At 42.5% G+C, this 135811-nt stretch overlaps 1 protein-coding gene across 1 annotated transcript; it reads left to right on the top strand.

Moving 5' to 3' along the window:
- The first annotated feature begins 17346 nt into the window (after positions 1-17346).
- UHRF2 (ubiquitin like with PHD and ring finger domains 2) lies at positions 17347-127577 on the top strand. Its single transcript, XM_088476578.1, has 16 exons — positions 17347-17859; positions 60052-60285; positions 75996-76255; positions 86496-86714; positions 101006-101115; positions 102023-102209; positions 109749-109872; positions 113499-113606; positions 117427-117531; positions 117956-118062; positions 122148-122310; positions 122664-122801; positions 122986-123208; positions 124220-124380; positions 126080-126178; positions 126445-127577. The coding sequence occupies exons 1-16, from the start codon at positions 17707-17709 to the stop codon at positions 126589-126591; spliced, it is 2538 nt and encodes an 845-aa protein (XP_088332704.1). The 5' UTR covers positions 17347-17706; the 3' UTR covers positions 126592-127577.
- The last annotated feature ends 8234 nt before the right edge of the window (positions 127578-135811 follow it).

Raw genomic sequence — 135811 nt, 5'->3', positions numbered from 1 at the left:
TGCATCAGTTTAGCCCGGCTCACCTGTCTTCTATCCGTGAGTCTCGGCCACATGTCTGCAGTGCCCTAGAGCTGAGAGCTCCGGGGATCAGCAGTGCAGACACAGCAGGGAGGGATCTGAATAGATCCCTCTGCTGTGGCTGGCAGGTATATCTTCACAGGCTGCCATGTAAACAGGAGCCTGAGAGAATTGTCGGGGGCTGAACGCCATCTTGAGGTGGAGTTCAGTAAAACCATCAATTTCTGAAAAAAAATTTTTTTTCAGAACTTGATGAATGGCCCATGCTTTTGTGAAAAATAAGTGAAGATGAATAGGCCACTATAAACTTTCCTTTTCCCAAGGCAGAGTGTCTCTCACTGATCAACCTGACAACCTTTAAAACACAGCTGAAAGCCATTGTTAGTCTCCTATGAGGCCAAAAGCCCAAAACCTGAACTGGGCCTAATGAATGGAGCCCACCCTCTATCTCCATTCATAAACCCCAGGAACCCTTTTCCAGCTTTGTCAAAAAGCTCACAAACCTGTTAAATCATTTTCCTGGGGTTTTTAAAATATATAGGTTAGGGACCTAGGAGAAATGTACCGCCCTTCCACCACTATACCTTGTCACAACAGATTCTAAAGAGAACTGTAATATTATTTTAATGTAATGAATACATCTTTAATTCTCTTTCAACAGTCCCACTAAAATCCCAGTATTATGATAAATATTGTAATTTGAATTAAGACACTTGCTAAAGATAATTTTCTTCTTATTGTAACCTCATCCACACTCTTAAACCAGGTACACTGTACACAATGTGTGTACCCGGCTCACCAATGATGGATGGATGACATATAGTGTGGTCGTTTGACCACATCGGGTTGTTCATCAAATTGACAGACTGAGCAGCATGTAGACTCGATCTGTCGATTTAATGAACGCCCCCGTGGGAGAGCACATGGTCGCTCATAGCAGGAACACACTTGCCGGATTGGGCCACTTATCATCTAGTGTGTATGCTCCTTTACACTGTGTAGATTGTTGGATGGGATCTAATTACTGTCCCATATTACTGGCCAGAGAGGTAACAGTTAACACTTTCCAGTTTTTTAAAACATGTATGTGACGGAGTACTGATGCGGACATGAGCAGTGGAATTGAAAGCCCAATTTCTGGCTTTTTAATTCCACTCGTTAAATAAATAAGAATTAAAAATGCCTTAAATCTATATTCAAAATTAAAAATAATATTTACAACATTTATTCAAGGAATTAAGCATTTGTTAATGTAATTCTTCTATTATTGAAATTCTGAGATGGCAAAAGCCAATGAAACTTATTACCAGCAATGTTATTGTCTGCAGTAACCTCTTTTATTCATTGGGCAAAAGAGAAAACAATCCCCATCATAAGTGAAGAACTCCACTTTTCACCAGTTATAGGTAGTTATCGCAAAAATATGCTCACTTGAATCCAAAGCATATTGTGGAACCATGTAAACTTTTGTCACTTATAGCTTTGAAACTGTCCCCATTCTCATACTCCCTTGGACAAAACAAAAAAGCAATACAATAAGTAGAGATGTGCGCCGAACCCCGTTTTTCATTTTTCCCAAATCCACCCCTTGCATGTTTTGGTTTTGGATCTGTATTTTTTCTAAACAAAATCATTAAAACAGCTACAATCACATAATGTGGGCCTGTTTTTGTTCCTACAGTATTATTAACCTCAATAACATTTATTTCCAGTCATTTCTTGTCAATTTTGACCACCTCGCAATATTGATTTTTTCCATCTTATTTAGGGCCAAAAGGTTGCATCCAGCTAGCTGGCTGACTAAGCTAAGCGACAGCAGTGGGTGGCACTAACATGTGGCAGTTCAGCTTCCAACATGGCACAGAGTGGCATTGCAGTGGTAAACAAGATGGCAGTTTAATAAGCTATACGACCCCTAGGAATTTTAAAAACCAAGAATGTTTTCCTTAACTAGGTCAGAGGCCCGACAGAGTTGGAATATGTTTATGGACTGAAGACAGGGAAAGGACGTAAGGATTGATTAGTTTTTAATTTATTTATTTTTTTGTTTTGATTCTTAAAAAAATGTAGAAGATCAATCTAGGATCAAGTTCTTCAGTTCCTAAATGACAACTTTGATCTGGAAGAAGTTATTTATTTTTGATACATCTAATAAAAATGAGGTGGCCTTGCTTGTAGAGGTGCTGCTAGAACATACTGTAAACAGATGTTTACTAGTTTGCAGTTGTACTCAGGGAGGTTGTTAAGGATAATGGGACCAAGACTTGCTATTTACATCAGAGGAAAGCAGCATGTAGTTCTCCGGCTGAACTTTAACTCCCAGCATCTGTGTTGTTTGCTGGGACTACTGGAAGTTATTTGTCAACAACAGGTGGCGTGCTTCAGGTTACCTCAGCCTGCTTTACGCACTGTATGTACCATGTAAATATATATATATATGTGACCAATATACACAAATAATTTTTGCATTAAATGTATTTGTACAATATTGCACACATCCTGGCAGGAAGATGCTCTGTGCTGCTGCTCATATTTGCCCACCCCATCAACTTGGTGGTTCAGAATTTTCTTTAAAAAGAATATAAGAGCATGCAGGAGATGCTGTCTGTGACCATTACAATTTCTGGACATTTATAAACCATAAAATTAAAAATGTCAGACAGCAATGCCACAAACAGCACTTAATGCAAAGAAAAGAGGTTCAAGATGGAATTGTTCTTTGGCCTTCCCACCCACCCTTATGTTGTATATATGAAACAGTCCATTCACAGTTTAACAAACCAATCACTTCAGCAACAGGGACTGCCATTTGTGGCCGAAATGATTGGTTTGTTTGGACCCTCACAAAACAAGCTGCCAATGTGCACTGGACATTGGTGGCAATGATCCCATACACAAACTGGATTTACATTTACAACATAGGTAAGATCAGATGTCATCATCGTCATCATCCCCATCAGTGTGTACATCCTCTTCTTCACACAATATTAATTAGTCCCCGCTGGAATCCACATTTATAGGCGCCTCTGTATTTTTTTTTTACTAAATTGCTGGTAAAGGTCTTCCTCGTGGAATTTGTAATTCATTTTGATGAACATCATCTTTTCCACATTTTGGGGAAGTAAATTCCTACGCCGATCACTGACAAGGTTCCCGGCTGCGCTAAAAACTCTTTCAGAGTACACACTGGAGAGTGGGCAACTTAAGTAAGGCAAAGCCAGTTTGTGCAAGGGACTCCAAATTGCCTCTTTTTCCTGCCAGTATTGAAACGGACTGTCTGACATGCCTATTTGGATGCTATCCCTAAAATAATCATCCACCATTCTCTGAATGGTGACCGTATCAGACAAAGGGGTCTATTTACTAAACAGTGTTAGGAGACAGAGTGAAGAGAAAGTGATTAGATGCCAGCCAATCAGCTCCCAACTGCCATCTCACAGGCTGTGTTTGAAAAATGACAGTTGGGAGCTGATTGGCTGGCACCTTATCACTTTTCACTCTGTCTCCTAACACTGCTTAGTAAATAGACCCCACAGTCATGGCAGACATGTCACTAATTGTAGGCAGTTCTTTCTGACCCAACCAGATGTCATTAGGGTTTGCTGACTGATCTGCATCACCACCAGCAGTGGGTCTCTTAGGAAAATTTAGTTTTTTCCTGGCAGCCACAGAAACTGAAGGAGATGTCACCATGTCACGTGCCGCTTGAGCTGACAATTTTTTTCACCAACAGCTCTTTGCATCTTTTTAGATTTATGTCTGTCGGAAAGAAAGACACAAGGTATGACTTAAACCTAGGATCAAGTATGGTCACCAAAATATAGTGATCTGATTTCAAGAGATTGACGACCCTTGGATCCTGGCAAAGCAAATTAAGGGCTTGATCTACAAGTCCGACATACTTAGTAGAATCACTCTGTTTCAGCTCCTTTCTCCAGCTGCTTTTGCAAAAGTCTGATTAGGGGAATGACGTGACTCAAGCTGGCAGTGTCTGAACTAACTTCACATGTGGCAAGTTCAAAGGGTTTGAGAACCTTACACGACATAGAAATTATTCTCCACTGCGCTTGACTAAGGTGCATTCCCGCTCCTTTCCCTAGGCCGTTATGTAGCCTTGGATGGCCTTTTTCTGCTCATCCATTCACTGAAGCATATAGAGGGTAGAATTCTACCTAGTTACTACCTCTTGCTTCAGCTGATGTAGAAAAAGGATGCTAGATATGTAAACGTGTCATAGCAATGGGGGCGCTTATATATTGTTAAATAGACATAAATAAAACCAAAGAATATTTTATTACACAAAATGAATACGTAAAATATATATAATAAAAAGCCAATTTATGCTTCAAAAAGACACACCACCTTCAGCTGATGGCAGAATGTCGAAAATGTCCCGAAATCTTTCAGGCCACTGAGAGCATCTCCTGCACGCCCATCATTTTTTAAAAAATATTGTACCACCAAATTAATTGTGTGAGCAAAACATAGGACGTGATAGAATTCGCCCAGATGTAATGCTCGCACTATATTGGTAGCATTGTCAGAAATCACAAATCCAGAGGAGAGTCCAAGTGGGGTAAGCCATTTTGCAATGATTTCCCTGAGTTTTTCTAAGAGGTTCTCAGCGGTATGCCTCTTAGTGAAACTAGTGATACACAGAGTAGTCTGCCTCTGAATCAGCTGGCATTTGTTATATGCAGCTGCTGCTGTTTGCACTGTTGGAGGCAATACAACTACCCAGTGGGCTGTCACAGTCAAGTAATCTTTAGTTTGCCCTGTCCCACTTGTCCACATATCTGTGGTTAAGTGGACAGTGGGCACAACGGCATTTCAGAGGACACTAATAAGGTTTTTTTTAATGTCCTTGTACAGACTGGGAATTGCTATTCTAGTGAAGTGGAGTCTAGAAGGAACATGGTAGCGGGGACACAGGACCTCAATTAACTGTCTAAAACCCACTGCATTAATGACGGATACTGGACACACATCTAATACCAGCATAGCTGTTATGGCGTCAGTAATCCACTGTGCAACTGAGTGTCTGCTGTCATACTTGTTCCCCATTGCAAAGGATTGTTGTTTTGTTAAACTACTAAAAGTAGTCTTCTTCCTGGTCACCTTCTGGGATGAAGATCCACTCACAGCAGCAGCAACAGGCATAGCACTCAAGGATCCTTCTGAGGAATTACGGATAGGAGTCAGTCATTCTTATGAAATTGGATGCAGGACTACTTCTGATCATGATTGAGGATGTTGATGGTGATGCAGGTGTTGGTGGTGGAGATTGCAGGTGATTGGATCTAACAGAGAGACGGGAGCAGCTAGGTGAAACTGGACTGATTGTTAAGGTTTTTATTAGCCAGAGTGTCTGAATTTGAAAAACACTTTTCAAGTTGATGGATGCACTGCAAGTGATGTAACAGGGAGGAGTGGATTTTTTTGTCTTTTGACAGCAATGGGCTTTGCCTTTTTCCTACCATGGGCAACAACTATTGCCTGATTTACACAAATAACACCCTCAGCATCAACATCATCATCAATATCCTCATCATCCTTGTTAGTGCCAACTACAGAAATATCCTCCTCATCCTCCTTGTGCAATTCCACAGAAGTATCCTCGATTTCTACATCAGCATGTTGACTTGTGCTGCTCATCCCCACATTTGCAGAGGGCACACAAATAGTGCAAGGAGGATTCTCTTCAAGTACAGTATTAGAAAGGTCAGGCTCACACATGGCAACCGCAAACACACTTGGACTTTCCTCTGGGATTTGTGACATTTCTGAACACACAGTTGGGTCATGTGCCTTAGCAATTTAAATTTTTTTGACACTTCTACAGGGAGAAGGGCTTACATCATCATAAGATGCAGAACCACCAGTCATAAATAAAGGCCAAGGCCTTATGCTTTCCTTGCCACTTCGTGTCATAAATAGCATAATGCCAATTTTTTTTCTCTGCAGCTAATTTAGCTTTTAACTTTTTTTTTCTTTAACACTGTAAAACATTGCTTGTTTGATTTTGACTTAAGCCCTTGGCCATCGGCCTTCACAGATTACGTTGATGGCCTTGCATCGTCATCATGACTGCTGGCAGCAGCTGCAAGACTGGTAAGTGGTTCCTGTTCTCCTCTCATTTGATCGTCCTCCATATCAACAAATGTACACTGCGTCTGACCAGCAGTGTCACTGAAGAATATTTTTTTTAATACTGGGGAAGAGCACCCCTGAATGAGGCAGCAGCCCCTTGATGAGTCACAAATACATGGACAATAAACTGCGGCAGTGTCATTGTACAATAATAGCACAGCTAAGTTGCTAGCACACACACAAAAAAGCACTTTTATTTTTTTCACACTGGGGAAGAGCACCCCTGAATGAGGCAGCAGCCCATTGATGAACAACACAGATAGCACATCGTTTTGGACAACAAAGCACCCCTGCCAAGTGCGAACAGACCACATGTAGTGCAGAGTCACAAATACGTGGACAAAAAAACTATGGTCTGGCCGGCAGTGTCAGCGTAGAATAATAGCGCAGCTAAGTTGCTAATGCGCACACACACAAAAAAGCACTTTTATTTTTTTTACACTGGGAATTAGCTCCCCTGAATGAGGCAGCAGCCCCTTGATGAACAACACAGACAGCACCCCTTTTTTATGGACAACAAAGCACCCCTGCCAAGTGCGGACAGACCACCTGCAGAGTCACAAATACGTGGACGATAAACTGCAGCAGTGTCACCATACAATAATAGCGTAGCTAAGTTGCTAACGTACACACACAAAAAATATTTTTTTTTTCATCGATTGATATTGATATTATTAATTTAATTTCACTTTTATTTTTTTTTCACACTGGGGAAGAGCACCCCTAAATGAGGCAGCAGCCCATTGATGAACAACACAGATATCATCCCTTTTTGATGGACAACAAAGCACCCTGCTGACAGACCACCTGCAGAGTCACAAATACGTGGACGATAAACTGCGGCAATGTCACCATACAATAATAGTGCAGCTAAGTTGCTAATGCACACACACAAAAAAATATATTTTGATTTTTGTGGATTGATATTATTAACTTAATTTCACTTTTATTTTTTCACACTGGGGAAGAGCACCCCTGAATGAGGCAGCAGCCCCATGATGAACAACACAGACAGCACCCCTTTTTTATGGACAACAAAGCACCCCTGCTGAGTGCAGACAGACCACCTGTAGAGTCACAAATACGTGGACTATAAACTGCAGCAGTGTCAACGTACAATAATAGCACAGCTAAGTTGCTAACACACACACACACACACACACACACACAAAGCACTTTTTTTTAACTGGGGAAGAGCACCCCTAATTGACAGAGCACCCCCCTGGACAACACAGTACCCGTTTATGGACTGCAGCCCTAGCCTGATGGACAGGACAAAAACACAGCAGCAGCCACAGTTAATTGACAGGACAAGTGACATAGCAGCTCTAGCACCCACTGAAGGAAGCTCCCCTTTATATACTGCAGCCTAAGCCCCTTTATGGACAACACAGCAGCAGCCTTCAGGCCAAGACCCTGAGTGGACACACACACTGAGTGACTGACTACGTCTGGTAGCTTCTCTCTCTATAGCTGGAGTAAAAATGGCGCAGATCGTGGGGACCTTTAAATAATCCAAAACCCGCGAGAATCCGACAGTGGGAGGATGACGCTTTGCCTCGTTTTGAGATCCGAGTCACGTGGGAAAACCCGAGCCCAGCTCGGTTCTCGCCTCAGATATGGAAGTTCGGGTGGGAACCGGACCCGCTCATTTCTAGTTGATAGGTGAAGCAGACTGGCTCAGATCTGCAATAAGCAAGAAGGAGGAGTTAATGGCATCCTGCATGTGCGGAATGGAAGGGTACGTAAGGGAAGGTGTTCCTGCTACAATCTATATGTAAAACCCTCAACGGTAATGGATTGTTAAATCTTCTTATTGCTACTCTGGGAGTCACAATTTTTAGACGTTTACCCTGTAATGAGGTATACAGTCTCTTGTGCTTCTTAATGTAATAAGTCAATTGGTATTTCAACACGTTTCCTTTTATTAACAACTACCTTTATAAGAGAACAAGGTTCGGGCAAAGGTACTTATACTTTTGTGAACATATAGTTTACATTAACACATGCAATCACAGTTTGCTGCATATAACATACACCAAATAACTAAAGTTTTTATTATACGGGAACAACTTCGTCTCCGGACTGTGCGTTTGTAGAGCCAAAACAAGTAAAATCATGGCATACAGCAACACAACTAATCAGATCATAATATAATTAACCTATAATCTATCTATACAATGTATACTACTTTAAATAAAACAGTTCATACGTTGCTGGCCAGGTATTTCTTTAGAGGTGGTGAACACTTGTACTGATGTAGTTTTATACTTTGCTATTATAGTGTCCTCTCCTCAAAGCTTCACTGCCTAATAAGGCGTTGCTTACTCTCTATTGCAAATTAAGCAGAGATATTTTGTTACAATTGCTTAAACTCACAAGAAAGTATTCCCGTAATCGCAGCTAAGTTTCTGACCCTGCCTGTATGTACTTATCTTGCGCAATATATGATGGTAGCAATGATGAGTATTTGGGAATGGCACTGTATATCAACTAATCTCACGCTGAAGTACAAGAGTTTTTGTAGCAATTTAAATAATGTAGATCCGGATTCGATCCAAATAATCCTGGTAAGCAAAGTAATAAATAAGCTGACGCCTGTATATAGGTTATATGCCAGGCAGCCTGGGCAGAGCAGGTGACAGTTACCTAGAGTGATTAATAGGCGACTGGGGACACTGTATCTGCTGTCACTCACTAATTGCAGGGTAATTTCAGATACTTATAGGTGTTAGTCTCTTTATTGAGTCCGTAACTATATAGCTGTGCTGGCTACACTCGATATCGGGGCTGTAGCAGGGGAAGCCTAATATAAGTACTAGACTGCAGTTTGTGTATTCTCCGCTGGGCTTGAAAGTATTAATGTGAGGCTGCTTTGTATATCATTACAGACCTTCTCCTGAAGCTGCATATGCCGACAAGACTGTCACTCAGCCAGGAATCTCTGCCTCTTTTGTCAAGTTCGGCGCTCTCTACACGGGGTCCAGCTACAGATGCCACCCCCGATCCTCCTCCTCCGGCAAGCACGCCTCTCTCCTGTCCGCCAGAGAAGTCCGTCCCCGCCACTCCGGCTTCCTCCTGTAAGTCTCTCTCTCCGGTCCCATCGCTGATCGCCTTACTCACAGTAAATCCTCTTTTAACACGGCTCCGCTCTGCATCACTAATCCCTCAGGACTCCCAACCATCTGTTGGGCACCTCCTTTTATCCCCTTCGTCCGAGTCTCTAGCTCGCGGCGGCTCTCCTCCCGCGTGCCTGAATGCTGCTCCGGGCTTGAGGACAGGTAGAGCTTTCCTTCCATGTCCAATGGGGAAATCCCTGTCCCATACCCCACCATTAGCAGGAGTCCATAGCAGATCTTAGTCCCGGGGAATACAAGGGCAGTTCTCAGCATATGAAAATAGAATATAAATACCCGTATTTGGCACAAGCATACAAACATATATTATGTACAAATAAATAGGTATTATACCCTAAACAAAACTCAAAAGGAATTCTCCCCGAACTCGGGGGCATCACATAAAAGGGGAACAAAATTCAGTGAAATGGAGAGTTTGTGTCCTAGGACAAAAAGGGGTTGATTAGGATAAGATCTGATAGGCTTGGTAAAGAAACACGTTTTGAGAGCCTGTTTGAAGTTGCAAATAGGTAGAGAATCTGTCAAGGAGAGAGTCTGACAGGGAGTATTGAGCAGCATCCGTGACATTCAGTAATAATTGTTTTAAACTTGGGGGTGATATGCCTAATGGTGTGGAGCATGCTGCAGTTGGAAAAAAGGCGTTTGTCGTCCTTAATACTGTCTCTTGGTGGAGATGGGATACATCCAAGGATACTAAAAGAGCTTAAAGAGGTCCTGGTAACACCATTAACAGAATTATTCAACCAGTCGCTACTATCAGGAGTGATTCCAGAGGACTGGAAAAGAGCAAATGTAATACCACTGTACAAAAGTGGCAGCAAAGAAGAAGCAAGTAACTACAGACCAGTAAGCCTCACATCAGTGGTGGGAAAAATTATGGAAACACTATTAAAAGAAAGAGTGGTGGAATATCTCAAATCCAACAATTTACAGGATCCCAAATAGCATGGATTTACTCAGGGAAGATCCTGCCAAACAAATCTTATTGACTTTTTTGACTAGGTGACCAAAGTAATAGATCAAGGGGGGGCCATAGATGTAGTTTATCTAGACTTTAGTAAGGCTTTTGACACGGTCCCACATCACAGAATGATAAACAAACTGGAAAGCTTGGGATTGGGAATGGGTATATACCGCCGGCCGTTCGATTCCCGTCAGCGGCAGCCCGACATGAGCAGAGTTCGAAGCAGCGGAAGCCCGACAGCGCTGGAAATCCCGATCGTGGATAGGTGAGTACCTATTAACCTAAACTAACCCCTCTAACCCTAACCCTCCTTACGGGTGCCTAACCCTAACTTCCCCCCCAAGTGCCTAACCCTAATCCCCCCTCTAAGTGCCTAACCCTAACCACCCCCTTCCCCGCTGCCTAAACCTAAGTCCCCCGGGGGGGTGCCTAACCCTAAGTCCCCCCCGGGGGTGCCTAACCCTAACCCTCCCTCCCCCTAGCCTAGCCCTAACCCTCCCGGGGGGGTGCCTAACCCTAAGTCCCCCCCGGGAGCCCTAAACCTAACCCTCCCCCCCGCGGCTGTCCGCTCGCGGCGCCCGGCATCACTACGATTGGGATGACGGGCGCCGGTCTCCCGGCGTCGGGGAAATGCGGGCGTCTACATCTAGACGCCCGGCATTTCATCCTTGCCGGGATATGACAGTCGGGAAGCCAGCTGCCGGTATTTAGGCAGTTGGCTTCCTGATTGCATACCTGGGATTGGATTCTATGACTGTTGAATGGATAAGATTTTGGTTGCAGGATAGGAAACAGAGAGTTGTAGTAAATGGAGTGTATTCACAGGAGGGGAAGGTCACCAGTGGAGTACCCCAGGGATCAGTACTTGGGCCAATGCTTTTTAATATCTATGTTGGTGATATTGCAAATAATATTAAAGGGAAAGTATGCCTTTTTGCAGATGACACAAAAGTATGCAACGGGGTAGACACACCAGGAGGGGTAAAACAAAGGACTGAGGATCTGGGTAGACTAGAGGAATGGGCAAGAACATGGCAACTACAGTTTAATGTCAAAAAATGCAAAATCATGCACTTGGGTCCCAATAACCTAAAGGCTAAATATAGTATCAAGGACTCTATATTGGAAAATACAGAGGAGGAAAGGGATTTAGGAGTCACCATTTCAGAAAACTTGAAGGCAGGCAAGCAATGCACCAAAGCAATGAGGAAGGCAAGTCAGATGCTTGGTTGTATAGGGAGAGGAATCAGTAGCAGGGAAAAAGAAGTGATAATGCCACTGTATAGGTCCTTGGTACGAATACTGTGTTTAGTTCTGGAGGCCATATCTCCAGAAGGATATAGACACATTAGAGATGGTACAAAGAAGGGCAACTAAAATGGTGCATGGCCTACAGCACAGAACTTACCTAGAAGACTAAAATATCTTAATATGTATAGTTTGGAACAGAGAAGGGAAAGGGAGGACATGATAGAAACTTTCCAATACATGAAGGATTTTAACAAGGGACAGGAGGGAAGCATTCTTCAAAGGAAGAGATGTACAAGAACACAAGGACATGCACTGAAACTGGAGGGAGGTAGGCTCAGAAGAAATTTGAGGAAAAACTACTTCACAGAAAGGGTAGTGGATAAGTGGAATAATTTGCCAGGTACAACAGCAGCAACAGCGGACTCAGCAGCAGTTACAAGCGCCTCTCCAGCCTGGCGCCTCCCTGCAGTGCAGGATCTGCTGAGCGGGTTGCGCCGGCCCTGTCTCTGCAGTAGCCACTCCTTCTTCCAGCATGCTCTACTCCTTTGCTGGGCCCTCTCCTTCACCACCCCAGCATAGGCTAGCAGAACTCTATACTGATGATACATCACCACAGAATGCAGGAAAGAATATAGAATAGAATGCAGAATAGTCACACTTTGAGCCAGGCAAAACAAAGCAATAACAATGTACAACATTCAGCAGGTATACACCAAGCCTCACTAGTCACAGAGCAGAAGTGCACAGAGATAAAATGGCGCCTGGTTTAGATACCCTCTAGTTATTCCAGCCCATTATTTAAATTTTGCAGAAATCTTTAAGATAATTGTCAGGTGTTTGGTAAGCAAACGATATATCGTGCATGATCTAACGATTTGAAAATCACTAACGACGCACAATATATATATCATTAGATCGTTGGTCAAATTGTACAGTTTTATGCACGATATCGTATGTCCTGGAGTGCCGGGGAGCTGGCGGGGAGTTCAAGGGAAATGGATCACGACATTACATTGTTTGCGAATCATCTAGTGTGTAAGCACCTTTACAATACTATACAACTCATATACTGATATATAGAAACAAGTATACCTTAGGCGCTTGTATATTATTGTAATGCAGGGAGTTAAATGGCAAATAAACAGTAACTATAGCAGTTGCTAATCAAAACAACTGTGAAGTCTATATAAAGTTGACAAATATTGTTTTCATATTGTGTGATGCCCTGGGATGGCTCAGCTGGGCTGGTTTGGGGGTGTCCTGCACTCTGGATATCAGCCCCAGTATGTTAGGGACCTACCCTCAGAGGTTACCTGGGTGCGGTGGGTAGGCCCATAACCATGATTATGCCAGAACCTCTTTTATTATTTGCAAAATTCTATTGCAAAATGTATTATTAATATATAATGAATAATGTTGGAGTTGTGCATCTGTAATTCTTTTTTGTATGTTTGCAACAATAGTCTCCACAGGTAGCACCTCCCATTATATATAATTTCAGGGTGTGCGGTCTAGGGCCCCATTTCCACATATTCTATTTAGTGTGTTCTTATGCACACCTGAAGGTATGAGACACCTTCAATCTAGGCTAGCACCCCTTCCCACCTGTCCCTTATTGGTTTTAAGCAGGGATCTGGCATTTTGACTGCACTTTAACAAGAGGCACAATCTAGGTAAGTCCTAAAAATGTTTATACTGTAATGCAGCTTAGGGTTGATTTTTGGGGTATGGGTTCCCTGGATTGCTTTGGTTGGGCTGCTTCAGGGCATCACATTATATACACATTTTTCCTTTCTTGCACTTTTAGCACTTTCATTGTTTGTTTAATATATATGTATTATTTTCACATCTTTATTTTTCACCTCCCTACATGCAGCAGCTGCTCTTATCTATCCTACATCTTTTTACACTTCACCTTTCCTTATTGGAGTGATGCCCTGGGGTGGCTCAGCTGGGCTGGTTTGGGAGTGTCCTGCACTCCTTTATTTCAACCCCAGTATGTTAGGGACCTACCCTCAGAGGTTACCTGGGTGCGGTGGTAGGCCCATAACCATGATTATGCCAGAACCTCTTTTATTATTTACAAAATTCTATTGCAAAATGTATTATTAATATATAATGAATAATGTTGGAGTTGTGCATCTGTAATTCTTTTTTTGTATGTTTGTATAAAAATATGACACCAGATGCTCTTTATAATAAATAGATTTTATTATCCATTTCAGCTTTCCAATTTGTGCCAGAATATATTTAGTGTTGCTTTTTTCCACTTTTGTATACCGATACATGTAGGCATACCTTCAAATCCTCCTACATTCAGCATCAATGTATAATCCTCAGGAGTTTCTGTCAAGCAGTGTTGCACTGGGCAAAAAGAAACAGTGTGGGTGCATGTCACAAGCTGAGAATTAAAGGCAAATATAATGCAAAAGACTGTTTGATAAAGTATAGACTGATATTATCCAACACAGTTACCCTACATAAACAAGGCTTGATAAACATCAGATATGCTACTCAAGTACAAATTTAAGGCATTTTAAGACAGGATAAACACGTTTCTTTTTCATTAAGGCACAGATTCTCAAACTCAGCCATTACAATCCAGGTTTTAAGGATATCCATACTTGAGCAAAGGTGACTTAATTATCACCTCAATTTGATTTACTCACCTGGCTCAAGCATGGACATCCTTAAAACCTGGACTGTAATGGCAGAGTGTGGGAACCTCTGCATTAAGGTATAGCACAACGCATTACTGACAAAGGGGGAGATTTATCAAAGCGTGGAGTGATATAAAGTGGAGAGAGATAGCGTACCAACCAATTAGCTCCTGACATTTTTTAAACATAACCTGTAAAGTGAGTTATGCTTAGTATACACTTGTCTATATATATATCGTAAGTGCGACTGCAGGCATGTAGACTCAATATGTCCGTGAACTACGGTACGTTGTTCACAGACATATCAAGTCAGCTCTGCAGTACAGCCGATATATCTGAGGTGCATCTGCATGTGTGTACGGGTGACCCGCCGACCACCTGTACACTTGCTGCAGGGACCGCAGACACTCACATCTCAACTTGGTGGGCAAATTGAAATACCCGCCCAGTTGTGATGTCAGTCCATACATATCATCGACCGATTAATAAGTGTGCATAGCTGCTGACCGATCCGTCATCTAAATGTATACCCACCATTAGAAGCTGAGCAGCCACAGCAGTCTCCTATGCCTGTGGGGGGGAGCGATCACACTGATCACGTCCCCCTGGCTTTGAGCAGGGCTGAGTGGGCTCAGAACGCCCCCCCCTCCCCAGCAAAGCGGCACTGCAAAGCTTTTTTTTTGTGGGGGGAAGGGGGCGTGGCCACACCTCCTGCTATTAGGCCACGCCCTCCGTAAACCCTGGCCCGCCGCAGCTCTTGGATCCCTTTCAGGGTAAGCGTCCTGGTAAGAATCCCATAGGCTCCTATTGGGTAATGCCACCCAGCAGGACGGAGAATGTGGTAAAACCCCTGACACTAGAGATGGCTAGTGAGTGAATGTCTCGACACAATGACTCGAATCATTTAGATGTTCGAATGATTTGAGTCACTCAGTTTGGTATGTCAAGACAGCCACCTCTCTAGCTTCTCTCAGGCAGACCCAGTGTGAGGGAGCCGGGAGGAAGAGGTTACAGTGTGTCATTACTGACTGTAGTCTGCGGCAGCTCCGGGAGCCGTTAGTCATCATTGATGTGATCCTGCCAGTGTGTCCATGCCTTCACGACGCTACAGCCGGGGACTGGAGTGTGTGCGCTGACTCAGGAGAGTCAGCGAAGATGAATATCAGCAGTGCAGGACTGCAGAGCTGTCAGCGATTCAGTCGGAGTCACGCCACTACCGCCAGGACCCAGGGTGTGTGCACTGGATCGGGAGAGTCAGTGCAGACGAATCATCAGCAGTGAGGGGCTGCGGAGCTGTCAGCGACTCACTCAGAGTCAGCGGCACTCCTGCTTGCTACTGCTCAGTAGCCTGCAGAATCTCAAAGAGCCGTGTCCCCAATCCGCTGAGCCAAGTGGCTCAACTCAGTACAATGAATCGCTCTGCCCATGACTAATTAGGTGCAAGTTGGGACCTACAAGCCATTCTTATGGCCGGTACACACTAGACGATGTCGTCCGATCCACATGTCGGCAACATCGTCTAGTGTGTACATTCAATGTAACGGACGATCGTCATTGCAGGTCCGACAGGCGAGTCGCTCCCGACACTGGCAAGTGTGTATGCACTTGCCGATGCCGGGACCCCTGCCGGGTTAAATGTGTACACAGCTTCACTGTGAACTCGCATTGTGAAATCCATTTGCAATCAGATTCAAAAATTGTATTACTTTTTCAGAGTGAATTCATGTTTTTCATAACAAGTGAAAGTTAGGGAAAATCTTTATTTTAAGGTAAAAATGTTGGGACATAGTGCAGAACCTCTGGTACACCCTTCCCAATGAATCATCATGTACTTCAAGGGGTTTAAATAGTATAATTTGGCCAGTAAAGACATGTCAGTTTTCAGGTGAATTTTATTAAAAAGCTCAATAATGGGTTAAGTCATGTGGGACAGGTAGGTGGAGGTATATCAATGGGAGAGGGGTTTTTGAACTTGCAGATGAGACTTAAAAGTGTTTATTCCAACATTTCACAAACTTGAAAAATTACTCTGCAGACATTTTTCTGTACGGTACCTCAAAATGCTGGAAAGACTTCAATTTGCTGTAAAACACTTCCTTGCTATTATTTTCCAACCATTATTAAAAAGTGCAAAATTCAGCTTTTTGACACGCTTTAAAAACTTCCAGTACTTTTCTTATGGCCACTAACACTTTCAGTATGGTCCTGCTATCTCAGTTGTCACTTCTTTGTGGTCCTGCTATCTCAGTTGTCACTTTTGTGGGGTCCAAGCTGGTTTCCCACTTCTCGCAGGTCACATTTTATACAAAAGTCACTGAACCTTGCTTGTTTCATGAAAAACTCACACCTAACTTTTAGCAACCCTAGACTAGTGTCATGGATACACACTTCTGCAGTAATACATAAGTGTGACATACTGGAATTATTCACTGATACTTTCATTAAAACTTCAAACACAGAAGTGAACCATCTGCTAAATCCATCCTAGTCTCTCTTCCATGAACTTTCAATTACCTACAGTAGCTGGCAATACACGCTCAGGTAGACAGGTTTCCAGGAGGAACATGAGAGAAATCACAGCTTGGGAACAGATCGTGTCATAGAACAGGACTATAATGAGTAAATAAAATAGCAATAAAACTAATTTGCATAGACAATCTGCTCGTTACAGAAAGGATGTGTGTGTGTCTGCAGAACGTCCCAGTAAGTGTCCCTAACAGGCAGGGGAGCTGTACAGGAGGGGGTGCTAGGAGCATATATGTTGTTGCACTTTAGTAAATATAACCCCTGCAGGTGCGGTTTCGTATGCACAACTTGACGACCCGGTGTGTGTAGAACCACAGCCCGGACTGGTCAATGCTAGTTACTCGCAACCGATGCTCCAGAAACTGCAGGTGCATGGCTGGGAGACCCCAAGATTCAGCAGTGAGAGGCCGGGCCAGCAGCGGCCGTGTGTGGGATGCGTGATAAGCTTCCACGGCGCCTTTGGCTCTCCCGGTTTCCCTTGTATGATATGCGGGGAAGACGCCAGGCGGCGGCTGCTGCTGCACCGGGAACTGGGCGGAGTGACTGCATCCGACCTGTACCCTGGATGCTGCTGCCTGAGGGCCGGCCCCGGACTCGCGTTCATTTCGCGAGATTTTAGCTTGGCGCCGTGACCGCCCATGTGAGAGCAGAAGCACCTAGTAAACACTCCCAGAGCAGCCGCAGCTCCGACATGGCCGCCCGGCGCCGAGCACAGCACACCGCTAGACAATAATCATAATAATAATAATAGCTGCAGCGCCGCTAGTGACCAGAGTACCGGGCGGCGGTGCAACCATCACGGTCAGCGGCCGATCTCCCGGTGCAGCGCTCTGTGCCTGTAGCTCTTTGTTGTGTTGCTGCCCTGGGCTGTCATCGCCAAGTCGGGTGCATTAAACAGAAGCTACAACAGCAATAATAAAAACAATACTGCAGCTGCTGCGAGGGGTCGGGGCAGTCATATAGGTGTCTATTGTATATTGCACTCAGCAGCTCGTACAAGATGTGGATCCAGGTACGGACCATAGACGGCACCGAGACCCGCACTATAGATGACCTGTCCCGTCTCACCAAAATAGAGGGATTGAGGTTAAAGATCCAGGAGAGTTTTAACGTGACCCCGGACAGGCAGCGACTCTTCTACCGGGGCAAACAGGTAACACGCACCCCCCACCCCTTTTTCACCCTCCAACACTGGCATTACATGTGCTGCCCGCACTGCAATCACCCTGCATTCCTGCACTGCATGCCAGGCGGGCAGCACCATCACCTCATAGTGTACTCTTTGTGCTGCACTGCTGACCATGCATGTTCCTGTACACCTCTGATCAGGTACACTGTGCTGTGCTGGAAACAAAGCATGTTCCTTTTACAAACACACTTGGCCTGGCACCACATCCATGGGGAGCCTAGGATGCTGCACTGAGATTGTACAATATTGTAGTCAATACAATAGAACTATTGCAACGATTGACAAATAATCCAATATTTAAACACACGTAATATTTTTGTTATCTGTATATTGTCTTGATAAATAATGAGATGGTAGAAGCGCATGGTTCTGCACATTGCTTTAAATGTGGTTTAATGAACAAGCATGGCGTCTCCGATTCACTGCAATCAGATTAGCAATTCTTTGCATAGTTTCTAGGCATCCAGTAAGTCCAGCATTGTTTCCTGCTGCATGCTTCCTAACATCACCATCTTATTTGCAGTATTAGTTGAGCAGCATAATCTCCTCTCCACTCAAATTACAATATTAAATTTTTTTACTTAACACTTTTCCAACTGCCTCAATACAATTTGATTTATTAAGCAGCCTGAGCCCCCCTCTATGTTTGCTAGATGTCTACTGTTGTACTTCCTTTCTGGAAAGGCCTAGAAGACGTAACTTGGCATGCAGACACACAAGTACTTTCCTAGCGGAGAGGCCTAAGACATTCGCTTTGTGTTTTGATTTTGTAGTGTTATTGGTTCAGCCTCTAAAAATGTGCTCTAACTATGTTGTAGGCTCATTTACATCTTAAGATGTCATTTTCACTAGATTTTAGTAGGATTACAGTCCTGCCATCGCTGTTTGCGGCATCCCAAAATCTATTACAAGGATTTCCACAGGGATATATCGCACCCTTTATATAAAATATCTTTAAAACTGATTGTAAATAATTTAAAACGTAGCAACTGTTTTCTAGCTCCCTGCGCCAGCTGACGTAAACAACCCACCACCTCCCCACTTTGAATTATATTTAGCTCTTTGCCCCTCTGTTTTCATGACTTGTCTTGCACTGGTGGCGTATTAATTGTAGACACCGTTTAGGTCCTTATTAGTAAAAACAATACATGTTATTCACAGTGTATTTTGCAGCAGGATTCTTTTTACTCTTGCTACAGAGTAATATACATTTAATAACGTCACAACATTAGCTTATCGAAGGCAGAAAAGAGTGCCATGTTCCTCATCCACCGACAATAGATTTGTTAGCCTCTGCAATATTATTTGGTGGCTAAACCAGACTGCGAGACTCTGCCCACAAGTACGCAAGCCACTAAGCTGTGTCTGCCTCTACCATGTGACTCGCCTTTATGAACAATGCGTGCTGAAAATGTCAGCGAAGGCCTGTGTAATATGCCAGTGTACGAATACCATTATTTAACTAGTAATCGTCCATTCTGTGTATTATGCTGCCACTGCAAGCGCTTCAGCAGGAAGGCATGGATTTGTTAACTAACTTGGACTGTAAATCATTATGTTTTGACATAGTGGCCCGGTGTCACTTCCTAGTAACACTTGTCATTATTGTCAATATTAATCTTTATTCGCAAAGCACCAACATACTTTTCAGAACTGTACACTGAGAGATTTGAGACACAAACATAGAACAAGCAATGACATGAAACTATTGTTTTTGATGGCCCTTCTTTACCTCGTAACACTGTAATCAATGATCATTTTATTGTTGCTTGATTAAAAGAAAATTCTGTACTGTATATTTATTAAGTTATATTAGCCAGATGTATTTTAATTTGTCATTGCATTCCGTAACTGAATAATGTGACACATTTGGATCTTTGTTGTCGTAGGTTCTGAATTGTTTTTTTTTTGTTTTGTTTTTGACAAATGGTGAAATGTTGTGTATTTTTTTATCACAACCTTTAGGTGGTTACTAATTGGATTTAATTAATATTCATATTGTCATGGTTTATATGGAGATAAGTCTGCACTAAACCATGTTTTCCTGCTCGCTTGTGTTTTATCGGTAGCTCCCTAGTCCGTTTTGTTTTTCTCAAATCTTTTCCAGTCTGCACAATTAATGAGAGGCATCTGGCATAGTATGGCTTCCCGCCCCCTCGCATTGCAGCATGTTTTGGTTCTGTGATCACAATACTGCTCTGTGTTTGGTTACTCGAACTTTCATCTGATGCATGTAAAATAGTAGTTGCCTTTTCTTGAGTGTAATTGTCCGCGCCCTTTAACAAAAAAAGGTGTTTTATTGTTCATAATGTTTTTTTGATCTAATTTTCTTAGGGCAGTAGAAATTCATTAACAGGAAATATTGATCAAATTCACGTAGATTCCTACCATCTATATTTTTAAATTTTGGAGGCTAGTCCTTAAACCAGCGGTTCCCAAACTGGGTGACATGGGGAACACCCAGGGGTGCCACAGGTTTGTGGTCCAAGACCAAGGGGTCTATGTACTAATAATCGCGTTACTGCCGCGATTATTATGTACCTAACTCGCCGGGGATATTTTAATTTTTAATAAAAATATCACGGCTAAGTACTATGGGGAACTCACACAAGGAAGATGGTGCGGTACCGGCTGTCCCTGCGAGTTATAGCCCCGGGGTTTAGGAGAAGTCTTTCACAGAAGTGAAAGACTTCCCTGGGGGAAGCTGACACTGCGCATGTGCACAGTTTCAGCTTCCGGAGCCTGCCAGGGTCTGTGGGGGAGCGATCGAGCCCCCATAGGCAAACCGTAGCTTATGGTGTAAACTTCTGGTGCTAAACTCTCATTTTGGAGTTTAGTACATAAGGGTCAGATCGTAGTCCCATTGACAATAATGGGGACTGCGATCTGCAGCGCTAATTAGCATTTTTCCGGAGACTTGTGTGATTGTGGTATTAGTACATAGGAGCAATACATAAAATGATGCAGCAGTCTCTGCATAATTTTATGTAAAAATCGGCTTGATACATATGCCCCCTAATCTTGATCAGTGTGATATGTAAAGCCAGTGCTGGTGGATGCCAATTATAAAATCTATGGACAGCAGGTGTAAACTGTTGTCCTAGAGTTGCAGTGACAAAAATGCTGTTACTATAGGGCGCCGAGAAAGTTTTGGAACCGCTGCCTTAAACTATGATTGACCTGCACTCGAGCTGTGGTGTTTTGGTATTTATAAACATTGTCCCTGGGTATGGCAGTTGGAAAAATGCAACATAAAAGGGCCTATGTACTAATAATCGCAGAACTGCCACGTTAATTAAGGTTTCGATATGCGGCTGATATTTTCATTTTGAATGAAAATATCCCTGCTATGTACTATGGGAAACTCGTAGGGACAGCTGTTGCGGTAACTGCAGTAACTATGAGTTGTATCCCCGGCATTTTTCCGGGGGAAGCTGACACTGCTTATGCGCAGATCTCTCTCCTGCTTGTAAATCTCCAGAGGCTTAAAACATCTTACAATGGTGTAAATTAACTGCTATCTTATTGATGCTTTTTGGCCCTTTAGGTGAAAAAACTTTGCTTATTGGAGTTTGGTACATAGGCCCAAGATCGTAGTCCCCATTAATAATAATAGGGACTGCGATCTGCAGTACTAAATAGCACTCTGCCGGAGATTTCTGTGAAATAAAATGATGCATTTTCTAGATAATTTTATGAAAATAGCTTGATATATAGGCTCAAAAATCATTTTGGAGTATTTTGTTGAGGCTAATTTCTCCTATTTAAACTTAAAGGGCCGATTGTGCACGTGGGTTAACATTATGCGCATTTCCACGGCATATTTTCCTGATGCTTGCTCCCGATTCCCTTGCATGTGAGTGGGAAAATTATTCTGAACCCCCCAAAAGCGGCAAATAATACCTCTTCTTCTATACCAAAGTCCTTGGTCTGACCCGAGATTTGGAACACGTTTCCAACCTGGATCAGACCCAGGAGAGACCCCTTTTACACCGCGGCGTCGACCCGGGCAACACTGTTCACACCGGAGCCGGGTCTGCAGTGACCTGGCTCTTCCGGCGCAGGTAAGCAGCGCTTCTTGCCCTCTCTCGTCCATCCCTCTCCCTCCCTCTTACCTCACTCTTCACTGCGCTCCAGAGGCATGGAGGGCAGGTGGGGAGCGCTGGTCGGGCCGGCCTTGGTTGCAGTGTACACTTGGAGATGATGTCATCTGCAAGCGCCACTGAAGCAGGCCAATTGGGCAGCATGCGGCACGATCCAGGTCACCGTGACCTGGATCGCGCCGTTTACCCTGCGGGATGACTCGGGAACAACCCGTGGCCATCCCTGCAAGCTACCAGAATTGGATCCCCGGGTCCCTAGACCCGAATGGATCCATTTACACTGACAAAAATCCCTGGTTGATGCGCGTTCACGGTCGGTGTAAAAGGGGTATAAGATAGCAGGACAGTGTAGAAGACTGTTCGTTGCCACTAGCAAAGTATTGGAGGCAGTTAAATTGTGTCAAATGTTGATTTGTGCAACTTTTAAAAATGATGGAAAAAAGATGGCCAGCAGGTGTAATTCAACAAATAAAGGCCCCCACACATGGTACGATTTTTTTTTTTTACACAATTTGGCTGTTTTCGATCAATTGGAACGACCAATAGTTTGAAAAGTGACGTGTATGGGGATGATGCCGATGCACACTCCCGCTGATCGTGGTCGCTGATCTCTTGAACCTGCAGAGAGATATCGGCCTATATCTCAAGATTTGGCACACATTGTTTCATGTGAATGAACGATGCGATGGACGCTGGACGATATGTTGTCACTTTTCCTGGCCACTCCCCTCCTCCATTTTGTACCTGCCAACGAGAGACAGAAGATGCCTCGTGCTGTTGTTTGCTGCAAAACGATATATTGCAGTCGTTAACAACCCATCTATATCGTTTGGTCGTTTGTGCAATCGTTCCATGCGTAGGCACAATATCGTTTGTTCAGGAGTTCAAGGGAAATCGCAAACGTGATTGGATTGTTTGCAATCGTACCATGTGTAGGCCCCTTAAGAGACTACAGCTGTAGTTTCCAACCCTGGGGTTCCGTGGGGCACCTGCAGGGGTGTGTCAAATTGCAAAACTAGTGATAGTGGCTGTCAATCATAAAATGTGTGGACAAACAGAAGCACAACCCTGTCCACTACCATATAACTTAACCTAGGGATGACGGGTAAACACAATTTACTTTATTTTTTTTCTGAGTTTCTTAATGAGAAATGTTTGGCCTAGGGGGTGCCATGAAACAAAATGCTGATACTCTAGGGCACCATGATTCAGGAAACTTTGGGAGCCACTGTTAGGATATGCCTGCATAAGACAGAGATGGACAGTTTGTGTGGTAACTTGCTGTAGGATGTACAGTATTATGGAGTGATTCATTTATAAAGCTGCTATTTCTATGTCTACAGTCGCAGGTTTTTTTAATCAGCCTTTTGAAGGTGTGTCAGAAAATTTCATATTGTAGAGGTTATTGAACTATACATGAGATTCACTAGGACCAGTATTTCAGTGTTTTTTTTTTTTTTTTATGAATAAAATTCTACTAGATCTAGAGGAACAACCACCTGCTAATAATGGAATCATGGAGGAATGTATGACCCATTGGGGTAAATGTATGAAGCAGTGAAAAGAATGGAAAAGTGTGCCAGGTTGTATTTACAAAGTACATTCTATAAAATGATAGGTAGGAGCTGATTGGTTGCCATGGGTAACTTCTCCACTGGCACACTTCTCCATTTTTTTCACTGCTACGTACATCTACACCAATGTGTGGGAGAACAGCTAACTATAGATTACCAATATTGTTTATAAGAGCTGACCATTCCAGCAGATGAGGACATATTTCTGATGGTGACCAAATGGATATAGCAATATTTGGTGCGACAATTTACAATCGTTGGCACCCTCATAAAGGCTGAGGAAATTGCAGATGGAGTACTCTTCAATATGGCCATGCAATGAAAGCCACAAAGTGATACCACTGCCATAGGTGAACCCGTATGTGACTTGGGGAAGATATCAGGGACAGCGACAATGGCAGCCTGAGGCAGAGACCAATGACAAGCAGGAGGAAACCATAGAATCTGCACCCAATGAGAATACAGTAGAGGTACTAGGACAGCATAGTACTTAAAAGCAGAAATAAAAAAGAAAAAGGCAGAACTGAAAGAATTGCAGTGGCAGCCGAAAAATATCAGATGAATCCAAGAAGAAACTTCACGCTTTGGGTGGTGCTGCATAATCAGTAGGGTCGGAACATCAGTGCTAAATATGTTATGCAGGTGTAACAGGGTCGTACTTGTTGTATAAAGTGTTGGGGGTGAACTTCAAAATCTTACAATCAACAGTCAGCCTGCAAAATTCACCGCTGTCTCCAGCTCCCAGCATTGCCTGCAGAACTCTTTGCTATCTCCAGCTCCCAGGGCTGTCACCAACAACCAGCGATGCCTGCAAAACTCACTGCTGTCTCCAGCTCCCAGCATTGCCTGCAGAACTCATTGCTGTCTCCAGCTCCCAAGGCTGTCACCAACACAGAGCAATGCCTGCAGAACTCATCGCTGTCTCCAGCTTCCAGCGCTAATCTAGTTTCCCAGCACTGTCACCAATACCCAGTCAGTCTGCAATCTGCTGTTTCAGCTCCTAGCGCTGTCTGCAGAACTCATGGCTGTTGCCTTTACCCAGTGCTTTCACCAGTACCTCATGCTGTCGGAAGGGATGAGGACATGTTGGAAGTGTGAACAGATGTTCTGAGGGGTAAAATGGAAGATTTCCCGGCTCCTGGAAGAAGAACATCACAAAATCGGTTCTTGTATGTCTTTTCCGAAAAAGCTGAAGTGAAAAGTAACACAGTGTTAGAGATGTGTTTGCATGCATCTATTTAAATGTAAGTAAATAAAAACCTATAGTAAATCAAACTATACCATTTGATTTTATTTGAAAATAAAAATCTATTATCCATAATCATATCGTATAGTTTTACCGCCCAAGTGTCGGCAGGGCGCTGGGGGTGCCGAAGGTGCGCGCTTCCGAAAAGGCACTTAAGGAGATGCTGGGCTTCCCCCCCTCACGGTGAATAGATGCTATGCGCATGGCGTCTATTCACCCGGCGATGATCGGTCACCGCAACTTTTCCCACCCGTGGGACACTGCAACCCCCGGGTGGGGAAGTCTCAGGGCATGCTGTTTCAGCGGGGCGCAGCTAAATGGGCAGGGCGCATTTTTCCCTTTTAAATTTAGCCACGACGGTGCGCCCTGCTAAAACAAGCTAGCGGGAACACTATCATACATAAGCATTTTTATTATATGTTGGTCTTGAATGTGCCAATATAACCTCTGAACACAGCTTTCAGACCAGCAAAGTTCCTCAAATCTTATATGTAATATGTAAACTAATATATTTGCTGATTGCAGGAAGGAGGCACTTATGTCATTTAAAATTGAGTTTTACCTTTCTCAGTTATAAACAGTAGCTCTTTTAATTTACGCAGTATATTTATTAATAGACAACATTTGTACTATATAATTTTACCATCAATACAGATATACAATACTGGTTTGGGTTGAATATCTACCTTAAGCTGGATGGTTCTGAATGATAATTGTCCATTAGTGTGAAAATGCTGAAAGAAAAAATGGCCAAAAATTATGTGGAAAGTTGGATCTATTATACACATCATATAGTGCGCATGCCCGATCTGTCGTTCACCGCATCGTCCCATCTGCTGTTCTGCACGGCAAATGGGACAATGCAATGAACTACGCAGTGCTGTTACATGCAGCATAAAATTACACATTGCGTAGTTGTACACCGGATTGTGTATTGTGTATGACGCGCTTGATGTATGGTTACATTGCATCGTACCGTCGCTGGGTTGCTCAATTTTATGGTATGTACCCAGCACTTGCTCCCCCAAGTTGTCATGGCCACTCCCCTGCTAGCACTTTGCCTGTGGCTCAGCTAGCAACATATTCACAACGTGACATGACAGCGTCTCCTGAACAACTATCATTAGATGTAACATGCAGTAATGTCCTTGTAAATGAGGAGTTTCAGGTCTACAAATGTTTCTAATGTTCTGGTGTCCTCTTGTTGTATACAGTATTGTATTTTAATCTTGTCAATCTATTTCGTACCACAACACACTTTATTTAAATAGTGATACTTTATCTAATAGACTTGTTCATTAGCAAAATATGTGAATGATTTCCTCTAAGTATTCCAGTATTGACAATTACAAGCATTACATTTAATAGCTCCTTAAATGCAAATTTTTCCTTGTTCCTTGTTCCAGATGACTAGGCCCAAATCAGTGCGACTGGACCTGGCGGGGGTCCTGGCATTGGCAAGTGCATACACACTTGCCAATGTCGAGAGCATGGCCCTTGCTGACAAGGTGCGGGAGTGCACATCATCGGCGACATTGAGTGTACACACTAGACCTGTGTTTCCCAACCTCGGTCCTCAAGGCATACTAACAGTCTTGGTTTTAGTGATTTCTCAGCTTGAGCACAGATTCTTAAATCAAAGTAACTGTGGTACTAATTAAGACATTTGTACTCAAGTATGGCTATTCTGAAAACCTGGACTGTTGGTATGCCTTGAGGACCGTGGTTGGGAATACCTGCACTAGACGATGTTACATATTGTCTAGTGTGTACCGGACATTAGGATGTTGTCTTTGGTGTGTTTGGAATCAATTTTACAATTAGTGGGTTATTTTTAAAGATATTATACATATACTAGCTGAAGTACCTGGCGTTGCCCATGTTTAAATTTTCAAGTTATTAAGTTAGGCACCCTAGAGCAGTTGCCACCCCTCTGTGAAGTTTTCATCCAAATCCACCCAGTAGAAGGCCCAGAACAGTCCCCCCAGGTCTAAGGTATGTCCAGCAAGGAGGTCTGACCGGGACCTAAACCCCCCTAAAACTTGCCCAGGATCCAACTGGACCACCTCACGTTGGTTTCATCCCAACCGATGCAGGGGTGTCTGAAAGCATAACCAACAGACAGCCAAACAGACCAATGAATTTTATATATATATAATATATATATATATATATATATATATATATATATATATGTCGTATGATTGTGGAGGCCAGGTCATCTGACGCAGCACTCCATCACTTTCCTTCTTGGTCAAGTAGCCCTTACATAGCCTGGAGGTGTGTTTGGGGTCATTGTCTTGTTGAAAAACAAATGATGGTCCCAGTAAGTGCGAACCAGGTGGCATGGCATGGCGCTGCAGAATGTTGTGGTAGCCATGCTGGTTAAGTGTGCCTTGAATTTTTAATAAATCTCCCAACAGTGTCACCAGCAAAGCACCCCCACACCATCACACCTCCTCCTCCATGCTTCACATTGGGAACCACACATGCAGAAACCATCCGCTCACCTTCTCTGCGTCTCACAAAGACACGGCGGTTCTAACCAAAAATCTAAAATTTGGACTCCTCAGACCAAAGTACAGATTTCCACTGGTATAATGTCCATTCCTTGTGTTTCTTGGCCCAAACAATTCTCTTCTTCTTGTTCATCCTCAGTAGTGGCTACTTCGCAGCAATACAACCATGAAGGCCTGATTCACGCAGTCTACTCTGAGCTTTGTCTGCTACTTGAACTCTGTGACTTAATGTGGTCTCTAATCTGCGGTGCTGTTAAGTAGCAGTTTCTGAGGCTGGTAACTCTAATGAACTTATCCTCTGCAGCAGAGGTAACTCTTGGCCTTCCTTTCCAGGGGCGGTCCTCATGAGAGCCAGTTTCATCATAGCATTTGATGGTTTTTGCAACTGCACTTGAGGATACGTTCAAAGATCTTGAAATTTTCCGGATCGACTGACCTACATGTCTTAAAGTAATGATGGACTGTCGTTTCTCTTTACTGAGTTGAGTGATTGATGCCATAATTTGGATTACAACAGTATTCAAATAGTGGTGTACACTGTGTACTAACCCTACCTCTGCACAACACAACTGATGGTCTCAAACACATTAAGAAGGCAAGTAATTCCACAGATTAACTCTTGACAAGGCACACCTGTTAATTCAAACCATTCCAGGAGACTACCTCATGAAGCTGATTGAGAGAATGCCAAGAGTGTGCAAAGCTGTCATCAAAGCAAAAGGGGGCTATTTTGAGGAATCTAAAATCTAAAACATATTTTGATCTGTTTAACACTTTTTTGTTTACAACATAAATCCATATGTGTTCTTTCATAGTTTTGATGTCTTAAGTATTAATTTACTATGTTGAAAATAATTTAAATAAACAAAAACCATTGAATGAGAAGGTGTCTAAACTTTTGACTGGAACTGTGAAAGTATGTGTGTGTGTGTGTGTGTGTATGTATGTGTATATATATATATATATATATATATATATATATATTTATTATTATTAAAATGTATTGTGGGGGTGCACTCACCAGACTTCAATCCAGATTCAATATAATAGCTTTATTCCATAGTAAAATTTGGACTATTTTACTATGGCATAAAGCTATTATATTGAATCTGGATTGAAGTCTGGTGAGTGCACCCCCACAATACATTTTATACTGGTGGTCTTTCGTTTTTACCTAGACCAAAGTTTGAATTTGCACCCCAGCGACTATATTGCTCTAAAGTGAGTGCGGATTAGTCAGAGAAATATATATATATATATTTATATTTTATTTTATTTTTTTCTTGGCCCAAAATGTATTTTTTGATTATGTTTTATTTTAAAGGCCTTTTTGAGTGCAGTGTTTTTCTAAATACTATATGTATATATAATATATTATGTTTTAAACGGGACAGATTCCAAACAGCTAGTCAGAACTGTGCTGCTCTGATGGAAACGAGGAAGAAAAGAGTGTCAATCGCAACCGTTAAACGCTGCTTTGTAGCCGGTGAAGATGTGTTGCAGCTCGAAAACCATTGGTTAGGCACATAAATAAAAAGAGGCTATTGTGGGCAAAAAAAACACAGAAGCTGGACCACTAGTATGTGGAAGAAGGTTCTTTTCACGTATGAATCGAAGTTTGGGGTGTTTGAGTCCAAGATGTGCAAGTTTGTTCAATCAAGCATGGAGGAGGTTCCATTATTGTCTAGGGATGTTTCGGTGGTGGTACGGTTGGTGACTTTGTAATGATCGAAGGAATCATGAACTCCAGATGCTGCCACAATATCCTGCTGCGCCACCTTATTGGTCATGGCTTCAAACTACAGCAAGATATTGACCCAAAACGACAACAGGTGCTGAAGAACATGGTTTGGCCAATCCAGAGTTCTGATTGCAAGCCTTTGGATCATCTGGGAAGGTGTGTTCGAGATGTACAAGTAACGAGACAAAATCATCTTTGGGAGTTGCTGCAAGACAAGTGAGCTGAAGTTGACCGACAAAATGCCCTCGCCGCTAAGGGTCAATACTTTAATGAGAGAACAATTTAAGGAAATCAACATTCAATTGTAAACAATGTGTATGAGTACAGAACATGTTTATTTTCCAAAATAAATATATATTCAACACAAATCCGCTTCCTTTGTTCATTATGTTCTGAAAAATTGACTGACTGGGTGGTGTATTGAAATTAGTGAGCTGTAGTGTACTTGCCTTCTATTGCTTTATTCTCAAATCAGAATTAGGCCTTTGGTTTTCAGTGTTCTTGTTGGGCTGTTTTAGCTCTGCCTGATTTCAAAACTGCAAAATGCGCCGTGCCCTTATGGCGCCTCTGTGCTGAAACAGCCTGCCGGATGCCGTCCTCACCCGCGGGCGGGAAAAGTTGTGCATGCGCACGGAATCTATTCACAGTTAGGTGAGAGCTTGGGGGCAGTCCACAAGTGCTGGGCATGCCCCCAAGAATGCTGAAAAGGGAGCATGTCTTAAGGCAGGCAGCCAACCCTGGTCCTCAAGAGCTACCAGCAGTGCATGTTTTCCATTTCTCACAGAATAATTAGCTCCACCTGTGCATCTTTTCAAATGTGTTAGTGATTAATGAATACACCTGTGCACCTGCTAGGTGACCTGGAAAACGTGAACTATTAGTAGCTCTCGAGCACCGAGGTTGGCTACACCTGTCTTAAGGATACTCGGTCCCGCAACCTAAAATGAACACTATTTTCCATTTACAGCAACCTGTGAAGTAATCACTGCTACAACAAGTTTAACTCCTTATTAACACAGACTTCTAAAATTGAAAAATATATTGGAAAATATGACATGCTTGCAATGCAGGCAACCTGGGAAGTACAACTAAGGCTTGGTTGCAGTTTCATTGGCTTCTAATTAAGTTCAGCAACATCTTATGGTGGGAAGCTGTTGGGCTTCATGTTTAAGGTAACTGGGATACAGCCTTTTTTTAAGGCTTCCTGTGGTTCCTGGTTTATGTCCCAGGGAGTGGGTGGTGGCACTTAATTTACGCTAATGCAAGGTTTTTGGTTAGAGCACAGGTTCTCAAACTCTGTCCTCAGGACCCCAAAGAGTGCATGTTTTCCAGGTGTCCTCACAGAATCATAAGTGAAATAATTAGCTACACCTGTAGATCTATTAAAATGTGTTGGTGAGTAATGAACACACTTGTGCACCTGCTGGGTGACCTGGAAAATGTGACCTGTGTGGGGTCCTGGTGACCGAGTTTGAGAACCACTGGCTTAGAGGGACACCTATATGTAGAACAAGGGTGGGGAACGTTTTTTCTACAGAGGACCATTTTGATATATATAACATTATTCGCGGGCCTGATGCAGACCATGCCCCCTGCCATGTGATGTCACACAGGGACAGGACCACAATGGTCAGTGATTACAGCAATGCCTGGAGCATCCTGAGGATGCTTCGGGGAGCTATAAAGGCAGCTGTTTGACCGTCTGAAGCGTCCTAAGGACGCTCCAGGCGGCACTGCTGCATAGATTCTGGCTGCAGGGTGCCGTTCTAGGCACCGTGCTAACCAGATGAGGCTAGCCGAAAAAAGCTCAGAGGGCCAGACCAAATTATTCTGTGGGCCTTATACGGCCCCCGGGCCTGAGGTTCCCCATCCCTGATGTAGAACATGTTAGGTGAGGTTTTTTCTTTAAGGACACATTTTATTGGTTGGATGAGAGACCAAAGACCTGCGCAGAGGTTTGCAAAAGATAAATAGAACAATAATAACACCAAAAACCTATAAAACAATATTATAGTAGAACAATAATGTTACCACAGTGCTATTTTTATACTTTTTTAAAAAAGAAAAAGGTCATCCAAAAATTTTCATTATATTGGGAAGAAAAATGTATTAATAAAGAAGAGCTAAGAATAAAGGTAAGGGTAAGAGTGAAAGAGAAATGAAAGGACGTGTGGTGGCAGCCCACGAACAGGAAAGGTAGGAAGGGAAGGAAAAAAGAGGTGAGTCCGACCCAGCTGAACAGTTTGACAAGTTCATTAAATAATAAACCTGTCATAAGGAAGGCTTTGTCTATGTGAGAGAAAAATGAGCGTAGAGTGTCAGTGAAGTGAGCACATTGCGGCTATTAAGTATATGCGGGGGGTGTGTGATAATAAGAGGTCCATGGCTACGACGTCAACTCGGAGGAATTCTTAGGAATACTAGTGAATGAGTATGTCATATTTTAGCTATATTCTCCCCATATGGAGGGAACTTCTGTTTTTTTTTCCAGACGGCTGCTAATATGTGGCTGCCATAACTATATGTCAATATAACATACAGTGCATCCGGAAAGTATTCACAGCGCGTCACTTTTTCCACATTTTGTTATGTTACAGCCTTATTCCAAATTTGAATAAATTAATTTTTCTCCTCAAAATTCTACAATACCCCATAATGACAAGGTGTAAAAAGTTTTTTGGAGATTTTTGCAAATTTAATTAAAAAAACCTAAGAAATCACATGTACATAAGTATTCACAGCCTTTGCTCAATACTTTGTTGATGCACTTTTGGCAGCAATTACAGCCTCAAGTCTTTTTGAATATGATGCCACAAGCTTGGCACACCTATCTATGGGCAGTTTCGCCCATTCCTCTTTGCAGCACCTCTCAAGCTCCATCGAGTTGGATGTGAAGCGTCGATGCACAGCCATTTTCAGATCTCTCCAGAGATGTTCAATCGGATTCAAGTCTGGGCCACTCAAGGACATTCACAGAGTTGTCCTGAAACCACTCCTTTGATATCTTGGCTGTGTGCTTAGGGTCGTTGTCCTGCTGCCACCACCATGCTTCACTGTAGGGATTGTATTGGCCTGGTGATGAGCGGTGCCTAGTTTCCTCCAAACAGAACGCCTGGCATTCACGCCAAAGAGTTCAATCTTTGTCTCTCATGGTCTGAGTCCTCCAGGTGCATTTTGGCAAACTCCAGGCGGGCTGCCATGTGCTTTTTACTAAAGAGTGGCTTCCGTCTGGCCACTCTACCATACAGGCCTGACTGGTGGATTGCTGCAGAGATGGTTGTCCTTCTGGAAGGTTCTCGTCTCTCCACAGAGAAATGCTGTAGCTCTGACAGAGTGACCATCGGGTTCTTGGTCACCTCCCTGACTAGGGCCCTTCTCCCCCGATCACTCAGTTTAGACGTACAGCAAACTCTAGGAAGAGTTCTGGTGGTTCCGAACTTCTTTCATTTACGGATGATCTAGGCCACTGTGCTCATTGGGACCTTCAAAGCAGCAGATATTTTTCTGTACCCTTCCCCAGATTTGTGCCTCAAGACAATCCTGTCTCGGAGGTCTACAGACAATTCCTTGGACTTCATGCTTGGTTTGTGCTCTGTCAAGTGTGGGGCCATATATAGACAGGTGTATGCCTTTCATAATCCTGTCCAATCAACTGAATTTACCACAGGTGGTCTCCAATTAAGCTGTAGGAACATCTCAAGGATGATCAGTGGAAACAGGATGCACTTGAGCTCAATTTTGAGCTTCATGGCAAAGGCCGTGAATACTTATGTACATGTTATTTCTTAGTGGTTTTTTTTTTAAATTAAATTTGCAAAAATCTCAAACTTTTTACACATTGTCATTGTGGGGTATTGTGTGTAGAATTTTGAGGACAAAAATGAATTGATTCCATTTTGAAATAAGGCTGTAACATAACAAAATGTGGAAAAAGTGACGCGCTGTGAATACTTTCCAGATGCACTGTATGTTTATGGTGAGTGGCGTCAGGGGGACACAGTGGTAACAGGAAATATTTAGGAGTGAGAGGAACATGTAAGCCCGTAATAGAGTGGACCAGGGTGTTAATCTCACTCCAAAAGGAGGCAAGTTTCCGCAACTCCACCACATATGCAGAAACTTTCCAATGTCTGACCCACATCTCCAGCATAGATCTGAGGTGTTGGGGTACATTTTTTTAATCTGGATGGGATGTAATACCATCTATAACACAGTTTGTATGAAATCTCTTTTTTTATGCGTATAGAGCATGATGCCACATTGGAATGTATGTCACTCCGGTCTTCGTAGACTAGGGTTTCCCCCAGGTCAGCCTCCCATGCTATTTCGTTCGGGTTCTTTGTCTCGGAGCTAAGGTGAATGAGTTCTACAATACATATATTGTGGAGATAAGATGCCCTTGTACTCGCACCATGTAAAACTAAGGATTGAATAACGGTGAGCTGTCTACTAGTTAAATGCGATTTTATGGTAGGGTGGAAGTGTCGGATTTGTAAATATTGAAAAAACTTAGTAGAGGGGATGGAATAAATGGTTTGTATTTCTGAAAAAGTGGGGAATATGAGATCATAAGTAATATCATTCTGATTCCCTCTTTTTGCCAGCCTACGAAGGAAGTCGGACTGCATCCGGGCCGAATATGTTAGGTGAGGTTTATGTTAGGGCAGTGGCTCCCAAACTGGATGCCATGGGGCACTTGCAAGGTTGTCACAGGTTGGTGGTCTAGGACCAAATCAGTTCAGAAGCACAACCTGTCCACCACCACAAACAAACTAAGGATGACCGGTAAACACAATTTCTCAATGAGAAACTTTCTGAATTTCTAAATAAAACATTTGCCTAGGGGTGCCATGAAAAAAATGCTGATACTCTGGGTAGCCGTGATTCAAGAAGGTTTGTGAACCCCTGGACTACAGTATTTTCAAGTTACAATAAAGTTTTATAGTGAAATTTGTATGTTTTATACACAAGTTACAAAAAAAACCACTCTGCAAGTTCAAAAACCCCTCTCCCATCAATACAACATCCAACATACGTGTCCCACATCATTTAGCCTATTCTTCTGCCTTCTATAGAAAATCACCTGAGAAATTACATGGTTTTTGTTGGCCATGTTTTTCATTGAAAAAACTCTAAATACATCCCAGTTTTAATCCTCAAAGAAATATATACATGTTTATAAAATAATTATTCATTGAGAGGGGTTTGCTTTAAGAGCATAAACCAGGACTCCATAACCCCATCTTCTTCCCAGCTTTGACTGGATAGTTGAGTCGCTCCCAGCATGCAACCCTGCAGAGAGCAGTTTACTTTCTCCGTTCAGCCCAGCAGCTGCGACAGTGCTGCTCCTGCTGTGGTTGGACAATGGCTGTGCAGCTGTCGAAACTGTCAGTGTCACTGGCCGTTCCTGTATTGGGTGGCACATCAGTGCGCTATCTTATAGATGGCATTACCGATAATGACGTGGGAGCGCTGTCATTTACCACCCAACCCCACGGGAGAAGCGGCATCGGCGCACAAAACGTGCGCCGATACCAATAAACCCCTATACCGTCGGTTCATGCAGCTCCCCTAGTATCTCCCAAACTGCAGACACCTAATATGTTGGGTGGCAGAAACAAATCCCTGGAGTTCCTTTTGAAGACTTTAATTGGTATATTAATAGATTGGTTGTTGAGGTTGGAGATGAAGAGTAAAGGTACCCATCCACTAGCAGACATGAAAACGACTGCACGATTACGACATCGTAATCGTGCAGTCGTTTGTCAGTCTGTGATGAGCCTGCACTGAACGAGCAGTAGTTCAGTGCAGGCTCATCAATCATCTACAAACATGCTCAACCTGACGTTATCGTCAGGTTCACCAGCATGTTTGCACCATGATAGATGTCTAAAAGACCAGCGGGCACGCGCATCGCTGGTCATTTTAGACATTTTTGCAAACTAGTTATGAACGATTGAATGATCGTTATTGTCTAGTGGATGGGCACCTTAAGGACACTATAGTTATTGGGAATTTTGGGGAGGGGTAGCATTTTTTTTTTTTTTATTATTATTATTTTTAGACGCCTGCACTGTTGAAATAATTGTCTCACCAAAGAAATGGACTCATTTTATTTCTTAATATCCAAGTATGCTATTACAGAGGTAAAACCATTCTAAGATTTATGCAAAATTTTACTTGTCATGAAGATTACATCTTTTACTAATTATAGATTTGTGTGGAATGTCTACACAGTAGGAAAACAGTTGCCGCCAAACCACACTGAACTTGAACATTTTCCTGACTTATGCTAAAATGTTTAAAATGGCTGCAATACAGGACCTGATAATGTTGTGGCCGACTGTTCACTAGTAGATTATATTCATTTTTACATCTATTTTTAAAAAGTAATAGCCTCATAAGTTCTCAATTGTGGAATAATGTTCCATAGTTTATTTTTACCTGAACCTTTACCAAGTTATTAGTCACATTTAGTAGATACGTTTTAATGCTTGTCAGATGGATGATTCCAGCTATATGCTTTACCAATGGGAAACAAGGAAATTACTAAAGGGAACCTCAGAAAACTGTTCTCTTAGATCCAGGAAAAATGGCGGAGGCACATGTGTGGTTTTCCCCCTATAGAATAAAGGAATTCTAGCAAAATAAATGTTGGAAGAAACTTGGAAAGTAAAAGTATTCTCTACACATGCTTAAAATAACTAAGATATATGGAAGTATTTGTGCAAACTAGCTGCTGGGATTGGTGCCATTCACCAAGACCAACAGTTCTGTCATAATGAATTAGAATAATATTAATAGACAGGAAACATATTTATGCAATTTTAAATGACAATCATAGATATCTAGGGGCATATATTTACTAAAGTGCAGGTTTATAGAAGTGAAGGTGTTGCCCATAGCTACCAATCAGGTTCTCTCTATTATCTTTTAGAAAACGTAGAATGTGATTGGTTGCTATGGGCAACATCTCTACCTCTATAAACCCGCACTTTAGTAAATATACCCCTTAATGTATATTCTGTTCATAATATCTCAATGTTCTCATTTACCATCATATTGCTGTCCACGCAAAGGGGTCTTTTGGTCAAACTAATTCTGACCTTAAAATGTGGAAAGTCTTAAGGGGGGTATCCACTAGACGATAAAGTTGAACGATAATGATAAAATCGTTCGATAATCGTTCGAACATCGTTTGCAAATCGTGCAGTAATTGTTTCTAACGATGTATGATGCGCGCTCCCGCTGGTCGTTTGATCGTCTCCTCCATCGACTGAACATGCAGGTCAATTTCACTTGATGGCTTACAAATCGTTTACACATCGTTTACACATCGTTCTCACTGAACGATCAAACGATGAACCACTATCTGCCCACTACAGCTGAAAGCTCTCAATCACAGATTGAAACAACATAGTTTATCGTTAGATCTTTTGCAAATCCTTTGCAAATCTTTTGCAAATCTTTTGCAAATCTTTTGCAAATAGTTCAGAGTGGAAGATCAAATTTCAAGGGAAACTTCAAGGGAAAATCGTTAAGAGGTTGGACAGGGAGTAGATCGTCTAGTGGATGTGCCCCTTTAGCATTTTGGAACTTCCCAAACAAAAGCTAATGCCATCTTCATATGACAGCTAGCTGCTGCTTATGGGGGAAGCCGAGCCAGAGTGGGATCTTGTAATCTTTCTCTGGTGGTCTACAGTGACTGAGATGGTCATTGTATTTTTTTCACTTTGCACATGTGCAGCCAGATAGCTGCAATACCATATGCACAGTTTCGCATCCAGGCCCTATTACTTTGCTTAGAAAGCGCAATGGAATATGCTGTGCTATATAAGAAACTGTTAATAAATAATTAATAATTACTGATGGCTAGAATGGGATCTTATTGGTGCCTCTGTCCCTGCAACTTGACAGTGGTAAATATCCCCAATTTTTTTTCCTTATTTCAACAATATCAGAGCTTTTAATAAATAGGTCCTACAGTGGGTAATTAAATGATTATGTATACTATATTTTATTTATTGGCATTTTGTCATCGTAATCGAAATTGGTTTTCTTGTGGCTTCTGCAAAACTTTAATTTCACAACATAGACTTATAAAATAGTTTTCCCTCCTAATGACATATGCCATATGAAAGCATAGAAGCATGAAATATAAAACATTAAACAACTCCCTATGCAATAAGTATAAATATTTTTTCTATTGAACATTTATATTTAGTATTTTTGTTTTTCACAATTTTTATGTGTAAAAATGTGTAACCATTAATATGTTTGTTTACGTAACTTGTGTTGCAAATAATTAAGGGTGTATTTACAAAACTTTTTTCCTTCATTTACCCATATAAAAGGTTGGAAAAGAAAGACTATCCCGCTCTGATCAGTAGCAATTATGTTGAGGAAGTTCACCCAGTTACAATGGCAAAGGTCACTGAAGGGAATAGAAAAAAAAATGTATAACCTCTCTTGCTGCATTAGCTCATATTCCTCATAGAAATAATTTTTAAGCTTTAAGTGAAACGGAGAAGAGTACATTGGTTGTATTTAATAAACAATAATAAGGCTTTTCTCCAGCATTTATGCTGCTATGTATTTTGTTAGAACACACTTTTTGTATCTAGATCTTTCTTTTTTTGTTAATTGTAATAAAGAATGTAATTTATTTATTGCATAGTTTGACTACTACAGAAGATCCTAACTCCACACTGTCTATTTAAGAACTTTTGTCAGCTTGCTGTGGCTTTATGTTGGGGTTTAATTTAGCTTTAAATGTTTGTGGCATTTGAATCCGTTATGAAATGCTGCTTTGCAGGTTTTTAGTACTAACATAGCAACATAGAGTGCTTTACATCAATGCACTTCTCTTTAGATCTACATATGTCATAAATGCATTACAAATAGAACATGCCAAGTGAGATTTTTATTTTCTTCTGTGCAAAAAAGGTGCACCCAAAAACCGTAGGAACTACACAAATCCCAATATGCTATTTCAAACAGGAAAAGGTTGCCAGTGTGTCTACCCTAGTGTAAGCTTATTTTCCTTACTTTAGGATGTTGTCGGGGGAGGGGCATTGACAACTGTATACCTTAAATCTGGCAAACAGAAATAGAGTACATTTTTTTTACTTTTATTTTGAGAGCGAAAGAAAGCATACGCTATTAGCTTTGATTTGCATTTAAAGAAAATTATTAATTAGAAGGGAAGTGAATGTTTGGCTATTAGTAGGGGAAAAAAAGTATTTCTGGAAAAAGAATAATGGAAATTGTTCAGAAAACTGCGGTATAGTTTACTATGACAAATACCATTAAAGAGATGTTCAGGGATTTATTTAGCTTCTCCGCAGGTTGTAGTCGAAAATTTAAAATGGCAACCGCAGTCAGTGTAACGCCCGGAGTGCTCCACACTGATTGTGGGTGCCGTTTTAAATTGTTGCCTACAACCCGCCGGGTAGCAGCGGCTTACAAAAGCTGCTGCTTCATAAATAAAGCCCTCAGTCAAAATGTATTTCTTCTCATCATTTTCTCCTAACCCATCTAGCAAGACCCGTGCCAGGGATTGCCACAGTTCTGGAGTGTTTGTCCTCGCTGGCATTGCAAGGTACTACCTGCATGTTGCCAGAGTGGAAGAGGAGGCGCTAACAGTACTGTAGTAGTTTGTAACTCAGGCACATATTGTTCAGGACGTAGCTGTACAAGTTTCCCACATTCTAGATGTAGCAAGAGGATCTAGTGCAGTGTCAGTGGGGATGAGTGTTTCCAGATAGCTTGGGCCCCTCCACTTCTGTTTACTGAGCGTAGAGGGACTAGTTGGGTCAAAAGGAATTACTGACAGCATATAGTGGTTTAAAATGATGAGAAGAATTATCTTAGTAACTGTATATTATATTATGCACTAGTATGCCCGTGGTGAACATTTCGCCAATTTGAACCCAGAACATATGAAAAATGGTTTGCTAGATCATATGTTAATACGACGGAATCAGGTAACAAAAGATGTGTGTGAAACCTAACCGGCTAAGCCACGCCTTTTATGGTTTTTGGAGATTTTTTTTAATTGTAACATTTTGTCAATTTGTACGTGTGATGATATATTTGGCCATGGACTCTGAAGCAAAATGGGCCGTTTCCAGGGGGTAATGCAAGCTGAGCCCCTATAGATGCAAACGATAATGCACTGTTACTCCGCCTCACTGTCTCCCAGCCTCCCGCCAATTATCAGCTGCTGGCAGCTCTTGTGGAAAGCAGATAAGAGGCGTTGATTTCGAGGCGCAAACCCGGTGCTAATTGGCTGGCAGTTGCAAGCCTGGAATCAACATTTTGGAGAAAGTAGGTGAGGGAAGAGCGCCACCCTACGGCAGCAGCCTCATGTGTTGTGCCGCCCGTGCGCCCTCCCTCATTGTGTAACGGCTACGTCACGCGGCCAATCAGGAGCCGAACTGGGCAGAAAGTAAATAATGTCAGCACGTGGCTAGGGTGCCGAGTCCATATGAGAGCACAGACCACCAGTAGTGCGTAAGAACAGCAGCCAGCAGCGGTCACCTCTATCTTGCTTCCCCGGGTCACTGTGCCGGCTCTGTGTTCTGGTAGTTTTATTGACATTTTCAGGTTAGCCATACCAAACATATATTATGGATTTTGTCGTTATATATCGTTATATGTCGTTATTCCCTCCAGCACACTGCAGCAATATTGGCAAAAATACTTGAATCCTACATGATAACAGAATTCAGAGGTATTAGTTGCATACATTTGCAAATATATGATTAAGCACCGGGCCAACGTCAAGGCTCCTCTATACCGGCGTCCCTAACATTAAGAGGTTCACGTCCGAGGCACAAGGCACCCCAAAATAATCCATCCAAGGACCATTCCCAGGGCATCACACGAAAATGGAAGAAAGGTTATAGTGAAGTGTAAAGTATAGATGTGTAAAATATAAATCAATAAGTGTTAATATAATAAGAATTAAAATTACATAGATAATATACAAACAAATAGGAACACAATGAGGGAGGGCGCACGGGCGGCACAACACATGAGGCTGCTGCCGTAGGGTGGCGCTCTTCCCTGAACAGGTTTCTCAGGGTTCCCAAATTCAGGATGTAAACTTTGCGTTACATCATCCTGGCGATGGAACCGGGGGATTATATGGTCTCCCTGGATATCCAGGACGCCTACCTCCATGTGCCTATAGCAACATCGCACCAACGGTTTCTGCGGTTTGCTATTCTCCACAACCACTACCAATTCAGGGCTCTACCCTTTGGCCTCTCCACGGCACCAAGGGTATTTACCAAGGTGATGGCGGTCATGGCGGCTCACCTTCGGAGCCAGGGGATACGGTTGCTACCGTATATAGACGACCTCCTCTTGCTGGCAAGCTCCCTGGAGGTACTGATCCAGCATCTCCACCTGACGGTCGCTTGTCTACAGGCGCACAGGTGGTTGATCAACTGGAAGAAGTCCTCCCTCATCCCATCACAGCGGATGGTTCATTTGGGGGCCCTGCTGGACTCTCGTCAGCAACGGATTTTTCTGACTCCAGAGAAGGTCTCATTACAGCTGCGGATTCACAGTTGTCTGAGCAGGGGCAGAGTGTCGGTGCACTCAGCGATGAGAGTTTTGGGGTCCATGGTGTCGGCATTCGACATGGTGGAGTTTGCCCAGTTCCATTCCAGGCCCCTGCAGAGGCTGATTCTTTCGGAATGGAACGGATTGCCACACAGGATCCGCTCTCAGATGCTGGTGTTGTCCTCGGAGGTGCGTCTGTCCATGGCCTGGTGGCTAGAGACTGCTCATCTCCTCGAGGGGCGCCCCTTTTGGATCCCGGAATGGGTTCTGCTCACGATAGATGCCAGTCTCCGGGGTTGGGGGGCGGTGATAGGCTCCTTGTCACTTCAGGGTCGTTGGTCGGTGGAGGAAGCGATTCTTCCCATCAACATCCTGGAACTGCGGGCAGTGTACAGAGCCCTGCAGTTGTCCGGCACCGCTCTTCACGGAAGGGCCGTTCAGGTGCAGTCAGACAACGCCACCACGGTGGCGTACATCAATCACCAGGGTGGGACTCGCAGTCGAGCTGCGATGTCGGAGGTGTCCTGCGTCCTGGCTTGGGCAGAGCGCTATCTTCCAGCTCTCTCGGCAGTCTTCATCCCGGGAGTCTTCATCAATTGGGAGGCAGACTCCCTCAGACGTTACGACGTGCATCCCGGGGAATGGTCGCTTCATCCAGAGGTATTCCAACTACTCGTGGACAAGTGGGGGCTGCCAGAGCTGGACCTGATGGCGTCCCGTCACAATCTCAAGCTGCCCGTGTACGGGTCAAGGACGAGGGACGCAGGCGCAAGTCTGATAGACGCGCTGTCGGTGAAATGACTGTTTCACGTGGCTTACTTGTTCCCTCTGATATCTCTGCTGCCTCGGGTCCTGCGCAAGTTCAAGCAGGACGGAGGCACACTGATCCTGGTGGTACTCCGATCTGCGGAGCCTGTCCATCGACGCTCCGTACCTCCTACCTCAACGGCGGGACCTGTTGTCTCGGGCCCTGTCTCCACCCGGATCTGGGTCGACTATCTATGACGGCGTAGCTCTTGAGACAGCCGTCCTGAGGTCTCGGTGCTTTTCTAGCTCCGTTATTACCACCATGCTGAGGGCGCGCAAGCCTGCTTCCGCGAGGATCTACCACAGTGGTGCGAGGCCAGAAAATATGATCCCAGGTTTTCCGGGTTTCCGTATTCTGGCTTTCCTTCAGTCAGGTTTGGATTTAGGATTACGTCTTTCCTCACTGAAGGTGCAAATGTCTGCTCTGTCGGTGTGGTTCCAGCGCAGGATTGCTGCTATGCCGGACGTACACACTTTTTTCCAGGGTGTTTTAAGAATCCAGCCTCTTTTTGTGCCACCTGTGGCCCTGTGGGATTTGGCGGTGGTTCTTCGGGCCTTACAGGGTCCTCCTTTTGAGCCCTTGGAGTCAGTGGAGCTCAAGTGGATAACTTTTAAGACTGTTTTCCTCTTGGCAATTGCTCTGCCAGGAGGGTTTCGGATTTGGGGGCGCTTTCCTGTCGTCACCCTTTTCTGGTTTTTCATCAGGACAGAGCGGTGCTTCGCACTCGTCCTGATTTCCCGCCTTAGGTGGTTTCCAGGTTCCACATTAATTAGGAAATTGTTGTACCAGCCTTTCAGTCGCCTCATCTTTCGGCTGGGGGGCTTCCTTAGACGTCCGTGCTCTCCAGGTTTAGGTGGACCGGACTAGTTCTGTGAGGAAGTCGGATTCTTTGTTTATCCTCTTTGGTTTTCACAAGTGGGGTTGGCCTGCCAACAAACAGACTCTAGCCCGTTGGCTTTGTTCTGTTATTATGAGGCTTATATGCAGGAGGGTTTGCCTTTCCAGCCTCTGTTGGGCCCTTCTAGGGCTGCTAGCCGTGGCGCCTCTGCTGTTCAGCTGTGTAAGGCGGCCACCTGGTCTTCCATTCAGACCTTTTTGAGGTTCTATGCGTTTTTACACCTTTGCCTCTCAGGATGCATCCTTTGGGCGCCGGGTTCTCCTATCAGCACAGTGTCCCCGCCCTTAGTTGGACTGCTTTGGGACATCCCCAAGGTCACCCTGTGGACCCCTATGGACCCTGAAGTAGAAAACAAGAGATATGGTAAGAACTTACCTTTGTTATCTCTGTTTCTACGAAGTCCATAGGGTCCACAGGGCACCCGCCCTGACGCACCTGGCTTCATATGGGCTCTGTGACTGGTCACCAGTTTTCCGTCTCCCATTTCTGTGAGTATGGTTCTTGTGTGTTCCAGTCTTCCTTCTCTCTGTTTCGTCTCCTCCTCCGGCCTTGGCCGCTTAACAACTGAGGTGCCTGTGGCTCGGGGGCGGGGTATAGAGGAGGATGGACCCAAGTGCATCCTGGGAGCAGCTAAAAGCTTTAATTCCGTGGTGCCCGAGGATCCAGGATCCAGCTATACCCCAAGGTCACCCTGTGGACCCTATGGACTTCGTAGAAACAGAGATAACAAAGGTAAGTTCTTACCATATCTCTTGGTTTTTTTTTTTTCTCTGGTTTAGTGTAAACCCCGCCCTTTACAAGCACCTGGGCAATATCATTAAGCTGATTTGAGCGACCACCATACTTTCTATATGTCGTTATGTAATTTAATTTATTGCTGATTGAAATCCCTCGCCAAAGAATCACATTAATATCTTAATTAGCCTTTTTGAGGTATTCAAAGAGCGCTCCGGGCAAAGGGACAAAGCAAATGATAGTCAGGTGCATAAATATTGAGACATTGACAGAATTTTCATATTTTGTCCTCTATTCACCAACACAATGGCTTTGAAATGAAACAAACAAGATGTGCTTTAACTGCAGACTTTTAGATTTAAATTGAGGGTAATTACATCCAAATCAGGTGAACTTTTGGCCCCTTAAAAAGTGGGAGGCACATATAGAAACCGTTGTAATTCCTACTCCGTTCACCTGATTTGGATGTAATTACCCTCAAATTAAATCTGAAAGTCTGCAGTTAAAGTGTGTGTGTGTGTGTGTGTGTATGTATGTATGTATGTATATATGTATGTATGTATATATGTATATATATATATATGTATATATATATATATATAATATAATTATTTATATTTATTATTAAACCTGACACAATACACAGAGTGGTGGTCTCAAGTATAATCCCAACTATGCATCCACTCTTTAAGAATAGCCTGTCATTGAGAAACACAAACCTTTTACCTACTGTAGCATTGCTCCTGTAAAAAAAGTACATATGTAATGAAACAAAGTACAGTAGATATGGATAAGAGGCCTTGCATTCCCACTTGTAGTCTGTAATGCTGCACTGTGGGTTATGTATCTAATCTAGATTCTTAGGGGGGAATTCAGGTGTTGTTTGGGTGCCTGTTAGTAATGGGCACCTGATGGAGCTATTCAATCACGCTTGTTGCATCCAAATGTTACCGGGGTTATCCTCTTAAAGTGGCGTGCAAAAAACTCTTTAATTCCCCCCCTTACTGCTTCATTGTGTGTCTGTGGTGGAGGTATTAGGGTAAGAATGAGTGTTCCAAAGAGCTGTTGTGCCAAATGTAATAACCTGCGAGTTGCAGCATGTTGCGATCTAGCCGCTAGATTTCAAGCAGCAATTTTTGTTTTTAAGGCAAAGTTGCTGCAATTCGCAACCCCGTAGTGATGACAAATGAGTCTTATCCTAAAATAGTTTAACAAGCTGTTCAATCTTTATTTAATTGAAACCAAATACCTGGTTTTTGTGATGTTGGGGAAAAAACAAAACAACATTTTCTTATTAAATAAAATAGGTGATCTATATAGTTTTAGGGGCTACTTTATTAAACACCCCTTTGGGTATGTCCCTCCTTTGCCCCAGAACAGCCCAAATTCTTGGTGGCATGGATTCAAGTTGCAATAAGCAATCCTTATAGATTCTGGTCCATGGTTATATAATCACACAGTTGCTGTTGGCTGCACTTTCATGCAGCAAATCTCCTTTTCCACCATATCCCAAAGGTGCTCTATTGGATTGTGATCACTGGAGAACACTGAACTCATTGGGCTCAATTCAATTGAACACAAATTAAATAGCGCCGGGAGGGAGCTCCTGGAGTTATTCAATTCAGCGCGATATTAGATCTGGTTGGCATTCTCCGATTAAACTTCCCGGCGCGATGCTGCTTCCGCAGCGCTAAGAGCCGAAAACAGCATCGCGTCAGTACTTTTTTTGGATCTCTGCTCGCACCCCTGGAGGGATGCGAGAAGAAATCCTTAACAGCGTGCTGAATTGAATATCTCCGGGAGCTTCATCCTCAGCGCTATTTAAATTTGTGTTCAATTGAATCGAGCCCCATGTCATGTTCCTGGAACCAGCTTGAGAGGACTTGTGCTTGTGACATGGCTTGTTATCCTGCTAGAATAAGCCTCATTAGAAGATAGACAGTGGGCATAAAGGGATGTATATAGGGCATGATTCAAATGTGGGTGCTATTTCGATGTTCACACAGTTGAGCGATTTTTTTTGGGACTGCGCATGCTTCTCAGCCGCAATGCGCGCACGTGATGATTGACATGCAATCAAATGCGCCCACGGTTTTGGTTGTAGTGAGCATCTATTCGCAAGTGATTGACAGACGGGCTGTTTCCTGGGCAGTAACGGAGTGAGGTCAAAAACGCGAAAATTCTAGGGGATCATCCGTTTCAGAGATACTGTAGTTGTCATACCTTGCACTAACAATATGCCATGGCCAAAGTCACCTAGATCACAATTGTTCCCCATTTTGATGTATGGTTTGAACTATAACTGAGCCTCTTGACCTTGTCTGCATGCTTTTATGATTGAGTTGCTGCCACATGATTATATATTTGTATTGATGTGCAGTTACCTAATAATAAAATGGCCACTGTGTATGTATTTGTTTGACAATGAATAAATAGAGCAATTTATTATAAAACGAATGAGAAATTAATGCAATCTAATTTTTTCAGGCTACATGCAATTGTTTTTTTGTGCACATAGTAGATGCAGCTAACTGATAGATGTAATATATATCATACCAACATTTGTTTTTACCTTTCCGGGAGTGGCCTGGAAAGGACTTTCAAGTTTGTATTGATGGGGCCGGGGCTGGAGTATTCACGTCATTAGGCCACGTCTCCTTGCGGACAAATCCTGCATATTTAAATAGGTGACGGGGCCAAATGACGCAATTATCATAAAATCGCGTCATTAGGCCCTGCCACTACGCCCGGACCTCAGATTTCCGGTAAGATTCTCCCCATTCATGCCCACTTCTCTAGGAAGCTGGCAGGATGCGGGAGAAGTGCCTACTCTTCCGGGGGTGCGGGGGCTAACCAAAAAATCGAGAGCCTCCTGCAGGTCCCAGGAGGGTATGTATGAGATATAGATATATACCGGTATATATATTTCCATTCTGAATCTGTTTCAAGTGTACATTCTAGTCACATGAACAACAGACCATACAACAAAGTAGTACTTAATCCATTGTCATTTAGAAATGTTTGCGCCAGCAGCTGTCAGTGATGGGCGCCTGATGGAGCAGTTCAGTTGTTGCTTTGTTTGGGTGCGATAGCTGCTGGAGCTGGCATTTCTGCTTGCAGTCTCCTGAGGTGGCAAGCAGAAATGTGAGATAAGTCTGTGGCTTCAATCAGCAGTTAGGGCACCCCAACAGGACTTGAGATGGGTTTAGCTGATTTATGCGGCTAAACCCAGTCTAATTTGGACGCAACAAGCACAACAATTAACGGGCTTCCAAAACAATTGAATTTCTATATTGGTCGCCCATTAATTTAATTGAATCGTCCCCTTTGTGTCCTTACAATTTAGTCTTATGATGAATTGTAATGATATGTGGCATTTCTAGCATTACATTCCATCTTAAATGTTACACAAAACATTAACTGAGTAATGCTCTAAACAATTTATATAGTTGTATTATCTTATTTATTTTTGTAAATCTCCCCCACCAAAAAAAATAAAAATAATAAATACATTTTGAATTTGTAGAACATCTGTATGTCTAGATGCTCTCATTTCCATGGAAAAAAAAGACAAGCAAATTACATGTTTTGCTATATGTGATAGTACTAGTTTATTGATGTGCCTTTGTTGCGTCTTACCTTGGCGGGAGCTGTCTCTGCTCCGCAGACTCTGGGGGCCACATCAGGAGGCCTGTTCTGCAAAATTCAGGAAGGTCATGCATTCACCCTTCTGCTCTCACATCAGAGGAGCAATGTTGTCTGCAGTAATGAGCTGGGTTATACCAACAAGGCAAGGAATTTTTATGCAGATGTTTATTAGTAATTTTAGTAGTGGGTCACAGTACTCCCAGTGAAGAGTGCAGTTTTGAGGAGCATTTTGTGTGGAGTGTGAGGGACATGAGGAATCTGGACGATAAGTGTGGTGTTGAGTAGTGTCTTAAGTCACAGTGGTAGTTATGCGAGAGGGTTTTTAGAGGTATGTAAGGTTATAAAGGACATGGAGTGTTTAGGCATTGTGTGGAGTCTTGGGTATTTTGGGGAGAAAGGGATGCTTTGAGTGGCACATGAGTGAAACTGAAAGGTATTTTGAATTGCATTTGGGATTTATTGTAAGGGAATATGGTGTTTTTTTGTATTTAAATACATTATTTAACTTACTACTGAGATTAAGGACACTCATTTTGAAGGCTAGAGCATACAAATTTACTTTCTATTAATACTTTATTTAGTATTCAAACATTTTAAATTTTAGTTTTCATTAAAAAAAATATGTAATATAACTTCTCCAGGTACAATCTCAATCAGTATAAAAAAATTATAACAAAGTCAAAAGTAAGTAGATACTTAGTTAAACACAGTTTAATAAGTGCATAGGTAAACATAAGCAATGCAGGCCAAAATATGGCATTGTCTGTATAAGAGGGTAAAACAACAATGTATGTACTGCAAAATTCACTAAAAGGAGCAAAGTACATCACAAGAACTTTGTCCTTTACGTGGCTGTTGGTGTCACTTAACCCTTTCCATGCATTTTTCGTTGCTTTGTATATACAGTTGCATGATAAATTAAGAATGGCAGCAGATTTAAACTAGGAAAACCACTATGACCTAGAGACTTTTTAGAGGAAGCACCAGGGAAATGGGTTGGTAGTACCTTACATACAGGACCACCAACTGTTTTTGTTGGATGCCAAGACTGGGTTTATATATAATTTATCTTTTATTTATTACAAGATTGACAAGACTATGGGGTCTATTTACTAAGTAGTGTTAGGAGACAGAGTGAAAAGTGATAAGAAAGTGATAAGGTGCCAGCCAAACAGCTCCCAACTGTCATTTTTCAAACACAGCCTGTGAGCTGATTGGCTGGCACCTTATCACTTTCTTATCACTTTTCACTCTGTCTCCCAACACTGCTTAGTAAATAGACCCAATAAAAGATAATGCAAATATATTGCCAAACAAGAAGTGGATGATAAAAAGCTAAGAAATAGGACAGGTAATATAGTATCCTTGATGAAGACACCAAGCCAAAATGCATGGGTTACCACTACAAACCTGATCCAGGCTGCAGTGCATTATCTCAGGAAGCTGCTTCACCTACAACTTGATGGAGCTTATCAGCCAAAATCTAGGCAACAGGACATGAGTAAAGGTCACAAAGTCCCACACAGGATCTAAACAGCAGCAGCTCCCTTGACTTTTGTATTGTAGGAAATTCCAAATACAGTAGTGCTGGTCCCATTCAGAGGCTCTAGCTGAAAGGGAACTGATATAAAGCAGTTAGAAATTTACCAGTGAAGGTAAACCCAGACACATAAAAGGCCATGAAATTCAGCTTTTGTTTTGGCATAGAGCACTAATACTGGTGCGGTGGTTTTAGATCGTGAATAGCTTGAATCAGATCAATCATTCGCCTGGTATTGTCAGGAGCTTGGTGACCTGGGACAAACACAACCTGCTCATGATGTTGAGCAATTGGCTAGAATTTTAGCAAAGGTTTTTTTTTATCAATTAGTTGGACCTATATTTAGAGCAGTAGGTTGGGTCCCAAGCCGATATTTGGATTACAATAATATTGGCTCATGTGGTTGCTAGGCCATCTGTTGCCCCTTCTGGTACAGTTTCACTTGCTATTGGCCCAATAGTTTTCCTTAAAACTTTTAAAGTAATTGACATAATTTAGTGAAATTTGACACAGCCCCACCTCATGTCTGTGTTATGTGCTGTTATGAACCGGTATTCAGCTGAACGTGTATTTATTGTCCTGACATAGTGAGAAAATTAGTTAACAAAGGTTTATCTTGGCACGTAACACACAGATACAGTGAATGTGGACGCCTCAGTACACAACACCACTGTCAGAAGCAGGAATACCTACTGACTAGCAGTGGCTGCTCCAGAGGTGGGGCTGCAGCACAGTCCAATATTCATATAGGGGAACCACACCAACTGCCATCCTCACTGGTTATATACTCACTGGCAGTTGGTGTGACCCCTATTTGAATTTTGCGCTGCGGACTAGTGTGGTGAACAGCTGGCCCTCACTACGCGCATGCATGAACAGCTGACCTGGATGCTAATGGCGAACACCTTCAACACTTGCTATGACCTCCTCATGGTTCTCTTACACCAAGGTATGTCTGTGTCACATTTCACTAAATTATGTCAATTACTTTAAAAGTTATATAAGGAAAACTTTGGGGCCTATAGAGAGTGAAACACCCTATATATTATAGTTTTTAAGTTTTGGAGACAGAGGGAGATGTAACAAACCTGAAGTGGAGAAGATGCTCATAGCAACCAATCAGCTTCTAGCTAGCATTTATCAAGTACATTCCAGAAAATGATAGGCTAAAGCGGCTTTGTTGCTATGGGCAACTTCTCCATTAGGCCACTTCTCCACTCTTTAGGTTCAACCGTCACTGCTGCTTATTTGGGTATTATGACTGCTTTCTCAGCAATGTTATAAATCTTACAAAAAGACACAAAAAGCCCTCAAAAGGCGCTAAGTAAATCTAAAAGAATCTGCAGCTGTGAGGAGGGTGTAAAGGGGTGTGATTCTCCAGAGAGTATTCTAAAAGCATATTGCAAAAATGCACATCGCTGGGAGATGATACAACAATTATGTGAATTGAGACTAGCAAGTATACTAAAAACTAAACAAATTTAATAAACATTCATAAAATAAATTGTTAATAACAACAAAATACAGATAATATAATCTGTATAGCAGAGTCCACCTGCACAAATTGCATGTAATTAGAATATTAGATCAAGAATGAAAATCATATACTGTTACCAGCATGGGAATGTCTACACCAGCTGAAGTCCAATTAGTTGATGGTGCCCTCCATAACAGAGGCAGTGGCGTATCTATAATGGGTGCAGTGTGTGCGGGGCATACGGGCCCCCGAGTCCAGGGGGGGCCACGCACCGCACACCCTGTACCCATATTATTTTAAACTTACCTGTCCGCGGTCCCGCTGCGGGTGTGAGCGCTGCTCAGAACACCGGAAAATGGGCATTGTGGTAATTTTTCCGGTGTTCTGCGCATGCGCAGTAGACTCCGGTCACACTCTAGTGCCCAGAGTTTACTGTGGATGCACAGAACGCCGGAAAATGGTCGCCGCTGCCATTTTCCCGGCGTTCTGCACATGCGCAGTAAAGTCTAGGCACACTTTAGTGCCCGGGGTCTAATAATGCTCCGGCAGCTTGCCAGCCGCATCAGTCGGCTGCCGGCCACCGGGGAGAGAGGAGGGGGCCCCGCACGGGGAGTGCACATGGGCCCCCTCCTCTCTTAAGACGCCCCTGAACAGAGGTCTCCTAGGAGGCTTGTATTGGACTTGTTCACTTTATGTGCAGAATAGGTGAAGTTCCGATAATTAAATTCCAGTGTTTCGATGTAGCGATGAGACCCAGTTCTCTGTGTTAACCACGCCGTGGCTGGATGTAGTAGCGATCATACACACTGCCCACCTGATATGGTAGATCCTCCTGCAGTCAGTAAGGAGAGTCAGATCATAGTCATGCAGTGAGTTGTGCTGAGACCACCGGCAGCGGCCAGCAGCTTGGAATAACAGCAGGGGTGTGCACTTGCTGGGCAGCAGTGAAGCCGCTGATGTCCGCTTTAAACAATAAGTAGTAAAGAGGTACTGGCAACGGACAGCATCGCTGGTGACAGCAAGGTAGTGCGGCTTGCAAATTGGTGGTGGAGTCTTTGTATAGAGGCAATTACCGGCTCTGCTGATAAATGGAAAAGATGATCCTATAGGTTTGAAGATCGAGGCAGTGGCTGACGCGTTTCCCCGTGGCTACTCCCACTGCTTCATCAGAGGCATATGCCGCTCTATCCTGGGGAATGTTTAAATAGGAAATTCATTATTACTATTGGTTACACCCCTGTCACTGTGTAACTATTTTCTCCCCGCAGGTCTCTTGAATAGATACAATTACAATCTAAACGGAAACATTAAAACAAAACATCTGTGATTGTGTCACTATATCCCAATGGACTGTTAAACAGCCTGGAGAGATTCTGCATACAGCCGCGCTGTTTAGGGGCCTCAGAGCCGCGCTGCTGAAGGCTTGAAAGCTGAGTACAGACAACAAACAGCGAACGGCAGTGTGTTCATCCAGCCGACATCCCACGGCTACAAAGGTATGAGCAGCGTGCGGCCGCAGCTGCCTAGCCGCTGCTGACATTCAGTACCCACCACAGTGTTACACATGGACCCTCTTGTGTTCATGTCAGGCGCTTGTTGGATTCACTAACATAACTCCCAAAATATGAGAATTTTATTCAAGACTATTGTTCACATCACAGGTACTTTTATACAGAGGAGCATGGATTACACTGAATCTCTGATATAGATATATTTTGGAATCATCAACTTTATGCATCTGAATGTGAATAGTTATATTATTTCACCTCTCCCCAGTGAAGTCCCTCCCTGCGGTGTCACCCGGTGCGAGGGGGGATACTGTGCACGGCGTGCAGAATAGGGGGGCGTGGCCACGCAGACAGTTGCATGGCCACGCAGACAGTTGCGTGGCCACGCGGACACTGTTTAGTGCAATACACCTACCAATTTAGATTATCTAGAGGTTCACACCTGTGTTCCACGGCTATTAAGTGTATGTATTTACAAACATACATGATTTGTTGCAGCTGAATTATTTGTGTTTTATATATACAGCTTATAGCGCTTGATTCATTTTTTAGTTTTGTTTATTTTTTAGTTTTGTTTTACTTTTTGAGTGCCAAATCTTTAGACAAATGGTTTTAGTTTTTGCCCTCTCTATGGTGTTGAGGGTCTTTGTGGCCTTTTGAGCTTCTTTGTGTGATAAGTCATTCAGGTTATGGTAGAGGTTTTTTTTTAGCAAATACCTGAAATTTAAACAGGAAATGCCAGTGGTTTCTAAAATTATGTTGGCGAACATTTGTGACCGATAGTTAATCTCTTAGGGTATTATAGATGATAGCAGATCTTGACACATCAATAGAGAGATTTTTTTTTTTTTTTTTTAAATGTGAGCCATCATCTCGGCAAGTAAATTTATCCTTATTTTTTATAATCTTGACAGACTATAATATCTCTTGAGTATTGCCCTGCTGACTGTTTTACTTTTAGCTCCATTATCTGGAGTTATATTTAAATGATCATGTATCTAGAGATCCATTTTAAAGAAAACCCCTGCAGCTTGTAGGCCTCCAAGATATCTGTAATATTACATTTTTGCTGTCCAGTAAATGATTCCAAAATGTGTTGTGATCTAGCACTGTTACTGATGAGACAAACATATTTATATGTACAATAATATCCCATATACACCCCATATTGTGTGGCATTATTTTACACCTACCAATATCTTACTTACCCAAGAGAATGAGTTAAATGCAAGGTTATGACATACAGTAGTTTAGCAGAGCGATAGGCAACGTGTGGCATTCAAGCTGTGTGCTCTGTCACAGTTTTGCTGTTAGGGCATGCTAAAATTATGGCAGGGCATGCTGGGATGTGCAGTTCCATAGCAGCTGGAATGCCACAAGTTGCCTACCCCTTTGTTAGCACAGTGCTTCTCGAATCCAGTCCTCGGGACACAGTGCATGTTTTCCAGGTCTCTTCACAGGGGAAGCAGTCGGGAAGCCGACTGCCTATATGCCGGCAGCCGGCTTCCCGACTGTCTTATCCCGGCAAGGGTGAAATGCCGGGCGTCTAGATGTAGACGCCCGCATTTCCCCGACGCCGGGAGACCGGCGCCCGGCATCACGATCGTAGTGATGCCGGGCGCCGCGAGTGGACAGCCGCAGGGGGGGGGGGGTTAGGTTTAGGGCTCCCGGGGGGGAATTAGGGTTAGGCTAGGGGGAGGGAGGGTTAGGGTTAGGCACCCCCGGGGGGGGACTTAGGGTTAGCCACCCCCCCGGGGGACTTAGGTTTAGGTAGCGGGGAAGGGGGTTGTTAGGGTTAGGCACTTGGGGGGGAAGTTAGGGTTAGGCACCCCTAAGGAGGGTTAGGGTTAGGGGGGGTTAGGTTAGGTTAGTGGATACTTGCCTATCCACGATCGGGATTTCCAGCGCTGTCGGGCTTCCGCTGAGTCGCACTCTGTTCCTGTGGGGCTGCCGCTGACGGGAATCGATCATACCCATTCCCTTCACAGGATCACACATGAAATCATTGAAACCACCTGTTGATCATTTAAAATGTCAATCAGTATACATCTGTGCTCCAGCAAGGAGATATGGAAAACATTCGCTGTTAGTGTGTCCCGAGGGCTGGATTTGGGAAGCACAGGGTTAGCAGACTGAGGGGTATTTTATGACTATCCTAGTTTATGGTTATGATTAGGGCATCTGTAAAAAGACAAAAGGATCCATTATTGACTACACTCGGAATGTATGAATACCTCTTGAATGTCAGTCAATGCTGTAACTGTTCTACATGGTGATTGTGTGCTTCATTTGTTTTTAATTTGTATTTCAGGTACATAATAGTGCAAACTGGCTTGTGAGGTAGTACAAGGTAGTGTCTGCAGTTTGAGATGAGCTTAGAGGTCTTCAGGGTGACTCATTTTTGTACGTTAGATCTGTGAGAAATGCAGTTGTCCATGTTTAATGTTTTTGTAAAAAAAAAAATATATTAAAAGAAACATTAACTATATGGTATTTGTCTTTTATATTGGTAAATGTAAGGTAATGCTGTGGTATCGCAATAGATCTATATTCATGTTGGTCTACATACATATTTCTTTTCCCTAATTCCTGAAATGAATGAGTCATAATTTTCATTTTTCTACTGGAAGCTGACTGGTCCCCCCGCTTCCCCCACCGCTCATTTCCTGACATACTTTCTTTGTGAGCGTGTAACCTGCAGATCCGAGAAAGGCTCTGACCTGATAGAAATCCTACAATTGTCGCCTGATCGGCCCGATAATTGTATGCTTTAAGTAACATTTCCATGTGCCTTTTGTAAAAGTAACTAAAGCGAAGTAAGGCATTACCATTGCAGTAGGTTGAATGTTTTAAATATTAATCTCAGCAGTTGTTTAATGTGCAGAAAATATTTGCAGATTTGTCACTTTATTTAGTAAGTTTCATTGTTAAGACCAAGGTTATTGACTAGTAAAAACTGCAGACTAGTTATCCAAATTCAACAATTATCACCTTTTTAAAACGGGTGGCGAACCTGATTTCTGCCAAGGGCCATTTTGATATATATAACATTATTTGCGTGCCCGCTGCAGGCCATGCCCCCTCCATGTGATGTCACACGGGGACGGGGCCACAATTGCTGGTGATTAAAGCAATGCCCGGAGCATCCTGAGGATGCTACGGGGAGCTGTAAAGGCAGCGGTGGACACTCCAGGTGGCACTGCTGCATTGATTCTGGCTGCAGTGTTCCATTCTAGGCACCCAGCTAGCCAGATGAGGCTAGCAGAAAAAAGCTCAGAGGGCCAGACCAAATTACTCTGGGGGGCCTTATATGGCCCCTGGGCCTGAGGGTCCCCATCCCTGTTTTAAAAGATAGAATTAATGTAGAGCTGCTGTTTTGCCTGTGCGCTACATATTCCTCAGTCAAATATTGTATTTTTTTGTTAGTCTATGCTGTTAGATGAATAGTCTGTTTTTAAAAAACATATTTCCATATTTCCTAAACCATATTTAACAGCGTTTATATAAAGGGAAGAGGAACAGGAAGGCCCAGTCTGACACACAACAAAGAATTTGCACTGTAATTGTTATTGTACAGTTCAAACGTGCAAAATATTGCTTCCTGCAAATGGTTCACAATGGTGCAAAATAGTATAAAAAAGAAACAGTGAAGTCTTTTTTTGTTAAATTATGTTTATTTGTGGATAAATTTCGTCAGTAAAAAAAAAACAACTTGCAAATTGTAGCAAAACTGTTTTTGTTTATACAATTGGATGGTTAGAATTACACATATATACTAGCTATTGCCTATATATGCTGTGAGAAGGGAGATAGAGATACACATGCACACACATATATATTTTCTATTATATGTTGGTCTTAAATTATGTTTCCACAGTCCCAGGCACCTAAAGCTCTTTGTGGAAGCTTCAGGGACATCATGCCACCTCACCAGCCTATAGGTCACCTGTGCCCAAGTCGTATTCTGCATCCTACTAACTGCCTGTAATATATTCCATACAATCCCCAAACGAGACTTTCTTTTCTGAAGTGTAATGTAGTTTAAGAGGACTGCACCATCTACCTCCTCAACTAATGCGGCAGGAGTCGACTAATGTGCGATGTGTGGGTGCTCGTGTAAGTACGTTAATATGCGAGTACACATGTGTCAATACGCGAGTACACTCTGCACATTAGTTCATTCCAGCTGCTTCTGTTGAGGTGGATGGAGGGGTGGTCCTCTTACCCTTCATTACATATCAGAAGAGACAAAAGTGGATGGAGCTTGGATGGAATAGATGAGTGAGAGACCTTTGCGTAGAGTCTATTTGGAGAGAGAGGCAGTGGACTACTGCTGGTCAGTTGTGGGGTCTTATGGCTGATTGGTGTATTTATGCATACACAACGATCATTCATAACATTTAGACTACCTGCCTAATGTTGTTTAGTTTCCCTTCATTCTTCCAAAACAGCTTGACCCACAGAGGCAAGAATTCCACAAGACCTTTGAAGGTGTCCTGTGGTATCTGGCACCAACACCTTAGCAGCAGATCCTTTAAATCATGCAAGTTGCATGGTGTGGCCTTCATGGCTCGGACTTGTTGATCAAGCACATCCCACAGATGCTCGATCAGATTGAAATCTGGGACATTTGGAGGCCAAGTTAACACTTTCAAACCTTTCATATTCCTCAAATCATTCCTGAGCAATTTTTGCATTATAGCAGGATGCATTATCCTGCTTAAAGAGGCCACTGCCATCAGGGAATACTGTTGGCATGAAGGAGTATGCTTGGTCTGCAACAATGATTAGGCAGGTGGTACGTGTCAAAGTAACATCCACATGAATGTCAGGTTCCAAGGTTTTCCAGCAGAACATTGCCCGGAGCATCACACTGCTTTTACCGGCTTGTTTTTCTTCCTATAGTGCATACTGGTGGCGTCTCTTCCCCTCGTAAACTACTCGCAAATTCCTGGATATCCACATGATGTAAAAGAAAACTTGATTCATCAGATCAGACCACCTTCTTCCATTGCTCCATGGTCCAGTTCTCAAGCTCACGGGTCCATTGTAGGACAAGGGTCAACATTGGCACTTTACCCGGTCTGCGGCTAAGCAGCCCTATACGCAGCAAGCTGCAATGCACTCTGTGTTCTGACATCTTTCAATCATGGCCAGCATTAATTTTTTCAGCAATTTGTGTTACAGTAGCTCTTCTGTGAGATAGGATCGTACAACCCACAAGAGTTGCCATTTTGGAGATTTTCTGACCCAGTCGTCTAGACATCACAATTTTGGCCCTTTTCAAATCCTTACTATTGCCCATTTTTGCTGCTTCCAACACATCAACTTCAAGAACAGTATATTTACATTTTGCTTAATATATTGCACCCCTTCACAGGTGCCATTGTAAAAAGATAATCAAAGTTATTCACTTCACCTGTCAGTGGTTTTAATATTATGGCTGATCAGTACATGCCCAAGACTGCCCACTGTGTTCCGCTCCGGTATCCAGTAGCCATTTACGGGCGTTGCACTCAGATCCAGTTTTTTGTCTGCTGGTCCACTTTGAGTACATGTTAATAACTGCCGCCCTGGAACAATTTAACAGAGCAACCATATTGCTAATGCTCATGCCACTGCTGCGAGTGCCAAACAATCATTCGTTAGTCTCTGCATACCTTTGCCTTTCTGCTCTTATACAGATTCAGACATCCTACATCAACATTAAATATAATTTAACCACTCAGTATATGTATTTGTATTTTCACAGAGGAGAGCACAGTTGAATACTGAAGGGCAAAATTTTAATAATGTCAAGTGCCCTTCAGACTACCTATATGCCCCTCCAATATCACTCAGATCCCCCATCCCCACACACACAAACACACACAGACACATGCCTGTCCCAGTTCCATGCCTTTCAGTGTCAAGAGCAAGAGGATTTCCTGGACCCAGTTAGAGGGGGCGTTCAGAAGTCGCTGTAGCAGCTCTAGTTTGACCTTCCTGTTAGCAGTTGCAGATTGAGCTCCTGTTTCCTTGGCACAATGACTTCTCCATGAAGCACATTACATCATGATGGGTCTGGCAATTGGCAATCCCGCAGTCCAGTTGCTGGGGACAACCAGGGTGCAGCAGAAGTGTTGTCTCCTGAAGGGATGCAGGGTCTGGCCATTAACTGCAGCTCAACTAGTACCCTGTGGTGGGGCCAGAAATGGGGCCAGAAATATTTGCATTGGATGGAGAGGCAGAAGGCTGAGTCCTGGGGGAGGTGTACGTCCCAGGTCGTAGCCTGTCCCAACAAAATCCACGGAAGCTGGCATTTGCAGTAGTGGAATTGCTGAATGTCCAGAGCCTGTGGAAAAGGACAGGACACATTTTTACATTCACAAAATGGGCAGGATGTGAGACCCTTCTATAACAGCCTGCTGGGATCGCTGTTATTCTCACCTTCATCATTTGATGCTAACTGCATCTCTTCCATCATCTGAAACTAGTCAACAGGATTCCCCCGTTTTATTTGATGGTCATTTTGCAATCCATTAAACCATTTCAAGTCTGCTGAATGCTAATAAAGACCTCGGTTCTCTGTCAAGATAGAGCTTTTGGCATTGCTGAATCCTTTTTGTGCTGTCCATATCTACTGTAGCACCTCTGCATTCCCATTGACCTTCACAGTACAAAGCATGTGGTTGGATTTGAGGTTGTCAGGTCTACATGTATCAGCTTGCACATGAATTTACCTACTATCCCACCCACCTGTCATATGCATTCTATAGCTTTTATATATGTGTTTGGATAGATCTATAAAAGGAAGAGGAGTGCACATTTTAACAAAGATGCTGGTTGGGGTGCTGTTCTGGTAAAAGGAACTTTTATTTTTCTTTGTTAGGCTATTTGTGTACCCCTGATGTTGTTGTCCTTTACCTTCCTATAGTAATTAGCTGTGTCTATATGGACAGCATAGACTCCTTTGGGCTTGACTGTACTCTTTCATTCTGGAATGTTTTCCTCAGGCTAAAGGATTCTTGTTGTTGGCGTGGGTCACCAAACCTGGTTTATGTGTGTATTCTATGTGCAGCCACATCTGATTTGCTTAAGTTTGCTTAAACCTTATGACTCCTAAGTTCCCTATGTGACTATATATACTAGTACGTGTGCCTTTTTGTAGTGACAATTTTATATGGCTAATGTTTCATGTTACTGTTCTATTCCATTGTGTGTATTGATGTGCAATTACTTCAGTGGCCCAGGGGTGAAAGATAGCAATTTTAAAACTGTCTGCTTCCCTCCAGTTAAATCTAATACTGTGATACACAGTCCAAGCAATATAATCATTTCTCCTTGCACTTACTGAGGTTACTTGAGCCACCAATACCACCTTTCTGCTAGACACATGCCCTAAGAAGCTAAGGTTTATGTTTTGGCAATCAGACACACCTGTAAACCTAGATATATTTAATGTAACCATACAGTCAGTACCTTCAGTTTTATATTTTGTCAGTTGCAAGATGGAGTTTAAAATATCCTTAAACTGGGAATGTTGGAATATATTAGACATATTTAACACTCACTTTGTCCAAGTGGAGGAATCAGGAAAATTGTGTAGTTAAAAGCTGAGGGCTGCCCCATAGTGAAGTGTTGGGTGGAGGAGAATGGGTTGTGGACATATATAGGGACATGGGTGCCCTCAAGTGGGTTGCATAGTATGGGGCAGTAAATAACTTTTACTCTAGATAGTACAATTGTATATCTCTGAAAACTAGTGTCCCTCTCCCCTCCCCCCACCTGTTACTCTAGGTCACAGATTCTCAAACTCTGTCCTTAGGACCTCAAACAGTGCATGTTTTCCAGGTCTCCTCACAGAATCACAAGTGAAATATTTAGCCTATGGATCTTTTAAAATGTGTCCGTGAGTAATGAATACACCTGTGCACCTGCTGGGTGACCTGGAAAATGTGACCTGTGTGGGGTCCCGAGGAGCGAGTTGAGAACCACTGGTCTAAGATAGTACAATTGTATATTTGTAAGAACTATTCATCCCCCCCATCTGCCTCTGTTACATATAATGGGTAAGAATGCTAATAATATGTCAGTAAATTTACCTGTATCCTCCTCCAGGACTTGTTGGTAAAAGCAACTCTAGCTACTGCCTTAAGAAAGGTCCAGCATATGACTGGTGTTCCCAATTAGAGTTATTGAATTGGCAGTATGTACATTTATATATAAATGGGTCTTACGTCTATAAGAATTGCAACCTCCAAATTTTAAGTGAAGCGGAAGAGACAGCGGAAAGCATGGACGAGAAAGATGAATGATCTGATCAGGCCATAGATACTTTTTTGTATCACGGTGCCCTAGAGTATCAGCATTGGTTTCACGGCACCCTTAAGCCAAACGTTTGTTATTGAGTTATTTCACAAAAAATATAGTAAAGTGAAGTAAATTGTGCTTACCTGTCATCCTTAGGCTCAGTTATGTGGTGGAGGACAGGTTTGTGCTTCTGTTTGTCCACATATTTACATTACATATACCATAAATAATTTGATTTGGTGCTGGACCACCAACCTGAGCCACCCCTGCAAGTGTCCAGAGGCACCCCAGGGTGCCACGGCGCACAGTTTGGGAACCACTGCCATAGACTATCTATTTCCCATGTAATGGTAAACCGTTTATGGGTAGCCATTGCAAAGTAGCAAACATCTGTTTGAAAGTAAATGTATTTTCTTCTTCGCATGACTATGTTCAAAACAAGTATTCGGCAAAATAAATGTTGACTTTTTCTTTTTTTCTTTTTTAATATTAGCTTGAAGACGGCCATACCCTTTTTGACTACAACGTTGGATTGAATGACATTGTCCAACTCCTAATCCGTTCGCAGTCTGATGATGCTGTTCCTTCCATGAAGAAAAAGGATGCAGATGGGAAAGCCCACCCAAATTCTGCACATAAGCACAAATTGCGAGTCAGCACTCCTTCCATTCAACCATCTACTTCCGCCCGAGCCTTCCTCATTGATCCAGGCATTGGAATTTACAAGGTTGGTGTTAAAATGTATTAAGTCTGTTGGTATATATCATTTTGCCACATTATTAGTGATCACACTAGGATTGTATTTGGGAAGTGTGCTGTTTGCTGAAACGGGCACATTATAGTTTTGAAGGACAAAGTTTTAGATGTTCATGTCTCTAACGCAGTAATATATGTTTCTAGTATTATATTTAATCTTTAAATTCTTCCATTCAACTTTTCCTTAAGTTGAGTACACACCTGAGCGACCGGCAATCGTGCCAATGTTCTGGGCGATTTGCCTTAACCCTGGACTTCATGTGATTGCCTGTACGTACTTAAAAGATTTAATGAATGACAGAACGATCACTGTTTCTTCTTTCATTAATATGTACAGCCTTGCATGCGATATCGTGTGATAGGCCGTGCTGCACAGCCTATCACACAATGTCACATGCAACCACTGGAGCACGCAAATCAGGCAATACACTCTGCACGATATGTCCAATTTGTCGTTCCGATGTGGCCTGGCCGATATTGTGCAGGCGTGTACCTGGCTTTAGTGTGCTTTTTCATTAATTACTATCTGTTTGTATTTTTACCCATAGCACGGTATCCGTTAAGCAAAATGTTTGTATTTGAAGCAATTTTCCTTTTACTAGGAAATATAAGAATTAGAAACAACAGCAGAATTGAACACTAAATAGGCTCTGATTGAAAGGTAATATAATATACGGGGGTCTATTCATGAAGATGTGCATATAGAATTGTTACTTATCACAATAGATCGTATCACTTCAATGCAATCTCTAGTTTTGATAAATAGCAATTCATGTACACTTACCTGTTTAGCGAAGCGGTATATCCAGGTTCTGCGATCCGGTCTTCTCTTCTTCTTCTCGGTCTCTTCTGGTTTTTTTCCTTTTATTGTTCTGCGCACTTGCTGGCGTCTGTGTGACGCTGGACTTGCGCATGCGCTGGGTCATTACGGCAGCGATGGCGGGACGGAAGTGGAGGGGCACTGGGCAGTAGGGAGGAGGTTGACCTGGCGTATGCTGGGTCACCTTAAAATGGCGGCACCAGGGAGGGGGATCAACAGGCAGTCAGGATGGAGGTGTCACCTTACTTAAGGCAGGAGGGGGGGGGGGGTTGGGCACTGGGTCAGCGGGAGCAGCCAGGAGGAGGTGACCTTGGATATGCATATACTCTTTGGTTCCTCTGATTGACTGCTGGCACAGAAGGGGGTGGAGAGGGCAGGAAGTCTTTGCTGCTCACTCCATCCTGAAATGCAATACTAGGGAATAGTGAAACATCCGAACCCATTTCTATACCATCTGGTAATTTTACATTCATTTGCAGTCTTCCTGTGTTGTTCATCTTTCTTTAAATGGTCTAGTTTCCTGCAGCAAATCTCACTTATCCCAGCTTTAATGATTTTAATGCAGCACATATAGATGCTTTTACTTTTTGATTGTTTGACTGTTTAGTATACTTTTTAAGCGCATATGTTAATAAACACTGTTACCTTCCATGGTTGACTCAGACGTTATATTATTGCAGTGTAAGACCTCTTGAGCACTGTATTCCTTTTTTTTTTGTAAACTCAAAACTCTAGAAAAAGGTTGATTTTATTTTTTCCAATCAAAGTTATAGGCACAACCCAAAGAACTTCTAAGTTCATGTTATAAGCTTCATTTACATTCACAAAAATATATATATTTTTTTAAATCCTAGTTAAATTAGATTATTGTGTATCTGCCATCAGTGCCCCATAGTGTTCCTCCCGTCACAGGACATAATGATATATGTGTACCAGGCACTGTACAAGCTATCTCTGCTTACTTGTGGAACAAACTCAGAGAGCCGACATTGAGTTTGCACACATACTTGATTCCTAGACCCACCAATTACACACATACCTGCTTCCTAGAGCCACCATCCACCGAGATGGCTGGAGGAGACTCAAAAACCACAGAAGTCTGGCTACGCAGCCTAGATATGGCTTCCAGCCTGCTGTCCGTGAGGCTCCATTAGTGAGTCAGTGCCCAGAGACTGTGCAGGGCAGAGTGGGTGTCTAGTCTTTCGTGCCAACGGTACAGGAGGCAGGTGGCACAGACCTCCTGCAATCCCTCCGTTTCTAATCAGGAGTTCTGCAGAGAGATGAGGAGCTGATGAATTATCCAATTGGAATGTCGCCCCGGAAGGGGACAGAGTGCATCGTTCCAGCTGCAAAATGGGCAGGGCGCATTGCCCTACTTTAACAGCCTAGCGGGAACGAACACTAATTATAAAACACAAACTTTGTAGGCTGAATAGTGTTGTAAAACAAAAACTAATCCGTGGTATCCGTGATCTAATCTGGTGTGGGCTAAAGAAATATTTTATTGGTAAAGATAGTCCTGATTCTTGTTCTTTTTATTTCAGGCTAGTATCTCATAGCGAACTTTCTCGTCTGTATGATGGGGTTTGTGACAACACTATATGCACATTTCTTTTTTATATGTTAATGTTTTTTTAAACTGTGATCATTTCCACATGTTAATTTATATACATACTAGCCTCACCCTCAAATCCCATCATTATTTAATATAGCCTCACCCACTATTTACATGACCGATCCTGCAATGTGCTAGGATCCTTTCAGGATTTGAATAGACCTTGTGCTATTGTTTTCTTTTCAGTGTTACATCAATATTCAGTGTTAGAATGTGAGAGGCAAATGTGTTACTAACCCTCTTCTCCAATGACTATTTCTTGGTCAACTGTTGGGGCTAACCAAAAGCAGGGAGGCAGTCTACCCATTAAACAGAAGTTAGATTCAACCTTTGCATTGCTTTATGACAAGTCAATATGTTTAAACCATAAACTCTTAAAATGAAAATAAAAACCAACATATATGTGATGTACTATGTCATTATTAATTTGTCCTAAAACATTGGGTCATGGTGCCTAATTCCTGGGTAGCAGAGACCATTGCAGCCAGCCTTTCTGTGACTTGTTGCACTCAGTGGAGAAGGCTTAACTTAGTGTATGCAGCCTGAGAGCTCTGAATTGTGGTCTCTGCTCTTACCGCTGACCCTGGCATCTAATTGGCACCTCAGAATGCTGTGTGCATGGCCCAACATTCTTGAGATTGCAGTTTAGTATTTCTCAGAGGGGAACTAATTACAGATTACTGATCATGCGGTCTCAGACTCCGCATTGTCTCAGACATTGATATATGTTTAGTACAAACCTAAGTTTATTGTAGAGCAGCAGTGTGGAAGTGAGCCAGAAGGTAAATAATATTAATAGGGTGAGGGAGTTGTATGAAACGCTGATATGAGAGGTTTAATGATGATACACAATGGAGGGGTTATTGATGATGGATTGGGGTAAGGGTTGACCTTGTGATCGTCTCCTCAATGAATATGCAGTGGAGGCCAGGACACCACCCCTCCAACTGCTCCCACTGCGAAGAGGTAGGGACAGATCAAGCATCGCAATCAAGCATTGCAGAAGAGGAACAGGGTAAGTATGGGAGAAAGGATTTTTGTGTGGATGAGGGGGGTGTGTAGATGGAAGGGAGAGGATCAGCGGGGGGGGGCAGATGGAGCGGAGCAGGGTATGGAGGGCAGGGAGCAGCAGTCAGTCGGGGGCGTGTCCTTTTACAGTGTATGTATCGCTAGATTAAACTTTTTTTTTTTTTTATAATTTGTCTGCTTCCTATCTTTGGGTTGGCACCAATTTTCCTACATTTTCTCAGCCCTGGCTTTTTTTGGTGGATTGTTGAAAATGTTCTCTATTTTATGTAGTATTTTTTGCCTTAGATTTTAGTTTTATGCAGTGTAATGTTTAACCTGTTAGGGATTTATTTTGTATTGCAATGGATTTCAACCAAATTACTTTACGAACATGAATTTTAACTGTGAAAAAGCTAGCTATGTGAAAATAAATCATTCTTTTATACTGTCTTTTTATTTTGTCTTCCAGCTGTGATTTAGCTGGTGACTCAAACCATATGCACAGTGAAAATAATCTAATCTGGGACTGGCCTTGCCTTCTCAGACAATATCTTTCAGCAGGTGGAGAAGAGAGAAGAAACTAAATGCAAATATGTGACGTTTAATATGTGTAATGGTTGAAAGTAAGAAACATCTGCAGCACTTGGGTGGTTTCCGTGGGATTCTTGTATCTTTTCTGTATAAAAGGAAGATAATTGTTTATGGAATTATTTTGGTTGCTTTGATTATTTAGGAAATTTTTGTATTATCAATTAAATCGCTAAAATTTAACCAAAATTAAAATTTTCAGATTTGAATCTTGAAGGTCACTGTTACATTGTTCAACCTCAAATGACATTCTCTTAAAGTTCTATGTAGGGGAAACAAATGTGTATGCCCCCCTACACGATTACAGACAACTGATGCCCCTCACGCATTTTTAGGACAATGACGGGGTTTCTGCCTAGTCGAAAAGCACAACAGCAATCTCACTGCCCTTATGTATTTGAATCAGCCAATCTACAGTGCACTTTAGAAAAGGAAGTCTGCGTAGCTGTGAGAAGCTTTGTACCCTCGATCACCTCTCTCCTGTCTATCTGTCTCTGTCTGTCTGTCTCTGTCTGTCTGTCTCTGTCTGTCTGTCTCTGTCTGTCTGTCTCTGTCTGTCTGTCTCTGTCTGTCTGTCTCTGTCTGTCTGTCTGTGTCTGTCTGTGTCTGTCTGTCTGTGTCTGTCTGTCTGTGTCTGTCTGTGTGTGTCTGTCTGTGTGTGTCTGTCTCTCTGTCTCTGTCTGTGTCTGTCTGTCTCTGTCTGTCTCTGTCTGTCTCTCTGTCTGTCTCTCTGTCTGTCTCTGTCTGTCTCTCTGTCTGTCTCTGTCTGTCTCTCTGTCTGTCTCTGTCTGTCTCTCTGTCTGTCTCTGTCTGTCTCTCTGTCTGTCTCTCTATATATTTTAGTATATTATAAAATGTGTATGTAACATAGTATTCATTTATTTCATGTACATTATAGATACATTATTATGCATAGCCTTTAATACAGCCCTTTTAAAACTATAAGAGAGATGTTTCTGGGAGTATAACAGTGGACGCAATTGTGCCATATATTTAAAGTTTTGGGGATTAACCCTTTAGGCAAGGGTCCCTTATGTTATAGTGCATATTGTAGCGTGCAGTGCCTTCTTTCTCTATTAATATCCATTATTGTTTTATGACTCTAAAGTCCTGTGGAATATTAATGGATTCTTTAAAACTCCCAAAAAATTATCTAATGGAGGCATTTTTATATTTTATATAGTGCGTTGTTTATTGTATAGATGCTCCTTTATTTCTTATTGTTGTTTCGTATTGTTTTTACGTTTATGTATTTCTGTGCTGTGCTGTTTGCCCTTTGTAAGAGACTATGGATCCTTTGTGGTATTATTGAAATATTACTTAACTATTTATTACATTTATATTTTAAAAGTGTATATTTAAAACCCCTTTATCGTGTAATTCCCTGCAGCAGCGCACTATTAATAATGTGCGGCAGCTGTTCCCTAAATATAAGAATCATGTGAATGCACACAGGAGGACTCCCTGCCAGACCATGGGGGAGAGCTCCTAAAGGTGGTGAAGGCAACGGCTAGGGAAGCTTGTTTAATAGTAGATGCTGTTAGCCTGATGTAAAAACAGCGAAAAAACTACAATGTGTGAGCACAATCCCTAACATGGCAGAAGGCAGTGGCTAAGGAACTGGCTTCTGCGTAGAAACTGTTAACTAGATGTAACAATAATGAGAATGCACACAGGGTGAGCACAATGCCTGAACATGACCGACATCCTCAAGATGGCGGAATGCAGTGGTAAAGCAGACGCTGTGCTGTTCATGCAGATGTCAGAATAGCAACTTAAAATGCTTCACTTTTTTCTTATTTCTTCTAGATATACTAGTAATTGCCTCCATAAAAAGTTATCTCCTCTAACAATAACAAAACCTAAAGTGATCTACTGAATAAAATACTAGGATTGTGCATTTCAGTAGTTGGTTGCGCTAGTGTTTCAATTCCACTTCTCATCTGCTAGTCTTTTTCCATGTCTCATTTAGCATTCAGTTGCCATGGGGATTTTACAGATCGCGAGCTCGCGTTTGTTCTGAACTTGTAGCAGCAATTAAAGCAGGCATGTTCCTGTTTATTTAAAACATTTTTTCATTCCTGAGAAAGGTTGTCGACGAGTTTGCTTTACTTTTATAAGTACATTATCCTCTGATTTCTGCAGTTTAGGAAAATGTAGTAGATCCTGTTATCTGGCTGACTATATATTTGTATAGCCAAGTGTTTGTTACCTAGTACTTCCAGTCCAGCCTGTACAGTGTGCTTATCAGTAGAAAATATGTAATTAAATCACAAAATGAATTATTATGTTTTAGATTTGGTTTCTTAGAAATATGCATTAATCTTTTATTTTGTGTTATTTTAAGTCCATACAATAGATAAGTAATACCTTACAGCAGGCCAGGAGAAATTCCAGGAGCCAGGTAGTTGTGTGAGTCATGTTTATTTTTTACATCAATGGATGTACATCAATTGCACTTTAAAAGATCTGACTGGGTCCTGAACTCAATGGTTTGTCCACCCTTTTATTAATGTTCTATGGGCATTTCTGTGCTACATAGAAAAAATACTTTTAATTGGTAGAACATTTTTCAGTACTGTGCATGAGTTGTTGAATGTGGTGCAAGTGGCATATTCCCCATGCAAAGGTTTTTTTAATATATTTTGCTATATTTTAGGCATGGTGCTTCGCATTACAGGTGAACACAGGCTCTGGAAAATCCAGTGTCCCAAGCATTCCATAGGAAAATAGAATCCTATTGACTGTACTACTTTTACCATATACATGTGGTTTTTATCTGTTGTACTAAACAAAGGCCCCAATAATTTAACTGTGTTAACTATAGGGTAGCAAGCTTATTCCTGGGATTGCATACTTCATTCCCTACAGCTTGGCTAATGTCCAGGCTGCAGGAAGCCTAATGGCAGAAAACATAATGTATAAACTCTGCTTTTAATCAACTGCTCTGTCCCACCGTGTTACAGAGCCAGAAAAGCAACCTAGATAACTGGTGTCAGTGTCAGGAGTCGGGCTGCCGGGTCACAGCGGAGGATCCGGGCAGCCGTGTTCCGTCTGACCGGGCTCTGGCACACTCTGTTGTGTGCCCGCTCTCCCCACAGCTGTAAGCGGCGTCCGCTACATGGGACTTCCTAATGCTACTGGAGGGATTCCGTTAGCCCTGCTGCCTCTCTCCTCTACACTTACCTAAAGATGTCTTCAATAGCTGGCACTGTTCCTCTGCATCCACGCTGACTTCTCCTGTTCATGGGCGCAGCCATCTTGGATTGGTCACCTGATTCAGCAGCTGCCAATCCTGCTCAACTCCGGGGTCAGCTTAGAGTAATTGTCCAACCAGTAACAGACACTGGGTATATAAACCCTTCCTGGACTCATTCAGTGTCTGTGCAATGTCTCCTAAAGGCTTCCTTTTGGCTCCTGCTGGATCCTCGTTTGTTCCTTCCAAGTACACCTTGTTGTACACCCGGTTCAGTACTCCTTAACCAGCTTTCAAGTCATCGTTGTACTGAGCATTGCTCAGCACCATTGTTCTAAGAACTTTTTTATCTTTAAACTGAGTATGTCTCAGTAAGGAATCTGCCTTTTACCTGGGCTCAACCCAGTACTCCAGAAAACAGTATTCAGTCTGAGGTACCATCCACAGCTCCAAGGTCCACAGCATCTATTTAGTGGAATACTTCAAGTACTACTACTACGGATCCCTGCTGTTCTCGCCTGAGTATCACCCTATACCAGGACTGGTACTCCACCTTTACCAATTCGTCCAGTATCTGCAATCATCCTGAGTGTCTCGTGTCAAGTTCCATACAGCCTGCCTCTGCCTATTGTCCCTGTAATCCGCTCTCCTAGGCCTTTGCCGTCCTATGAGCAAAACATATCTCAGACCACCTCAGTTTGTGCTGCCGGTATCACAGTTAGCGAAGCCTGTTCCATCACGGGAGGCCAATTTCCCTAGAGTCGTGACAGTCAGTTCCTCTTTAAATGAATCAAAGCAAGCGGGTATACAATTCAACCGTCCAGCACATTGCAAACACTTCTTTACCAGTCAGTCTATGTTCTATCTTCAACTATTTGTCATAAGCTGTGACAGCAGATACAAGGGATCCTTCTTATTAAAATGAGCCAGCCAAAGTGATTTGAGCATCTTAATAAAAAATTACTCCTGGTCGATGTTGGACATGTACCATGCTATTCCACAGGTCAAACCCAGGAAATGTTAAATAGATTAAATATCCCATATGACCACTTTTCAAGCTTAGGCCCGTATTCAATTAGAAGCGAAAAGTGCGTTGCTGGACTTTTTGCCGTCATCGCTGGTTTCAGGTGCGAAAAAGTATTGCGCGCGTCCCCACGTAGCCCCGTATTCAATTCTAAATCTGTGAAAACGGGACCCGGCAAAACTTAAATCAGCGAAAAGTTCTGTCAGTTTTGGGGAAATCAGCCTGACACCCCCCAAAACAGGCACTAACATGGGGGATCACTATGGTATCCCCCACGTATTTGGGGTTTTTAAATGGTCTCAATAGGCGCTATTTAGCATCTTTCAGCAAGTGGTGAAGAATAGCATTTTGCAACTTTTTTGGGGGGAAAATAAGTATTCCCATCAAATTTGGGGTACATGAAAATGGGTGCAAGCATATTTTAAAGGTGCTAAAGTCAAGTATTAAATAGCGCCAAAAACGCACCTTCAGCAAACACCTGCAATCCAAAAAACACCTCCCCCATACTTGCAGACCCTCCCAAAGGCTATTTCGCTAGTTTTTGAATTTGTACCCCTACTTTGACTTTTTCCGCCCAATTTTTCAAAGTGCTTTTTTGGGGTGTCCTTTTGTGGTTTTTTTTTTTTTTTGACGCAGTTAGCATCAGGGGAGGTGTCCAAAGGGTGCAGTGTGGTTCCCGCAACATTGCACCTCAAAACCCCAATTCTGCACTTTTTTCTGCCGGGTATTCATAGGCAAAACTTTTTTGCCTATTACATTGCATTGCGTTATCGCGCCGGCAAAAAGACGCTACAATTGAATACGGGCATAAATTGAAACCGATGACCGTTATGTCATCGGCGAAAAAGTATCGCCGAAACTGACTTTTCGCTTCTAATTGAATACAGGCCTTAGAGATAGTCTCTGGGCTAGCCTGTCCATCCTGTTCTATATGCACCTATTGTATTCATATTGTATCTACTGTACCTATTTTATTCAGAGAATTTAAACTTATTACTAGTGGATGTGCTCGGTGTTCAGTTCCTATAATACCAGGCTGAGCTGCCAGCAGAGAGCGTGAAACTGGAGTTGGGAAGATGGTAGTAATGTAGCCTGGAAATCAGCATAGAGGCTGACTAATTTAATTAGAAGTAGTTTTTAAAACAACTCACAATTTCTCACAAGCTTTTCACTTCATAAAGGGTAAATAAAAGTAAAGCTGATTTTCCTTCTGCTTGTACAGTATTAAGAGAAGTTACAAAAATTATATTCAAAAAATTATAATTTTTTTGTTCATTAATTTTTTGTTATTGTTAAGTCTACATAAATATTTCTCTTTGGAATGTAATGTTTCTAGACCACAAAATCACAAACTGTAAAATCTCTTATGGACATTATGAAAGTGGTTACTTGTTCTCATACTTTTGTTTTCAATTTTTTTAAAAGTTCTTCCCAATATTTAGCTTCCATTACCTATAATCTTATACTGTTTGCTTAGTGAGGACTTAGGACTTGGAAAACAGTGCGGGGGGGGGGGCTGAACCTTCCCCACTGGTCTGAATAACTGGGGCCGCAGACTAGGCGTCCTGGGAGTGCCGTCCGTGTGCACATGCGATGACACCCTTGTGTGAAATAGGGAGCATTAATCCCCGCACTACAGAAAATCATGGAGTCCAAGTATGGTGTAAGTTCCCCACCTCCAACCAGGCATTTATATAAAATCTCTTGCTCCCCTACTAGTTATTGTCTGGTGATAACAGGACAGGGTTACCTTGTGTTATGTTAATGGGGGGGAAGGCACAAAGTGCTCTCTCATCCCCATAAGCCGGCAACCATGGACCAATATGTGAATGAGGGAAGTCCACTCTTTCAAGTTATGTGGCCCACAAGTAGCTATTGTCTGGTCATCACTGGACAATATTACCCTGCGCTATGGAAAACAGCCCTTTTCCTTATATTATTCGGAGGGCACCAGCGTTTCCTATTATGTCCCTGATTACATCTGAACATGTGTGGTCACCCAAATATGAAAGAGGGGAGTCCTCTTTCAAATTATGTGACCCTGTCAGAAGCTGTTGTCAGGTGATCACTAGACCATATCGCCAAGTGCTTCAGAATAAAATAGGGCACCCTCGCCCCATCTATGGAAAACGATCTCTTGCATACTGGCCCGAATACACATGGAGGCATACTGCCTTGAAAGAGAGGAGTCTCCTCCTTCAAATGATGTGCCCCCTTAGTAGTTATTGCCTGGTGATCTCCAGTCAATAAAGAATAAGAGCATAGAAATAATTGTAAACATAACAACTGGGTCTGATATACCAGCCATAGCATGCAAATCGACCAAATCTCTCTCCTTCAACTAAAAAAAGTCGATGGCGGACTACAGGTGCTTGGATGAAATTTAAATTGATATAGAGCTCTGTTTGCACTTCGATATAATTGAAATCACAAGTACGACACTAAAAGTGGTAAAAGAAAAATGAGGAACTGAAAGTCCTGGTAATTAGTGTCCACTGACTTATCACATGAGCGGGTTCCACTTTACCAGTATGATCAGGCTGTTTTCATTGAGGTCCCATGGTACTTCCGGTAAACGATGGTCACTGTGCAGCTGCCAACCCCTTCCAATCTCAGCACTGTGAGCGGCTGAACGTATGGAGGTACAGTATGTGCCAAGACAAATTATCCTGATTTCAGAGTCACAGCAGTAGTAGCTGCCGGAACCTTACTATACAAGGCTGCAGAGCGCAACAGAAAATGTCCCATTTGGTTGCTGGGTAGGAGAAGATAATACCAGTAGGGGGTCCAATCTATGGGCAAAAACCGGGGTACCACCTCTGACTGGTTTTCCTTCATTCCCATAGGCTTGACCACTCTCAGCTCTCACTGAGTTTCTCCTTCCTGTGACAGCCATTAGAAACATGCATGCAAAGGTGGCAACATCACAGTTCCAACATTGATTGGAGAAAGAATCTCCATAGGAAGTTAATTTGGGAAGCTAGACTGGGTGTTTGGGTCTTTTGGGGATACATTATGGATCAAATACATACAATTACCACTGGTCTAGCTTTTCCATTAACTTTTCTGCTCCATTTAAATCTAAAATGAGCACTTTGCGGATTGAGCAGTTTCATCCCAATAGTTATGTAACCATGAACGAGCAGCTAACTCTGGGATAAACTGCACAGGTCGTCATGCATGACATTTGAGAACACATATGCAACAATTTGCCTGTCGTCACACAATAGGCGTCTCCCTGTACAGTGATAGCGACTAGCATTCAAGGACATTGCAGATCTATCTCTGCAGGATTACAGGGCAGCCATATACTTTTGTAAATGCCAATAAGACTTTAAAGATGTTGCAGCTCCTTTTTGTCAACAGTTCCACCTAAGAGCAAATTTATAAGAGCAGCATAGTCCCCAACACACTTCTAATGTCAGCAGTGCCTCACACTATAATATAATAGGAGTGCCATACATTTTGGAGATGTGAGGATTTAATTCACAGTACGCAATTGGGTCATAGCAGTCTATGGAGCTATTGATTCCTGCAGAGCTGAATAGGCTGCTGCTTGTGTAACAGCACAGAAATGGGAATGCTTTGTTGAATGCAAATGTGAGGAGGTGACGCCAGAACTTGGGTTGCCATGTAGCACTGACGAGCAATGGTCTGTGCCAGCATTCTGGAATGTAAAACTGTGAGAACCTAGATGCAGTAAAAGAGAGTAGAACCAGCCACCACGTATCTTTAGTTATAGCTGCCAAAATCTGGAGTCAGGGGTATCAGAAGAAGCCATGAAATCAGAACTTTCTGTAGGCATCCTGGCAGTAATATAACCTTTTGTCCTTTTTCAATATGTGACCGTTCCTGTTGTGCATTATTTTTTTTGTTCTTTAGTACAGTTATAAGTGGATAAAGGGCCTGATTCAGACCTGCTCGCGAGCGCATAGCTGTCGTTGTTGATCGACAGCTCGCCCCGTTTTGTAGGCGGGGAGGGGGGGTGGCTGGACAAACGGAGGCGTTCCCGAAGAAACGCCTGCCGTTTTTGGGGGCGGCCCTACTAACATAATTTGTGATGTCAGTAGTGAACTTCCTGCTCTATTAGAGCAGGAAGTTCACTCGGGTTTGCGGGAACCTAGACCCTACCACAAGGGTCTTGTCAAAAGCCCGATGGTCGCGATAATCGCGACCATCGCCAGGCAGCTCGCAAAAGCTGTGGGTGTTCACCCACAGCTATACGACGTCCTGGAGGCGGATTTTTTTTGTTTTTTAAATTATCCACCCTGATTCAGAGCGAGCACTCGCAAATAGCGAGCGCCTCTGAATCCGGCCCAAAGACCATTTCATGGCTGATTTTTTAAAATTACATACCCTTTTGTCAGATATGTATGCTTAATACATTCATATTATAACTTACGGTAATTATTTCTTATTTTTACCCTTTAAACTACAGCAACTGGGAAAAGTTGAGTAAAGAATCAAAGCAACCAAAACAATTTGTCAAATGACACTACTGCCTATAGAGATTATGCATTTTTCTCAGCAAACATTGGCTTCTTAAGTGTGGTATTGTGTATGTTTCCCAGTGTGCTTATAATGCTCCCCTAATCAACCTTTTTTTATTTTGTAGAGGCCTTAAGGAAAAGCTGCTATTTTATAATACTGTTTGCTCAACATGTTTGTAAATGCTTTGTATTATCTGCCTTACATTATTGAAACAGTGGCTCAAAGAGATTCCTACTGTATTCTAACATGTAAGGAGTTAAGGTTGTGTGTCTTGGGCAGACTCAGTAGGGAGGGAGCCCCTTCTCCCTTACAGCTTGCTGTACACATTTTCCGGCAGTGTTCACTAGGGACCCCCGCAAGGAGGTTTGTACTTCCAACACGCAGGTTGCTGCCCCCAGCCTGGGTTCCCTAGTACAGGTGCTGGTGAACTCTGAAATGGAGTACAAATGTAGTCAACAAGCCAGATCAGAATGAGACTAACTAGACAGTACCAGGGATTGGACAGTTTGAGTCGGGAACGAGGCCAAGATCGAAACCGGAATACCAAGTGAAGTACCAGGGATAAGACTGAATCAGGTCACAGGCAAGCCAGGGGTCAGTAATGAGTCGCAGGGATCACTAGAGACAGGAATGCTGCAGTAAGGTATGGGAGCCTATACTCTGGCACAGGAATGCACCCAGTGTCTAGGGTGGAGCCACGGCCACCTGCACTTGCAGCTGCATCAGCCCGGCGGGATGATGCTGGAAAGAAGACACTGGCAGCGGGCACCGGGGACTCCCAGTCTGCTGCCTGCCGCCGATCAGGACCTCAATGCTGCCGGGCCCTGTAAGTAACGCCCGGTGTCCGACACACTGTGACACTGGACTAGTAATAAATGATGGAATACAGCATTTGGACTTCATTGTCTAAGGCAGAGGTTCCCAAACGCGGTCCTCAAGGCTCCCCAACAGTTCAGTTTTTAGAAATATCTATGGTTGAGCACAGGTGACTTAATTAGTACCTCAGACAGTTTGATTTAACCACCTGTGCTCAACCATGGACATCTCAAACACCTGTACTGTTGGGGGGGCCTTGAGGACCGCGTTTGGGAACCTCTGGTCTAAGGCCATAAAAAAGGGCCAGCACTCCCGGGAAAGCCACAGGCTTGAAGGGGTGGGGGAGGGAATTCTTTTCTGCTTCCTTTCTTTATGGGTCAGACCTATCTTTGCTGTAGTACTGTAGTCAGTTGCAGAGAGGGAGTAATTAAATAAAAAAAGCATACCTTTGCAGTTAGGCCCTGTCAAAAACAGAATGTGTTCTAATATCTATTACTAGTTATTTATATAGCGAACACATATTCTGCAGTGCTTTACAGGAAATATTTGGCTATTCACATCAGTCTCTGCCCCAGTGGAGCTTACAATCTATATTTCCTACTGGGTTGAGTACAGGATGCCGGGGCTCAGGATTCCGGCGGTCAGAATCTCGACACCGGCATCCCAACAGGGTTAGCATACTGACACTTGTTGGTCGGTATGCTAACCCTCCCTGTCCGGTGCCTGTCCCTAACCTCCCCCCTTCGTGCCTAAACCTAACCTCCCCCCTTCGTGCCTAAACCTTCCCCTAGTGCTTAAACCTAACCTCCCCCCTTCGTGCCTAAACCTTCCCCTAGTGCCTAAACCTAACCCTCCCCCAAACCCCGCTACTTACCTTTGGTATCCCAGCAGTCGGGATGCCGGCGCTGGGATTGTGACCTACGTCGGGGTTCTGGGACCGGTAATGTAAGCGTCTGCATCCCGAACGCCGGGATGCCGGACATATTCCTTCCCCCAACCACATGAACACACGCGTACACATTAGGGTTCATTTTTGTCAGGAGCGAATAAACCTACCAGTAAATTTTTGGGTTGTGGGAGGAAGCCGTAGTACCCTACAAACTACACACAGTTAGGGCCATGGTGGGAATTGCACCCAAGACCTCAGTGTTGTGCGTTTTCTATTCCCTTACAGATTGTGTTTTTGTGTTTTTTTTTTGTTTTTTTTTTCTGATTCTGGCATTCTGACCCCATTGTCAGCCAGTCATAATTTCCTTTATTTCTGTACCTCCTAACTACATAATAGCCTTTAAGTAAGTGTTGTAAGTGCTTTTGAGTACCTGAATATCTAACACTGTTTGCCTCAGTTAATTATGCTGCCTAATGAAAACTAAACATTGTAAACCAGGTATTTATCACCAAGACTCAATGCCTAGTGATTTTTAAACACAGACAGGTACTGTATTAGCCGTGTAGAGTGCAAAGTTATTGCTTATAAAATCCTAGCACTTAAGCTTCAATACTTGCAATAATGTTTTACTTTGTAGTCTGACAGCTTTTCTTTTTAAGGTTTCTACTGCCCATGTTCTAGTTTAATGCTGGTAGTTTGTATCAACAATTTAATTGATGCGCTTACAGAAAATATATTTTAAAGCAATTAAGTAATTATGCTGTATATAATAATTTCCATTTAGACTGAGTTAAATCTCAATATTAAGTGACTCTTTAGAGATATGTAATATTGATGAGTACTACTAAAATACAAAGCCTGTATTACACAGTAAAGTATTTGAGACAAAGCCTATACTATGCTTTTTAAAACCAATGTAACCTTTGCTCTCTCCAGCTGTTGATTAACTAAAAGTCTCAAAATACCTGCTGTTTTTGTTTTATTTATATATATATATATATATATATATATATATATATGCGTTGATAATATTGGGCGTTCTGCTTTTCTAGTTCAGAAGGGGTTTTACCACTTTCACAGAATAAAGTCTGCTCATGGTATTTGCTAGTGAATGAGTTGCATGATCTTTGCAAGAGTGGGGTTCCAATGCCGTAAGAACAGAAATAAAGTTTTTATTGTAACCACAGCATTTCATATTATCATTATTTTTACTTTGTTTATTGTATAATTCTAGATCAACGAGCTGGTGGATGTCCGCGATGTAAGCATTGGATCATGGTTTGAAGCGCACGTTGAGAATGTTACCAGAGCCACAAAAGGACATAAGAATGGCAAGGCTCAAGTTAAAAGTGGCAACTCTTACAAAGGGACTAATGGAAATTTGAGTCCGGAACACTCCAGAGAGCACTCCCGTCTTTCTGATACCACCCCTTCTACTTCTTACTCCGACTATGTGGATGATGAAGATGTAACTTATTTTATAAAATATGATGAGTAAGTCTAGTTCTGATGGAAGTACATTTGCGTGGATGACCTCAGATCTGTTGTGGCAATAGATATCTATAAATTATTATTGCCAGTAATACATAAGCTATCAGGAGTCTTTTCTAGTTAGAGAAGAGACAAGAGTCCCATTGGTGGACTGACCAGTCCATGGGAAGGAAAGCAAATAATGATTGTAGCAGTAATGAAAAATGTATGAGCTGTAAAATGACACAGCCTGTTTAAACAACACTGATAAGATATTATGTGATCAAATAGTTTAAAACCCATTGGGTTAGGATAAAAAGCTGTCAAGTAAATGAGAAGCTAAAAGAGAACTGCTGGTGGCAATAGTAGTGATCCTCAGTACAAGTCTTTTTGATAGCAAAAAATAAGGAAGCAATATGAGCGGGGCTGGTACGCTACTATTAGGCCTATTAGGTGAATGTCTAGCGCGCTAAGATTTAGGGCCCTAAACAATGAGGGCCTTATTCAGAGTTGCCTGTAAACTATTCGCAGTAAAAGTAGAATCTTTGCAACCTACTCGGGATTGGTTGCATATGGAACTTTGTAACCGTGACTCACTCTCATTCACGTACCCATGTCACATGCCACTGTATTAAGACTGGAGGCATATGGCCCATTGGAATACACCTGGAGGCATATGCAACATTACAGTCAATGACCGGATAGTGCAGATAAGACCCAAGTAGTTTGGAGCATCTGAAATACGAAGGAGATACATATATTTCCCCAACTGAGTATGAAGCATTCTTTGGGCGGAATTCAATTGTTTTCGCGGCCCGCATCTCCCGTCTAAAGTGACAGGAGATCGCGGGCCGCTATGCAATTGTTCCAGATTTTCTTGCTGATCGCGCCCAGAGTGGTCGGGTTTAGTCGCGTAAAGCAGCTAAACCCGACCAAAGTGCTGGGCGCGATCGCGAAAAGTGATGTTTGGGTGCCCAAACATGTCACTTTTCGCACATTTCAGCTCTCACCCCCCTGGGGATGCGAGCTGAAATGTAGCGCTGTCAGCTGATCGTGCCCGACAGGAGCAAGAATTGAATACCTCCGTCGGGCTCGATGGGGGCAGGAATCAATTGAATTCCGCCCTTTGTGTGAAACAAGTGTTCAGTATTAAGGGACTTCTAAAACACAGATGCAGTTTGTGTGTTTGCATATACTGTATGTGGAAACTGAAGTTCAGCCTGAACACTGTTTGCCGATCATTGCACTCTGAGTGATATCAGCTGTTTCAGTGATGATCAGTCACCCCTCTGACCTGGGAGGGAAAGAGTGGGGGAGGGGGAGTGACTACATATGGGCCCTCGGGTGGTCTATCTGCCCCATGGCATTTGTTTTCCACTAAAAAAATTTATATGGTTTGACTTCAATTTAAAATAGTGTTGTGTAATATATTTAAATAAACTCGGTGTTTGTTGAAAATTTCTTATACAGCTTGGATATCATATATAATTGCTTTGTAAATAATATGTATGTAAATTGAGAACTACAGTGCATCCGGAAAGTATTCACAACGCTTCACTTTTTTTCAAATTTTGTTATGTTATAGCCTTATTCAAAAATGGAATAAATAAATTTTTGTCCTCCAAAATTCTACACACAAAACCCCATAATGACAACGTGTAAAAAATGTTTTGAGATTTTTGCAAATGTAATAAAAAAAAAAAAAACCCACTAAAGGTGCATACACACACAATGATTTTTTTTGAACAATTATCGATAACAATATAGTTTATTGTTCAGTCGTTCAAGAAATCGTTCACTTTCTGAGTTAAAACGATGAACTATTATCGTACATGTGCGTTCACGTCTGTAGTTCAGTCAGACTGACCAAATCAACGATTTTCAGTAAGGGAATATGCAAAAATCGTTTGTAGTTAAAAAAAATCGTTCATTACATTTAGTAAATGAACGATTTTAGTAAAAGATTTTCGTTAATTTTTCCCTTGAAATAATCGTTCATTTACTAAATCGTTGTGTGTGTGTGTATGCACCTTAAGAAATCACATGTACATAAGTATTAATTTGTCATGAAGCTCAAATTTGAGCTCAGGTGCATCCTGTTTCCACTGATCATCCTTGAGATGTTCCTACCGCTTAATTGGAGTCCACCTGTGGTAAATTCAGTTGATTGGACATGATTGTGAAAGGCATACACCTGTCTATATTAGGTCCCACACTTGACAGTGCATGTCAGAGCACAAACCAAGCATGAAGTCCAAGGAATTTTGTAGACCTCCAAGACAGGATTGTCTTGAGGCACAACTCTGGGGAAGGGTACAGAAAATATCTGCTGCTTTGAAGATCCCAATGAGCACAGTGGCCTCCATCATCTGTAAATGGAAGAAGTTCGGAACCACCAGGACTCTTCCTAGAGTTGGCCCACCGTCTAAACTGAGCGATCGGGGGAGAAGGGCCCTAGTCAGGGAGGTGACCAAGAACCCGATGATCACTCTGTCAGAGCTACAGCATTCCTCTGTGGAGAGAGGAGAACCTTCCAGAAGGACAACCATCTCTGCAGCAATCCACCAATCAGGCCTGTATATTAGAGTGGCCAGACGGAAGCCACTCCTTAGTAAAAAGCACATGGCAGCCCACCTGGAGTTTGCCAAAATGCACCTGAAGGACTTTCTGGTCTGATGAGACAAAGATTGAACTCTTTGGTGTGAGTGCCAGGCGTTATGTTTGGAGCAAACCAGGCACCCCTCATCAACAGGCCAATACCATCCCTACATTGAAGCATGGTGGTGACTGCATCATGCTGTGGAGATGTTTTTCTGCAGCAGGAACTGGGAGACTAGTCAGGATAGAGGAAAAGGTGAATGCAGCAATGTAAAGAGACTTTGTGGATGAAATCCTGCTCCAGAGCGCTCTTGACCTCAGACTGGGGCGACGATTCATCTTTCAGCAGGACAACGACCCTAAGCACACAGCCAAGATAACAAAGGAGTGGCTTCAGGACAACTCTGTGAATGTCCTCGAGTGGCCCAGCCAGAGCCCAGACTTGAATCCAATTGAACATCTCTGGAGAGATCTGAAAATGGCTGTGAACCGACGCTTCCCATCCAAATTGATGGAGCTTGAGAGGTGCTGCAAAGAGGAATGGGCGAAACTGGCCAAAGATAGGTGTGCCAAGCTTGTGGCATTATATTCAAAAAGACTTGAGACTGTAATTACCACCAAAGGTGCATCAACAAAGTATTGAGCAAAAGTTGTGAATACTTATGTACTTGTGATTTTATTTTTTTTTTTAGTTTTTTTTTTTTTTTTTTTAATTAAATTTGCAAAAATCTCAAAAAAAACTTTTTACACATTGTCGTTATGGGGTATTGTGCGTAGAATTTTAAGGACAAAAATGAATTTACTCCTTTTTGGAATAAGGCTCTAACATAACAATGTGGAAAAAGTTAAGCGTTGTGAATACTTTCCGGATGCTGTATTACTGGTTGTGTTATGAGATGTTTAATTCATTTTAGTTGTGCTTAATGAGCTGTTTAATTCATTTTAATTGTGCTTAAAATTAATAATTTCTGTTTTATTTGTTGCTTAGACTGATGGTAGTGGCTAGGCACAACCGTTTATATTCTTGATAAATGTAATGTTTTCCATAAATGAGTATAGCAACCTCACAAAAATACAATCTGTTCACCATAAAACAATATATAACTGCACTGGTTAGGCTGCCAGCATTCAGTAACAGGATAGCTGTAAGGAGTGGTTTCCATGGTATTGTGCATTTCAAAATTCTGTGGTAAACAGCTCCCAGACTGGGCAGCAGCACAGACTTAACTCTACATGCAACAATGTGTTCCTTACCGAAAAAGATGTTTCATTTGAAAATTAGATTAAAAAGGACCCTGTAATTTCTAAGGTATGCAGATTGTCTGCATTTATGCATTGGATAATAAATATGAAATATTTAATTTTAGCATACATTATTTTATTACGCATTCTGCTGTCTTACACTTTTTATGAGGAAAAATTATATAACAAGTAGTTTGTGAGCCGTGCAAACATACTTAGAGATTTGTTGATGTAAAGGAGTTGAGAGAGTGCTGTGATATTTATTTTAAAGCAAGATATTTGGTGATACAATTAATCTTGATAGACACTGAAATGATTTTGACATTAAAGCTACACACACACATATACATATATATATGTATGTGTGTGTGTGTGTGTCCTCCGTAACAGCTACAAAATAAACCAGACCAACCAGCTTTCCTTTGCACGCCCGGCCCCCCGTGAGTCCCACAGGGCTTTTTTTTTTTCCCCCTTTGTACCCAGGGGAGATTATTATATTTATTTAATGCTAGTGAACTTTGTTCCTGTGGGTGTGCAGTGGATGGCTGATTCTTAATTGATAGTAACAGGTAACTAACGCTGGAGTGGTTTTAAGTGACTATAGTGACGGGGTTGCTATAGTGACATAGATTTGCCTAATTGTTTAATGAGGGGTGAAGTTTATTGATACCAGTTTGGGTATATAGTGGAGTTACGTGGCAACACACAGCATACTGCTGTCTCCTGTGGTGTGTGGGTATCATCCTGATGATGGTGGCTGAACGTAGCCGAAACGTCGATATGTGATACTTTTTTTTGTGAGTAAATAAAGCAACTTATACAGCTTTATGAAGCCCTGGTGAGTGCACTCTTTTGAACATTTTATGATTTTAGAGAGATATATATATATATATATATATATATATATATATATATATGTGTCCTCCATAACAGCTACAAAATAAACCATAGCAACCAGTTTTCAGTTGCACGCCCGACCCCCTGTGAGTCCCACAGGACTTTTTATTTCCCTTTTGTACCCAGACCTGGGCAGATCTTCGTGGTAGATATAGGGGAAGATGTAACATGCCTTCTAAAGAGGACAGGTGGAGTAATTTCTTACAGCAACCAATTTTTCTAGAATATATTCTATACATGATCGGTATAAGTTGATTGTTTGTGCAACTTCTCCACTTGTTCTCTTTAGAAAGTTTTATACATCTCCCACATAGTTTGCCATCAAATCCTAATGAATGAGCTGTACACTGACTCGCTGCCAGGCTGCCACCCACATAGAGCTCCCACAGATGTTGCTCTCATCTTTTGAGCTTAGCAAATCACCACTTCAGCTTCGAGAAGGGGTAGCCAACCCTGGTCCTCGAGAGCTACCAACATTGCATGTTTTCCAGATCTCCTCACAGAATTACAAGTGAAATAATTGTGATCTTTTCAAATGTGTTAGCGAGTAATAAATACACCTGTGCACCAGCTAGGTGGTCTGGAAAATATGAACTGTTAGTAGCTCTCGAGGACCGAGGTTGGCTGTCCCTGGCTTAGAGCTACACAACCTGTACTGTTTACACATGTTCTGCTTTGTTTCCTGGCTGGCACTGGGAGCCATTTCACAGGCAGGTGGGTACATTAACAGGATTGGATTTTTCAGTCACCCTGTCCGTTATGGCTCTTCACTGATGTTACCAGTTGTACAGGCATGATGGACTTCCTGTATTGCCATAAGTTATAAACAATGGCTTTAGGTTTCTCTTATCATCAGTCACATGCTGTAAATGTCCACTCTTGGTGACAGAACTCCTGCACCATATACTCACAGCAAGTGTCAATTGTGCACTAGTTGTAGAAAAGTAGTTGCTGCTCCCACACCAGCACCTGTGTTCAGTATCATTGCTGGCGATCATGGTTTGTCCATTGTGACTACTTATTTTGAATCAAGACTACAGGGTATCAGATAGATCGCTAAATCAGGATGCTAGGTTCAACAATGGGCAATCAGGGAACTGATTAGAGTGTTTGCTTTTATCTGTGGGTTACAGCCAGCAATAGTTGTCAGGCAGAATCTTCATTCAGGTTTATTGCTCTGATAAGACCTATTACATACCAGATTGTGGTACTGGTGATATTTAGTGAAGATTTTACACATATTACATGGGGCTTTATTTCCCTTTTAAATAATTTTCTATACACACTTGATTGCAGGAGAAAATCCTGCCCAGTTCCTGGAGGGTTCACACCTTGTAACTATGGGCCTCATTTATCAACGAGTATTATCGATCACAACGAGTGATTAAAACTCACTACGTATGATAAATGGTGCTCAAGCCATTTAGCTCCCAACTGTCATTTTTCTAACAGATGACAGGAGCTGTTTGGCTGGAGCACCATTATCATACACAACAAGTTTTATCACTCGTTGTGATTGATAGGGCCTTATTTATCAAGGAGTTTTATGTATCTAGTAGTGGTGGCAGGCTCCTCACCCCTGTTCACATGCTGCCAGACGAAGAGGACTCTGCCCCCTTCTACTCCCCAGCGCCTCTAAATATTTGTGGGAGAATTAGTCTCCTGCCCATAAATACTTTCAGGAGATTGCTCCAGAGAGTGGGCAGTCAAACCTCAGGGTGGCTATCTCCCAGTTGCCCCTGCTGGAATCCTTTGGTACTATCTTATCATATGTAACCAACTATCTCTTTATATCCATATGGATGTTCTAACGCTACCTAAAGCGCAATCTGTCCAAAAAAAGAGCTTATCTGTTTCCCTCTTCCCAGTGTCACCACCAACCCGTAAATCTTCCCCTCCATCAAGAGCACCACAACTTCCTCAGTTTCCCATGTCTTCTGTCTTGGTCTGACACTTTACTTCTGTCCTCTGCTTTAGTCTTCAAATACAGTTTCTCTCCCAGTCCCATCACTGCCTCCACTGTCCTTTATGCATGGCCAGAGTTTTGTACCTAACTCCACCAAATTTGGCATGGTGGTGTAGTTCACAAGGATTAGGTTTTTGCCTAGGTTTGAACTTAGTCTGAGCCACACACTGTCCCTCAATCCCATAAATCCGGGACTCTCTTAAAGTACACAGGTTCTGGGGCTGAGGAGCTGACTTCATACACACACTGTCACACTCTCATCTCTTACAAAGTGCTGTTATATCACTTTTCCAACAGCCGCATACATGAAATACGGAGTTAGTCATCCCTATGTGTTTACATAATAAACTTTGACATTAAACAGTGTGCATTATTAGCATTTCACTCACTCGTCTCATCCTACATCAGCTGCCCCGGGGGTCTTAGCAGAGTGCCTGGCAGACACATGAGCAGCTCAGCACTCAATACATTCAGACTGGCAGACCGCATAATTAATCCACAATTTTTGACCCTGGCAAAGCTTAGCATACGAAGATTACAAACTGCAGGGGAGTTTGATCAAAGCTACTCAGTGCCACTGCAGACGGGGCCCCCTGTCTATCCGGGAACGAGACTCCAGTCCCGACATTCCCCCCTGATGGCAGCCCTGCTAGACATGGTCTTCAATGCTGGTCTGCAGAGTGATTTCGAGGTGATTCAGCTTCGGACACAGTGATAGGAATCACGCAGATAACTATTGGGAATCTGCGAATGCGCCTGACCAGTACTGTACATGTGCAGTATGGGTCTGAAATCCTGCACGCAGTCCAGCAGCAGACTGTCAGTGATTGACAGTCTGCTGCCATTTATGGACAGGGAGGGGGGCAGTAACGGCCTCTGTTTCCCAAAAAGACGCATCTCTGCCGTTGGGGGGGGGGGATGGGGAGTGTAGAGACCAGGATCTCCGTCAGCTGACTGAGATTTCCTGCCCTCTTTTACTCATCAGCGGTGGCCTGCTTGCATAACCCAATGGTCATTGAGCTTGCCGAAGGGATCACAGATGATCCCATGCAGCTCAGATCAGTAATGCATGCAGGAGGCTTGATGCCTCCTGTTGCATTACTATAATAGTTCTATTGCAGTCGCTATTGTGTTACCATCTGTAATGGCATATCCATCCGCAGCTAGAGCACCCCCTCTATTCTACAGTGATTTCTGAAACTCAAGTGATTTGGGAAGCTATACGGATTTAATCCAGGTTATAGACTAGGACAATCTAAAAAAATAAAGGCTGCAGGTGTAATTCAGGGACCAGTCTTCAACCCAGACAATGCCGGGTATCTCAGGTAGTTAGAAATATATTACACCTTTTTCTTTCCGCTTTGACATTCCCTTCACTCACCTATCTGTGCTTCAATCTGTCCTAAGTAAAGCAACAATACTGATGATCTTTTCGCATGTGTCCCACCACTTTGTAAATCCCTACACAGGCTCCCGGTGTCCTCCAGAATCCAATTCAAATTACTCTCCCTTATCTGGAACACCCTCAGAATCATCACCCTTTCATATATATCAAAGGTATAGTCTCTGGTAACCACCTCTACCTTCCACCTTCAAGACTTTTCTCATGCTGCTACCCTCATATGGTAATCCTTATCACGTCATTCGGGTCAGACCTATACTAACAACCCTAATCTACTCTGACAACTGTCCCAATCTCCACTCTGTATAGGAGTTGTATCAACTCTTCTAAAGGGGAGAAGTGGAGAACTGGACCATAGCAACCAATCCGCTTCTAGCTATCATTTTACAGGTTGCTATGGTCAAGTTCTCCACTGGTTCTCATTAGATGGTTTGATACATCTCCACTTGTTTCACTTACTTTCCTCCTGTTTGAGTTATGCTCTCTTCCAAATTAGAATGTAAACAGTCTCATGAGCCCGGCCCCCTTACCCTTTGCTTTAATGCTCCCTTCTACAGCGTCCCTCATTATGGCATCTATAACCTCTATTGTTTGGCACCCTCTTCTTATACCGCTACTTTAGAGCATATATGCAAACCTGTTTATCTTCTCTGCCAGTCCTGTTGCCCCTACCTACCCTCATAAATGGATTCATGTTGTTAATGCTTGGTTTCTATGGTCATGCTTATAGAGCTTACAGTACATGGCCCGATGTCAAAATAATTCACACCTAATATTCACGTTTATACTGATGTACGGTGTCTCATTCATTATTTGTGAACAACTAAAATTAAAGAATTACAAAAATGTTTTACTTTTAAATGGTATCATTATAGATACATGCACTCTAATAAGTTATTTGATGCAACATAATAAAGTAGGGATGGATGTAAGAGAACGGAATTTAGAAGTCAATTGGTAAAATCTAGGATCCAGCAGCATCTTTAATGAGTCAGGGCAGATGCCTATGCAAACACCTTGATTGAAATGACCCAGAAAAGTTATGTGCCCGTTGTAATCATTTCCCCACATTGGCTATGTTGCTCCTGGCACTTATGTAGTCTTGCAGTAATTGCATATATATGGGTAGTCAGTTTGGGCATTGTGTTCAAGTTTATATCCCCATATCACATTTACAATGTCATGAACTTTATATATGGGATCATACACTTCCTGCTGTGGGGAAGCAGTCGAGAAGCCGACGGTCGCAATCCCGACCGTCTAATCCCGGCAAGGTTCAAATGACAGGCGTCAAAATTCCGACGCCTTTCATTAGACCTACGCTGGGAGCCTGACACCAGGCTTACCGATCAAAGGTAAGCTGGGCGCCGACAGCCGCACGGGGGGAGGAGAGTTAGGTTAGGCGCTCCCAGGGGGGACTTAGGGTTAGGCGCCCTCCCCCGGGAGGTTAGGGTTAGGCTAGGGGAATGGGGGGTTAGGGTTAGGCACCCCCCCCCCCCCGGGGACATAGGGTTAGGCGGCGGGGAAGGGGGGGTTAGGGTTAGGCACTTGGGGGGGAGGTTAGGGTTAGGCACCCCTAAGGGAGGGTTAGGGGAGGAATTAGATACTTACCTTAATGGACGATCGGGATTTCCACCATTGCCGGGCTGCTGCTATCGGGATTTGAACGGCCGCCGGTAAATCGCACTGATTCCCTGCTGTGAAATATGACAAATGTTGCCGTGGAGTTTTGTCACCACACAAACATACAAGGCTGGGTGGATGAGTGCTTCTATATACAAGTCACAGAACCTGATGGGGACTTTTGTTAGCCTTTTATTTTGCAGGGGTGGAGAGGGAGGTTAGTGCATTAGTTTATTGTGTAATTACCATGGTGATAATATTTTGGTATTAATAGTTTTGTGTTTAATTATGGTAGTTTCTTACTATTAATGGGAGAATGGAAAGGGTGGGCAGGTGTATGGCTGATGTTGGGGATATTTGTGTTGAGTGTGATGTTGAATTTGGGTGAGAGATGTGAATACAGCAAACAGGCTTAAGCTGTGTTCAAAGACTTTGTGTGTATAAATATATGACGAATATATCATTCTTATCTAAATATGATATTATGTAGAGTCTACATTTTCATTCAGTATTGTAATTTTTGTTTTCAATTTCAGTTACCCAGAAAATGGGATTGTGGAAATTGCATCCTGCAACATGCGGCCCAGAGCAAGAACCATATTAAAGTGGGGTGACCTCGGTGTGGGTGATGTTGTCATGGTAAACTACAACATTGAAACTCCAGAGGAGCGTGGTTTCTGGTTTGATGCAGAAATAACAAACTTGAAGGAAATGTCAAGAACGAACAAAGAAGTGTTTGTCAAGATTTTATTGGGGTAAGTATGTGAATATACATATAGTGTCGGTCAAGTCTTAGAACACCCCAATTGTTTCAGTTTTTATTGATATTTGCACAATTTCAAGTCTCCGTTTACTTTGACATTAATTCATAGAACAAATAAAAAATTGGAGATAAAATGATTCTGTGATTTATTTTTTTTTCAAAATTGTATAGAAATTTTGGAAAAAGTAGCCACCTTTTGCAGATATAACTGCTGAACACACTCTTGGCCTTCTTTCTACAATAGAAATGCATATATTGATCTGGAAGTTCTACCTCACACTGTAGGTTGCTTTCTTTCCCCCTTCTGTCCAGATCATCCCAACCAGCTTGATGGGGTGTTAGTAAATCATGGAATAGCCAGCAAAGTCTCTAGACTATCATTTTTATTTTACATTTTTTTTACTTTTATTTTTAGCAAAAAAGTCTGTGTAATATTGGAATGTTTTATTAAATTGTTAATAACTACAGTCATGGTTTCAGTCTTTAATATCACGGGTGGGGGCAGCACAGAGTTGGCTGCTTTAGTGGGGCGCCGATAAAGGGCAGGGCGCATTTTGTCCTTTTAAAATCGGGCAGGACACGGAAGAAGTTGAACTGTCAAATATTTTTTGTCCCAGATGACACTCTGCTGCAGTTTATTCCTCTTTCGTCCAATCTGAGAAGCACTGACGCTGGGATATGAGGGAGGAGCCGATGAGTAGGAACTAAAAATAATTGGCTGACTGTAACTCCACCTCCCTTATATACGCCCCCCTTTCCCAAGCTCTCCAGTTATTTTATTTTATTTAGTGCCAACAGGAGCAGGTACGAAGAAGTATAGGGCTTTGTTTGTTTCTAGCAAAAAATTTTTACACTAAAGGAATCTTAGAGCCTGAATCCCTTTATGGGTTCAAGGCTGGAGGAGTTGGAATTAGGAGCAGGACTGCTCACCCCCTGCTGCATCTCTCTCCGGGCCCCGGTAGAGTGTCACCAGGCACCCACAGGTGTGCTGGGATCCTAGGATATTAATAAAAGTCCCCCATAGGAGGCCGTGTTCACGGAGGCTGCAGCTGTGACCGGCTGCCACAGTTTACTTGGAGAGTAATGCTGGGCAGCTAGACGGCAAACTAAGTGCACGGGCAGGGTCCGGTTCACTCTGTGAGCTACGGTTTCCCTAGGGGGGCACAGGAGGCACTGTAAAGAAGACCGCCTGGGAATACTAGGTGCTGTAGGTTTTTACAAAAAAAAAAAATACGTGCTTACCTGGATAACAGAGGAACCACCTGGTAGTGTTGGAAGTCTTCTTGCCCACACTCCCAGAGGCCTGTGGGAGGTCCTTCCAGGTCAGGTGACTTTCTGCTGCTTCCTGGAAGACTGATTGAATAGATAGCAGCGCCGATAGCCTGGGCAATGTATGAGCGGTCAGTTCGTCTGACCGTTCCGCCCACTGCAGCTGTCGCTATCGACAGCTACAGTTTGGCGATGCCCTATACCCACAGCAGGGACAACGCTGTCCCTGCTGCGGTGGCCGCCGGCTCCAGGGCTGCACGTGGGATATCGCTATACTTGCGAGATCCCGCACATGCTCAGTGGAGCTTGCCGGGACTGAGACATGGCGCATCAGCACAAGGCTGATGCGCTGTGTACTCAGGCAGGGATCCCCGGAGGGGGGAGTTATCACTCCCCTGCTCCGGCTGTTAAGTGCCGCTATAATACATCTCCCCCCAAGGGAGGTACCTCCAGCAGTGGATGCACAGATTGCCCGTTTAGCAAAGACTACGGCTCTTCCAATGGCTACTGCAGCCACACTGAAGGATGCTACGGACTTTAAGTGTGAGCATCTGCTAAAATCCTTGTTCTCTTTAACAGGTACTACCCTGCGTCCGGTGTTTTCAGGGACCTGGGCTACCAAGGCCATAGAAGCCTGGTCAGACCAATTAGCAGAAGCTATTCAGTCAGGTGCAGATTCCTCGGATAATTTTACCCTGGTGGACAACCTGAAACAGACTTCAATTTATGTAAGTCATGCATCTTTAGACACTTTCTCTTCTGGCAGGTATATCAACCTTATCTGTTTCTGTCAGAAGAACGTTGTGGTTATGTTCTTGGCAAGCGCATAGCAATTCCAAGATAATTTTGGAGGGAGTTCCCTTTACAGATCAATCTCTGTTTGGTCCAGAGCTGGAACAAATTATTGATCAGGCGACTGTCGGAAAAATGTAGTTTCTTCAGTTCTTAATTCCCGCTCTAGGTTTTGGTCCTTTCAGTACTCTGGTAGGTTCCGGCCTCTTTCCAACAGAGGTACGACAGGAGGTCGGAGAGCGGTCTGTTAAGAGGGCATATGGCCATGCGGTCCTGTCGGCCTGGCACCCGTAGGGGTGACAGATCCTTCCAATGACTCGGATCAGGAGGACTCCCAGCCCAGGGTTCCGGACTGTAGATAGACAGTAATTAGATATACACCAGATGTTAGACAGTCGACAGGGACAAAAGGTTGACAGGTAAGAAATGGACGACAGGGTCAAAAAGTCGACACAAAATGGTCGACATGTTTATTTTTATTTTTTAATTTTAGGTTTAGGCACTTACCGGAGAGTTAGGCAGTCGAAGGGACTGTTAGGGTCAGGGACCTACCAGGACGGTTAGGGTTAGGCACCAGGAGGGAGGGTTAGGGGTAGGCACCAAGGGGCGGGTTAGGGTGAAGATTAGGGCTAGAAAACAAAAAAAACTTATACGTCAACCTTTTTGTGTCGACCATTTTTGTGTCGCCCTTTTGACCCTGTCGACCATTTGTATATGTAGACCTATTGTCTGTCTAACTTCTGGTGTCTACCTAGACATTGTCTATGTAATTACTATCTATCTCTTATACCACGTCCCCCAGGCCATTGGTGTAGGTAGCCATCTTCTCTCTTTCAGGGAGGCATGGTTTCGGTCAACCTCAGACCTTTGGGTCAGAGGAGTCCTTTCCAGAGGTTACATACTGGATTTGGAGGGACCACTTCCCCGTTGTTTTTTTGTAACCCCCTTCCTCGGGATCAGCTCAGAAAAGGGCGTTAAGGGGGCAATTCTCTCCCTTTCAGATTCAGTGGTAGTGGTCCCTGTTCTGGTACATCATCAGGGGATAGGTTTTTATTCAAATCTGTTTCTGTTAAATAGCCAGGTGGTTCTTTTTGCCCCATTTTGAATTTGAAAAGTCTCAACCTGCACTTAAGGGTGAGAAGGTTCAGGATGGAGTTGTTATCTACGTTCAGTTATTGCCCCTGTGGAAGTAGGAGAATTTCTTGGGTCGTTCGATATAAAGGACACGTATCTCCATTTACCTATTTGGGAACAAGACCACGAACTGCTGTGATTTGCGGTAGGCCACTGGCATTTTCAGTTTCGGGCTTCCCAGTTTTGCTTACCTTGGGACCTTTAATTAAGTTTTGGCTGCTCTTCAGCGGGATACTTTTGAGCCACTTGAGAAGGTGGAATTAAGGTGGTTAACTTGGAAAGTAACTTTTCTTTTGGCAATCGCCTCACCTTGCAGAGTTTTGGAGTTGGTGGCTTTGTCAGCTAGCTTTCCTCTTTTGATTTTTCATATGGACCGAGCGGTTCTCTGCACTCGGCCTTCCTTTATTCCTAAGGTGATTTCAAGATTTCACCTAAATCAGGAGATTGTGCTTCCAGTATTGCATCCACCTGATCCGGAGAGTCCCGACCGGTTTCTGGATGTGGTACGAGCACTCAGAATATATGTGGATAGGACTTCTGCCTTGCATAAGACAGACAGCCTGTTAGTACTTTATGATGCCCATAAAAGAGGCTGACCAGCATCTAAGCAGTCTATTGCTCGTTAGATTACTTCCACTATCAAGCAGGTCTATATAGCCTTGAGCGAGTCAGTACCTGATCCCATTCTCGCACATTCAACTCAGGCTGTGAGTGCTTTTTGAGCAGCTCGGCAGGGTGCCTTGATTGAGCAGTTGTGCAGGACGGCCACCTGGTCCTCCGTATACACATTTACCAAATTTTATCGGTTCCACGCATTTGTGGCTAAAGATACGAGTTTTGCTCGCAATGTGTTGCGTACAGCATTGCCTGTACGTAATCCCCCACCCTCTTAGGCTTGTTTGGGGAAGTCCCAGTGTCAGTGCTTCCCAGATTGGACTAAAGAGGAAACAAGATTCTGGGTTACTCACCGTAGAATCAAGTCCTCTGAGTCCATCTGGGAATCACCTTCCCTGATGTGTGTGATGGATTCTTATGTTCATCTCTTATTCTTCTCCTTTTGGCTTTGCTAGTCAGATAACTGGAGAGCTAGGGAAGGGTATTTTCAGCCAGTCAAATTATTTTTAGTGCCAACTCCACGACCCCTCCCTCATATGCCAGCGTCAGTGATTCCCAGATGGACTTAGAGGAATTAATTCTACGGTGAGTAACCCAGAATCTTGTTTTGTGCGCCCAGTACTTGTGCCACAAGCAAAAATTATTAGGAGTTGAGTTGTGGTAATGTGAGACAAAATTTGAATACATAAATATTGTGGTCCTGGTATCCTTTTTAACGTTTCATATGTCTGTATATAGTGCGTGTTGTTTCATAGAAAAATTCTGAAATCATTATATTTTAGATCAGGGGTGGGCAATAAGCAATCCTCCAGCTATTGTTAAACTACAAATCCGAGCATGCCTTGCAACAGTTTTAGAATGTTCAAATAGCAAAACTGTTGCAGGACATGTTGGGACGTGTAGTTCTACAACATCAGGGGGGCCACTTATTTCCCACCCGTACTTTAGATATAGGATAACAAGAAAAATATTTTTTTATTAGCTGCTTAAAAGTGAAAACATTTTAACTTGATTTGTAGAGTTAAAAAATAAACTGTTTGAAATTAATATACACAGCCTCTACAAATACTCATTTAAAAATATATAATTTTTTATTTTATTTTTTTTTAAATACAGACGCATGTCCTTAGTCACCTTTACATTGTTATAGACTAGTCACAAAACTGTAGACCACACCCGCTCTTAAGGTCAAACTAAACTTTTGTGTATGTAATACTAGTTGTTTTAGGGTAACATTGCAATGTACCCAGAAAAGGTTCATTAGGGTCTTCTACATAAACAAAAGAAGCGGTGTCTCTTATATATGAGTGTGTACTTTAAACAAACTACCCCAGATATTATCTGCTGACCCTGTTTTCATCTACCCTGAGACATCCACTGTGCTCCTTTTCATCTTGTACCTGAATAATCTACACTGTTGTAAATAATATTAAAAAAGCAGTTTACGGGGGTAATTCAATTAGCCTCAGAACATTACCGCCAGCTAATTGATTGCCCGGGCTAATTCAATTAGCCCCGAAGACTTGGAACTTATCGGGTGAGGGGGGAATGGCCACATGAGGAGGGGCCAGGGGCAGATCCAGGGGGGCCAATTAGCCAATGTGATTGCATCCTCCCTCCTTCAGAGGAGCACTGCAGTCCCACTGCAGCCCAACACACAGCAACGTGTGCTGGACTGCTGACAGGAAGTGGGCACCATCTGGGATCTTTTTTTACCTGCCCGGAGGCAGATGAAACAAAACACCCGATAAATGCAGTTTTTCACTGCCACGATCGTGAAACACATAGAATCTGGGAATCTAAGTCCCCGGATCCATGTTTTTTCACCCGAAAAACTGGGATTTTTCTGTGTAGTAAAAATGGAGGGTAATTGAATTGGCCGAAAAAAAAATCGCAGTAAAGTCCCATTTTTACTGCATGAAAAATGATCGTGGGCAATTGAATTTCCCTCGATGCCTCTAGTAAGGAAGCCAGATGCTTTTTTATGTCTCTTATAGCGACAAAAAGACATTGACAGAATGTCAGAGTTTAGCAAAATAGCATGAAACATTACAGACTCCATAGTATCTCAGTCCTTTCCTAACAACATTCTCTTCTCAGGCTAATGACTTTGTAAAATTACGTTAAAAAGTAATTTAACATCATGGAATAAAAGACTCTGCTAGCGCTGGGCGACTTTCTTGGATCTTTTCTTGCCGAAAATACATCCAACGCACCAGGAGACTGTGCTGATTAATTTGATATGCAACACTTGTATATCTGTGTTGTATGTTTTATATGTAATGTAGTAAGCTGAAAATGTATTCTTAATTGCTTTCTACTCTCCTTTGCTGTTAGTAGTTTTCTGATTTTTAAGTCTATGGGCCATATTCAATTAGAAGCGAAAAGTCAGTTTCAGTGATAATTTATCGCCGATGATTTCATTTTCACCGTTTTGACTTTTCCCCATATTCAATTTCAAAGATTGCAAAAGGTGCGAAAAGTCTTTGGCAAAAACTGGGGATAACTTTTCACTATGATTAGGTGGCGAAAAAAAGTGCAGAATTTGTGTTTTGGGGTGCAAAGTAGAAAAAAAACTCTTGCAATGTCCCGTAAAGGTATTCTGTGTCAATTTTTTTTTTTATAAAAGTTCAACAGGATACCCCAAAAAATTTACTTTCGTTTTGGGGGCGAAAAAAAGTTGAGGGACAAACTTATAAACTAATGAAATCGACTCAGGGAGGGGTCCCCAAGTATGTGGTAGGTGTTTTTTAGAATGCGGTTGGTTGCGGCAGGTAGATTTTTCATTATTTTTAAAAGTTCACTTTAGGGAACCCATTTTCATGTACCCCAAATTTGATGGGACTAGTTTTTTTTTAAATGATTTTCTTCACCACTTTGTTAATGCCACATTAAAGTACCTGCCGACACCGTTTAAAAACCCTAAATACCTTTAGCAGGGCTTTTCGGGGATACTCATAGTGATCCCCTATGTTAGTACATCTTTTGGGGGGTGACAGGCTGATTTCCCCAAAAAGTGACAGGACTTTTCGCTACTTACCTTTCCGCCAGGTCCCATTTTCGCTGATTCCTAATTGAATACGGGGATACGCGGGCATGCGCCCGATACTTTATCCCCAGGAAAACCGGCGATGACGGCAAAAAGTCCGACCTCAGACTTTTCGCCTCTAGCTGAATATGGTCCTAAGTGTCTAAGTGTTTATTGAGTGGCTTGGTAATCACGCTCAGTAGTGAAATCGATCGGTCCACCGATAACCTGAATATTTGTTACTTGATATATTAAGTCTGTGTTTCCCAACTCCAGTCTTCAGGGACCCCTAACAGAGCGTGAGTGAATTATTTATTTATTTATTACCAGTTATTTATATAGCGCACACATATTCCGCAGCGCTTGAATCCAGTTTTTAATTTTATTTAGGAATATTAAAAGCAAGCGGACCGTGAGAACCCATATTTTTCCAGTATTTTAGCTAAAGCCTATGGGAAAAAGTCAGATAAAATGTGGTGAAAATGTCTGAAGCCCACTTTGTATCCTGCCAGCAAATGCCTGGCCAAGCTGATTGGTGGAAACAGTGGGTGACCACGTAAACGAGTGAGAGGCGATGGATAAGATAATACCAAAAAATGGCCATTTAGCTCCTCTGATGGATATCTTCTAGGCTGAATATCTACCTTCTGAGTCAGAGTGGATGGAACTATATCAACGTCATTATAGGTTTTTGTGTGATGCTACATCTGCCACAGTGCAAGAGAGTTAACATACACATTACAAATTAAGCATAATACCAAGATGTGTGGTACAAATAAAAGTATAATTTGCACAGGTACAGTCAGGGCCGGTGCAAGGTTTCTCAAAACCCTAGGCAAAACTTCAGACCCTACTTCCCCCCCAACCCACCCATCTAGCCCATCCCTAACCTTAGGCATCCTCAGCATGTCAACATTTCATGTGACAGTTCCAATGTCAACATTGTGAACATATAAACATTCTGAGGATATCAACATGTTGCCTGTCTACAGTTTGAACCAAGTCGACATTGTAACCGGATACCCCTAATGTTTTGGTGTAAAAGCAGAACAAAATGGGATTCCTATAGTGCAGTGATCTCCCATTAGACCAATGCATCCCCTGGGAAATCTACAAAGTGCAACAGTGTGTGATGGGAAATAACCAGCATACAGTGTACTTGTTTCAGGATAATATGATAGATGGGCAGCTTCTAATAGTATCAGGGAACAATTTAAGACACATCATAAGAAACTGTGTCTATCTTAATAAACCTCCCTTGCCTCCACCACTCTCCAGTCTAGAACACCATGACCACCTGCTGCTGGAGCTGGGAGTCTGTGCAATGATCACTGCTGTCACTGGCCAACCAGGATCTTTGTAAAGAGCACTTCTGAGCAGCACCTCTCACACCAGGGCTGGATTAAGCCTTTGGGGGGGCCTAGGGTACTTAAGACAGGGGGGCCCTCCCCATCTTGTCAGCACGCTCTCGTGGCTGTGCACTCCTCCTCCTGCAACTCCATGAAGGAAAAGCACAGTTCCCACCTTCACACTTGCAGGAGGGGCAGACCTGCTACACAAATACACACATACATATACATTCATATATTTGCACACACTCATACACACACAGATAGATAGATATGTATATATATTACATACATACACATATATATATATATATATATATATATATATATCTGTCTCAGAGTGCCTTCACAGTTACCTATACTTTAATAAGAGTATATGGAGAAGTTATAACACAAGAAAAGTAACTTTTACTTACTCAGTGATGTGATTATTGTCCCCAGTCCCTGCAGCAGCCCCTATCAGCCAGTCTGTCTGTCACTGGTCAGTCCCATGATGCCGAGCACCAGAGGGGTCAGAAAGGAGCATGTGATCAGCTCCTCCAATTGGTGCTCAGCCCCCCTGACTCCTGATGCAGCTTAGCCTGATGGGATATCCTGACTCCTCTCAGCTTTGGTCTGTGTAGTGTAGTGTGATGGAGAGCTGCAAGGACGGTCTTCCCCTGCTGTGCTGCCTGTGCCAGTGTGAAGGCAGTGCAGCATCTACAGCAGCCTCCCCTTATTATTGTACTCGCACCCTGGCCACATTTAGTGCTTATGCCCCAGATTCTATGCCTGAGCTGCCCTCTGCACATTAGTAAACAAGAGGCGGGCTGCTCCGGCTGGTGAGCGGGGCCTGCAGTGTCAGACTGTCAGTGCTGTTGTGACCGGTCACCAGGCAGCCCAGGGGCGGTCAGGACTAGTAATACTTGCGGCCGTCGCTAGGATCATCTGAAAGAAGTCTCTTTCAGACATCCTTCATTTTTTTTTCAGCATCAGCCGGCCGCCCTACAGGTCCCGGCGCTCTTAGGCAGCTGCCTAATGGAAGTGCCGGCCCTGGGTACAGTGACAAATAGCACAGAAAAGTATAGATTCTGTATGTATAAAATATAACTTGGCAAAATAACACTCAAAAGTGCAGTATGAAACATAATAGGAACAAGCGAGTTAGACTGCGAATGGGTCAGGCATGACACGTAAGTTAGTTTTGGCAATGTTCCTGAGAAGGTTACATTTGTAACTCCCTAGCGAAGCTCTTTCAATGTCTCTTAGAAGCCTATGAGTTTCCTGTAGAAAAATAAAGGGATCATTGAAATTGTTTATTGTTGTCACTACAACATTAAAAAATGCATAAGTGAGATTACAATGCAATTCATCACTCACATAAATTTAAAATACACAGTATTAAAGGTTTAGGCTAACAATTACAGAGGGAAAGAAACTATTCTGCAACCTGCTGTTTCGGCATCCAAGACACCTAAAACGTTTTTTGGAGGGCAACATTGAGAAAAGCGAGTAACATGGAGGACTAGGATCAGAGATAATTTTATTGGCCTTTGTAATACTCCTCCTAGAAAAAATGTCATCCAACTTAGGCACGGCTTTCTCTCTCTCATCAGCTTTAACTACTCTATCTAAAGAGCTGCGATCAGAACACTTGGAATTCCCATACCACACTGTAATAGAGTAAGTCAAAAGACTCTCAATTACACAGCGCTAGAAGTTCACAAGTGTGGGCTTTGACAGGCCCACTACTCTGAGCCAACATAGGAAAAAAAAAAAGGCGTTGCTGAGCCTTACCCACCACAGCTGAAATGTGAGAAGACTACGATAAATCCCCAGTAAAGTTGATGCCTAAAAATGTAACCCCACTAACCATCTCTACCTTCTCACCATTCAAAAATAATGGCTGTGGGGTTATTTTCCTAGATCTTCTAAAATCAATAACCACTTACATTGTTTTCTTACTATTTAATAACAAATTGTTATTCTCCCCCCTCTTAGCAAGCTGCCTCAGCTCCTCCCTATAACTGTCCTCCTCGTCCATACTAATCAAGCCCACAAGTGTAGTATCGTCTACGAATTTTACAATTAAAATTTGATTCTGAATTTGTAGAACAATCAGACGTTTACAATGAATATGAAAGGGGACTTAAAACACAGCCTTGAGGGACTCCTGTGTTCAGTACAAGCTCAGACGAGAGAGTAGAACCCATCCTAACTGGCTGTGGACGATTAGTCAGAAAGTCCAATAACCAGTTACATATTGGCACATCAAATCCAATCTCTCGGAGCTTGGCAATTAATAACGCTGGCACAACGGTGTTGAAAGCGGAACTATAGTCCACGAGCAACAGTCTTACATATGAGTCCCTGTTCTCTAAATGACGGAGGACCTCATGTAAAACCGTAAGAGCAGCACCCTCGGTTGATCTATTTGAACTGTACTCAAGCTGGTGAAAGTCAAAACCCACCGGTATGCTACTCTTAAGATGGCCCAAAACAGCCCTTTCATAGCACTTCATCACCAATGATGTAAGGGCAATTGGGCGATAGTCATTTAGACCGGTTACTATCGTAGATTTAGGGGCAGGAACAATTGTTAAAACTTTCAAACATTGCGCAACGATTCACTGAGCTAGTGAAAAGTTAAACATTTTTGTAAAAATTCCTGCTAACTGATCAGCACACATGCGTAAAACTCTACCTGGAATGCAGTCCGGATCTGCTGCCCTCCTAGCATTAGTTCCATGTAGGCAAAGCCTATCTGACGGGGGATCACATGTTTCTACTGCAGGGATCAAGTTAGCCTTCTCAAACCTTGCAAAATTCATCTGCCGAAGGGCCATCTTTCTTATGGATACAGGTATTAAGCCTTTATAATCAGTTAAGTGCTTAATCCCTTGCCACACTGACCTCGCATCACCACATTCCCTAAATTGGCTCTTAATTTTGTTTGAGTATGCCTCTTTAGCCATGCGGATGCCCTTTTTCCAGATTTGAACGTGCAGTTTTATAAGCTGTGCTATCTTTAGCCCTAAATGCCCCATCCCTAGATCTTAACAGAGAACGGACCTCACTATTCATCCATGGCTTCTCATTAGGAAATAGATGGATTTCTTTTTTCCTAATAACACTCTCTATACAACAATTGAGGTACATCCGAACCATAGAGACCAATAAATCTACATTAATGCTTGAATCCACCATTGCCTCTTTAACAAACAATTCTCAATCAGAACATTCAAGGCAGCCCTGCAAACTTAACAGAGCCCCTTCAGGCCAAACAGTAACATTCCTGGTAACCGGCTTAGACCTTTTAATCACAGGAGTATACTTTGGGACCAGAAGTAGGGAATAATGATCTGATTGCCCAATATGAGGGCATAAGATGGTCTTATAAGCATCACTGATATTTGTATAAACGTGGTCATGTAGGTTTCGAACAGTTGTATATAAGGTTTATATTTTTGGCGGGGAATTTAACCTATTGATGTTAATAAAGATCACAATGGATGGTAAATAGCCTAAGAATAAAGTTATAACAGGAAGGAGTAGAGTCCTATGGGGCAAGGGACTGAGTAGGGAGCTGTGTAAGGGGGGGGGCAGTTTTCTGGGAGTGAGAGTGCACAAATTCACCTACAAAAGAGAAGAATAGGCCACTGGGCTGGAGATCTTAAGTAATAGTATGTGGTGAAGGCTGCAATTTGTGGGAAAGAGAGGGCAGTAAGGGCTTGGAGGTGAGATAAGACTTTATGTAACCATAATGGTGATCCTGAGGTGCCTGAGGAACGATTCTACTAAAAGCTACTCAGTTCCTTATTCTTACACGGCAGGATATACGCCACATTATTCTTTGTTATCTTTTGCTTTTTATGTGTAAACATAGAGTAGGGGATATGTACTAAGCCTTGAAGAGATATGAAGTAACAACCAATCAGCTCCTAATTATCACTTTACAGGGTGTGTTTGATAAATGACGGAAGCTGATTGGTTGGTACTTTATTTCCAAGGCTTAGTACATCTACCCAGAAATTCTAATCAAAGTCATGTTGAACAATAGATTTAAGGATTCTAAACCATGAACATTAACAATAAATTCTTAAATTTCCAGTTTCTCCTGTACAACTGTTTTGGAAAGCCAAAAAACATGCACAAAAGCTATATAAAAAAACCACATGAATGAATTGGCTAGTAAAGACACGCATACATTGATGTGTTGTAATCAGCTGTCGCCCCAAGCAACAGTGTGTAGGAGATGTGGTGTGTGCAGAGCATAGCAATCTACCCTGCAGACTTTCTTTCTGTAACATGTTTTCCTCTTCGTTTTCCGGAGTGGGAGTTGAATTTCTTTATGCTACATGGAAACGTGGATTTGATTGCTGCTGATCTATGTTGTCAGCAGGAAGATAATGTTAAATAAGTTTTATAACCTGGGTCTGGGTATGTAAAACATTGTAAACCACATATATGTTTGTGTGTATTCCTAGGAGACACACTTCCAGATATTCTTGTCTTTGTTCTTATTATATCTGAGATATCTGAGACATATGTAACTAATTTTAGTCATCATCAGAATATCTGCGCTGTCAAATGTTTTTAAAACAGCGATTGACATTTGTTTCTAAAATAGCTGTAAATACGCTTGGTGTAATGACTAGTTTGCACTACTGTTTTGCAAAAACACATTTTAGGCTAAATGTATGAAAAACCGCACAATAGTTATGCTGAATGTTTGTAGGTTTCAGAGTGTGCACCAAATGACACGAGTACCAGGTGTTGTACAAGGTTCCCAGAACTCTCATGGGTTTGAATTGTCACTTTTATTCAGTCATCTCCGTCATTGAATTGAATGAATTAGACCAACACTTGTTACTTTGTAAGTTACAAGTATTGTAGTTAAAATCTAGTCTTCATTGAGAATTAGCAGTAAATGGAATTCTCAATATGTAAAAACTCGACTACTATAATTTTTTACAATATACTTTAACCAATGATTAAGACAAATGCACCAACCTTATTTAAGATGGTTACCTACTGGTGTTGGAGGGAAAAAACTGCCTGTGACATAGCATTTAAAATGTGATGGAAGCTGGCGTGCAACGTCTAATAAGTGCTTGTACAGCTGATGCTGTGGGATTTGTGGGAGTGAATTGAGAACTCACCTTTGAACCACTTGTGTTTACTTCTTTGAGCATAAATAAATGGAATGTATAGCACCTAAATGCAAGGTCTCCCAAACTCCCAACCTCAGGTGGAATTTGGCATTGGGGTTATTGAATCCCTTATATTTTATACCATACCCGTTTTCATGCTTTTACTGGCTTTCAACCGAGGGACAGAACAGTGCATCGCAGGGCCCTATATGAAAACGTACGCCGATCCCAGCGATGATACTATAGCCACAAGGCCATCTGTGCTATTCTGAACATAGCAGAAAATGGCCTCTTCCAAACATGCATGGTTGGTGTGTGCACCTACCGCCTATACCCCGCTCAGAAAGAGCCCGCTGGGTGCCTGGAGGGGGGTCTACGGCTCAACATATTTATGTACCCATATTTCTGGGCTCTGTACCAGCAGCAACCATGGTAGTAATTCTATTGATTAAGATGTTAGTAAAAGCGTTGTATCTTGCAGTATTCTGTGACTATACAAGCTCATTGTTCAGTCAAATAACAATTTAAAACCAGGGAGAGGAAAAAGTTTTTAATGAAGTACATACATAAATCTTACTCTTCCATCACATCTTGTATAGTGTACCTTATTTAGTATTCCTATAGAAAATGAATGAGGTTGGACTAATTGCGTGTTTGTAATATGTATAAACTAAATAATAAAAATGTTTTATGATGAACTGGATGCATTGCAGGTATATGAAAACAGCATAACTTAATGTGCTTGTTTATTAATTGCATATGAAATTGACTAAAATATGAAATTCCAAGTAATATATGCTGATGACCCAGTATGACTATATATTTAAGAAAATATGGCGTATAGATTAAAGCAGCCTGACATTACAGTCTTTCACCAGGGATTACTAATTATACGATATGCTCTACTTCGATCATTTGAGTATACTAGCCGTTTTATACATATGCATGTATTCTTGTATTTCAGTGCTGCTGGAGATGCTATTAATGACTGTAAGGTTCATTTTCCGGAAGAAATATACAAGATAGAAAAGCCTGGAGCATATCCTCTATCATCTGGAGATGGAGAATTTAAAAGTATGTTGTGTGGGTTTTTTTTTTTACAATAGCTAAGAATGCTAGAACTGAGGATGGAGCTATCATGGTCAGGGATGAATATGCCCTATAGAAGCCATACTCTTCCCAGTGTTTAAGGAATATGATGCATTGCTTTATGTGTGTATGATAACATTGTTGTTTGCTACTTCTCTACTACTTTACATACAATAAATCTATTAAATATAAGCATTTTCCTTTTGTGCTAAACTGTCACTGATGTGTAGACATGGACAGCCATACACCACCTCACTACAGTAAAAAATGGCCGCTCCTCTCCTGAAAATGAGGTAGCAAAACATAGCTAGTACTTTGTTCCATGCCATTTGTGTTTTATACTGTACATTACACGTACACAATGTAGAGTTTGTGTAAAGGCTGGAAATGGAAAGGCCACCATTTTCAGATGAACGGTTAGGAATACAACTGAACACAGCTTTGATTTTTGAGAGCGATAAAACTTCATTTTATAGACTGTAGAACAAAAAAACTAAAACATGTTATCCTGTATACCAGGATAACAGAAGATGACTCCTTTTTGGGGGCACTCTTGTAATATAGTAATTATTGATGAGTGAAAATAGCTCAAATGTCACTATTAATTTTTCTGCACTTAAAAGAGAGAGAAATACTTAGTTTACTTACCAAACTCACAATAACCATAAAACGTAATATTTTGTGGTCTAGACTGTTCTAGATATGACACATAGAAGCGGATTGGTTGCTGTGGCCAACTTCTCCACTTGATCTATCTTAAAGGTTTGTTACATTGCCTCCAAGAGTGGTAATACCTGGAGATTATTTATGCCCCTTGATTATCTTCTGTAGTTGTAGAGTAGACTGACAGAAATGATTTACAAATAATCCTAGCTGAATTGTCATCTTGCAGGGAAAAGTGGCCCAGAATGTAAGCATTGCAAAGCAGACCCAGATTCCGAATGCAGGTTCTGCTCCTGCTACTTGTGTGGGGGAAAGCAGGATGCTCACATGCAGCTCCTGTGTGATGAATGCAACATGGCCTATCACATATACTGCCTGAATCCCCCGTTGCCCAAGATACCAGAAGATGAGGACTGGTATGTATAATGAAATAAAGACAATCTTCCAGGTTTGCGGTGTTTTGTAGTAGTGGTTTAATGTACACTTTGGTGCTTCAGCCATTCATGCTAAAGGCCTACACAGTGGGTGGCACTACAATTATTTCCTGTGGAGTAATAATACTCCTAATAACACCAACTGTATCATTTTTGCTACATGAGTTTCTGAGAAGTCTACATAATGGACATGATCAATACTTTCCTACTAAACCTGTTGTATACAGCCATGGTCAAAAGTTTTGAGAATGACACAAGTATTGGTTTTCACAAAGTTTGCTACTTCAGTGTTTTTAGACCCTTTGTCAGATGTTACTATGGAATAGTGAAGTAAGATTACAAGCATTTCATAAGTGTCAAAGGCTTTTATTGACAATTTCATTAAGTTTATGCAAAGAGTCAATAATTGCTGTATTGACCCTTCTTTTTCAAGACCTTTGCAATTCGCCCTGGCATGCTATCAATCAATTTCTGGGCCACATACTGACTGATGGCTGCCCATTCTTGCCTAATCAATGCTTGGAGTTTGGCAGAATATTTGGGTTTTTGTTTGTCCACCCACCTCTTAAAAATTGACCACAAGTTCTCAATGGGATTAAGTTCGGCGGAGTTCCTGGCCATGGACCCAAAATTTTGATGTTTTGTTCCCCGGGCCACTTAGTTATCACTTTTGCCTTATGGCAGGGTGCTCCATCATGCTGGAAAAGGCATTGTTCATCACCAAACTGTTCTTGGATGGTTGGGACAAGTTGCTCTTGGAGGATGTTTTGGTACCATTCTTTATTCATGGCTGTGTTCTTAGGCAAAATTGTGAGTGAGCCCACTCCCTTGGCTGAGAAGCAAACCCACACATGACTGGTCGCAGGATGCATTACTGATGGGTAGCGCTCACCTTTCCTTCTCCGGACAAGCGTTTTTCCAGATTCCCCAAACAATCTGAAAGGGGAATCATCAGAGAAAATAACTTTACCCCAGTCCTCAGCAGTCCAATCCCTGTACCATTTGCAGAATAACTGTCTGTCCCTGGTGTTTTTCCTGGAGAGAAGTGGCTTCTTTGCTGCCCTTTTTGACACCATGCCATCCTCCAAGAGTCTTTGCCTCACTGTGCGTGAAGATGCACTCACACCTGCCTGCTGCCATGCCTGAGCTAGCTCTGCATCGGTGGTGCCCCGATCCCACAGCTCAATCAATTTTAGGAGACAGTCCTGGTGCTTGCTGGACGTTATGGGCACACTGAAGCCTTCTTCACGTCTATTGAACCTCTCTCCTTGAAGTTCTTGATGATCCGATAAATGGTTGATTTAGGTGCAATCTTACTAGCTGCAATATTGATCCGCTTTGCCTATGAAGCCCTTTTTGTGCAAAGCAATGATGACTGCACATTATTGAAAGATCATAAAGGCGCATAGTGAGCATTTAAAACACTTATTTAATATAAATATTTAGACATTTATATTCTAAATATCACACAGAATTGATAAAAGACATACTGTGCATATATTAAAGGCTAAAAATTAATACATAGAGAGTCAGGTGTTCCAATAGCAGGATATTAATACACTTAGTAAGCTCTGTAGGAAAAAATCCACAGCATAATAATTGACGAAAAGAATTCCAATCGTAATAGTCACTTAAAAGCAACAATATGACTGAAAAACTGGCATAAATCTCAACCTCCCGTTGTAAGATCAGCTCACCACCTGCACAGATATCACTCCCCGGAACAGTCACATAGTAGCAGCGGTGGGAGAAATCCTAAGTGTATTACACTGCCCGTTTGTGGAGTCAGGCAACCATCTGGAATGATGATGGAACAGCGTCTAGCCGAAGTAGCAGTGGTGGGTAAAGTCCTCACCGTTTGGTGGAGTAAGGCAGCCACCTGAAGTAGTAATAGAACAGCTGGAGCAACACTTTGATAGCCGGAAAGAAGGGGAGGGAGAAAGCCACCCACGATGGCGTCAGACATCCATATGATGATCCGTAGCATCTCTGTCAATAACCAGAGCAACAAAGTGGTATTAGAATTCCTGCTCAGTCCCTTAATGCGTTTCTCCGTTCTCAAAATTGCAAGTCCTGTACTCTCCCTCTACCTTGCAGGTAACCATGGTTAACAAGAGGAAGAACAATGATTTCAAGCTCCACCCTCCTTTTATAGCTTCCAGTCTGTTATTCTAACTCAATCCGCATGACAGAGTGATCTCCAGCCTTGTCCTCGTCAACACTCTAACCTGTGTTAACGAGAGAATCACTGACATGGTGTCAGCTGGTTCTTTTGTGGCAGGCCTGAAATGCAGTGAAAATGCTGTTTTGGGGATTAAGTTCATTGTCATGGCAAAGAGGGATTTTGCAATTATTTGCATTTCATCTGATCACTCTTAATGACATTCTGGAGTATATGCAAATTGCCATCATAAAAACTGAAGCAGTAGACTTTGTGAAAACCTATACTTGTGTCATTCTCAAAACTTTTGGCAATGGCTGTACATACTGATATATATCTTCTGCCCTCTGGTGGAAATTCCATGCATTGCAGGCAATAGAGATCTTTTGAATCTGATATTACCAAAATGACTACATTTAATTAATGACCCACATGATTTTACCAGGGAAATCTTTGCCAATTTGCATATAAGCATATTTACTGGATTGAGGCAACCTATAATTTTTCGTAACTTATTTTATAGTAGAATCATGTTGAAAATGTGTGTATTAAATATGATACAGCAGGTATAAATGGTCATTTTATCTGTGAATCTCCCAAATATAATTTTATTGCATTTCGTGATACATTATGCACAATACCAAATACATTGGTTTGATTACTTTTTTATTTATTTACTTATTAACAATGTGCCAGCATTTTCTGTTACGCTTTACAATTTGGAACAAAACCGTAGTAAACCTAGGTAATAACTGACAAAGGGCTCTATAGGGAAATAGGCATTGATACACAAGGATAAGTGCTACATATTGCATGTTGGTCCACCCCGTGCTCAGAGGTTCTTGGTGGGCTGTATGATCCAGTCACACATCAGTATTGGCCATGTGTCAAAAGAATGTGTCCGTGTAGATAGAGAAAATATGTAAAGTTATGTGCGGACTCTGTAGAGGGGATGGAATTATGTAGGATAGCTTACAGAGGTTACGTGGGTGGTTCTGGAATTTGATAATCTTGCCTGCAGAGATTAAACTAATGCCCCTTTCAGACATCTCGAGATTCCCGGGAATTTGGCCTGCCTCAGCCAAATTCCCAGGTAGCCGTGTCTGTCTGAAAGGTACCTACCCGGGAAAGAATCCCCTGCAATCGACCAGGATTTTTCCTGGGACTTAAGTCACGGGAAATTACCCTACTTCTGTCTGAATGGTGCTACCTGGGAATTTACTACTCCCGGGCAGCACCAAGCAGCTTTTACATGTAGTTGACAGCGCAGTGTGTCCTATAGGACGCTCAGCGCTGCTGCTTTGAGTTGGCAGCGCAGAGCATCCTATAGGACGCTCAGCGCTGCTGCTCACCAGCGCCGGCCGGCTGTTCCACAGCAGGCCGCCCGCACTCCCGCTGGACCACAGGGAATTAAAACAAATTTTAAAAAAATTTGAATAATAAAAAAAAAAATCTGCATTATGATTGGCCAGCTTCCGGCTGCTGAATGATGACCTCATCATCATCAGCCAGAGAGGGGATAGGCTAGGAGGAGCAGACGGCAGAGAAGAGGCAGGTAAGCAGAAAAACCCTGCTCTTGTCTGAAAGGGGTCTACCTGGGAATTTCCCGGGTAGACACTAGTGTGAAAGAGGGGTCTCGACCAAATACCCGGGAATTTGCACAGGAGATATTCCCGGGTCTGAGCAGGAAATTTCCCGGGTTGTATATCTGGAAGGGGTATAATTAAAAATGTAAATAATATATATTTAAAATGGAATTTAAGATACTCATATGCAAAAATACAACCTCTAAGGGTGCCTCCTGATATGTTAGAGCATGGCACAGATCATTTATCAACATGGGAAAGTCAACAGTGATGTACACATTGAGCATGCAATCACTTCACATGTCTATTGTGGGGAATGAAGTCCACCTTTGCCTGTTTTTTTTTTCCCTTTATGCCACAATGCAAAATAAAAAGGTCCCTGTTAGGAAAAAATAACCCAAAGTTTCAAATAAAATGGAAATTTTTTTTTTTTTTTGCTTCTAAAAAAAGAAGTGATCAAATTTCCACAAATGCCTGAGGCAGCAAAAATGTTACATAATAAATGTTAGATTTTTGTGTATGTATATTTATATATATATATTAGAGTCAATATATGCTGGCACTCCACAATGTAAAAGGGGTTACTTGGTATAGGAACCTGAAGTATGGACAAAGTAAACAGCGGCACTCACGGGACTCCCAATAACGACTTCTAGACACAACAGTGTAGTTCAACGTTTAAGTCTTGGTAGACTTATCAAGAACGTTTTATTGTTCTTGATAAAAGTCTACCAAGACTGAAACGTTGAACTACACTGTTGTGTCTAGAAGTCGTTATTGGGAGTCCCGTGAGTGCCGCTGTTTACTTTTGTATATATGTGTGTGTGTATTTTTTGCCTGTTAATTTATGTGTCAGGGTTAAGGGGTATTTATATTTAAAGTATAGCTTTGCATCATATTGCCATAATGACCGCTGGCTTATGGGTTTCACAACTGCACATTTAAGAAAGTCAGTATTGTAATAATAACAAATTAATCTTCAAAACTTATTAAAACAAAAAAGCACAATCTGTATCAGAATTAAAGCAACAATAATTACAAAACACTAATTTTAATACAGAAATGTTCAGCTTCATACACTCATTACATGCAATCAGGTCGGGGTCCGGGTGAAGAAGGGGGCGTGGCCTAATCGTGGGAAGAGTGGTCACGCCCCCTTAAAGAAAGAGAAGAAAAATGTTTTTCCGGCGCTGGTGAGGGGGGCGCAGTGAGCCCCTCAGCCCGGCGCATAGCCAGTGGGGGGTGCGATCAGTGTGATCGCACCCCCCACAGGCATAGGAGACTGCTGCGGGGGGGGGGTGTCGCCGGGCCCCTTCAGCAAGCAAACATGATATTTAACATCATGAACTTGTTTCAACTCCATACCAAGAATAGACGTTGTTGTAGACTTTCTTGTAGTTTAGATTAGTGAGTGAGTGTGTTGTGTTTTTCCTGACACAAGACTATACTTCTGACGCTCATTCTTCTCTGTGATTGGTTATTCGGCATTACCCTGCCACCGTGATGTCTTTATGGGCAAGGCAAGTTTAGCAACACGGTGGCTTTGCACCTTGCAACAGAGAGCCTGGTTTCTGTAAGAGTGATGGGCAACCTAATTCTCCTCTAGGGCCACAGAAGCAGTCCTCTGACCTTCAAAAGGGTTGCACATTATCATTAATCTCAATAATAACAAAACAGACCCAAAATGATCTCTGCATCCTAGCATCACTGTTCCTGAAATGTGTTCAATTGCCACAAAATGCCCTTCTAAGTCTCCCACTGTCTCCAATATTCCCTCGCATGTTACTCACAGCCCACACTCGCTTCAAAATTCCACTACTTGCCACAAAATGCCCCCATATGCCATTCAGATTACGCACCACCACAGATTCCATCATGCCTTTCAGGCCTCCCCTTGTCACTCATAGATACAGGAAGGAAAGGCATCATGTGATGCTGACTGCATTACTCCATCCACCTCTGATTAGCTGCGCTGCGTTACCTCACTGCTTGTTTCGTGATGTGCAAGTTCTCTGACTTATGCCCTAAAGCAGAGAATAAGTCAGAGCAGGCGCATAGAGTGGGGAGGCTGCAGGTAATGCGTGTTGGGCCACCTGTTGCCCATAACTGCAGGGTTTGGGGTTTTTCTCTCCCCTCCCAGAAGAACAGTTTCCTGTAAAAAGAGGCATGAGATTGATCTTTAGGAGTGCCAGAGAATTTCAAGCTGTCTGACACCTGTGCATACTTTATCGCAACATCTGTAAATGTATCATTTCATAGGATGGATAGACACAAATATATATTTGCCCCATAAATTGTAGTTGTGTTAGCCCTATGAAATCTCTATTAGTATAACTAAGTATAAGTTTTAGCAAATGCTCTGATTTTGTGTAGTAAGCATTTTTATTTGTCATTGTTACCTTTATACACTATATTAACAGAATCACCTGTAGTTGTAATTGAGTTATGCCGAGTACCCACCATGTGATATGTTGTTCAATCAGCCGACGAACAACATATCGCATAGTGCATATGTAAGTCTGTAAAGACGATATGTCTGTTCAGACATATCACATTGGCCCTGCAGCACAGTCGTTGCCAATATATCTTGCAGATATATCGGCACAACTGTCTTGCTGCAGGAACCGCCGACACGGACATCTCAACTGGGCGGGCAATTTCAAATGCTTGTCCAATTGTGATGTCAGCACAGACATCGAACAATAGATTGGTACAGATGTGTCATCTTGTATCTTTGCCACGTATGCCGCAAGTCGCGCACCTGCGACTAAGTACACGCGCTGCGTTCACACCCACGGCCTGGCGTACCGCAGCGCATGTGCAAGTCACATGGTGCGATGTCTGCGCACGTTTGCAGTTAAAGCGGCAAAGATGGAAAAGGACACATCTGTAAGTGTGTATTGGCTTACCATTCACCGGCTCTGGCTGCAGATCTCTGGGTCAACGCAAAAGTTGCCCAGATGTGTGCTTTGCGCTACCCACACACTGGCTGTTTTGTACTTCTGCCATACATCCAGATCAGTGAGCAAGCTGGCCACTAACATGGAATCATGCTAAACTACTGGATTGCATTGTAGGGTGTTCAGTATTATAATTGGTCAACATGGTCATAATTTAGACACTGACCATGTTGACATTCATCATGTCGACACTGATGAAATGTCAACATAATTAGAATGTCGACAAAAGGTTCCCGGTGGTTTAGTGTTGACTTTACCTGGTTTGGTGAGTCAGGCGGCTCTAGCAGTGTCCTCTTGGTCAGCTGACACTGATCCTGCGGTGATTATCACTTAACTCCTAATCCTGCCCCTAGTGCCTAACCTCCCCTCAAGCACCCTAACCTTCCTCCTAGTGCCTAACCCTCACCCATCCCTCCAATAGCCTGGTCCATGCAGAATGTCGACGTTTCACATGTTGACCATTCTGCAGATAACGATATTTCAACAATGTTGACATAACTGTCGATGTTGATTGTCGGCTTGTACTGCATTTCTGTGCCGAGCTTTGAGCTGTGGATGTGGGCTATTATTCATCCTGATTTTCTGCCATAACTATTCATATCCAAACCCTTCGGATCTAGTTTTAAACTGCCATTACAGCTGCAGCCTTTTCTGTCATGCACTGCACACAAATAACACAGTGTAGGTTAGCTTTCTATTCTTTTTATGGTGTGGGTGGTGGAAACTACACTAGTATAATATTTATTTTTACATGTTTCTAGAAATGCAATTTATTTTAATGCCTCCTAGAAAATACATTTTCTCTTTCTCTTAGGTATTGCCCTTCCTGTAAGAATGATGCAACTGAAGTGGTGAAAGCTGGCGAAAAACTAAAGCAAAGCAAAAAGAAAGCAAAGATGCCTTCAGCTAGCACTGAGAGTCAGAGAGACTGGGGCAAAGTATGGCCTACTCCTACCTTATACACTGCACATTCCTTCTTACATGATGAACAGCATTGTGTTACGCTAGTATTTTCCTCTTCACCACGGTGTGATGTATTAATACCGTGTTTCACAAATGTTAGCTTACTCAGGTCAGTTAAAACTGAATTGAGTCTGTGGTATGTAATCTCCATTCTATTAGCGCAGGGGTGGGGAACCTTTTTTCTGCCGAGGGCCATTTTGATATATATATTATTTGCGGGACTGGTGCAGGCCACGCCCCCTCCGTGATATGTCACAGGGGTGGGGCCACAATCCCCAGTGATTACAGCAATGCCCGGAGTATCCTGAGGATGCTTCGGGGAGCTGTAAGGCAGCATTGTGACCATCTGAAGCGTCCTAAGGATGCTCCAGGGGGCACTGCTGCATAGATTCTGGCTGTAGGTTACCATTCTAGGCACCCTGCTAGCCAGATGAGGCTAGCCGAAATAAGCTCTGAGGGCTAGACCAAATGATTCCGCAGGCCTTATATGGCCCCCCGGGCCTGAGGTTCCCCATCCCTGCATTAGTGGTTAGAAAGTATTGATTCTATCCCTGACTGCAGTGATCACCTGTGACAAAACTCAGCATTATTAGGAAGCTTTAAGGAAATTATTTGCCCCTTGAACTACATTTAATGCTCTCAACACAATAGGCCTAACGTTTCTGCATGCAGTCTTTGCTGTTAGAGGACCTTGAGCCTAAATTCTACATCCCTAAGGCACTGTCACAGCATGCTGTTAATCTTGGTCTATTAACATAATTTCCATTAGTTAGAGAAACGAACTACTGAAAGTGATTGGGTATCATCGCTTTCTAAGCGCACAGAGGTCCCTATGAAATTGATGAGATTACCTCTGTGTAAATCTAGTATTATTATTTGACATGTGAAAAAACATAGCTTCATTTCAAATACATTTTAGTTTCACATGTCATATTCTTGCATTACGTCTGACATTTTATCATGATCAGATTCAAATTGGAACAATATGTTCTCACTGCTTCAACTCTGTCAGCCAACGCTTAAGCTTAGAAGGGAATGTATCAAATTTTTCCAAAGAGTGGAGTAGAAACCCATAGCAAAAAAACAAGCTTCTAAATAGCATTTATCAAGTACAATATATAAAATGATAGGTAGGAGCTGATTGGTTGCTATGATTAACGTCTCATCTCTTTCGAAGGGTTGACATTTTCCTGCAGTCCTTAAATAATGTGAATAGTGAATCACCAAGAATATATTGGAACTATGTACAGAATATCTGTGAGAGAACTGAGTAATAGCATGGCAACGCTGATCTAATCTATATATACACACTTGAAACACTGAAAAGTGCTTAACATTATGAGATATGGAGCATGTCTGTGTACTCTGTCTGCACAGAAGTGTTACCACCATTCCTAATGCTATGTCACACTGAGAGGGAGGGATTTAGGGGGGTAGTCATAAAAGCTTGGAGAGAGATAAAATTTTGAAAGATAAAGTACCAACCAATCGGCTCCTAACGGTCATTTTCCAAACACAACCTGTAATGTAACAGATAGGCGTAGATTGGATGGTACTTAATCTCACAATTTTATCTCCAAGTTTTCATGAATACCTCCTATAATGAGGAGTAGGACAGACAGCTGAGTGGGAGGGATCTAACTAGGAGTGAGAACTGGTGCCTGCTGCCACAATACCCGGCAGGCAAACATGGACGTTGGAACAGATTGACAGCTGGGTAGTTTGGGAATAATGCTGGGTGGTGCATCTGGGAAAAAGGCCCTGGGAGACACTGCTTCAGTTGTCAGCTTATATCAGGATCCTACAGTTTCATTGGTTATACCTATTTCACATATACAGTACTTTACTATTAGTTCATCTTAATCTCCCTCTGTCCCTCCTTGATCCACAAGTTACTTTCTTACATATTCCACCCATGTAACCCCACCAACCACCACTTTTCTACCATCATCATTAACTAAAATCTGTCTGCACTGCCCCTAATAGTTTATTTTGAATTAATTTTTATCCTCTAATCTTACTATTTGCTCCTGTTTAACAATTTACTATATGTACTGTATATTATTACCTATCCCATACAAAGCTTATTTTCACTCTGCCGTTACCACTGATACGGTGTATGCAACCCTCCTAGTCATCTCTCTTTATGGCCTGGTTTGTCTGAAAAACAGTATACTTACAGGGGTACTCAATTTGGAGCGAAAAGTCCGTGCTGGACTTTTGGCTCCACATCACTGATTTTCCTGGGATATCGGGCGCACGCCCGCTTTATCCCCGTATTCAATTAAAAGGCTGCGAAAACGGGAGCCTGCGAAATAGGATCGGCGAAAAAAAACGGGATTTACCTGGAATAAATTGTAGGACCCCCCTAAAGCTGTCAAAACATGGGGGATCACTATGGGTACCCCCGTTTTAGCATGCAAATGAAAGTCGGGGTTTTAAATAGCTGCAGCAGGTGTTTTTTTTCCGACATTAAAGAAGTGATGCAGAAGAGCACTTAGGTTTTTTTGTTTTTTTTTTAAGTGGTCCCATCAAATTTGGGGTACATGAAAATGGATGCTAGCATATTTTTATGTCCCTAAAGTAAGTTTAAAAAAATTCTGCAAAAATGCACCTGCCGCTAATAACCTATTCTAGAAAACACCTGCCACATACTTACAGAATAGCCCTGAACCTATTTCCCTATTTTGAAATGCTTTTTTCCATTTTTATTTTTTTTTACCCCAATTTTGAAATTATTTTTTTGGGGTGTCCCTAATTTTTTTTTTTTTTTTTTTACTTTTTTTGACACAGTTTATTTTGAAATGACATTCCCAGGGGTGCAGGCTATTTTTTTTAAGCCTGCACCCCTAAACCCCAATTCTGCACTTTTTTCGCCACCTATTCAGTGGTGAAAAGTTATCCCTGTTTTTTTTTTCAAAGACTTTTCGAACCTGCGAAAAGTCTTGGAAATTGAATACGGGGATAATTTAAATCGGCGAAAATGACGTCATCGGCGTTAATTTGGTGCCGATTCCAAAATTTTTGCTCCAAATTGAATACCCCTGTAAGTCTGATGGTAACGTGCTGATGATGAGAAGCCTTGAAAACCTTAAGTGAAAAAGATATATATATATGCTGGACTTTTTGCTCCACATCGATATATGTGTTTCTTCATGTGTTTAATACTTTTCTCCTGTGTCATTTCACATTATTACACAAAACTTGATTTATGAACATCTATGGTTTGATTTCTACGTATGTGTGAATTGCATGGGTTGTTGCTGACATTTGGTGAAAATGTAATTACAATAGCACCATTACAAATATATTTACTGAGAAACATGTTTATGTGTTCAAAACTTATTTTACCCGCTGTGTGTGTATGTATATATATATATATATATGTATATATATATATATATATATCTCAATGTGTGTGTATGTATGTATATGAGTGTGTGTGTATAAAATATATATGTATGTATAATTATAATATATTATCCCTATGGTACAATTTTATTCAAACTGTTTTGTTCTGTGAACTAATCTAATTTTCTTTTTACTTTTATATGTCGGCAACATTCACAGTATCATAATGCTGCTTTTTTATTCTTTAAAGGGAATGGCCTGCGTTGGCCGCACTAAAGAATGCACCATCGTCCCTTCCAATCATTATGGTCCGATCCCTGGTGTTCCTGTAGGAGCAGCATGGAAATTTAGAGTGCAGGTACTTGTTACATGGACTATGTTCTGTCTACAGCACATGTTATCTTGTTTAAAAATAATACGTTCTTTAATAGTTTAAGATTATATTAACCGTTTGCATTAAAATGTATCTCAAGACTGATGGCAGTGTCTCTGCATACAATAATGAATAGAATCCTACAAAAAAAAAGACAACTGAAAAGATTAAGGAGCGGCTTTGTGTAATTGTTTTAAAACGGCAACAGGAAAAAAAAAAAAATACTAAACCAGGCTTGTTTAGCATTTATTACTATTGCCGTTTTAATGATTGGCAGCTTTGCAGATCTACTCCTATGTATGCCTGCTGTGATCACTCCACTTGAGGCCTCTTGGATTAACTTTTGTAACAACGATACCACTTTGCTTTCGATCACTTTTATAGGAAGAATGAACTCCTAAATCATGTGGCTGTAAGTGGTACTGCAGTAGTTGTACTGTTTTGTGCTAAACATTATATCTTAATGGAAATGATGTGCCTCCAGTTATGCAGAACCCTTCACTGGAAACTGAAAAATAACAGTAATGTCTTATAGTCCATAATTAGGGAACGTTTTTTACACCTCATCAAGGTTTGGACATCATAGTGGTTAGCATTGCTGGGTCATAGCATTTCGCTATAGAGTTTGATTATAATAAGTGCATGTAGGGTACTCAGTTTATTGCTGTCTCCTGAATGGATACTGACTAGAATACTGTGCTATACACTATTTAAAACAGTATTTCCTCAAGTGATATGTCCTGTGTACAGTCAAGCCCTGTCTTGACTTTAATATTGACCTGCATACTGTAAAGTGGCTTTGAATTCACTTATAGGATTGTTTAATATGATTAGTGGAAAAAAAAATACGATATAAAATTTGTTCAAATAATCAAAAAACATTTGTGATCAGTGGATGACGGGATGTAGTTAATACACCGGCAGACTAAATGCCGCCGGTCTATATCCCGACTGCTAAAGGCCGACGGGGGACTTAAGATAGGTGTCGAAATACCTATCGACGCCTATCTTAATCCCAACACCGGACTGAACGAGGTAAGTCCAGGAGTCTTAGCACTTAGCCGCAGGGGGGTGAGGGGAGGTTAGGTATAGGGACTCCCGTGGGGACTTCGGGTTAGGCACCCCCTTGGGGGGTTAGGGTTAGGCACCACTAGGGGGAGGGTTAGGTTTAAGGTACGGGAAGGGGGTGTTACGTTTAGGCACCCCCGGGGGGGGGGATTTAGGAATAAGCACCACCCTGGGAGTTTTAGGGCTAGGCACCACTAAAGCAGGGTTAGGGGGGGGAGAGGGGAGGGTTAGGGTACTCACCAGTGCTAGTCGACTTCTTGTCCTGTTGGACTTTGAACCGCCAGTATTTCACACCTATTTCACAGATGACATGCCAAATGACTAAGAATATCTTCTGGAAAGTCTAATCTGAAATCCTGTCTGAAGGAAGCCAAGGGTGTAATTAAAGGAAAGATGAATAACTTACAAACTGAAATTCATTTGAATGTGGGAGAGCTGGAAAGTAAAATGATTTATGTGTTTTCCAGTAGGTCAATCAATAATTTCCCTACAACAGCATTAACATCAAATAACATATTAAGCAATGCTACTAAAGATTAAAAAACAATATAAGATGACCCTGTCCAAATCTGTTTACAATCAGAGGTATGGTGAATTCTTGATACATAAGGTAGTGAAATAAGGATTATAACCAGTGGTTATAAGCTACAAATATTAAAATGTTAAAGCAGCCACCGGTGACAGACATTTCTGTACAGCTACCAGTGATGCCGTATGGTTGTGCTGAACGGCCGATTTTCATTGGCAATTTCCTATAACTTCAGAGTGTGTTCACAGCTGCCAGAGCCGATTTATCTGACTTGGCCTGCTGCACGATATTTGTTGGTAACAATGAACATTTATCGTGTATATTTGTTAGTGTTTAATCTATCCAACATTTCTGCCCTGTAGTTCATTTAAAAATTCACCTTAGACGATCTTTAGGACATATTGTTCAGATCAGAATGATAATTCAGTAGTGTGTGCACTGGAAATCAGATGTTTATCAAGATAATTTCACCTCAGAAAATCGTGGATTTAGAGTAACATCTTGCAGTTGTATACCAAGCAATTAGTCATTGTAGAAATCTAAAGATAGTTAGCTGCTGGTAACCATGACTTTCCTTAACCCTACATCAAGGGTCTTCAACCCGTGGCCCGCATGAGCCATTCCCCGTGGCCCGCCGATGGTTACTGTAGTGCAGACCGCAGTGAGTGCAGTCTGCACTACAGACAGAAACAAACACACTCCCGCCGTCGCTGGCAGCAGTGTGGTTTGTTTTGACAGCCAGCCAATGAGAGTCAGACAGACTCTCATTTGCTGCTGCGCCCACTGCAGGAACCGGGCTAGAGCTCACTCGTGCTCCATCTTCCGGCTCCCGCAGTGGGTAATAGGAGAGACGTCAAGACATCTCTCCCATAATTCAGAGTGGGCCGGCCTGGGAGGACGGAGAAGCGGACGGCGGCAGGAGCGGGAATTCAGGTAAGTGGATTTTTTTTTATTTTACATGTGTGTTTGTCTGCACTGCTAGGGGGTGATGGACTACTGCTGGGGGCACTGCATCGGGGGGGGGGGACTACTACTTGGGACACTGTTGGGGGGGGGGCCACTACTGGGGGCACTGCATCAGGGGACCACCACTGGGGGCACTGAATCGGGGGGGACCACTACTTGGAGCACTACTAGTGTGTTCCACTACTGGGGCACTGCATAGGGGGACCACTACTGACGGCACTGCATCAGGGGGGACCACTACTGGGGGCACTATGTAAGGGGCACTGCATAGGGGGGGACCACTACTGGGGGTACTGTATAAGGAGCACTGAATAGGGAGGACCACTACAGGGGGCACTGCGTACGGGACATCACCACTGGGGGCCTGCATAAGGGGGACTACTACAGGGGGCACCTGTATAAGGGGCACTGCATAGGGGGCATCGCTACTGGGGGCCTGCATAAGGGGGACCACTACTGGTGGCACTGCATAGGGGGGACCACTACTGGTGGCACTGCATAGGGGGGACCACTACTGGTGGCACTGCATAGGGGGGACCACTACTGGTGGCACTGCATAGGGGGGACCACTACTGGTGGCACTGCATAGGGGGGACCACTACTGGGGGCACTGAATAGGGAGGACCACTACAGGGGGCACTGAGTAGGGGGCATCACTACTGGGCGCCTGCATAGGGGGGACCACTACTGGGGGTCTGCATAAGGGGGACCACTACTGGGGACACTGCATAGGGGGGACTACTACTGGGGGCACTGCATAATGGGGACCACTACAGGGAGCACTGTATAAGGGGCACTACTGAGGGCACTGCAGAGGGGGGCAGTTATGGGTCATAATTGTGTGAGGAGGAGGCAGAGTTTAAATACCGCAGTATAGCATAGTGGCCCTCGGCTTCGTTGATTTTTTTAATGTGGCCCATGGGCACTGCCTTAAAGGTTGAAGACCCCCTCCTTTACATTAACCGAATATCCTTTCTATTTTGGTTATGAAGAAGGCCTTCGCTTTTTGTGCTGCATGGGAACTCTTGTGTTTATCACTCAACTCAGAGTCGCTGTTTATATGGTAAATATTAGTTTGGCATCATTGGCAGTGCTGGACACAGCTAGGAGACTTGTTGTCCATGTTGGTAAAAGTTGTGGCAGTAGTGGGTGCTACCTAGCAGGCTGCAGGGGTCACTAAAGGAGGAACTTGAGAGTCTCTGCTGTAGGATTTATTCAGGAGTGTTTTGTTTGTATTTGTAGGTCAGTGAAGCTGGCGTCCATCGTCCTCATGTTGGTGGGATTCATGGGCGCAGCAATGATGGATCATACTCTCTTGTATTGGCTGGAGGATTTGAAGATGAAGTGGTAAGTGTTTCACATTGTGTTTCCTTCTGAAACTAAAGCCAACTAGCATAATAACCTAAATTTGCAAAACTCTTCAGAGCAAATAAAAGACTAGGGAGGAGTTGTATCAAAGCTTGGAGAGAGATAAAGTACCAACCAAACAGCTTCTAACTGTCACGATACAGGCTATGGGATCTATTTACTAAGCCTTGGATAGAAATAAAGTAAACAGAGATAAAGTACCAGCCAATCAGCTCATAACTGCCATGTCACAGGCTGTGTTTGAAAATGACAGGAGCTGGTTGGCTTTCCATCCAAAGCTTAGTAAATAGACCCCTGTGTTTGAAAAAGGACAGTTGGGAGCTGGTTGGTTGGTACTTTATCTCTCGCCACCTTATGTCTCTCCAAGGCTTGATACATCTCTCCCTATGTTTGCATGTTTCAGGACCGAGGGGACGAGTTCACATACACAGGAAGTGGTGGTCGAGATCTTTCTGGCAACAAACGAATTGGAGAACACTCATTTGATCAAACATTGACTCATATGAACAGGTAAATTCTTTCTATGGAACACACAAAATGCACACATTTTAATGGACACACAATAGAACACCTTGGTAAATAAGACAATTTCAGTAGAAAATAGATACTGTAATTATACACATGTCTGCAAGCCATAGGGCTGGATCATGAATGCTTTAGAAAACCGTGGTTTGCAGATCTGGAAGGTTTAAAAGATGATGCACTCAGGTGTTGTCACACTGAGTGAAATTGGGGATGTCATGCCCCTCTTAGCAGTGGCAAACACAGGATTTCTGAGGTGGGGTTCCCTTAACAAGCTATAGCCTGCCTCATACAATGCGTAGTGTATGTAATTTGCCAGACCTATACAAGACTAGCGATTACAGTAAGCTGTTTGATGCAGCAATAGGGCCAGCCAGCCCTGAAAGGCCTCTGCAATATAGACACCTGCCATCTCTAGCAGTTCACATTGGGACTGCAAATGGCAGCTGTTTACTCCAAACCAATGGGGTATTTTTAAAAAAAATTGTATTTTGGATAGAGCTTTTTTAAATTTGAGAAAAAGTAACTAATGCTACAGTATGCTACAATATTCACTGCTATACATTATTATTAGAATAATAAACAGCAGAACATTTAACACATTTATCTGTCAATTATGATGTGAAACTTATTTTAGGTTACATTATTCCTGCTGTGTTGGAAACACCTCTAATTATTGGCAAATGTATCTAACAAAATTAAATGCATCTTTGTGGGGGTTTTTTTATAATAGCAAAAAAATGCAAAATGCTAAATTTAAACAGCAAATATATTATACCCGTTATTGATTTTTGTGTTATATTTAGAAACCACTTTATGCAACGTTTACTAGATTGTTCAAACCCTGCAGTCGTGGAGCTTGCAGCCTGGATGAAGAAAGCAATGGTTTGTTTTACATTGCTAGTTGCTCACTTAGCCTTCTAACTCACTTTGGTGTTAAAGGGAATTATGCGATATGTGTCAGAAAGATATATTTTATTTTCTGCGATAATGTGATTTATATTACTCATAATACCAAGGTGCATTATAGACGTGCTAGCAGAACTGAGCTAAGTGCAGAACAGTTCAGAGCACCTAGGTATTTACAGTTTATGTGAATCATAATATAAAATGTAGCATTCATTAGACCAAAATAAAACATGAGCGTAGAGTTTATCTACATTGTAACTATATTAAAGTAAAGAGCTGTTCAACCTCTTTTATACACTACTGTAATAATAAATGCGATGATGACTTGTACATAACATGCTACCGATTTTATATTTTGATCCTGGTGGAAGGAGCGTCCTACATCACCCAAAGCTGAATAGATTTACCTATGGTTATAATTTGGGCCTTCTCACCCTGTGTGATATTTGGTGAAAGATGGTCACTGATTTTTTTTTTTTTTTCCTTTAATATGTTATCACATTCTTTTATGTAGTGAATTTTACTAATAAAGAATGTCTATGGGAAATGTAAGTATGATTCCACATTTAAAAATGAAATAAATAGGTTCAACATTCATTAAATTATTTATTTTTTTACTTACTAATCATTGCTGTAATCTCATATGCGATATCACACAAGGAAATGCTTTTACCTTCTCACAATCTTTTCCCACTGACCATTTTATTAAGACTTGAGTACAAGTGTTTTTTTTTTACTGTAATCTATACAGCGACATAGCAGGGCTTTTCTGCGTCCTGTGCCTGCACCGGGAATTACAGCACTACCCGGAGCATCCTCAGAATATTCCGGGGTGCACGTTGCTTCGGTTGGCACAGCAGCAGCAATTTATGGCAGCAGGGGGCTGTTACAGGCACCCTGCTAGCGCCATGGGTGAGCGAAGGTGCCGCCCTCAGTCCTCTGCGCTCTGTGTAGCAGCACCTATTGCACACCCCTAGTTATGGCCCTGTATATGTGGTAGAAAAAAATTAGCTCATTATTAATTAATTGGGATTTTAGTTCTAAAACTTCCCAAAACCACATTTGGTTTATAATATGTATGTACTAAGTATTTCTATTTAGATACCATATTTTGTTACTCACAGCTGAAAGTTTGAGTTATTGTTTTACTTGTTATTAGTAAGTTGCCAGCCATCGCATCCTGCATAATGGTGCTACATCCGGTTACAATTGTGAACCTTTTGAAATACAGTTCATATAAAACTGCTTAATGTGACTGTTTAATGTCCTACAGGAACCACTGTTATTGCTGCTGTCCCTGATCATTTAACCTGTAACTCGCTCTTCGCACATAACATGAATGTAATAATACAATATGTGGGGAATAAGGACCAAGCACTTAATATCATAGGTTTTCCTGATGAAATAAATTGTACTGTACAGCTGCTTTGATATTGCTGCTAGATTGTCATTCGTTCATTGCATCGGGGAAATAGTTTACCCTCATATTATCTTTTACTAGCACATACATTATTATTATTATTATTATTAATAAAAATCAAGAATTATTTTTGTTTGATTTCTAGCATGAAACTGGGCAGCAAGCATGTTTGTGCTCCTTTCGCACCTTTATTTTGCATATATTGACCTTATGCAGAGTTATACGTGAATGGCGCTGATAGTGCATATGTGCACCATGTTGCAATGCGGAAATATGCAAATGTTGCTGGGAGATGTACTGAGACACGCCCGCCTGCGGCTTTACAAATCCAAGTATCTGTGCACAGAGACGCAACATTGGCCGCAGATCATTCCATTGTTGCAGTCCTAAGCTGTAGAAAAGTATTTGTTAATATTTTTTTCTTTTTATAATTTTTTGTTTTGTTTTCAAATATCATAATTTGTTCCTCCTACCAATAATTTCTCCTATTCCATTAAACTGGAACTAGAATCTTAGTGACCAGTCGGTGCACTGATATAACATAGCAGAGGACAGCTTCAGTGTGTGGGACTTTGTATCTGCAGAATATATAAACAAATCTTACAGTTGCACTTTTCCCACCAACATCTTTAATTTGTGGAGCATGGCTCAGGATTCATTAAAAGGAGCTGTTCCCAATTAATGGAAATGTAGATCTCTGGGCATATACAATCAAAGTGATGACACACAGGCATCTCTGTCTGGAGCCATGTACAATAGATGCAAACATCTAGGGCAGAGGTTTTCAACATGCGGCCCTCCAGCTGTTGTGGAACTACATATCCTAGCATGCATTGCCACAGTTTTAGCATGCCCTAATAGCAAAACTGTGGCGAGGCATGCTAGCATGTAAATTTCTACAATAGCTGGATGTTGAATAGCCCTGCTCTAGTGTAACACTCCTAAAGGAACCAGTATAATTTACCTCATGGTTCAAATCCCGACAGCGGAAGCCTGGCAGTGAAGATCCCGACAGGTGAGTATTTTTTCTATTTACTAACCTAACACCCCCCCCCCCCCCCCAAGCTCTAACCCTCCCTTAGGGGTGCCTAACCCTAACCTCCCCCCAAGTTCCTAACCGCCCCCCTAAGTGTCTAACCCAACCCCCCCTTCCCTGCAGCCTAACCCTAAGTCTCCGAGGGGGGGGTGCCTATCCCTAACCCCTCCTTCCCCTAGCCTAACCCTAACCTCCTGGGGGGGGGGCTGCCTAACCCTAAGGTCCCCCCCGGCAGCCTCTAACCAACCCCCCCCCCCACACACACACGCGCGACTGTCCGCGCCCAGATTACCTTCGATTGGTATGCCGGGCTCCCGGCATAGGTCTAACGACAGGCGTCAGGGTTTCGACGCCTGTCATTAGACCCTTGCCGGGATTAGACAGTTGGGATGCCGATGGTCGGCATTTAGAGGGCAGATGTACTAAGCCTTGGAGAGAGAGAACGTACCAACCAATCATCTTCTAACTGTCATTTTTACAGGCTGCGCTAGAAAAATGACAGAAGCTGATTGGTTGGTACTTTCTCCCAGATTTGATAAATCTCCTAGAAGTCTAGTTTCTAGTGATACATTTGTTTTTTACAAACATGTATGCTTAACTAATGAAAGGATGACTTTTGTAATTGCTTAATAGTTGAACAAATGGTTTAAGCAGTGTAGCATTCAATGCAATTCACTTAATGTGCTTTCATCTTCTATATCCTTCTAGGGCCCTGGCCCTAAACTGTGATGCAGCCCTGAATGACAAAGATGGAGCAGAGTCTAAAAATTGGAGAGCCGGAAAGCCAGTCCGGGTGGTTCGTAGCTCAAAGGGACGTAGAATCAGCAAATATGCCCCTGAAGATGGCAACAGATATGATGGCATTTACAAGGTCTTCAATCCCAGGGGAATAATTGCCTAAATTATTCACTTGTAAAGTAACCTAATCATGTAGCACAGGGAATGTTTTCTAAGCACAATTGAATTGGCCACCATTGAATTGATCCAAGACAAAGTTGCCAGTTATTGTGTATTAACAATTGTTAGGCACCCTTATGCAGGTTCTGTTCCTAACCAACTTCTGTTTAGCGGGTATACCCGGGTAATATTCTTACCGGGTAATATGCTCATTTTAAACTGTAAACCAAACCTTCTATTTTAGTTGATATTTTTCTATTCAGTTGTGTCCATAGTACTCCACAGTTGAGAAACACAATGTATACTGCTTAATCTTTTGTAACTTAGGTGGTGAAATATTGGCCTGAAATAGGCAAGTGTGGGTTTCTTGTGTGGCGCTACCTATTGCGGAGAGATGACATGGAGCCTGCTCCTTGGACAGCAGAGGGCATAGAGCGCTCAAAGAAGCTTGGACTAACTTTGCAGGTGGGACATAAGACCTGATTCGTGCATCTCTAACGTAGTCGTCACTGTCATTTGTGCTTGTTAGAATGTGACTTTATTTGTTCAGAAATGAAGAGATGCTGCGTTTTAATATTCTAATCTCTATGATCACAGCCTACGATTTATTACAGATGTTATAATGCTAACGCTTTTACATCTTGCATAGTTCCCAGAGGGATATTTGGAAGCCATGGCTAACAAGGAGAAAAAGGTTAAGAAGCAGCCTGTAAAGTCCGAGCCTAGCAGTCCAGCCTATCCTGTCAGTCCAGCTCTGCCGACCAGTGCTGAAAGCCAGAGCAGCCCAGAGCAACACAGCCATGCCACCCGTAACAGCTCCAAGTTCTGCAGCACCCAAAGCAATGGAAATCCGAAAAGACCCATTGAAGAAGGTATATTACTGAAGTCCATTAAGTAATAGATATATACTCCTTTATGTTTGCGAGGAGATCTCAAGTGCTGTAGCTTATTGTGTTTAGGTTCTCTGTGCAATGAGTTACTGAAAAAGCAGCAACATTCCTAGTCACGCAGTTTATATACAGAAACACCAATGTAGAGCTTGGTATCCATTTACAAATGGCCATGCGTCTTAGGAACATTTGACATAGGGTCGTTCACCATTCCCTGTATTGTCTGCAAAAATGCATGACATGTTTGCAGGCTTAACACGGAAATGTAGTAAGTGGAATGACCTGCTCTGGTGATATCCAAGTGCATCTGCTGTTTGTGGTAGATGTGTAGAATGGGAGATACATGCACACCTGTGTGAGCAGCTGGGGTTTATGCCAATGGCAGCATCCTTGAATATTGCATGCAGTCTGTACGCATACTCTAACAATGTGTGCTCCTTACTAAGCTTAGAAGGATACTTAGAGCAAAAAATATCATTTACACGGTCTTATAACGGGTCCGAAGCATTGATAAATAAATGTTATTATTTGTGTTAGGTTTATGTATATCATAAATGTTTCTGTATATTATAACATACTAATACTGATATGACATAATCTAACTGGAATGGTTTGCACTTGAGACAAAACTAAATTTCAATGCACATCAAAATTTCAGTAAAAGCAAAGGGAACCGGCACTCTATGGTAGGGGGCTTCAGTCTGTGGACTAATACATTAGCACTTTTTAAGCCTGTTGAAGTCCTTAGGAGTGCTGGTTCCTTATTCATGTGTGTGGATATAGATAGAGATATGTGAATATGTATATAGATATGTGTGTGTCATATATATATGCACATAACCTGGGCATTTATGAACAACAGTTACTATAGGTAAATGCACAGTACAATGTGGTAAACAGTAAATGCACAGTACAATGTGGTTCTCATTGTGACATGAGCCCAACATTTAAATGGGTTTTATCATTAAGCCTTCTTGTCACACATTATTTCAGATGATGAAAAAGAGGTGCTGCCACCCAAATCAATAAAGCTATCTGAGGAAACACGAGGAGAAACTTTCCAGCTCACACAACAGCAGCATTGGCTTATTAGGGAGGACTCTCTGAACCAGAAGCTGTGGGATGAGGTTCTCTCTTCCATCAAGGAAGGTCCTGTAAGTACAGAACGTGCTGCTGTTACCGCTTGGCTATCATTTTACATAATCCCTTCCATTAATGCTGCTGTAGAAGCTGCCATCTTAGTTGTCAGACTAGTAGGATGCTTCTTCAATAGTCTCCCTGGTATGGTATTGGTAAGATGCTCTGAAATTGTGCTTAACAGTAGGTCAGAGAAAGCAGTCACAGTTTTAGGCCAGGGATGTTTAAAAAGAAAAAGGTTGAGCATATGGAAAATGTTTATTTTATAAGCAACTAAATGACATAGATTTGATCCATTTTCTAATATGTTCATAGAGCCACACAAAAAAAGTGGAACCCTTCAATATAAAAAGGTTTAAACAGCCAGTAGGTCTGTGCGAAGGAACACACTGGAGGGAGGAGAACAAGCGGATGTATGTTCCTGCTCATTAGAGCTCACTGTCAGTGGGGGGGTATAACCGAGAGGTGAACTAGGAACAGATGAGTAGTGGGAGCTGTAGGCTTGGAGTTAAGAGTGAGAGAAATGCTGGTGATGTGTTTACAGGGCATGTATGAAATGGTGAATGGTGGCAGGCAGTCTGATAGGGTGGGGGAGGCGATTCCACAGGAGGAGAGCAGCACAGGAGAAGTATTGGATTTGGGAGGAGGTAATCGGCGCAGAGGCAAGGCGACCGTCCGATTAATAGCGGAAAAAGAGTCTAAATGAAGATGAGGTCAGAGATGTAGCTTAAAGCACACAAAGCTGTACCTCCTCCTGGTAATTGCATTGTATGACACTGACCCTTTGTCATCCTCTCAATCTCATGTCTTCTGATTCTGTTTCTTTAAAATCAAACTTGCACGATTCCACCTGTTTTAAAGGCAAAAAAAACGATTACATTAGTTGTTAAGATGATGAGGTCTGTAATCAGTGGAGCTCCAGTGACCTCCCATACGCTGTACACAAAGTGTTCTTACAGGGCATGGTGGTTGTGTCTGTCAGTTACTTGTTTAACCAATCAATTGCAAATACCCTTAAAAGTACAATCTAAATGGTCACGAATCACATTTCTGCCTTAAAACATTGCTCCAGTTTTAATTAATGTCTTCAAGTTTATACCACATGGATAACCATATTTTCTTTTTCTTTTTGGTAACCTAGCCAATCGGGGGCTGTCATTTCTCTAGTACAATTTAGTAAATGAACACAAATACTAGATTTGGGTTACACTACTGTCTTCCCCAGCACTAGCTATCAAATTGTGTGTTCTGTTCCCATAAACCATAGGACCATGTTTTACTGGAATTGTTTTCTTTCAAGCTGCAGTGCTGCTCCACTGTCCACCTGAGATCGCTCACCAAAGATGGCAAAGGGTGACCACATTACAAGTTATACATTTGGCTACAAAGAAATGAAATGATCAGCTTTAAATTGTTATCTCTAGCAAAAATAGGAATCCTCTTGTTCCAACTCACTGTAAATTCTTTTGTTGTCATCATTGTATGTTCGGTTTGTCTACTTATTGTGCCCCATTTTTATTGTACTTTTTATATTATTATTGTTATTATTATAAAACATCTGTAATGCATACACTAGAGAATATTGTGATGGCTCATTCCAGTGGTGTTAGGCTATACCAAATTTAGATTGATGGTTTACTAACAATTGTCATAATTGTGATGTTTCAGATTAAAAACAAAACAACAAATAAAAATGTAATTATTTTGATTTTCTAGAAATTCCTGAAGAAGGTTGAGCAAACATTCATGTGTATCTGCTGCCAGGAGTTAGTGTACCAACCAGTTACGACTGAATGCCTCCACAATGTGTGCAAAGTGAGTCAATCACGTTCCTTCTACTCCTAAAACAAGGAATTATGCCTTATGCTGTTGTTATGTTTTGGTATTATTATTTCATTATTTATTTATTTTTTGATTGTCTTGTTTTGTTTTTTATATATACTGTTATATGAAAATTATTTTTACACAAAGGTTTTTTTTTTTTTAACTGTTGGTTAATACTAATAAAATGTAATTCAATTTCTTTTTTTTTTTGTAATGAATGAATATCGCTGATTTACCTTTTGATTTGATTACTGTAGAGCTGCTTGCAACGTTCCTTCCGAGCTGAAGTCTTCACATGTCCGGCCTGTCGCTATGACCTTGGAAAGACTTACACTATGGTTCCTAATAAGGTCTTGCAGACACTGCTTGAGCAGTTCTTTCCTGGCTACAGCAAGGGGCGATGATTTGTCCTGCTCCCAGAGCATCTCCCTTTTTTGACTTTTTATAAATAGACTTGTCAAATCACAACAAGGATATTGGACCAACAGGCACCAAGGAACTCAGTACAAATCAAACACCTTCTATCCCTATGTCAACATGGCTTCAGTTCTTGTCTCAGTATCCAAGGTAGTTTGCCTCCTAAGGCAATAGATTGGAAGTTACCCTTACAGCATACTGGCAATTACACCGAAATCCTGCTTGTTTTCATTTAACTACCTCAGGATAAAGAAGAATACATGGGGTCATAGAGACAAACAAATCGCTTGGTCATCTGATATTCAACACAACACACACTGCCTCCGGAATATTAAGTTGTGTCTATTCCATATGTATTTTCTGCTCCAGTGCCAAGAGGGCCCACAGTGTGTTGCAGAGCTAAGGCTCGTAGACTCCTTTCAGGACTGAAGGGCTCAGTGTACACTGACAGCACTTAGATACAAAGAGATTTGTTAGATTAAAGATTAATTTTTCGTTTTCTTTCCTTCCTGTTACCTTTTTAGGGTGTTTTTTTTTCCCCTTTCCTCTTTCATTTGCAGAGCTTATTTACAGTTAATTAAAGTGAGCTTCTTTCTGCTTCATAATTTGTATCTTTGGCAAGTTGACTACTAATTACTAATGAGAACAATATGTATGCATTGTTGCTACATTAGTGTAATGTGATCTGTGTTAGTTGCCTTTAATTTTCCCTTTGCTTTTAGAGGTAATCCAGACACTCTAGCGTTGTGATTATATTTTTTTTTATCTTTTCACTTTCTATACACCATGTCACTTCTATATTAGTTTAATAAAAACTGAATGCTGTGCTTTAATAGAGCTGCAGTTCTGCAGAGCATTGCAGATGGGTGACAGTGATAGCTCGGAGAGGGTCTGAAATAGCTTCCTATTGTGATCTCAGATTTTATACACAGTATATTCCCTAAAAATGTACCTTATTAAATATTTTATCATTCTGAAATGTTGCTTATGTCTTTTTGCTGGTCTGTGCCGTGTAGCTGTATGTTTGTTCTTTTTTTTATAAACAAAATGTTTTTATATGATGGTCCAATTTTTTATGAAAATGTTTTTTTTGTGATTTTGTTAAGTGAGGTTGTGTCTGATTACTGGTATAAACTGGCTTGTATATCTCTTGTGGTTTTTCTTAATAAGTATATCAAGAAACAAAACCGTTTTGTTGGCCATACAAGCTGCATTAACACGTCCAAGACTGCATTGTGTCAACTTCAGAACATATGAGGTGGCTAATAATGAGCCAGTATAAACCTAATCTGCTCATTGTCTATCTGGCATGTTGCAAAATGACCTCTATAGGATTGTTTGCTCATCTTCCACCTACTCTCAATCTGGAAATGGTCAGCCAGAGAAAGGCCCAGTTCTTGTCCCATTTGAACAATGATCTTGTTGCTTGGTGCGATTAGCTGTGGTGTAGCCTATTGGCCTCTTTTCCACCTTTGTGATAAAACCAAGGGGTACATTTACTAAAGTGAGAGTTTTCAGAAGTGGAGAAGTTGCCCATAGCAACCAATCAGATTATAGTAACATTTAACTAGCAGCTTTTAGAAGATAATAGCTAGAATCTGATTGGTTGTTATGGGCAACATCTCCACTTTTAAAAACTAACTTTAGTAAATTTACCCCCTGGTATCTGTTTGGTGATTACTATAATGGATTATCCTTCCTCTAAGATTAGAAATAATTTCTTAACTGATAGGTCTACTATAGCTGAACCATCCTCGCCATGATCTGGATGTGTAAAATCCGCATTTCACTGAGCATGTCCGCAAAAATAAGCTACACCCACGAATATTTACTCCCATCGGACACTTGTGACTGCAGGGGGAGGGAAGGCATGTTCTTACATAGGACAAATGCAGTCGGGTGTCTCTGCATCTGAACACGACCTTGCTCTGTCAGCCATAACAGTTGGGAGCGCCAAAGAGCTGAACATATTTGCTGGTGATGATAGCAGTTGCTTCTGATTGCAAATTCTCCTCTGAGGGGTCTATTTACTAAGCTGTGTTAGGAGATAAAGTGAACGACGATGAGTTACCAGCCAATCAGCTCCTAACTGCCATGTCAGGCTGTGTTTGAAAAATGGCAGAGGAGCTGAATAGCTGGTACCTTATCACTGTTCACTTTACCTCCTAACACAGCTTAGTAAATAGACCCCTAAAGCTGTTAGTTGCTTACTTCATACGTACATACAATCATACAATAAGATTTTGTTTGTGTATTTAAAAAATGTTTTGCTACTTAGGTGTTTAACAATAATAATAATTTTATAGTATATCTGCTGTATTATAGAAGATTTTGGGGTCTATTTACTAAGGGGAGAAAAGGGGGACAAACACTAAAGGCAGAGAAAATCCCTGTACATACCGCTTCAGTATGTACTAAAGGGATTTTCTCTGCCTGTAGCCTGCCAGCGCTAAGTGCAGGCTACAATATCACACTGGACCTGCGGCACTTAGCGCTGCCGTAAACACCTATGGCAGCGCTTAGTGTCCCAGGTATTACTAAGAGGAGATGTCACTTACCGTCTGCTGACTTCTCCAGCGCTGATATCGCCTCCTGTAGCTGCCGGTATCTGCTTCTCCTCACTGGAGAAGCAGGACTTCAGCTGTGTCAAGTTGGCCGTTTTTAAATAAAGTTTGTTGAAAAGAAAAAAGTCGCTGCTGCCGCATGGAGCCTGGAGATGGTGAGTAACACAGGGCTGTCAGGGGAAGGGAGAGTTAGCTGTTACCGCCGAGGGGGAGACTTAACGTTCATCCTCCTCGGCTGGTCTATTTTTAGCAAGTGCTGCGTTACGCAGCTCCTGCTTCGCAGCGGTAGCAGGCGAAGCAGGAGTGGCATTAACACAGCATCTTAGTAAATATACCCCTTTATCTTGTGCTTATGACCTGGTGATGTATAATTGGGTGTATGTACATCTGGTGTAAACCTGGCACATATGTGTCTTTTGCAGAGCTGGATAATGCCTAGGCCTTATTAGCATCAACACATAAGCTGTATTTAAATGTAGCTTTTTAGCGCTTCCGTTTTGAACCCATAGCAGTCAATTCGGCATCAGACCCGCCGTGTTTAGTTACCAGGTTAAACCTTTTTTTTTTTATTTCACTATTGACACCCCAGTTGTGTCAGGAAGAGGTAGAGCTAAATTGTCCACCTTAGAAGGGGATTTGTGGCTCCAAGTCATTTGCTATATGTAAGAAATGGCAGGAAAGTCGCTGACCATGTCATGCGGTCTGCTTTATTTCTTCTAAATGTGGACGGATGAGACCCTGGCAATTTTGTCATGAATTACATGGCAATCCTTTATTACAGTGCACTGTCCATACCCCAACAAATGTTTTAACTGTTTATATTAATGAACAGTGAATACTTGGTTTATATTATAATCTATGTTTTTATTCTTGGACTACATTCCCTGTAAATACAGTTGCATAGGATGGAGTAGTAGCACTGATGAAAAACTAATAAACACTTTATATATTATCTTGTGTTATTATAACTAGATACTGTAAAACAAATCACTTTCATTTCTTTTAATAACTTAAAACAAATGCTCAGAAAGAATCTAAATTAATATTTACAAATATTTAGCTGAATTCACACAAAGGAACTCAAAGCTGTTCAGGGAAATGTTGCAGCACCATGGTGCAGTGGTTAGCATTGCTTCCTCACAGTCATGGGTTCGAACCCAACCAGGGCTCTATACGTGTGGAATATGCATGTTCCGGTTTCCTCTCACAATTTAAAAATATACTGGTAGATTAACTGGCATCTGACAAAAAATAAAAAGCCCTTGTGTGTGTCCATGTTGTAAGAAATATGGATTGGAAGTTCCCCTGGGGCAGGGACAGATGTGAATGACTGACTGACTGAAAATTTTCAGTAAAGCAATGCTTAATATGAGTGCTATATAAATGGCCATTAATAATGATTATACAGTTGGGATGCTATATTATTTGAGTATGAGTCCTAACAAGCTAAGCAACAAATGGATGTTCTCTAATTGACACATGCAAGATAAGGCAAAGTTGTAAGAGGATTTTTTTTTTTATATACAGTACTTCACAAAAGTCTCTTGAATAGATGCAAAAACTTTACAGTGATCCCCTGACACTTCCCTAGATAAGCACCGATTCTTGTGAGTGACAAGAACAAGCAGCTTTGTGTCATTCATCATTGAGTTGTATTGGGAGCAAAATAGCTTGAAATTCCTGACTAGAGTAAGATGTCCGCTGTATGGGTAAGTTTCAGATGATGCATGCTACTAGTTAGTGGACATTAATTATGCTGATTCACGTTCACACCACCCCACCCCAGGTTACTGGATTGGTCTTCATACTAACTTGCGAAGGACTGTTCTAACTAGAGGTGTGTGTGCGCAACCCCGATTGGTATGAAATACGCAGTGGCGTAAGTTCATCCCAGATGCCCGGAGGCAAGTTATCATTTGGTGCCCCCCTGAATATGTGACAGTGGCTGCTGCCAGGGAGGAGTGGCATGTGGAGTTGTGGGTGAGGAGGGCACCAGACTTGTCTCACTGGCATAAGAAGCTGCTGAGGAGTAGGGACAGGCTATAGATAGGTTGAGGCAGCAGCTGATGGTCTGACACTGTGCCCTCCACTAGTATATGGTTATGGTAGCTTCTCAGGTGCCGGGAAGACGGTGACTGTACACTCCGGGTACATATTTACAGCTGACAGTGGGGTGATAGAGGAGGTGCCCCTTCAGTGCTGGCGCCTGGTGACAGGCGCTTCCATTGTCTCCCATAGTTCTGCCCCTGCCTCTCTCTTCTTTTCTTCTGCTGAATTCTTCTGTCTTGATTTTTTTTCTTTCCACTGGGACTGGTATCTGGCTGGCCAGGGAAGCACTCCTGTTTGCAGGGCCTCATCTTAGCAGCACTGCAGCCAATTAATATAGAAGGATGGATGCAATTGACAGCCAGAGCTGGGCTCACTAGGCAAGGACATCCTGCACAATATGGTGGGTTGAGAGCTTCAGGCTAAAAAGACCTTCATGGACTGGGAGTGGGCCTAGGCACCTTCTCATGTGCTGCCGATGCCTGCCGGCCCACTCATGCCTACTGAAGATATCACTTCAATCACAGTTCAATGCCCCAAAACACAGTAATACTACAGCTACATAACATAAATAAAATGTGTAAACATTACTGCAAGAGGCAAGATGCTGTGGCAGCCAGAGGCTTGTGTAGCATGCTGGGATTTATGGTTCTTCTACAACTGTAAGGCTGGGGCCCCTGTTTCTGTGCTGCACTCTGCCCACATCACCCACCAACACCCTTCGCCCTGTAACCTCCCTGGCGTGGCTGCCATTGTCCACTGACCAATATAAATAATACATATCCCCATATGTTGCCAATCACAGTGATAGTCAGAGCTGCTGGGTCACACTCACCGCCTCTCTTCATTCGATTCCTGGCAGGTGAGGTAAATGGGCAAGCAGATATGCAGTGTGGCCACCTGGTGCAGGGGCACAGGTCTCAGAATGGGGCAGTAGAGGCTGGCTGCTGCTGGGCCGGACACCCACCTACAGGTATCTTTCTCCAATACATGCCGGGCCGTGGATCACAGACACCACCAGGCTGCTGCTGCCAGGGAGAGTACAGCAGTGACAAGATGAGACGTCAGGGGGAGGGGATCTGTCACTGGAGACGTCCAGTCTGCCCCGATCTTCCTCTTGTCCCTGCCCCCGCACACAGCCCTTCTCCCGCTGCCGACAGGGCTGAGTATGGGCTGGGGGGACACTCCAGCCGCTGTCATCCGCCACCTCCTCCCAAAGTTTTGCGTCCCCCCTGCCAGCTCCCCAAGCAACCGCGGGTTCTTCAAGGACAGTTTTACGCCGGCGGGCAGGCAGGCACTGGGTCGCGGGCGGTCACATGTTGCGTGATGTCCGCGACCAGACACCACAGAGTGCAGCAGACATGGAGGAGGAGCACTGCTGATGCTGCTCGACGCTCAGCTCAGCGGCTCCTCTGTTTTGGAACTTAGAAGCCGGCAGGACATGGAACGGCTGGGACCTGGGTGACAATGGAGGAGGTGCCCCTTTCAGGCCTGGAGCCCGGCGGCAACTGACTCCATTGTCTCCGGGAGTTCCGCCACTGGAAATACGGACAGTCGGGATCCTGGTGGTCAGAATCCCAACGCTGGGATCCCGACAGGGTTAACATACCGACACTTGTTGGTTGGTATGCTAACCCTACCCTAACCCTGCCTCTTTGGTGTCTAACCCTAACCTCCCCCGCTAGTGCCTGTGCCTAACCCCTCCAACCACGCTACTTATCTTCGGCATCTCAGCAGACGGAATGCTGGCGCCTGGATTCTGACCGGCGTCTGTATTCTGGTGCTAGTAATGCAAGCGTTGGCATCTCAACCGCTGGGATGCTGAACGCATGCCCAGTGCTACTAAGGCAGCGGCATCATAATGCAGGGTTTTGTTTTTTTTGTTTTTATTTTTTTAAATACAGTGCCTCTTTTAACCCAGTTATCCTAATGGGTTGTGTTTTGTTTTGTTTTTTAAACACAGTGCCTGCCGGAAGCCCTGAACACACAACACAGTGCTCCTATGCTTTTTTTTTGTTGTTTTATTTTAATATCACACACTGGCCCTTTAACACTGTGCTCCTAATAGTGTTTTTTAGTGACTCACAGTGCTGCAACCCCCCCTCCCCAATCCTTTATGGTGCCCGATCACAAGGGAGGGACTTTTGTATGAAATCAAAAAATGCAAGAGCGACCCAGGAAGGTGACGTAATCCAAATCATATGATATTGACGCCAGGTGGTTGATGCAATTCAAAACACACAAGATCTGGCGTCAGGAAGGTGACGTTTGCCTCATTTTAGGATCCGGAGTTGGTGGGAAGACCCAAGCCAGGGCTCTGTTCAACTCATAACCCCTAAGTTCAGGTGTTCGTATTCTATTGATAGTCTCCTGCAGTAGACAGGACACAGGAGCCAGACATTTATCTCAGCAAGCAGACAGACTCAGAGGCTCTGCCCACCACCCTTGTTTGGGACCGTAATGTCACTCTGGCTTTAGTCAATGGCTGGCTTGTTGTGATAATAGACAATGCTAAGCTCAGAGTCCGGTAGGGGTGGCAGTGAGGCTTAATGAGTCTCATGGGTCACTGAAAGTCACACTCGTCCTTGTCTTATGCGATGCAAAGAGGACAGAGGAGCACTGCACATTGTATATGTGACACTGAGCAAAAACATTGGTTCTTGAACCCAGTATTTTGACAAATGTCTTTTGACCACATTGAATGAAGACATCGGTAGTAACAATGCCCCATCCCTAGTTTGCAGCTCTTGTGTGCGAATACTTTTATCTAACTGTGGTCTGAGAAGTGTATGCATTTGTTTTAAGTTATATTTTTTAATAAATTATGTTAGGCAGATTCCTCTGGTATTTAAGAAACTTTTTTTTTTCAATTTGATTGTGTCCTGATTTATAGCATGTTATTAGCATACAAAGGGCTCCATTTACTAACGAGCTTGATCCATTATTATAGCCAGAGGTATTTGACAGATATCATGGTTTTTATACAGCGTAATTTTAATTTCATATCTGCATAAGAAATAGCAGTGTGATACAATTTAACATCGAGCGGTCTTTGTCACTTACCGCTAGTCTTAATTGAAACTCTCCCGGGCGCAGATCTAGCGCTGACTATCGCTAGGGTCCCAGCTAGAAGATCCTGCTGCAGCTTTCTCTGCAACTTCCCTCCCTCCACCCCCATCCTTTCAATCCCCACCCCCTCCATCCAGCTTACTGCCACCTTCCTCCTGCTTGCCGGTGTACACACTGATCCGCTTCACTCACCGGCAGCCAGAAAAACACAGCTGGCAGCTTCACTACCGCTCACCCGCGAGCAAGTCAGTAGTAAATTCTGGTAAAAATAAAAAAAACTTGCGGTGAGCGGTGGTAGTGCAAAATATCATTAAAGAAAAAACTTGTTAGTAAATGTAGCCCAAAATAGTTGAATAGGAGGGCTTTACTGATACTTCCTTTTCTTAAATCAGTGCTTCCACCCAAGCCATTAGCTTGATAACTATACACCAGGGGTTGGCTTGGGGAGATCCAGGGGCGTATCTATAATGGGTGGGTCAAGGGGGACCCCACACCGCACACCCTGCACCCATAGCATACTTACCACTCCGGAGTCCCTCGTCGGAGCGGGGGTCCGGCGCTCTAAAAACGACTGGAAAATGGCTGCCATTTTCCCGCCATATGCGCAGTACAGGGAAAATGGCAGCAGCGGCCATTTTCCCGGTGACCTGTGCATACACTATAGACTCTGGGCACACTCTAGTGCTCACAGTTTATAACTCCGGCGCTGGCCACGCGCAGCTCAGTGCACTGCCGGCCGCCGGACAGAGAGGAGGGAGTCCGTGTCGGCGACTGCACATGGCCCCCCTCCTCTCTAGAAATGCCCCTGGGGAGATCCTTGTTGGATTTAAATTACCCTGTAAATGACCCACGGGAGCGTGCTTCGTTTGTTCAGATCGTCCAGTGTGTACACTTACCAACAATTTATCGTTCATATAAATGGTCCAGTGTGTACGGGACTTTAGAAAGGGATTAGGATAAGTAAATGGACAACCACACATTTAAATTGTAAAATAACAATTTCTAATTTTATAATACTTGATCTTTCACTTCACAAGGTCCTGTAGGTGCAAGGTTATTATGCCAACATAAACGACATATATAGATATTACAATAGCCTGTTACAACCTCAGACAGTATTGATACCGGTACCAGTAAACCAATAATACTATAAAATAGAGCTATTAGTCTGGCTGTAAACCTTACTTATATATTCAATTGGTCTCTGCACATACTATAGATACTGGCTGCAAATGTGGGTTTGGTTATCTTGATATAGTAATTGAGTTCTATTCTAATTACTGTTAACTTTTAGCAGAAGTATATAGTAGTCACAGACAAGATATTATTATTACCAGTTATTTCTTCTTCAGGGTCCACAGGGTTGACCTTGGGGTATAGGTTGGGAACCAAATCCGGGCACCACACAGTTAAAGCTTTTAGCTCCCAGGATGCACTGGGTCCACTCTCCCTATAACCCCGCCCCCAAGCCAGAGGCACCTCCGTTTTAAGTTGGTGCGTGGCCGGAGTTGAGACACCGTTATCGCAG

This window comes from Taudactylus pleione, unplaced genomic scaffold, assembly GCF_031769625.1.
Source record: "Taudactylus pleione unplaced genomic scaffold, aTauple2 ptg000190l, whole genome shotgun sequence".
Taxonomy (NCBI): domain Eukaryota; kingdom Metazoa; phylum Chordata; class Amphibia; order Anura; family Myobatrachidae; genus Taudactylus; species Taudactylus pleione.
This window is presented reverse-complemented; position numbering and strand designations above follow the sequence as displayed.

What these genes read in the sequence shown, in the direction of transcription:
- UHRF2 (XM_088476578.1), top strand. Translation starts at nt 17,707, where the DNA reads ATGTGGATCCAGGTACGGACCATAGACGGCACCGAGACCCGCACTATA. An exon ending in ACATTGACTCATATGAACAG is followed by an intron (nt 118,063 to 122,147) that starts GTAAATTCTTTC and finishes ATATCCTTCTAG; the next exon opens with GGCCCTGGCCCTAAACTGTG. An exon ending in GCCTCCACAATGTGTGCAAA is followed by an intron (nt 126,179 to 126,444) that starts GTGAGTCAATCA and finishes TGATTACTGTAG; the next exon opens with AGCTGCTTGCAACGTTCCTT.